The following is a 121,896-nucleotide window of genomic DNA, read 5'->3' as shown; positions in this document are numbered from 1 at the left end:
TGCGGCGTATGGTCTGAGAACTGACAGACTGACAGGCTGACCCCCCCACCCCTTCAACCTCTGCAGCATTGCTGGCAGCACTCATACATCTATTCCCCAAACACAACCTCTGGATATGTCGCTGAGCATGTGCACTCAACTTCTTTGGTTGACCATGGCGAGGCCTGTTCTGAGTGGAACCTGTCCTGTTAAACGGCTGTATGGTCTTGGCCACCGTGCTGTAGCTCCGTTTCAGGGTCTTGGCAATCTTCTTATAGCCTACGCCCTCTTTATGTAGAGCAATATTTTTTTTTTTTTTAGAACTTCAGAGAGTTCTTTGCCGATAACACCAAATTTAACACACCTGCTTCCCATTCACACCTGAGACCTTGTAACACTAACGAGTCACATGACACCGGGGAGAGAAAATGGTTAATTGTGCCCAATTTGGACATTTTCACTTAGGGGTGTACTTACTTTTGTGGCCAGCTTGGGCCATTCAATGTAAATAATGGGTTTAGACATTAATGGCTGTGTGTTGAGTTATTTTGAGGGGACAGCAAATTTACACTGTTATACAAGCTGTACACTCAGGGGCGTAGTTTGTGGGGGGGTCACCCCCCCAATATTCAAATGCTTCAGTTACAACCCCCCCAATATTTCAACATGAAAATCAAAGTAGATCAAATGAAAAATATGTAGAATTCATTTATTTTGTAACAATAATTTTGTTTCTATTCAAATATGAGTTTGTCATAATAAACTAGACAAAAATATTCTCCCCCTCCATTGAACCGATTGGTAACGCCCAACCAATGCGCGTCGCTCTTTCACCAGAACAACGCGAGTAGTGCTGTACTGTTTGAATGAGAGAGCGCGGGTAGCTCCAAAAATGAAGAGAACCGCTGCCCAGCCAACTATATTAAACCGCTGGTCCATTAAAAAAGAATAAAGCATGTACTGAGAAGGAGGTATGAGAATGTTGTGTAATACACTCATATTTTAGCTAGCTAATCCATTGCAATGTAGCCATAACTATCAGTGTAACTGTAACCAGTTACCAAAACAGCCGTGTGTTTTGTTAGTTCATTTTTCAATACTGTCTGTAATGATCAATGACAAAAGTATTCACATCGGTGTTTCTTTTCTTCCTAAATTAATCTGACTTTTGAACGAATTGGCTGAATGAACGATTTAAGTGACTCACTCAATAAAACATCGAATCGCTGCCGCCTACTGGCGGTTTCAATATTTAACATCATTTCTTTCTTTTTAGAATCACTCAGTTATGTTAGAATTTGATGAACGATTATACATACATTTCATAAAGTTATGAAGGATAGATAGATAGATAGATAGATAGATAGATAGATAGATAGATAGATAGATAGATAGATAGATAGATAGATAATCAAATAACGCTACACATAAAACAGATTATTTTTTAATTAAAAAAAAAAAACAGGCAGCATACGTTCAACCCCCCCAATGTTGAAACCAAATCTACGCCCTTGTGTACACTCACTACTTTACATTGTAGCAGAGTGTCATTTCTTTAGTATTGTCACATAAAAAGATATAATAAAATATTTACAAAAATGTGAGGGGTGTACTCACTTCTGTGAGATCTGTGTGTATATTTTGTCCTTCAGATGCTGTATAAGAATTGTACATGTTCAAGACAATAACAATTCACTTTTTAATTCACTTTAACACAAATGTAGCCATATGAATTTCCAAATATTTCTGAAAATGAATATTTAAAAACATGGGAATAGTTTGTGCTGAAATTGTGTGTGCTGCCTGTTTTCCTATATAGCCATGGGTTTTCACAGATATAAACTCTGTGTGATCCAAAGGTTTTAGATAAGGCACTGTCTTCAACTGAAGCTGCTCAGTTTTGTATGGAAACACATTTCCGCCACATAAGAAAAATAAATCACGCTTTGGTAAATGTTAATTAGGCTATGATATAAAAATTCAAAATTCTGACATAAAAATTCAAAATTCTGACATACTAATTCATAATTATTACAAAGTCATAATTATAGGATTTAAAAAAGAATTTATTACATAAAGTCAAATAATAACATAAATCTAAGTTATATTTATGAGATTGAAAGGTCTTTTTGACTTTTGTCATAATTTTGATTGTCATTTCAACTTTTTGTGTCATACTTATTTTCTGAGTCAGAATCATAGTCAGAATGTTTCATTTTTATGTTATGATGTTAGCATGATTTTTTTCTTCTCATGTGACTTAAATGGCCTTCCATAGGTTTGCACTCCAAAAACCGAGGCAAGTTAATTCAAATTGGATGAACTGGTAAAGCTTGGGGCATTCAATGTAAAAAAAAAAAGGTTTGCCATAGTTTTTTTTAAGGTTTGCCATAGTATTTGCTACAGGAAGCAACGTCACCACACGCCCTCGTTTAAGTTAAGCCTTCGTCGTAGTAGGTTTCGTAAATTCTCATACGGTAGTTGCTTTGGTAACTCGCGTAAACAAATGGCGTCCATGATGAGCTGAGCAACGCTTGCTACCTCTCATTTGTTTTGAAGCTACGGAAGGTTTTGTTTGAACGGTTGATTGTTAAATGCTATATCTAAAATGAGCATGTTTGTTTATTAACAAATGATTGCATTTAAACAGTCTGTTCGATAAGATGGATGACGAGCCTTTTTCTACAACGCTTGCTTACACGAAAAGCCCTAAAACATCCAGAAGAACAACTTTTCAGGTATAAGCGTTTAATCATTAGTGTGCTTTTAAGTGAAATCTTTATTTAGATTGTCAGTGAGCTGCCTAGTTTCGAAACGAATTACGTTCGTAACCGCATAAACGCTCTCTAATGTAGGGCAGTATGATGTCTATGACACGTGCATGTTGTTGAATTTCAGGATGAGCTAAAGAAAGCTGTGTCTACTAGAGCCAATAAGCATAGTTACTCTGATGACTTTGACGATGATGATGATGAAGAAGATGGTAAAATTGATGATGATGATGATGATGGTAGGTACAATGTCATGCTTATCTAAAACATCTTAATTCAGTTTCAGTTTTAATGTTGTTCTTTGCCTTGAAATACTTGAATTGTTTCAGAAGACATGCTGAACAAACTTCTTAAAAGACAAAAACAGAAAAAGGAGAGATTTAAAGCTGGGAGGACAAAAGGCAAAATCAATGATTTCAAGCTTTCAGATGATGAAGAAGAAAATGTCAAACCCAAAAAAGTATCTTTCATGAAAACCAAAAGAACCAGCTCACCTGTGCGTTTGGAAGAGCTAAACTCCATGGGGAGTGCAGATGACCAGCATATTTCTTCCCATTACATCCAATCCAAGAATACTTCTCAAAGTCCAAGCAATTCTTACACTCCAGAGAAAAATCAACTGTCAGATTCCCCTTTTTCCTCTCCGTCTGACAAGTTTCAACCAGAATCCACTTTACCCCAGAAGGATGAACAGTCAAAATCAGTAATGAGGTTGAGGAACCAAACAGAGTCTGTGGTGAGGAAGAGCCTTTCAGAAACGCCACTGCCACTAAACTCTGAGAATAGCCAATGGGAATCTTCTGTCCCCCTTACATCAGAAGGCTCACAGTGGGATAGTCCAGTACCATTGCCCTCAGAAAAAGATCAGGACAACCAAAGGATTGGTGAAGATGGTGACATACCCATTCCTCAACCCAGGGAGAGAAGTGTTAAACCAAAACTCTCTACAGGTCAGGGCTACAGTCTTTGCATGTGTGCTGTTGTTTAAGATCTGTGGTATTTTGCAAAACCAATTATCCCTACTGTATATTATAATGCTGGTTTGGTGCTCAATTATTAATAATGGTTCTTATTACTTTTTGATGAATGGAAAGGATGAATAGAAAGTTCAAAATAACAGCACTTATTTGAATTAGAAATCTTGGTAACACTTCAGTATTGGGAACTATTTTAATTTTTAACTAGTTGCATAATAGCTTGCATATTGACTGTTTATTAATACTTATGTAGCACATATTAATGTCTTATTCTACATTACCATATTCTACATCCCTTAATCCTACCCAATACTTGAACTTAACCACTACAACAACTACCTTACTAACGTTATAAGCAGTAAATTACGAGTTTATTGAGGAAATAGTCATAGTTAATAGTGAATATGTGTTCCCCATACTATAGTGTTACAGAAATCTTTGTAACATTATAAATGTCTTCTTTACTGTCACTTTTAAACAGTTTAATGCGTCCTTGCTGAATAAATGTAATAAGAAATGTTTCATGCGCACCAAATCAGCATATTATGATTTCGTATGATAAGGATCATGTTACACTACAGACTGGAGTAATGGGTGCTGAAAATTCAGCTTTGCTGTTACAGGGATAAATTACATTTTAAAAGATATTCAAATATAGCTATATTCAAAAATAGCTATTTTAAATTGTAATGATATTTCACAATATTAATGTTTTTACTGTATTTTCATCAAATCAATTTTTGTCTTGCTCAAGACATGTCCCCCAGACCCAAGCCCAGACTGAGGACAGCAAATATGTGTGACACTGGTCAGTTAGAAGAGGAAACGCAAGCAGAAACTCCTGCCTTCAGCAGAACAGCCACATCCTCCATGTCTATACCCTTTTCCAACAGATCCTCTTCTGAGAAGAGTCAAACCTCTACAAATGAAAGTTTTCAGGTAAAAAGTTTAAATGATAAAAGTTTAAATAAACTAGGGTGACCATATTTTGATTACTGAAAACCAGGACACTCGGCCCAGCAATGAGATACTCAAATGATACTCGAAATTTACTCAAAGATGCCTTATAATTTCAATACATTTAAAGTAGACCTATGCCTCCTCTGTATGGATAGAAAATTGTTATATTACAAAATACTGTAAGCTATAACCAAAGACACAAATTCAGATAGGCTTCTCAGAGGTTACTCAACATGTTTTATTATGACAAGTTTCAAAAATAATGCATGAAATAATGTCTTTTCTGTATTAGAAAAAATAATAAATTAAATAAAATACCTCTGCTATATTAGCAATCCAAATTTAACAAAAATAGCTCTCACAAACTTACAAAAACTAACAAAAAATATCTAATCTTTAGTTTTCTTCTTCATCCTCGTTTTCCTCTTCATCCTGTTTTTCTTCCTCATCCTCCTTGTTTGTCCATCTATATTTTGCTGTAGAGTTGATCTTTCGCAGCAGTTTTTTGTTACTTAACTTAGCATGAAAGTTATAAAGAAATTTATATAGGCCTGTCAGCTGTTACATTGCAAGGTACAAAGGAAGAGCACAACGAGCTGAACTCATTGTAGACGATAGCTGAAGGTTGCTCTGCTGTTACACAAAGTATCTGTTATTAAGTTACAGACGACTGCACAAATCTTGCATACAAATGAAAACATATAAACTGTTACCTAGAAGTAAACAACTGTAGTTTAGGCATAAGTCAGCCGCGACGCTGAGAATATAGTTACCTTTATGGAATAATCCACTGATGTCTTGAGATACAATCTGAACTAATATTCTCAGTTGCACGTGCATTATTAATATATGAATATTAACTCATTAATATTCATGTATGCTCCGCCTTTGGAAACCGAAAATCTCGTAACACCGGTAAATTTTATGGTCCAGTGAAAAACAATGAAAACCAGGACATTTTCATCACTTTATAAAAAACAACCAGGACGGCCAGGATGTGAAAACAGGACATGTCCTGGGAAAACAGGACGTTTGGTCACCCTAACTAAAACCCCTGCTTAGAGATGTTAAATTTTTGAATGAGTGGAGCCATATGTAGAGAACCATGTGTAAAAACAAGCAAATGTTTTTGACAGATCCTTGTTTTGTTTTTTAACCCCACTAATGCGTTAAAAAACGGTATACACGTTTTGCATCCTAGGGTCTGTTTGGACCCGGTGGAACGTAAGCTTATAAAACAGTCAAAGTTTATGTTGTCAAATGTTTTTCAGCTAAAACCATATTGTATCTAATCAGTAACTTCTCATTAATGAGTGAATACACAAAAATTTTAAAGTTTTGAATGTTACTATGTTTTTACCATGCTATTTCTTAATTTACCCCCTTTTTATTCATTAAAAAAGTTGAGAAATTCTTTGAAATTTCAAATTTTTTCAACGAACTATACAGCAAAAACCGGTGTGATGCAAGAAAAGATATATTTTTATCAATATTTATGATACTTTTTATTTGAAAATGTCATTTAAATTTATAAAAACATATAATATGAGAATTACTTTTGACCTTTGAATTACCTTTTATTTAATGAAATTTATCTCATGACTGCTCAAAACAGTCTAAATTTATGAAACTTGCATGTTGATATTGACATTGATATTACTCTGAAATGTTTTCAAACAAAATATATTCATTTTATTTGCATAAACTATTACTTTCATATGAAAAAATTATAAACAGCATCAATAGGTGGCAGAATGTGGACTTTTTCTTTTCCAAACCCTCTTTCCTTTTTCAAATTTAGGCTACTTGGTCTATGAACTTTTGCTCTACAAACACATTAAAACATCAATTTGTTTGTCATTTCATTTTAATTTCATAATTATTGTGTGTGCATGCGCAAGCATGTTTATAAACAAAAAATTTAGATAAATCTAACTAATAGATGTAAAAAAGAAATGATTAAAAAAATAATAATAATAACAAAAGAAACTCAGAAAGCCACAGTTCAGTTTCGGATCAAAATGGACCAAAAAACAAATGCAAAAGATGTAAAAAAATAAATAAATAGTTTTAATGGTTATATTTCTTACATTTTTTGTTTAAAAAAAAAATCTGAAAAAATAAATAAATGGTGTGTATTTGACAGTCTTAACACACTTACAAAATGTCATCGTCATACTAAAAAAAAAAAAATAATAATTGTGTACCTCTTCCCAGTCCGGTCAAGATGGACCAGAATGCAATAGAAGGGTTAACACTATTTTTACTGCAGGGTCCAGATGAACACCAGGCCATGTCAGAAAAGTCCAAAACACAGTCTTTTTCAACAGAAGAGCAAGTGTCTGAGGCTCCAGCTACTGCAGACAGTGGTATGTGTGGGAATGAATTTAGACTGTTTTAATGTTCAGACTTTCACTGTTGTAATGATATTATATTTTGGTATTGTTAATCTGTGACCTTACATCTAATATTTTAAAGTAAATTATAGTGAAGTATTATTAATAATTAAATAAATATGTAATTTTCATTCTAGTTGCCTTAGAAGAGAGCAAAGAGAGGAACCACTCAACATCATTTGAAGAAAAGCATGTAAGTCCGATTAAGAGGGAAATAGATCTTGTTCTTATCGATTACTCTGAAAGGTTGCTCTCTGAAAATGGCATCTCTCTCAGCAGTGTAATAAGAAACAGCTTTTTTTATGTTACTAAAGAATGCAGTACCCAACATATTAAGGTCAATTAAATGCCTTGTCAAAATTTAAATGCTAATGTAATTCTTAATTAAATCTGTCTTCTCACTTTTCCAATCAGGAGAGATTCCAGGATGACCTTGACCACACGTCAACCACACAAAGCCGAATGTCTAGAAAATCCACAGAAAGGTTAGTGGATTTCTTTAATACTTCATGCTGACACAGGCAGTGATGGGCATGTGGTAGACTACTGAAAAAAGGAGGCAAAGTCTCTTCTTTTTTAAAAGTGTAAATTCATGTTCTATTTGATGTTAACACCGCATCTGGAGCACCATTTCACAGCACACTTAATAAGGATAGTTGACAAAAAACTACTGCAATATTTATACACTGCTCAAAAAAATTAAAGGAACACTTTGAAAACACATCAGATCTCAATAGGGAAAAATATCATGCTGGATATCTATACTGATATGGACAGGGTCATGTGTTAGGAACGAAAGGATGGCACATCGTTTGATGGAAATAAAAATGATCAACCTACAGAGGACTGAATTCAAAGACACCCCGAAAATCAAAGTGAAAAAATGATGCAGCAGGCTAGTCCATTTTGCTGAAATTTCATTGCAGCAACTCAAAACGTTACTCAGTAGTTTGTATGGTCCCCACGTGCTTGTATGCATGCCTGACAACTTCGAGGCATGCTCCTAATAAGACGACAGATGGTGTCCTGGGGTATTTCCTCACAGATCTGGACCAGGGCATCACTGAGCTCCTGGACAGTCTGAGGTGCAACCTGGCGGCATCAGATGGACCGAAACATAATGTCCCAGAGGGGTTCTATTGGATTTAGGTCAGGTGAGTGTGGGGGCCATTAAATGGTATCAATTCTTTCATCCTCCAGGAACTGCCTGCATACTCTCACCACATGAGGCCAGACATTGTTGTGCACCAGGAGGAACCCAGGACCCGCTGCACCAGGGTAGGGTCTGACAATGGGTCCAGGGATTTCATCCCGATACCTAATGGCAGTCAGGATGCCATTGTCTAGCCTGTAGAGGTCTGTGCATCCCTCCATGGATTTGCCTCTCCAGACCATCACTGACCCACCACCAAACTGGTCATGCTAAATGGTGTAACAGGCAGCAAAATGTTCTCCACAGCTTCTCCAGACCCTTGCACGTCGGTCACATGTGCTCTGGGTGAACCTGCTCTGATCTGAAAAGCACAGGGCGCCAGTGGTGGACCTGCCAATTCTGGTGTTCAATGGCAAATGCCAATCGAGCTCCACGGTGCTGGGCAGTGAGCACAGGGCCCACTAGAGGAAGTCGGGCCCTCAGGCCACCCTCATGAAGTCTGATTCTGATCGTTTGGTCAGAGACAATCACACCAGTGGCCTGCTGGAGGTCATTTTGTAGGGCTCTGGCAGTGCTCATCCTGTTCCTCCTTGTACAAAGGAGCAGATACCGGTCCTGCTGATGGGTTAAGAACCTTCTACGGCCCTGTCCAGCTCTCCTAGAGTAACTGCCTGTCTCTTGGAATCTCCTCCATGCTCTTGAGACTGTGCTGGGAGACACAGCAAACCTTCTCACAATGGCACATATTGATGTGCCATCCTGGAGGAGTTGGACTGCCTGTGCAACCTCTGTAGGGTCCAGGTAACGCCTCATGCTACCAGTAGTGACACTGACCCTAGCCAAATGCAAAACTAGTGAAAAACAGTTAGATGAGTAGGGAAAAAAATGTCAGTGGCCTCCACCTGTAAAACCATTCCTGTTTTGGGGGTCGTCTCATTGTTGCCCATCTAGTGCACCTGTTGTTAATTTCATTAACACCAAAGCAGCTGAAACTGATTAACAACCCCCTCTGCTACTTAACTGACCAGAACAATATCCCAGGTGTTTAATTGACTTAATTCTATTCTCTGATTAAAAAGTGTTCCTTTATTTTATTTTATTTTATTTATTTATTTATTTATTTATTTTTTTATCAGTGTTCTATAATTTACATTAACATACTTTAATGATACCAAGTAGGGGTGTAACGGTACACGTATTTGTACCGAACCGTTTCGGTACAGGGCTTTCGGTACGGTGCACGTGTGTACCGAAGCATTACATTGCAACCAATATTCACCACCAATAACCGCAATAAGCTCTGCGTTTTGTTACTTTCGATAAGAAACAAAGTGTCATCCTTCAAATTCTGTCCACGAAATCATGAAGTTTAAACAGAAAATGCCATTTTGACGTGCTTTGATGTGGGGTGACAGATCACTGTACAGGCGCCTCAGTTCAACCGGCAGCGCGAGCGCGGAGCGCAAGTGAATGTGTTCATCTCTTCCTCCTTAATACTAGTTACAGAATAAACATGAAAGAACATCTGAAGGTATGTTGCAAGATTCAGTACAACTTACTGAAACGGTCATATCTCATGTAATCGCTCATTCAGTGTTTCAACGGTGGAAAGACATCAATGAAAGCTTCCGTATTCAACAATATGTCATGATGCATTTACCTCAGAAAAGCCATTCAGTGTTCACAGCTTGTTAGTTCGCTAGAGAAATGAACTCTTTCGCTTAATATATGCACTGTATTAGCCAATATATTCATTATTTTACTTAACCTTTTAGTGATATCCTGATTAGGCTATTTAATGTATGTTTAAATAAATCTGATGTTAAAATAACAGCCACTGTGTAGAAATGATTATATTTCAACAACGAATTGGAGTAAAAACATTTAGAAGTTAATGCAAAAACTGCCTTAGGTGCAGCTTACAGGTTTGCATACAATTTGTTATCTGAGTGTTGATTATTTTATCTAAAAATAAAAAGCAATTGAATTTAGGCTAATAGTTTGGGCTTCTTTCAAGTTAGGGCTCCCTACATAGTTTATAGCATTAGCAGAGATCATTTTTTTTTTTATCCTTAAGAAACTTTTAGTTTTAATTTAATTTAATATATTTAAAGACAAAAACACAATTTGTTCAGTAAACCTCTGTTTAATAATAAAAAAAAGAAAACTGTACCGAACCGTGACTTCAAAACCGAGGTACGTACCGAACCGTGAGTTTTGTGTACCGTTACACCCCTAATACCAAGTCACGTGGAAGTCTCACCAAGTTTCTATACACTTCTGCTAATTTTTTTTTTATGCAAATTTTTTCCACCTTGCTCCCTTTTATTCATATCTGTCATTATATATACATATATATACACACACATATGTTAATGAGGAAAAATTGCACCTTAAGAGTGCTATAAAGTGTTATTTAAATGCACCAAACATTGAAAACTCATAGAAGAATATCTTTTGGATGTTAGACCTTCAAGCTCCCGGTCATGCAGTTCCAGAAAGTCCAAAAGCTCATATATAGCAGAGTCCAAATACCTTGGAACATTGAAGATTTTGGATCAGAGGACACAGACCCAACATGTTCCAGAAGCAGCAGATTCACTAAGAGCTGCTGTGTACCAGGTTATAATCACTTACTAAAAACATGATTTTTTTTTTTTTTAAAAACCTTTTAATGCATCTAAAATGGCTAACAGGAATGGCTAAAAAAGAAAGAAGACACTTTAAAAATAGCAAGAAGGGCAAAAAAGCAGGAAGACAAATTGAAAGAGGAGAAAATGCAAGAGGTAATTAACATAAACCAACGCTGCATCTGAAATCGAATACTTCCCTACTATATATGTGAAAAACAGTACGCCGAAAGAGTAGTATTACTTAAGCCGAGATTTTGGAATGTGTATTCGATAGACACTTTACTATCCCACAGAAGAGAATTTATGAAAGTAAGTGAAGCGACTCAGCTGACGCTGGTAGGTCACATGACTGTAACAACATGGCGGATTTTGTACATCTGAATTTCATTTATTCTACCCATATTATAGAGGATACTTTTTTTAACCATTACAAAGTAAGTTTAAATTCAAATGTAGTACCTAGTTAGACAGTATGCGACTTCAGATACACCGCAAAGATTTAATACACATTTCTTCTGCAATAAATTAATTGAATTCTTTGGTCAACACAGTCCTGTTGTGATTTATTTATTGTCATTTCTCTTCGAGGAAAAGCTTGCTAAAATTGCAGATGCAAAGGCCTCTTATGATGCCTGGAAAGAGAAAAAAGCTGAAATCATCAGAAAGAAAGTCAAAGAAAATCAGGAGGCAATCAACCAACAACAAATGGAAATGGATAAAAAACAAGAAAAAAAGGAAACCGCAAAACAGGTCAGTATTTTTCATTAATAATTATAAAAAAAGTGGTTTATTAGAAATATTGTAAACCTTTTCCTGTATTAAAAAGATGTAAGGGATTTGTTCTGGACATTTGTTTGTAATTTATCCAGTACACGTGAGGTGCGCATGACAGAAAAACTATATTTTCAAACAGCCACTTTATGGTTTTAAAAAAAGGATAAATAAAATGACTCTTTGTTTTCACATCAATAATAAGAATTTCTAGAAAGAAAAAAATATGTCTGAAAAATACACTCCACATAAAGTCCAAGGTGGCACTGATCTGCCCCAACTGACGGTTGTTCAACCCAGTCAAAGTTGTTAGAATATACTAATGGTTTGAGAATTTTGTCACACGCAAAATAATCATAGCTCAAATACATGAAATGCACCATATTTCTCTTGTATAGTTTACTGTATGTGTGTGAATGTGGTTTGCTGTAGTGGCCAAACTGCACAGAACCTTGTGAGCCCTTTGCTAAAAGTCTTGAGAAAGGGACCCTTGTGAAGGTATTCAGTTACTCAGTTTCATTTGGAGTGTCCCTTCAAGTAACATTCCCTTGCCACCATGCCTGTCAAGGACATCATAACAGTGCCTTTGGCTTCAAGGCATTTTAGATCCAGCATTTTGGCCCCTTTCAGAACTGTCAAGTCCTTGTCATGTCTTATTTTATTTATTAATTTTTTTCTGATGTCTGGACTGTCTGCAGGAGTTTCGGGTCTGCAGGCTTTACTCTTGAAAGTTGACATGTCTTGCCGTGTGACGTAGTGTACTTATCTTAGACTAAATTAATTGTTTTATAAATGCTTGCAGCTTTTGTGATGTCATATTAATTGGGAGACTGTGGAATATTTGTACTTTTAAAAAGCCATTTGCCACAGTACATGACTAAAAATGATGCTGATTAAATAAAGGTGATTAAAAAATTAAAAGAGAGAGAAATAATACCCAGCAGAATCTATAATATACTGATAGATACAATATATACTACTAAATGCAGATTTAGAACAATCATTCACATAAATATATCACAATCTAATTTACAAAAGCAGGTTTTTGAGAAGTGGAAAGAGGATCATGACAGTATCCTTAAAGACAGGATAAAGGAAAAGAAGAAGATTGAGAGAAAAGAGAAACTACAGCAGGTCAGAGAGAAAGAGGAAAGAAAGAAGGACTGCACCTCTGCTTTCACTGAATGGTAAGAAAGACACAATATATTAATGGTAAGAAAGATACATATATTACCCTAATTTATTCCTTTTATTTTGTTAAATAGCTCACATTTGAAGTTACTCAAGCAATTATGTATTGATTAAGATGTAAATGTGCTCTTTGTGAAGCCTCAGGTTACAGATCGACCTTAATGACTGTGCCGTTTTGCAGAACATGACTTTCAGTTAATTACTTGTTACATAGGAGTTACCGAAAGAAGGATGTCATTGAAGAGAAGGTAAGGGCAAAACGCGAGGAGGAGAAAATAAAGGAAGTGGAGGAGAAATATGAAAAGGAGGAAAAGGAAAAAATGGCCTTGGAGATGTATGACAAATGGCTGGTATGTTACAGTAAATTTATTTACAAATAATTTCCCAATCACACGTATCATTTTGCACTGTAAAAACAGTTTTGTAGAAAATACATTTCCATGGCATTGCTGTTTATTATTTGTTAAAAAGTTGCTCTTCTTAAACTCTTCTTCATTGTCATTTACCATAATTTTTTTTTTGTCATTATGGTAAACGATATTTGTGTGAAAAGGGCATCAGTCATATTTCTACAAAGTGGAGTTTAGTGCATGGCGTCTTCGTTTGTCACGCCATGCACTATATAAACACATTTAAACAGATGCTTTGAGACTGAGACATACATGTTGTAATCTGTATTGAAAATACATAAATTTTTAATTAGAAAACTGTAAACAAAAGCTTTTCACTGTTTCGATTGACGTAGAATTTAAATGGTCCTGGTCCTTTTATTACAGAGAAGAAAAGAGTTTCAACAAAAAAGAGAGAGAAATGAAAAGAGGATACAGGCTATTCTTCAGGATGAGCCCCCTCCACCCTGGAGCCCACCTAATAAAACCATCCCATTTGGAAAATGAGCTTTATTTCATTTTATTTTTAACCCCCTATTTTTTTTTTTTTTTTTTTTGACATTTTATATAATTATTTCAGGAATAATTGAAACAAATTAATCATAATGTAATGCAGTAACACTACATTACATTTTCATCATGATGTCTTTAAATTAGAAAAGCAATTTTTGAGATATTTGTCTAAATATACATTTGATCATAAACATGGCAAGATAAGAGCGATAAATACGAGATACATAGAGATAAATATGTGCTGTTTATATATAATGGCGTTATAGGTTGATCAAAGCCTTATCCTTATTTACAAGAAATGTGTTTTTTAAAATTATGTCTTCAATTTATGTTCTTTTATGGATTTTTTTTTACTTGACAAAAACCATTCACAGTTTGGATCTTTTCATTGTTTGTGATGATAAACTTTATTGTATTATTTATCTTATAAAACATATCTTGAAATTGTACATCTGTGCCTTGTATTACTTCTCTTAAACTCCAGTTATTCAGCCTTCTGAGCCTAAGTTGCAGGCACTGTACAGTCAAACCAAAAATTATTCAGACATTTTTTATATTTTTGATATATTTTTACTACTGGGTGCTAGGGCTGGGCGATATATCGCATTCGATTGTCACGCGCATTTCATCAGTAAAGCCAGTTCCCTGATTACCGCTAAATCGCCATTACCTGCTTTCAAATGGAGCGGCATTTAATAGACAGAGCCGTAGTTCACTGACAAGCTACGCAATATCGCGTTCATATCGCAAATGAATCGCCTTCGATAATGAACGCGATATTGCGTGGCTTGTCAGTGATCTACGGCTCTGTGTATTAAATACCGCTCCATTTGAAAGCAGGTGATGGCGATTTAGCGGTAATCAGGGAACCGGCTTTACTGACGAAATGCGCGTGACAATCGCATGCGATATATCGCCCAGCCCTACTGGGTGCAGGACACTATAGTTCATTTATGTAAGTGAGGATAGCAAAATACAGTAAACTGTGATATATTATACACAAAAATTCTTCACACAGTGGACTACCAGTAAAATACTCGGACACTTTGACCTGACCATGTTTTGCTTAAGTGTTATAAGTGTTATCTGACTGATGCAATTAGGAGATCCAAGGTCAGATGATTAAATTAATTTTATTTCTTAATAAAATATAATCAGAAAATAAACAATAGACATATTGATTTTGAATGGTAAAGATGTAAATTCAATAAATGAAAATTATCATAACAATAATACAAACTGTTATCAATCTCTGAAATATTGAAGAAAAGTGTTAGTAATAATCTTCATCAAATTTTAGCAAAATCTTAATAAATCCAAATATAATGTTACTCAAAGTTTAAGTATGAATCTTTAAGTCTGAGTGAAATGCTCTCGCCTAATGAAGAATAAAGTTTAAATGAAGAAAAAAGTGTGTATGTGTGCAGCAAAACATACTAGTCAGCAATGTAACCTTAAAAGGCCTTTCATGAGAGAATACAGTGTACACTGGGCCATAAAAATCATAAAAACATAAAACAATAAATGATTACAATATTACTAATTAAATGATATGGGCAAGAAAAACATCTTCATTTTCAATCTTCACTCAAAAATATATTATTTCTATAAAAATATAATTAAGATGTTAAAACATTATATATAAACACATTAATCTTCTCTTCACCCACATCACTGACATAATTAAGATTAATGTTTTCTGACACAGTTTAACTCTGAGATCTTGTCATCTTTTATTACCATTTTTTTAAACTAGTGAATAAACTGTATTAATGAATGATATGTTCAAGGTGTCTGAATAAATTTTAGTTTGACTCTATACTTTGACTACCTCTGAAGAGATCACTTCAGCAAAGTCTGTCATCTTCATAAATGGTGCATTAACGTTTCAACAAAGCATGAGTTTTCCTAAGAACAAACCATCTGCACATTTTGCCCCACCCATCAATGTCCTGCTCTAGAAAGTATAGTATAATAACCTTTATTTACCCCCGTGTTGCTTATGGCGTCAAAGACCTTAACACTAAAGCAATTTGGCATCCACAGTTAAATAAGGAAGGTGAGTACTAGGACCTTTCACTGATAGGGTCGATCGTTACAAGCTTCTGTGCCTGGAATCCTTTGCGGTATAGTGTCTTTGATGTTAGTTTATTGTGGCATATGGGCAAATCAGCAATGAATGACTAAGAGATGGCACTAATGGTAAAGCACATGCCTAAGCTTTGAGGCTAAAAGCCATCTGCTTGAAATAAAATCCCTAATGCAATGATGTATGTAGATAAATAGTTTTGTGCAGAGACAGGGATTCACTTGTGAATTGCAGATATAATAGAAGTGGCTTTTGGGACATTCAAAGACGGGCAGGACAGTAATTGACAGGATCAATACTCAGACCCTCTTATTCTATTTTTATGTTGTTGCTCAGTAAGTATTGATTGGTCTGTTCCTGTCGGTTGATTGATCTTTTATGGGCCCCAGTGGCTATCAGAATTAGGAATACTGATCTTGATGGAATACATTCCATTTGTAAACCATATTTATTGTTTTAGTCTGTCTGGTGGGCAAAATTTCACAATCCCTCTCTTTATTGCAACTAATAAAATTGTCATTTCATAATACTAAAAAAATGTTATTTTATGATCTTATAATTCCAAATAATAGGGGTTGTCATTGCACATGATCCTTGTCCAATATGGAACTTGAATCTCCATAAAAGACAAGCTGAGACAACATCCCACCAGCCAGACTTGTTCCTGTTAAATTAACTTAAGACTTAATTTTGAGTTTTTGAATTTTGTTTTTTTTAATGAGTATTCGGTTTTTAGAAGGGAACACTCTTAGAATCAAAATGGTGCAGTATTTCATTGCTTGTGATCCTAGAGTCGTATTGTGAACAATGTGCAGTATTAGAGGCTATGTAACCTAATTACCTGCGAGACATGGGGTGTCTGAAACAGAAAGCAGCTGGCTTGCTGCCTCGCTGCCCAACGAATTTGTTGATTCACACACAGCATTTTTGTATAAACCTTTTATACTTTTGTTAAACTTGTTTAAGACCAGCTTTCAAGGTACCAATATATTAAATTAAAGTAAGCTGTAGAGACAACCAAGCAAATACTTTATGACTATAATACATATTTCTCTATAGAATTGAAATCATACATTGAAGAAAAAAAGGAAAGAAAAAAAAATTGACTTACCTACTGCACTGTGAGAAATTATTTTTGTACTTTTGATGATCTGTCAAGTCACATTCACAAGATTGTAAGTTATAGACAGGATCAAATGCAAATATTTGATTCCAACTTGCCCTGATGTCTTCCTACTGCTGCCTTTTTAATGCTTTGGGAGCCATTTTACGTAAAATCACGTTTATTTTCACAGGAAACAAACAGAAAAACTACAATATTCTTAACACGAGATCCCCGTCTCACTGACTTTTTTTACAGATCAAATGCTAATTCCAAATATAACAAAATACATAATACATTTTAACAACAAAATACAAACTGAGTGTTTAGTCACAAATTCACCACAATTGTCTCATATATAAAATATTAGGCAATTTGTAGAGTGTTCAGTCTTAGATTTACTTACAGTCCTTCTTTACAGTAGACTTTTTGAATATTTGTCCTTATTATGTTCACATTTTGTGTTTTGAAATCTCAAAAGCAAATGGCCATCACAGCAGAGTGTTTTCTTCTTTAAAGACAACACTGATTGCGTTTTGCTTATTGCGTGTACATTTCTCACTTACTGCCTCACTGCTACAAACTTTTCTCATTCCGTTATTTAACCTTCCACACTTGAACACGGCCACAAAAGATCTTCTATAGTTCCTGTTCATCCAGCCATAAAGGATGGGATTGGCAAAGGTGGAGCACATGGCTACAATATGGAAAGCTGTATAGAGCAATTTGAAGTCTTTCATTTCCAGTACACTGCTATCAATATCCACAGCCAGCTGGAAGGCGTGAAAGGGCAGCCAGCTAACGGTGAAGACTACCACTACAGCCACAAGCATTTTCGTCGTCTTCTGCCGCCGTTGATGACGGTCGCTACGGCCACCGCCGGGGCTGACGTGATTTCTAAGCTTGTGCCAGATTCGAGTGTACGCAAAAGAAATGATAGACAGTGGCAGCCCGTACTGCAGGAAAAACATGGCGATGCTGTAGATTGTCCCATCTGTGCTACTTCCAGGCCACTTCTCTGCGCAACCCTGAATTGTCTGCTCAGGTGATAGGTCAAAGGTCACATATTCACGGAAGATAGCTAGAGGACTGGCAAGGATCGCGCTTGCCACCCATATGATCACAATCACGACTATACACATGTCTTTGGACATCTTGGTTTCCATGTGGTAGACAATGCTACGGTACCTGTCCAGCGCTATAACGTTGAGCGTGATGGTCGAAACGTGGACCGCTAAGCCTTGTGCATATGGCAGCAGGTAGCACATCACCTGTCCGAATTTCCATTCTCCATAGAGAGTGTACATCAAAGTAAAAGGTAGACACAATGTGTTGACCAACAAGTCTGCTACAGCCAAGTTGACAATGAAATAGTTAGTAACTGTGTGTAAATTTCGAAACTTGTACACAACATATATGACCAAAGAGTTCCCGGTCACACCAAAGACGATGATGGTGCTGTATGCCAAAATCAATATCACCTGAACACCCACCAGTTTTGTACTGTCTTCCAGACCATCTAAGACACCCTCAACTTGAATAGTGGCTGGTGTACAACAGTTTGTGGACTGAATTAAGGAGTTCAGGGTTTCGTCTTCAGATATGTTCATTTCGGTTCTTATATCCATGTTCACTTTAGTCACTTACTCTGAAAAAAAAAAAAAAGAGTAAAGTGAAAATTTAAATAGTGTATTCAAAACAAAATTCAGACAAAAGATACTGGATGCCCTGTTATTACATTATATCATTCAATGATAATTTTTTTTAAGAATGATAAATTATGGAGGTACAAGGATTTTAGGTTATTTTAGGCTGCGTTATTACAGTGTAATTACACAGTTATTAACTATATGTACTTACTATAGTGTTACGGTTTAGCTTAGTTACTTGTAATTATGCATAATTTAATGCTATTACTACAGTATGTACATGTAATATAACTATGTCACTTTAGTGTTAAAGTGGATCTTATTTTATTGTATAAAAATTATATGCATTATCGATTTATAGCATAATGTTTTCATATTTGATTAATCTAAACATGTTAATTCATAGTTTATATGAATAAATAAATAAATCAATCAAAGGTTCGTACGTATATTTATCATTTGTAAAACATTAGTAGGGTTTTTGCACACACATACACACACACACACACACACATATATATATATATATATATATATATATATATATATATATATATATATATATATATATATATATATATATAATGTTAAATGCACGTTTTAACCTATTGGTAATTTACTGACACTAATAACATGCGGTCATTAAATTATATACAAAGACGTGCATAAACTTGAATAAGCTTTCGAATAAAGTAATTTAAGACTTTAAAGTGTCTTACCTTCTTTATGATGTGAAGTTTCCTGCCACAGAAGCTCACGTACGTATATCTGTCAGAAGAAAAAAATAGACCAAATCCATGCCAACATTATCGTGCAAAACCCTACGACAGACCTCAAGAAGTGTCAATAACACGAGTCCGAATCAATTTGATGCATTGAAAGGGTAAGGACCGCTTCCCTGAGAGTCTGCTGAGAATCTACAGGCTGCCTCTGCATGTTCTTTACGTGCGCAAATCCACCAGTAGGCTACTCGCGAGATTGTTGATTGACATCGGACTTCATAATGAGCCACAGTTTGCTTTATAATTACAAATATAATAGATCAGAGGTTTATGAAAAAATAATTGTTAATTCATAATTCTTATTAAAATAAATGAATCTAAGGATCTTGACATTTAAATCTTTGATTATCTGTTAAGTACCAGTCTAAGTAATTTATGCTAATCCTCTCTACTAATGTTAATTAAAGTTATTACATAGTGTTAAGAAAATTTACTAACATGAAAAGAACTCAATTAGCCTATCCATTTTTTTCTGATAACTGCAGTAATATATGGTTAATTAACTCATGAATAATGTCATCATTGTATCCTTAATTTTTTCAGCATTGTTTTCATAGCTTTTTTTTTTTCCATTGTCAGCTGAGCTTTGCAGATACATGTACAAAGAGGGTTTCAAATGTCAGGAAATGTAATCATTAAGACAAAAGGACAAATGTCTATCCTCCTGATCTACATCAGGTAGAAATGGACACATGACGTCTACAATCAAGATAAGACTCATCCCATTTTGTTGACAGACCTTTTCAATTTAAACAGAATGAACTGAATAATGGCCTTAGCAATATTTGCATTTTGTTGCTTTAGGCCATAAGATCTGATCTTGTCTGTTGTCAAGTATTGATGGCGTCACCATGCCTTTCTTTTTAAAAATACATATTAACGTTGGTATTTTAGAATAATTACCTTGTATTACATGGCTTCATCTGATGGAGTACAGCTTCGTGGGATGATGTAGTATGTATTATATTGTGATTGTGATAATTATTACTGAATGTAATAAGGACCTGATACAGTAAAAGTTTTAATCAGTGATAGTTGTAACCTGCCAGCCACTTTATACATAAGAAACAGAGACATAAGAACCTCAAAAATGTATTCCATTAGGTTTTGTTTCTAAGTGAGACAGCAATTATGATCTTTCACAGGGAAGCTTTTGGGAACCAGACTAATGCATGCAATAATTCAATCTAAAAATTCACAAACTGCCCAAGCATTAATATTCTCAACCATGCTGTGCTGCACTGAGACTAAAAATGTTATTTATTCTTGTCTCACTCTCCACTTAAATATCACAGCATTGAATATCTGAGTGATTTAGCATTTTCCAATTCTTGTCCACCATTGCTTCACTTTCAAATTTGAATTTGATTGTGTCATAGATTTTTTTTTTTCCCATAAGGTTTTTTTTTTTTAAAGCCATTTACTCTTTTGCGAAGAAGTTAGATTAGTTGTGCTGTGCTTCATAAAGGACATTGATTAAGGATAAAGTCAACATGGATTGCCATCTGCAACCCAGAGGAAGAGCAAATACATTTTGTTTAAGAATCATTTTGTTTTTTTCCTCTGGAATAACACGCACCAATCAATTGTTCACAGTAAGACCAAGAACATTAAAGGGATAGTTCACCCAAGTTCACCCAAATTCATTATTTACTCACCCTCATGTCATGTTGCAAACTCATAAGACTTTTGTTCATCTTTGGAGCACAAATGAATATTCTCTCATCATTTTTGTGACAAACAAGCACACAAATTAACGTCCTTTTACCATATCTGATATGATCTATTTATTTGTGGTGATCAATGTTTAATAAAAGCCTAAATTACATCTATAAAGCAATCATGTATCTTCAGAAGACTTAGATTATACAGCTTGATTTATATGAATTACTTTTACAAAGTCTTTATGTACTTTGTAGAGCTTGATAGCCTAGCCCTAGAGATATAGAAATATATGAAATGAAATATATTTCATTTTGAGTGGATCCATTATATATATATTTATATAAAATCATAACTTTGTATGTTTGATTGTTGATAATGAAATACCATGAATAATTTTCCTTAAAAGAAGAGTCTATTTATACAGAGTCTATCTTCTTTAATATTCTTGGCACAGAATTAACATCAAACCCCACAGCATGTTATTAGTAAATGGACGAACAACTGTCTGAAGAGCTTTCCTATGTCTGCCATCCCTGATCCATCTCATCCAGAAGCTCATACCACAGGAAATCTGCCTTGTGATGTGTTTTCTCATGTTTTCTTCTCATATACTATAGGTTGTTGAAGCAATAATTGCAGCTTGGTTGCTATGACATCTATGTGCAGTAAGACCCCCCTAAATCTCAGTGCAATAGGTTTCTAATAGAGCTGAGATGCCAGCTTTAGTCATTGATTGGCTGTGTAATTAATTACTATAGATTTTTATTCACTTCCGCAGGGAGATTGAGGTAAATGTCCAGCCAGGCAAATTGCCATAAATAGCAGCAGTGCAACAACACTACAGAGAACACAATGACAGAAATAACCAGCTCCCTAAAGCACTGCTTCTGTTGTTCTGTGTTGTTTTCTGATGTTAATCCAGTGATCCATAGTGCTGTTAGCTGTTTTACTTCAGGGTAAAAATATAACACCATTAAATATAAAAAAATATATCTGTCATATAGTCAAAGTGAGATTGCAAATCATAATCAACTTAAAAATTTGTTTCTTGCAAATAATGCATCCCCTTAATACAAATGTGAAATATTACCTTTCTGCACAGTCTAAAAAATAACTTGAAGGATGATATTATAACTGCAAACAAACAAGCCTGATATTACCTGTTTAAGTGGATGCAGTAAGAATTTCCCCCTGCATTGAATTTAACAAAGCAGGACTAGATCCAGGCTCAGTGTATGTAAACACTGTCTGCAGCATCTCTCCATTAACTGCCATTCATCATAATTATCCACATTACTGTTCTTTCTGACTACATCATGGTACTTCTCAGGACTGTTCAAATATTTCTTACTGTTCCTTTGTAATCCACAATTGCTGAATAGAATTAGTATGAATTATTACTACATTTTTTATATTGCTTTTGATTTTCTTCTTTTCTTTTTTCTGATGTTTTGTTTGTTTCCTTCAGTCATACCCAGTGACAGATTTCCTCTCTCGTTTACTTTTTCACTCTTTCCAGTGTTACAATTCTGCTGTGGGCAGTGGCAGATGTCTTGCGATCATGGTGCACATTAAACATAGACAATAGTGTGTTGTTTCTAATAGTGTGTTGTTTTTTTAAAGTTTTTATTTATTACAAAAATAGTGCTAAAATTGTTAAATGAAAGTGATAATCATCCATCAATCCATCATCACCACTCCTTGTAACATTTATAGTGTGCAGACACATATTGTGCAGATACCAAGATATTTTGTAGCCTGAATGGCAGTCGTTGACAGAGTAAATGCCTTGATGCTTTTGTGGCTCTTTAAACATTAAAGGACAAATTCCACCCGGAGTGTCTTCAAGATGCCATCCAGATGGTAAAGGGGATGATGACAATGGGGAGGGTGGTGAAAGGTGTCATAGCGCCTAGATATAAAATGATGAAGACCCCGATTATAGCTGACAGGAAGGCCATCTTCCTGCTTAAGAGAATTGTCCTTACAGTTTTGCAGAACTGAAAGAGAAGGGAGAGGAATTGTTTAGTGTGGAATAAGATGTGTTCTGTATAAGGAACCTTTGCTGCAGGTTTCACAAACGGATGATTCTTTCACTGTGTAAGGTCATGCTTTATGACTGTCCACTAGATGGTGCTGCTACTATTGTTTGATGCTATTGCAAAATGCAAAATATATTGGAGTATACTGGAGTATACAATTTAGGTTTTTATTATTTTAAATGTAACATGATTCTCATAACAATTTGAATAGAAAAAGAACCATGCTGATTTTACATTATTTTATTAAATGCTGTTGTATAAAATATGTTTTTTGATAACACTTTACAAAAAGATTCAATTCGTTAACATTGGTTGATGCATTAAATAATTCACTAACAATGAACTAGTTCTAGTTTTAATTTATGAATATTCAGTTTTTATAGTACTTCATGTTCATTCATAATATTTAATCTAATAATAATTTATACAACATGAAGTGTGAAAAAAAAAATGTATTAATAGATGGGAAAATTAACATTAAACTGAAGATTGCTATACTGTACCATACCGTCATTGTTAGTCCATATGTTACCTATAATACAGTAACTGATTGAATATAATTTTCATATATAGCAGCAAGAAGCTCTATAGCTGTTTGGATCCAAATACAAGACTCATAATGTTGTTATTGCTCAGACTAGGCTTTTGTGCTCTGAAAGTTATCCTGTTTGTTTGTTGCATTCAGCAGCTTTTCATAGCACATGTGGTTAAGGTTACAACAAAAGGTTACTACACAAGATGCCTTTTTTTGTCTTTTCTCAGCTCTATTTATGGGGAATAAATCATGAGGGGAAGAGTTCACTGACATATTCAAATAGGAGATAATCTGTACTTGTAGGAGGAAATTGTGAAATCCTGCTTGGAATTTGAAAACAAAAATGGACAAGTAAATAAATGCAGCGGGAGGCTTTAAAGTGTGACTGTCATGTCAACACATAAAACTCAAGAAGCTTAAAAGTATTCGTTCTTAATGTCACCACTTATGTAAAGATTAGCTATGCCATTAAACTTAAATGCTATTTTCAGGCTCATAGATTTCCTGCATGACACAAACGTCCTATTACGTACTGCCAGTTAACTGCATACTCTCACAACACATAATACTCCAAAAAGATGTCAGATGTATGTTATTTTTTTCATTTCTAAATAAGATTAATTAATTCATTAATTCATGTAAAATATTCTGATGCAAAGAGGTCTTTATCAGACATATTTTTTGTAAGGAATAATTGACGACGGGCCATTTAATTATTAGAAAATAATGCACACCTGAGGTGGTAATGCGGTAAGTGCATTATTTTCTAAGAATTAAATGACCCAGATTCAATTATTCCACTTATACTATGGTTACCACACCTCAAAACACTGTTCTGATGTTGTATTTCAAGTAGGGATGTAACAATATTCAAACCAAACCGAAAAACCGCAATACACCACCCACGGTAGCAGGTGGCAGCGCAGAGCGCGAGTGAACGCGATCATCTCTTTCTCTTTAATAGCTTATACTAGTTAAAGAATAAACTTGAATGAACATCTGAAGGTATGTTGAAAGATACAGTACAACTTACTGAAATGTATCTCATGTAATCGCATAATCAGTGTTTCAACGACGGAAAGACTTCAGCAAAGATACATTAAATTGAACAGTAAACAGTAAAGTGACAGGAAAGACATTTATAATGTTACAAAAGATTTCTATTTTCAAAGATCCTGAAAAAAAAATTATCATGGTTTCCACAAAAATATTAAGCAGCAGAACTGTTTTCAAAATTGATAATATTAAAAAATGTTTTTTTGAGCACCAAATCAGCATATTAGAATGATTTCTGAAGGATCATGTGACACTGAAGACTGGAGTAATGATGCTGAAAATTCTTGCTATCACAGGAATAAATTACATGTAAAGTATATTAAAATAGAAAACAGCTGTTTTAAATTGTAATAATAATTCACAATATTTATTTTTAGTCTAATAAATTCAACCTTGGTGAGCATAAGAGACTTAAAAAATCTTACCAACAACAACACCAAACTCTTGTATCTATATTCCACATTGTCTATACATCAGCCCTGTTTAGTTCTTACCTGGAAGGTTTGGAAGCTAAATGCAACACCATAGCGGCAAAACATGACATAGTGTTCGCAGTTGTGCCACAGTAAGCTGTACGAGAAAGATCCAATCAGCTTCTCTGCCCGCTGTGCCACTTCCTCACCATTCAGTGGCTGTACACTGACCATACTATCTGTACTATTGACCTGAATCTGAGCACCATATGCAAAATCAGCCAAAGAGTCTACACGAACACTGGCTGCCTTGGCCAAAACTCCAAAAATGAGTCTTTTGTTGGTCACCATCTTCGCAACAATGGACTTTTCTTTAGTGAACACTGGTAGGATGTCTGGGATAAAATGAGCTATGCGACCTTCACCTAAGTAGATTCCAAAATGTTTGAAAAGAGTCCTGGATACCACCAAAAGGTCACCACGCTTGTAAAGGGAGATATCGTAAGTTTTCATCCCTCTGTCTTCTTTACACTCATCCTCCAGTGTTGAGGTGATGAAGAACAAATTAAACAATCTGAGAGCGATCATGGTGGAAGGCAGTGGACAGTGAGGTTCACTTCACAGCTACTCAATTTATTTGATCTACTCTGGGAGGAGTGATGTGGTTCGTTTAATTAAGCAGCTTTTCGGCATCACATGTTGACTACAACAAGGTGATTTCACAAGTTTTATATAAGCCACATTGTGTCTGAATAGATATTAAATGGCCTGCTGAATAAGTCAGTCTTAATTACCTGGAGGTAAAAGTCCTGGGTCAAGAGTGAGATTAATGCTGAGTGGTTGTATAATGCTTACTCAATGAAATAAGTTGAACAGAACACTTGTATGTTTGTATGTTTGTACCTTGACCATCAGGATGCTACAAAGAGTTAAATTCAAATGTATCATAACAGTTTGTCATTTATATACTCTTTTACACACACAACTTTGGTCAGGGGTAGGCCTGCCTGGATGCACATTGCTGATGAGAGTATTTCACAAGAAGTGTGGCTTTGCACTTCTGTTATTTAAGACCCAAAACCAAACAAATCTTTCAATAAGAAATGTTATGGATCTCACTTACATGCTTATAGTAATTATGAGGTACAGCTGCTGGTCATATAATTAGAATATCATCAAAAAGTTGATTTATTTCACTAATTCCATTCAAAAAGTGAAACTTGTATATTATATTCATTCATTACACACAGACTGATATATTTCAAATGTTTATTTCTTTTAATTTTGATGATTATAACTGACAAATAAGGAAAATCCCAAATTCAGTATCTCAGAAAATTAGAATATTACTTAAGGCCAATACAAACAAAGGATTTTTAGAAATCTTGGCCAACTGAAAAGTACGAATATGAAACGTATGAGCATGTACAGCACTCAATACTTAGTTGGGGCTCCTTTTGCCTGAATTACTGCAGCAATGTGGCATGGCATGGAGTATATCAGTCTGTGGCACTGCTCAGGTGTTATGAGAGCCCAGGTTTCTCTGATAGTGGCCTTCAGCTCTTCTGCATTGTTGGGTCTGGCATATTGCATCTTCCTCTTCACAATACCCCATAGATTTTCTATGGGGTTAAGGTCAGGCGAGTTTGTTGGCCAATTAAGAACAGGGATACCATGGTCCTTAAACCAGGTACTGGTAGCTTTGGCACTGTGTGCAGGTGCCAAGTCCTGTTGGAAAATGAAATCTGCATTTCCATAAAGTTGGTCAGCAGCAGGAAGCATGAAGTGCTCTAAAACTTCCTGGTATATGGCTGCGTTGACCTTGGACCTCAGAAAACACAGTGGCCCAACGCCAGCAGATGACATGGCACCCCAAACCATCACTGACTGTGGAAACTTTACACTGGACCTCAAGCAACGTGTATTGTGTGCCTCTCCTCTCTTCCTCCAGACTCTGGGACCCTGATTTCCAAAGGAAATGCAAAATTTACTTTCATCAGAGAACATAACTTTGGACCACTCAGCAGCAGTCCAGTCATTTTTGTCTTTAGCCTAAGCGAGACGCTTCTGACGCTGTCTGTTGTTCAAGAGTTGCTTGACACAAGGAATGCGACAACTGAAACCCATGTCTTGCATACGTCTGTGCGTAGTGGTTCTTGAAGCACTGACTCCAGCTGCAGTCCACTCTTTGTGAATCTCCCCCACATTTTTGAATGGGTTTTGTTTCACAATCCTCTCCAGGGTGCGGTTATCCCTATTGCTTGTACACTTTTTTTTCTACCACATCTTTTCCTTCCCTTCGCCTCTCTATTAATGTGCTTGGACACAGAGCTCTGTGAACAGCCAGCCTCTTTTGCAATGACCTTTTGTGTCTTGCCCTCCTTGTGCAAGGTGTCAATGGTCGGCTTTTGGACAACTGTCAAGTCAGCATTCTTCCCCATGATTGTGTAGCCTACAGAACTAGACTGAGAGACCATTCAAAGGCCTTTTCAGGTGTTTTGAGTTAATTAGCTGATTAGAGTGTGGCACCAGGTGTCTTCAATATTGAACCTTTTCACAATATTCTAATTTTCTGAGATACTGAATTTGGGATTTTCCTTAGTTGTCAGTTATAATCATCAAAATTAAAAGAAATAAACATATGAAATATATCAGTCTGTGTGTAATGAATGAATATAATATACAAGTTTCACTTTTTGAATGGAATTAGTGAAATAAATCAACTTTTTGATGATATTCTAATTATATGACCAGCACCTGTATATGAGGCATTATTATTTTTCTATTTATACCATCTTAACTATGCTATCATGCATATTCAGCATATCATTGGTAGTAGTGAAACTTTGCGTGTAACTTTGCCGCCTCTAACTAGAAACCACTGGTTTCTCATTTTATCTTTTGTATATATAGCCATTTGTCTCAATCTCAGTTTGTTGGTTCCATCCGGCCTGTTGGACTACCTCGATTCTTATGACTCGTTTCCACTGAGGGGTACAGGACAGGACAGTACAGTTCAGTACAATTCATGATGGTAAACTCTGATCCGGCTTGTGTTTCCACCGCTAACAGTACAGTTACTTGATAGGCGTGATGTATGCAGGACAGTAGCGATCAATGTCATTCTCGGGCTAAAAAGAAGAAAGCAACACAGTAAACAACAATGGAGGACATACAGCAGGTCTTGTTCTTGTTTCGCAGCATGTGGCTGTTTGTCACAAGAAGAAACGGTATTTCAATTTTATTTAAAAAATGGCACCTCTTGTGTTTGTTTGTTTGTTGTCATTCCCCTTGTAGTCCCTCCGATACCTCGGCTCCACCACAGCTCTCCAACCCCTTGGCTCTACTATTGTTCTCCATCCTGCTGGCCCTACCGTGGTCCCTCGTCTTTCCATTGATTTCGCAATAGACTTAAGGTCCCGCAGCTGCGCCTTGGCCCTCCACCCCTTTGGTGTCACCATGGTCCTCCATCCCTTTGGCTCTGTCATTATATATATATATCTGTCCCACCGGCTCCACCGCAGTCCTCCAGTCTCCTGGATTCATTTCAGTTTCTCCAGCTCTGCCTTGGTCTCCACCAATAAATAAATAAATGAGTACACCCCCTCTAAACAAATACAAAATATGTATTTTCTTTATAATTACTAAATCAATTAATGGAAAGATGGCAAAACTAAAATGTATTAAACATATACAGTACATAATAAAAACTGAGAAATATATGTAATTGATAGCTATAAAATAAGTAAATTAGCCAATTTTGTTTAAAATAAGGATTGCAGAAATGATTACACCCTAGATTTAATTCAACAAATGCATAATATTCTAGCACTTAGTATGCCCTCCATAATTTTGAATATACTGCTCTGACCTTTCTTGATACGGAGTGAACAAGTTCATGACAAGTTGTCACATCTGTCCTGTTTAACTCCTGGATGATGAGCTCCTTTAATAGGGAGTGTTGCTCAACTCATCTCTACAGAATCTCCCACAGGCGCTCAAGAATGTTAAGATTGAGTGCAATACATGTCCACAGAAGATTGAATTCTCCTTGGGAGAATGCATAACCTCATTGTCATGTTGAAAAAATACCCAACATTGCAGGGAATGAGGAAAGGGTAACATCTTCTGTTTCAAGTTTGTGTATTAAATTACACAGTGGTGTGGGAATTCATGACAGCATTGATAAAGCACAACTCCCTCACACCTTCAGCACTTATACATCCCTATATAAGAGCTTTACTACCACTGAACTTTACTGTGGGAACCAGGCACTTCTAACTGTACTCCTCCTCTAGCAACACCATAACATTTTGGATGCTGTTAAATCCAAAAAGATTGATTTGGTCTTATGAGACCAGAGTATAGATTCCCAGAATCTATATTTTGTAAATATGGGCTTTGGAAATGGCTAACTGACTTTATTGTGCTTTGGCTACAGTAAGTAGTTCCAGTTAGAACAACAACTATGCATGTCATTTCTGCAGGCTGCGTCTTACTCTGTGAGATAAACAGTCACTCTTTTCATAGCTTTTGCTGGCTCTGAGACACTCGCTTGGTATTTCTTCTGCTCTTTGTCTAGCAAAAAAATCCCTCATCACTAAATGAAAGCTTAAAATGAAGGCCTTATTATTTCAGGGGTCTTGTCACAAGTCCATTGTTTTTGAATTTCTGTGTTATTTTTGCTATATTTTCACACTTAAAACAGTGATTTGGCAATCCTCTTGTAGCACTGTCTTCTTTTGTGCTAAGAAATAAGTCTCCTGACAGTTCTCTCCCAAGTGCTTCCATTGTTGTCAGCATTAAGTCTGAGAATGATTCAGTGGGCTATATAACACTTTTAATTGTCAAGAAATTACTTCTCTTTAAATGTTTTGGTTCAACATACTTACCTGTTGATCAAACATTGCCTTAAACTTACACCAGAAAATTTTTATTTCATTTTATTTAGTAACTTTTAGGAGGGTGTACTCATTTTTGCTACACAACATTTTATCACCTTGATAAGAAAATCTTATTTTCCTGAATAATTTTGACATGCTTCTTTGGTAATTGATTAAGCAGACTTGCTGGAACATTATATCTCTAAAGAACCCTAACATATCTTCTAAGTAATTGAGTAATTGCTGACTTTCAGAAGTTTCAGAGGGGGTGTACTCATTTATGCTGTGCACTGTATCTCCATCCCTCCGGCGCTGCCATGGTCATCAACTCCACTGGTTCCACTGTGGGCCTATTTTCTGCTGACCACTCCATTGGGTCTACAGCTCCTCATGGCCAACCAAAAGAGGCTGCACTTAGATCCACGCTTCATCTACTCTTTCCTTCCTGCAACATGACATGTATGGTCATATTTATCAAAATCCTAAATGGATGCTGCCTTAATGGGACCTACTTGTCCCAATCCTTAAAGCCCACCCTTACAAATACCCCTAACCATAGGTGTCCTCAAAAGTGCAAGAAGGGTTTTTAGCATGTTAACAAATTGAGCTTTGACAATTTGAAATAGGAATAGGGAGAAGAATGGGATCATGAAAACTCTGGTTGGTTGCATCAAAAGCTAAATTGAGCATTTTTACTCTTCCGGCTGCTCTGTCCACCAGGTGGGCGTAGTTAGTGTAATTAGCCTTTGGTGGGCTATTTGCTGATATAAAAATAATCAAAATAAACTTAAATGTAAAAAATAATAAAATAATAATAATAAAAACTATAATAATAAAAACTATAAAACAACATGTTAAATGTATAACTTATTGTCTTGTTGTTGAGTGGGCAAATATAATTTATATTTTTTTACTTTTTTAATTTGTCCCATCAACAACTGATTTTTCAGAAAATACAGTTCTTGAAAGGTACGTAATTGAAAAAAAAAAAAAAAAAAAAAAAAATCTATGGCCACTTCTTGTTTCTGGTAATAATATATTTGAAAACAAGAAGCTTATTCATCATTACAGCAGGAGAACCAGAGAAAATATGTAGGGGCACCCTACATGAGGGGTATCTTAATATTGTCTTTACCAATGCCGAGAACCACTGCTTTAGACCCAAACACTACTACTTTCTAAATACAATTCACTTTTTGTGAATATTGACAATCACAGTCTACTTTTTTTACATTCTATCTTTTTATTTTATTTTTTATTCATTTCATGAACACAGAACTTTGACCTGACCTAAAAACAAGTCAAACATGTTTTGAATTCAACCATTTTGGCTTTATTTTGATGAAAATATGGTAATAAATCAACTGTTTACAGCAGTAACCAGAAATAATAGTACTATTTACACAACTACTATTAACATTCCTCAAATTCTGGTAAATGTTCTTATTCTGGTTTTTGTTTAGGAACTTATGGTATTAAATACATATTTTAAACTGTACAAAGTCACAATCAAGCATTGTCAGAGCTTAAAAATAATAATAAAAAACTATACTGTATGTCTTAAATCACAGTCCATTGTACAAAAAAAAAAACTGATCAGTGAAATTTGTCACGTCTGTTTAACACTTTTGCTTAATGCATACATAAGGCACTTTCTGTGAGCAGTATATACATGCAATCTGTAACTTTAAGCTACAACAATATTGGCTTTACCAATTTTAAGTATTTGTTTTAAGTAAGTGTTTTAAAAGCAAGGTAGAGCTAATAGCATGTTTTCATGAACTTCTTAAATGATAAAGCTTACCATTTAACATATAGAAAGGCAAAATGCAAACAATGCTCAAACATTGCTTGACTACATAATCAGACTTTGCATGATACACGTATTCCACTGTTGCACTGATGCATTGCATTGTTGTGTATTTGTCCCCTTTAACTGTATTGTTTTATGTGATGTATTGAAAGTGTCTCTCAGCCAGCCATCCACAGAATGAAGGGAATAAGGATTGTGGGTAATGTAGTTGAAGGTGCCATGCCAAAGCAAAGGATGTACATCACTCCCATCCCAACAGTTAGGGCCACACTTCTCTGGTCCCGAATAATGGTTTTCAGACAGTCACAGAACTGCAAAAAAATAATAAAATAAATAATGAAAAAAATTAAAGATATCATTAACAGGCTAATGATTGATTATTTTTCAAAATCCTAGGTTTTATAGGCGCTAAAAAAAAAAAAAAAATAATAATAATAATAATAATTTATTATTATTTTAGCATTTGTGATCCAGTATTGGTATTTTGATAGCATGGTATTAATTCTACAATAGCCTACATAGGCTATTATTATTAATTCGGTCATTTTAATTATTATGTACAACAGAAGGTGTGTTCTAGGCTATATTTTCCACGTTTTGTATTAAAGAGAACTCACCCTCTCTGTCTGCTGGCTCACAGGTGTCCCGTACCTGCAATACGTCACGAAATGTTCGCAGTTATTCCATAATAAACTGTACGGAATATCGCCGACCAGTTTCTCTGCTCTTCTCGCGACATCCTCGCTCGCCAGTGCTTGACACTTCATTTTCATATCCATACCATTCACCAATATCTGTGCTCCATACGCGAAATCTTCAACCGAATCGACGCGTATACTCGCGTTTCTGTAAATGCAGCCTAAAATGAGTCTTTTGTTTGTGACAACTGGTTTAATAAGCTGTTTGTCGTTAGTTAATATGGGCATGATGTCAGGCATCAGGTGCGCCACTCTGTTCTCGCCCAGATAGATGCCGTAATGAATGAAGAGAGTGCGCTGCACCTCTAAAAGATCTCCTCTCCTGAGCATTGGACATCTCACTGGACACTCCTCCGTCTCCTGCCATAGACTTTTAAAAAGATTAAAGTTTGAGAAGAGAAAGAATTTCTCAAATAGAAATGTCAGCGAGTCTAGCATTTTAGTGTTTTTATGACTGTGAAGACCTCACAGTCGATTGAGATTTTATATTGCATGTGCTTGAGGACTGAGGAGGTTCCCAGCATTCTGATTGGCTGGCAGTTACATTCCCACACTAAACCACTTTAATGCTTCAACACTTGATTACTTAATGTTGTGTAGTTTTTGGAAATAAACAGTAAGCTTATTGGTAACACTTTATAATACTTTATAATATAGTTGGAAATCTTGATTAATATATTTATTAAACTATTTTGATATTTGACATTATTGATATATATTAATAGAAATTGATTGACAATAAATTGACTTTGTATATATGTTTAAACTGCTTGCAAACAGCATTGAAATTAACTCTGCTCTGTAATTAAACATGCTTATTAATTCAACTGTGTGAATGTAAATTCACAAGACCATCTGTAGAAAAAGCTAACAGAAAACAACAATCTCCACAATGAGACTTTGTTATTGTGTGGCCATTATATTTTACACTTTTTCACACATGTGTTTCAGACATGTGAAAAAGCTTATCCAAAACCATATTTTTCTCTCTGCATGAACATGTTTTGAAGTCCACTTTGAGCTGATTTTGTCTGTGAAACGTGAGCCCCTTAGTTAGAGGCAGGAGCTGATTATCCTATAACAATACCACTTGCTGTTCTCACACACATTGGTCCAGCCTTTTAGCCTCCCGGCCTTTCTCCTAAGCACCCAAAAGATTCCTGCAAATGTGAAAGGAATAAGTGACTGTAATTAGCAGTGGCATGTAATAGAGATTCTTTGTCGTAATCAGGTCATCTGATAAACTTGAATTTTATTCCCAGATCCTTCCAGATCCTCTTTCTTTTTAAATCATTAGAACCATTTGTCCAGTCTAGTGCATGAAACTAGAGCATGAAATCAGAATCACTACAATTCCTCCACAAAGTTTGACTCCTAGTGCTATTTAACCTATAAATCAGCAGCTAATCAGAAGAGTATCTTACTGTCTTATTTTTGTGTGTGTGTGAACACTTTTCATGAATTCTTCAAGAAGAAGCAGCATTAATCTCACAGAACTCTTTCTCCTTCTTCCTTTCAGTTTATAATACAAAAGCAAGCAATGCAATTGGTTCAGAATCAATACTTAAACATTATTCAAATGTTCAAAAAAAGCTATAACACAAGAAGTCTGCCTACACAGTGACTCTGTGTAAGATTTCTATTTGCTACCAGTTTAGTTGACAAACTGGGAGAAGTAATGAAAGGGTTAGTTCACCCAAAAATAAAAATTGTCATTAATTACTCACCCTTGTGCACACCCATAAGACCTTCGTTCATCTTCGGAACACAAGTTATGATATTTTTGATAAAATCCGATGGCTCAGTGAGGTCTCCATTGCCAGCAAGATAATTAACACTTTCAAATGCCCAGCTAAAGACATGTGACTACACTGGCTCAACCTTAATGTTATGAAGCGACAAGAAAACTTTTTGTGCGACAAAAAACAAAACAAAATAACAACTTTATTTAACAATACTTAGTGATGAGAGATTTCAAAACACTGCTTCATGAGCTTCAAAGCTTTACGAATCTTTTGTTTCGAATCAGTAGTTCAGAGCGTATATCATGCCAAAGTCACGTGATTTCAGTAAACAAGGTTTCATTATGTCATAAGTGTTTCGAAATTTCAATGGCCGCGACTTTAGCAGTTTGATACATGCTCCGAACTACTGATTTGAAACAAAAGATTCGTAAAGCTTTGAAGCTTCATGAAGCAGTGTTTTGAAATCTCCCTCCATCACTACATATTATTGAATAAAGTCATTATATATATATTTTTTTTTTCGCAAAAAGTATACTCGTCGCTTCATAACATTAAGGTTGAATGTAGTCTGTAGTCAAATGAACTGTTTTAAATATGTCTTTAGTAGCTTTCTGCGCATCTGAAAGTGTTAATTTTCTTGCTGGCAATGGAGGCCTCACTGGGCCATCGAATTTGATCAAAAATATCTTAATTTGTTTTCCGAAGATGAACAAAGGTCTTACGAGTGTGAAACGACATGAGGGTGAGTACTTAATGCGAGAATTTTCATTTTTAGGTGAACTAACCCTTGATGGTAAATCTTTAATAAAGTAATCATAAGGTCTAAACATGGTCTAATACCATATGTACAGACGGTAACAACCAATAAATCTCTCAAGGCATCTGAAAACTGATCTTGTGCCATTGCACCTAGAATGGTTTTAAAGGTGCTGTATGTCTCCAGTATTATTAGCACAGGCTTTGGCTGTGATAACTATTGTGGACAGATTTCATAAGCACATCTATTAAGTGCAATAGGTAAAACAGTGTTAGAAAAATCATCACAGTGTGCTGATTTCAACAAAATAGAGATATAAAATAAATACATGAGTGTGATCACGTTCACTGTCTTCTGTTTCATCATTTGTAAAAGGTTATCTCACAGTACCCATCTTGTTTAGCATATAAACCTAATAGTAAATGCATTTCATTATTGTGGCCTTGAAAGCCGTTTATGTTGAATATTTGGCAGATGTGCTCACCAGGCAGTCTGAGGTCTTAAGGGCAGATGTGAAACTGCGGTCATTGCAGAACTACACTCAAAGTGACGGCCGCTGAACTTACACTGCCCTTGCTATGACCTCCCACTTACAAATTCACTGTGATCATATTTACGGGATGCCAGATAAGAGTACTCTTGTTGAGAAAACAAATGCACTATACTTAACTCTCACTACTGTTTTTGTGCATTTATTGATTATTCTTTCATTGCTGGTTCCTTCCAATCCTGTTTACAAAATTCAAAGAGAAGCATGGGGTGGGGGGGATTAAAGTGGAGGAAAGAAGATAGAGGACTTCAGTAAATCAAATGGACAGGAGAGGTAAACCTGAGTAACTGCTTTGCATGAACATAAACAATCCCTATGAGAAACATTAGAAGCAGTTTGCTATATAAAAAAAATAATGAATATTTAAAACTTGATTGCGTTACTGCAGTTTTTAACACACACGTCACCTCAAGTCATGATGGTTCAGCAAACATCACAATAACAATGTATGACCAATTGTGATTTTGCAGTATGCATTCAAACCAACACTTGGAGAAGTTGGGAAGAGGGTTTTTTTTTTTTAATTTTTAGAATTAATTTGCTGTCATTTACATTCCAAGATGACAATGGAGAAAAAAAATAAAAAAAAATCTCAATATTATTAATAAAAGTAAAGCCTGACATGGAATATTTGTCAGATTGTTTTTTTTTTTTTTTTAAGTTCATTTTTGCTCATAAAGCAAAAAAAAAAAAAAAAAGTTTTACTTCCTAAAAAAAGTATAAACTATCAATCAGATGACATAAGGCATGTAGTAGATTTAAAGCCTACTGTATCATATTTGATACAAAAATTTTTTTTACACAACCTTTTTTCAGCAAAGATTTGACTACTGATATTTTAGAGGCCTTTGAAATTTGTATATCAAATATGATACTATAGGCTTTAAAGGGTTAAACACAGATGCATGGCATTAACACCGCCTCCCGTTTTACTTCTGTAAAAGGCCCCTTGTAAAATACATAAGAATATTATAATGGTCGGACCATATAATTCTTGGAACTGAGGATTTGCTTGTTTGGGTCTTGATGAGGTATAGCTGACCTACTTATGTTTAGTTCTACACCACACTGTATTAAGGCCTATTCACAACAAGGACGATAACAATAAAGGTTTCATTTTAAAAATCAATCTAAATTTATTAGAATAGCTGAGCTATAACCACAAACATAAAGATAACGACAAAAAGGAACAACATCATTGAATTCACTTTCAGTTTCAGGTAAATTTTTGTCAGTTGATGAATGATAAAAACACTCAGTCAATCAGAATCCATCTCGCTCAAGACTTTAAAGTGCAGGCAACTTAACTGCACTGCGGGAAGCACTTATAATAAAAAGAACATAATCGTGCATTGGTGTTGAAGCTAATATAGTTATCTTTATAGTTATTTTTATAGTCTGTGTGAACATTTTTCCATTATCCTCACAATGACATTTGCATACAAGCCAATAAAACGACAAGCCTGACAGTTTTGCAGATTTCATCGTGGTATGTATACTGGTGGAAGTTCAATTCAGGCAATATATTAAATAACCTCAAAATGACCTAAGACTATGTGTGCATTTCAGTACAGTTTAGACAGCAATGACCTCCCATGATGGCTGCAATGGTGGTGACATTTCTTATCGTTTGTTTGGGAGACTACAGAGTTGGCAGGCTGCTTCTTGGGACTTGTGAAATGGAAGCAGCTCTCCATCTGGTTTTGAGAGAGGTTCAGGCAGAGTTCAGAGTAGTTTAAGTTCACAGACGCTCAAGTTGACTCTCAGGTCAGCCATGCCTTATATCTGTTGTCTACCACATTCAATATGGTTTCGCACCATAAAATCAGGTCACAGCCTGGTCACTTTAATGATATTCTTGTCAGAGTTTCATGATACACCTGAGCAGAAAATAAACAGAATGAAGAAAGCCTGTTGTGAATCTTTATAGAAATATAAATGTAAAGAAAATAGCTCTCTTTAGACACACTGCTCTAGTAAACTGACCTGCTATAGGGTACATAGCTGTAAATAAAGCTTTAAAATTTCACCAGGTACTACTTTGCACAACTCTGTGGATTTATTGTGGATTAGCATCTCACTTTGTATTTTATACTGGATCCTTTATGTCTTAAAGCTGATTGTGTTAAATCTGTTTTTTTTTTTTTTTAATTAAGATCTTTAAATCACCTTTCAGACAGAGATCAGACTTCTTTCATACCTATCACTGCTACCACAGTTAAAGAAGAAAAACAGAGCTGACCTTTGCTTGACTCATTGAATCTTGTTTATCACTTGTTGTTTAGAATACTTTAATCTTTTCCAATTGCAGCTGGACATTTGTCACAAAACTCCTCAAGCAGGGATACTACAAAATTTGTTTTGTTAGTCGAATACATTCATTGCACCTCTCAACATGCATTTGCGATATAGACCTTACAAAACAAAAGTTTACCAGCTATGCAGATTTTATAAACTTAGGCTTCAGACGTAATTGATTACATTTTCCTGAATAAAGGAATCCAGTCTAGAGAGCAAGATGGTGGTAAAAGCGATATTTCACACATGAAAACTGTCACCATTTACTCACAATCATGTTGTTTATAAACCTACCAAAATGTATTCCACAAATAAATAGATACATAAATAATTAAAATAAAAAAGTATTATTTTGTGCTATAAACCAAATTATGGTAGAAGGCCCCTAGACCTTATTGTATACTGGAGGGATTTGCCTAAAGAAAAGAAAAGAAAAGAAAAGAAAAGAAAAGAAAAGAAAAGAAAAGAAAAGAAAAGAAAAGAAAAGAAAAGAAAAGAAAAGAAAAGAAAAGAAAAAAAGAAACCCTGTTTTTTTGGACTTACATTAGAAGAAGAATAGCATTAGCCTAGCCTAGTGTTCAAATTAAGCAATAAGCCACATGAAGCCATGATTAATAGTCATTTTTAAAAGGGGCTGCTGTTCTAAAATCACTGTAAACCATGCCTTAAGAGGACTTATTGCTTTTATAAAATGGTAACTACATAAACCTGGCAAGTTTCATAAAATATACAAACAGCAACAGTTATACTGACGTAATGAGTTTACAGGTGTGTTTATAGAGTATTTTATAACAGCTTTGAACATGCTTCAGCCAATCATAATAAAGGACCAGAACTATCCATTTTATAATGAGGGTTGTTGTTGTAATATTTCGAACATTTGAATAGTATTCAAATAAGAAAGTGTGCAGTGATAACAGAACGGGCCTTAGCAGCTTGACTGTAATGTTCTAACTTTTAGCTTTCTTTAGCAGTCTCAGGTCATGGGGCACCTGATAACTGAACTGAACATGGCATTAAAACCCATCTGTTTAATCTGGTACATTCCATAGACATAATGATTTTTATACTGTACAAACTGTATATTCTATCCCCTAACCTACACCTAATTGTACTCATCACAGAAAACTTTCTGCATTTTTACTTTTTCAAAAAATATCACTATGACACACACACAAAGAGAGAGAGAGAAAGAGAAAATACAAACACCTCAAAAAACTTAATTATACAAAGATTAGTGTTATTAACATAAAAATAACAAAAATGTACCCAATTTAGCTTAGTAAATCCAACTCATTTACTCATTCAGTTGAGTATACATCCATCTCAGTATATTAAGTAGCTTCAACTATATTGGTTTCTAAAAGCTGCAGATGTGTGTATTGCTTCTCTGGTTAAAAGGTCCATGTAATACTTTTGATTTGCAACATCCCCTAGTGGTTTAGTTGGTTAAGACATGTTCATAGTCTATATCACCTTTGGTACAGATGTTTGTAGCCTTGAAAACATAGACAAGTATTGAGCAAGAATATTGATATTTAAAGTTATTAAAATTTACTAGTATTCAGACATCAAAATATTTAAAAAGTTTATATTATTATGCAACCATGGAAGATTAATTCATACCACATTATTCAACCTTTTTCCTTTTTAAAAAAAAAAATAATTTAAACATTTGAATTCTTTGCTTTGGTTATAACCAGAAAAATGAAGAAAGACTATTTTTGTACATGAGTGACTCAGGTGGTGGACCTCTTTCACTGTACCCCCCACCCCTTTTTTGTTTACTACCAGTAAAATGAAGAAAGATATCATTTTGCCTCAGTGACTCATGTCAGGAAAAGTGTCTGTGCGTAGGTGTATACATGTCCTGTAGAGATTTGTGGAACATTTGATCTCAAAAGAAAAAAAGTTACAAATCATTAACTTAGAATGTTCATACTGACCCATAAGCGCTGTAGCAATGGGTCTGTGGTGTCACAGTAAATGATCTGTTTGTCTTTTTGGTTTGTTTACTTGTTCATGCCTACACAGTTAAAAAAAAGACTAAAAAAGTAAAATAAATAAATAAATAAATAAAAAAATAAAATGGTAAAAAGTCTGGCAGCAAAGTTTGCAGACAGATTCTTTACCTTACAGCAGATCACATCTACTCACATTACCACAGTTCACTCCTACCATTTCACAAAATTACATGCAAAAACTGGAAAAAAAAACCAACAAAAAAAAACAGAGTAGACTTCACAGTCAAAATAAATTAATTTACAGTATATTACTGTTGATAATTGCTTTATAATCCATGGGAAAAAAAACTGAATTACATAGAAAATAATTAACTTTAAGGTTAATCTCAGTAAGGATTTTAATTTTATAATTATTTTATAAAAGTGCTCTGTTCATCTACAGTAATTTACTTTTGATTTTTTTTTTCATGTTCAATAACTATGAAATAATTTATAAAATTCAGAAACACATTGTATATTTACAGTATTAATCTTTATTTTTATAGAACGAATTCTCACAGATTCTTTGAACAAAATTAAGTTCTGTCTCTAAATTAAGTACTTACAAATACATAAAAATAGCAACATTTACAGCCAATTTATGTAAAATTAACAAAATGTTTACATAACTTTAATCAAAGGAACCTGCACATTTACAGTATTAGTCATAGTACAGAAACATTGTATGTCAAGTTACATGAATGATAGGAAATACAAGCTTAGTACATCAATTAGAATATGCAAAAGTATCTACATGAAAAGGCAATTGCTGTATACCTTTATACTGTATTATTGCTGTTATTTTATACAATTACATTTTATCCAAAGCAAATTACAAATTAGAACAATAGAAGCAACAAAATGTACAGTGACAAGTAGAGTACAAGTAGAGTTCTGTACAGCCTTTAAATTGAAGCCTGAATCTGGCCCGTACCTGAGAATGTTTGACCCGACCTGAGCCAGCTCGACAGGTACTGATAAATTTGAAGCCTGAACCCGACCCGAACCCAAAAATAACAATACATAATTTACAGTTCTTTTCTTTTCTTTTCTTTTCTTTTCTTTTCTTTTCTTTTCTTTTCTTTTCTTTTCTTTTCTTTTCTTTTCTTTTCTTTTCTTTTCTTTTCCTATTTTTACAGAATAAATCTGTAAACTATTCATTAACATTACTCTAATTAAAATTACAGATTACACAGATTAAAATTGATGTAATACCAAAATATAAGAAATTACCTGTAATTAATAATAATGAATATTGGAACTTTAAATTACAGCAAATATCTAACAAGAGGTATCTCATTGTACAATGACAAAAAGGAAAAATTCTGTAAAAAAAAAAAAAAAAAAAAAACCCAGACCATTATCTGATTTTATTTTTACAGTGTGTGTTTATTATGCTTATGTATAAGGAAAAAAATGTGCTGGAAAGCACAAAATTTAATTGCAGGGGGTGTATATCCGGGGGTCCACCACTTATTTAGTCTTGTGAGAAAAGAAAATAATTTAAGAAACATAAAGCTAAATAAGCTTCGGTTCAGCTGAATGTTTCATTTTCCTCTCATTTAACTATTTTAAGTATTAATCTAATCTACCATATGACTCTGTCACCAGTAATGATTATTTAATGGCTTTGCAATGTCAACATCATGAAAAAGTGTATAAATACATTAATATGGTACCCTATGCATATTGGGCAAGGCTTTTTTACAACATACAACCACCAAAATGTTCTTAGCCTGAACAAGGTTGAAGACCCCTGATCGATATAATGTTCAGGTACCAGTAATGAAAACCTTACAAGTTGTCTCGATTGTCTCTGCTCATTTATGTACAATAGCATGTATTCAGAACTAAGATGGACATGTTGACCAATCTCTGCAAAATTTACGATCAGTTCTGAGTCAGACAGTGAGTAAGAGAAGGATTGTGTTAGCTTTTATTTGTATAGTGGACTGTTATCTTCATCTCTGAGGAGGACCTTGATCGGATAAATATCCTGCAGCAGTCAACAGTCCCTCACATTCTCAAAAGTACACCACACAGATTGCAGGTCCAACATGGCCTCGTTCATGCATGTGGTTTCTTCCATCCTGCTGCTGTCCACATTAACGTCAGCGGTGAGCGGCACTGAAATTGTATTGTTATTGTTGTAATAGCAAATATGTTATAATGCTTTTTACTAATTGTCTTTTCTCCTTTTTTTCACCTTAAGCAAATGAGAGGGGACTATTCACCGCCGCAAGATATATGTAAACCAAACGATGGGTTTGTAAGTACAGATTGTCTGCTCTGGATTGTTTTAAGTAATAAACTTGCATCTAAAATGCTTTATTGTAACAGTCAGTGGTTTAACAGTCACTCTCCGTCCTCACTTCCTCAGGGGACATACTGCCCTACCACATGTGGAGTTGCTGATTACCTACAGAGGTACCAGCCTGATATAGACAGACAGCTGGATGACATGGAACAGGATTTGAAGGAGATCGCCAACCTTACCAGAGGAGCACAGGACAAAGTGGTCTACCTGAGAGACTCAGAAACACAAGCACAAAAACAAGCACCAGGTAGCACAATTTTTCATTAAATATGGATTGAAAAAAATGCAAAAAAATGTGTCCAGAGGTTAGAGTTGTCTTGGGTGAGCTTTATAGATGTTTCTGTTATTTGGAATAACAGATAAGAACCCTGAATGTCATGAAAATTGTCATTCATGTGGTGTAAGCACCAAGTAATAACATATTTTTCTTACACATTGAATACATGCGTCTGTATTTTATTATTTAAAAAAGTAAATATAATGGGTTATTTATTTATAGACATAATTTTTAAAAATCTGATAAAAAAAAATATGAATATAATTTTAAAGTTGGGCCACATGAATTGGTCACACAACAGGACTTTTTTTTTAATTAAAAAGGGAAACAATTTGTTAAAAGCATTAATCAGACAATTATAGAATAATTAAAAATTGTTCTGTGCAGTAATTTTGTTAATGGGGCTTTTATTTTTCTTCATTATAATATCAGGACAGTTGTACCACCATGACATTTTTGACATTACTCCTGTCAAAATATATAAAAATTAATTTTAATACAGAAATTAAAACATTCTTATCATTGAATAATTATTGTATGTATGAATGAATTGCATTTTTTTTAAAGTAAATTTTAAACCACTTGATTTTCATGAGGTTAAACAATCCTTTTGTCAGATACATACATCAAAAAATCTTCAAGCATGCTGGATGATATACTGCGATTTGAGAAGAGCATTCTCGCTCAGGAAGATCAAATATAGTGAGCAATTTTTCTTCTTTTTTATACCACTTTTCTTGAATATGGTCCTGATAGTTTATTAAATGTCATTATTTAAATCAATAGTCTTATTAAATGTATTTGTTTATTCATCTCCCCTCCCCAGTCAACTGCAGTCAATCCTACAGGCTAACGAGAAACGAATAACTGATTTAAAGCAGATGTCTCTCCAGCTGGACCAACTGTGCAAAGAGCCCTGCAAAGACACTGTGGAGATTCAGACGGTCACAGGCAAAGGTAAAAGCAGCAGATATAAACATAGTAATGACAACAGGGTAAATTTACTTAACATAAGATTAGAGAGCTGAATACATGCATACTTTTCCCCAGATTGTCAAGACATTGCAAACAAAGGTGGTAAGGTCAGTGGGCTCTACTATGTAAAACCAGCCAGGGCTCCTGAGGCGTTCCTGGTCTACTGTGAGATAGACAGCTTTGGACGTGGATGGACTGTACTTCAGAGGGTACGTAACACAACAGACAATGCACAGTAACACAATTTCCTGTAGGGAAATGTAGGGACAAAGGATATATATATATATATATATATATATATATATATATATATATATATATGTATGTGTGTGTGTGTGTGTGTGTGTGTGTGTGTGTGTGTGTGTGTGTGTGTGTGTAAAACCATAACAGTTTTCGGCGAATATTGAAAATGTTTGTAATTATTATTGGATATTTAATTGTGATTAAATGTGTTAAATTGTACTGATTATCTTTGCCATCATCTAACACTCAAAAGAGTTTACTAATAATTTATTAAAACTGTTACATTTTTAGCAAATCTCAAAATTAATGTTTCACATTATACATTATAATGTGATGCTTAAATGTACTTGTAGCATTTTAAATTATTGATTAATTTAGTTTTTAATCATCATTGCATAGGTAGGCCAGAATTTTGATATCGGTGCATTCCTAAGATAAAAGAAACCTTCTATGCTGGATGAATCCCACTACAGTTGCAAACAGGACGAGTTACATTTGGTGCCGTGACCCAGATGAGAGTGAGGTTTAGGGTGGTGAGTGTAAGCTAGAGTCCAGCTAGTAAGATTTGTTCAGATAAACTTCACTCCCCTGGCCTGAAGAGGTGCACAAAAGACTGACTTTAGATCCTGAGATCTTTAGCAACCTTTTTTATGACAATGACTCAAATCCCACTCAATGTAGTAGGACCAGTTACAAATGCATACAACTTTATTGATCAATCAAAATTAATTGTTTTTCAGCGACGGGATGGCAGCGTTGACTTCAACAAAAAGTGGATTCAGTATAAGGAAGGCTTTGGGTACCTCTCACCAGATGACAGAACAGAGTTCTGGCTAGGAAATGAGAAGATACATCTGCTGTCGGTTCAGTCCAGCGTGCCTTATGTGCTGAGGATAGAGATGGTCGATTGGGAAGGCAACAAAAAGTAATTAACCATTGGAAACCATTGGTTTTCTTACTCTTACTTAGGTTTGAATATCACAAGTGGAGCTCCACAATCACTTTATTTTTTCATTTACGCAGTTGGTAGATACTTTTTTCCAAATTGACTTACATTGCATTCAAGATATACATTTTGGGAGTTCATGCAAACCCATGCTAGCACTAATAGCACTAATAGCACTATGCTCTATGGTTTATGTTACAAGAATGCATTTGGTGTCAAACCTAAGCAAGACTTATCCATGAATTCAACATGCAAGAGTTTTCCTTATCTGCAGTTGTCAAACAGGACTTTGCTCTGTTACCAAAATTGATTTTTGCAAAGTAAAATTTCCTGACCTCTTCAGTTAGATCAAACATGCTGCTAAACATTAAGGTGCATAACAATCAATAAGTTGAGTGTTTGTCACAAATTTGTCTTGCTTTCTCAGGTATGCCGACTACGCCACTTTCAAACTTGGACCGGAAGTTGATTTCTACCGCTTGACGTACGCTTATTACTTTGGCGGAGATGCTGGTGATGCCTTTGATGGTTATGACTTTGGCGACGATCCCAGTGACAAATTCTACACATCTCACAATGGCATGCAGTTCAGTACACCTGACAAAGACAATGACAAGTTCGCACAACACTGTGCCTTGCAGGAAGGGACCGGCTGGTGGATGAACCGCTGCCATGCTGCTCATCTCAATGGAAAATACTATCAAGGTAACTCTTACACCCTTCCCTCTTCATAGGAGATGGTCTGCCTTCCAAAATCCATCAATATTATACATGCAGGAATCTCTTTGCTGATGTATGGTTTCTGTCTTCACAGGTGGCAAGTACACAGAGAAGGACACACAGCATGGATATGACAACGGCATCATCTGGGCCACGTGGCACAGTCGCTGGTATTCTCTGAAGGAGACCACCATGAAGATCATTCCCATCAACAGAATCGCTGCTGGAGGGCAGGAAAGCGGTGCCAAGCAATTTGGAGGCCTGGGAGACATTTAAAGACCTTACCAAAGCTCTCCCCATTGTTCTGAGCTTTCATTTTATTTTTGTGAAACAATTGTTGAAATACATGGGAATTACATGGGCAAGGCATTTTCACGTGAGGGTAAACATGTCTATTGATGTCTGATATTTTCCATTATTCAAAAATTAGGTCTGCATAAGCTTCATACTCAAGTCATTTTGGCCATGTTTTTAAATTTAAACAACTCATTTAAAATGTAATGGCCTAATGCATTGCATCTGTCAATGAATTAATAAAAAATTCTCGGTCTTTTGTAAGTGAAATGTATTCTGTAGTCCTCTTTACTTAAATAATGTGATCACTGACAATGTAGGTATACCTACAAATAGATACATAGAACCTTCATAACAAAAAAAGGTAACACTTTATTTTAAAGAGTCCTTGTTACACAGGTCACATGTAATTACTATTGCAATAACAATCAATTATGCATAATTACAAGCAACTAACACTAAACTGAACCCTTAAACTAATTAATATTACTCAGAACTGATTTTTGTAATTACACTGTAATGAGTAGTCATCAAAAAAGGGTAAAAAAGACGAAAATGTATTATTTCTTCTGTTTACCATTTTCTCTGGCTGTTACAAACATCAACCCTATTCAAAACTGAATGTGGGAATGCATCAGTGTTTGTTATATCAGGTTTTGTGTAGGTGTGCTAACCTCTGTGTAGGAGTTGTGGACCACATGGTCAGTAAGTCAATATTGCCCCAGTACCATGATAGAACACTGCCATGGGGTGAACAGGCTGTACTCCAAGCTCCCTGATGTAAAAGGATTTCAACATCCCTGCTGTGGAGCATCAATCAATACATACTGTGTCAGCTATTTCGACACACGAAACAACTGCCTTCTTGTCTACATTGTATTTTCCCCCATGTATTTCTTTATTAATATACAGAGTATACAGATTATAGGTGGTTGTGGATTTTTCAGATCAGGCATAACCTTATGTAACACTCAGTTTTGAAAAATGAAAATGTGTGGACAGTTTATTGCCATCAAGTTCATTGCAATGATTTGGTAACACTTTTCAATAAGGTTCATTAGTTAAACATTAGTTAATGTATTAACTAATCATGAGCAATACATTTGTTACTGTATTTACAGTTGTTCATTGTTTGTTAGTTCACAGTGCATTAACTAATGTTAACAAGATTTTAATAATTAGTAAATGTTGAAATGAACATTAACAAAGATTAATAAATGCTGTATAAGTGCAGTTCATTATTAGTTCATGTTAACTAATGTAATTAACTAATGAACCTTATTGTAAAGTGTTACCAATTACTTTTTGTACAGTATCTCACCTGTTATGAGTCTGTAAAGATGTATATGTAGTTTGTGTCAGGAATATGACTCTATTGGGAACCTGTTCACATATAAACATTCATCAACTCACACAGTTGTAGTAAACGGAAGCTCAAGCTTGTTTACTTGAAACGTGTGAGAACCAATTAGGTTCTCAGAAGAATATACATCTAGTATTAGTTTTACGATCTCTTTATAAACTTTTTGAAGCATCAAAGTGGTAGTTGCATAGCTGTCTATAGAAAGCACTCAGATTTCATCCAAAAGATCTTCATTTGTGTTCCCAAGATGAAGAAAACTCTCACAGGTTTGGAATGACATGAGGTTGAGTAATTAATGACAGAATTTTCATTTTTGGGTGAACTAACCCTCTGTTAATGTTTTGCTTATAATAGGGGTAAACTGTTGGGACAAGGGGTAAGTTTAATCATTGGGTAATATGTGAATGATTATGTTTATGCTTATTTAAAATTTTACCTGGCACTTATGAAATTTAATTTGACATGCAAGAAAGTTTGTTAGCTTAAAAACATTCTTTTCTCATGTGCATCCCTCAATTTTATTTTATTTTATTTATTTATTTTGACAAGAAAAAGGAAGGACAATGTAGATCTTGACCTTTCATCACTGTGAACAAACTGAAAGCAACTAACTGAACTCCAAAATCAAGATCAGGGGAAATATTTTTGAGCCAAGATTGAATCTTCCGTGCCCTTCATTCTGCCTGTTTTGAAGGATGCATCAAGTACAGTGGGTACGGAAAATATTCAGACCCCCTTAAATGTTTCACTCTTTGTTATATTGCAGCCATTTGCTAAAATCATTTAAGTTCATTTTTTTTCCTCATTACACACAGCACCCCATATTGACAGAAAAACACAGAATTGATGACATTTTTGCAGATTTATTAAAAAAGAAAAACTGAAATATCACATGGTCCTAAGTATTCAGACCCTTTGCTGTGACACTCATATATTTAACTCAGGTGCTGTCCATTTCTTCTGATCATCCTTGAGATGGTTCTACACCTTCATCTGAGTCCAGCTGTGTTTGATTATACTGATTGGACTTGATTAGGAAAGCCACACACCTGTCTATATAAGACCTTACAGCTCACAGTGCATGTCAGAGCAAATGAGAATCATGAGGTCAAAGGAACTGCCTGAAGAGTTCAGAGACAGAATTGTGGCAAGGCACAGATCTGGCCACGCTTACAAAAAAAAAATGTCTGCTGCACTTAAGGTTCCTAAGAGCACAGTGGCCTCCATAATCCTTAAATAGAAGACGTTTGGGGCGACCAGAACCCTTCCTAGAGCTGGCCGTCCGGCCAAACTGAGCTATGGGGGGAGAAGAGCCTTGGTGAGAGAGGTAAAGAAGAACCCAAAGATCACTGTGGCTGAGCTCCAGAGATGCAGTTGGGAGATGGGAGAAAGATGTAGAAAGTCAACCATCACTGCAGCCCTCCACCAGTCGGGGCTTTATGGCAGAGTGGCTCGACAGAAGTATGCAATTGAGGGAAAGATGAATGCGGCCAAGTACAGGGATATCCGGGACGAAAACCTTCTCCAGAGTGCTCAGGACCTCAGACTGGGCCGAAGGTTTACCTTTCAACAAGACAATGACCCTAAGCACACAGCTAAAATAACGAAGGAGTGGCTTCACAACAACTCCGTGACCCAGCCAGAGCCCTGACTTAAACCCTACTGAGCATCTCTGGAGAGACCTAAAAATGGCTGTCCACCAACGTTTACCATCCAACCTGACAGAACTGGAGAGGATCTGCAAGGAGGAATGGCAGAGGAACCCCAAAATCCAGGTGAGAAACTTGTTGCATCTTTCCCAAAAAGACTCATGGCTGTATTAGATCAAAAGAGTGCTTCTACTAAATATTGAGCAAAGGGTCTGAATACTTAGGACCATGTGATATTTCAGTTTTTCTTTTTTTTTTCTTTTTTAAATCTGCAAAAATTTCAACAATTCTGTGTTTTTCTGTCAATATGGGGTGCTGTGTGTACATTGAGGAACATTTTAGCAACTTTAGCAATTTAACAAATGGCTGCAATATAACAAAGAGTGAAACATTTAAGGGGGTCTGAATACTTTCCGTACCCACTGTATATTCGTTGTGACCTTCAATCACTCACAATCCTTGGAAAAATTCCACTTCACAAAAAAGAACCATCAGAAAATGAATCAGCACTGAGCTTGACAAATTTCACTATGTAATGCAAGAAAAAAACAATGCTTTTAGAGATAAAAGGTATTGTTTTTGGGGTTTTTTTACCTTTACTGCATTAACAGAAAGACAGTTAATATAAAGGTTTTTAATATAAAGTATTTTTCACATTATTTTAATAGTATTTTCATGTTGTGACCGCAGGGATGAAAACATTTATGATGTAGCCATGCACACTTACTAGACCGTATCATTCTAGCATTTAATGCTGAGGTGGACTCTAGCCTACAAGCCTCCAAAGGACTGGCAGTAATTATGAAATTATGTCTTTCATGAAATGATGATCAGTTCAATATGATGAAAACCATGGGTTTTAAACTTGACGGTTTTTTATTTTACAAAATGTTATGTCAGGAAATACAACAGGTTTTTCCAGACATGACAGATACATGGTATAGACGGGCTTGTTTTGTTTTTTTTGTTTTTTTTTCCCCCCACTGTAAATTGACAAGAAATGTACAGCAAGTATATATGTAAATGACATTTGTATTGTTTGACTCTTGACTCTCAGACCCGAAATAGAACATTCACCCTTTTAATTATTCTGCAGGATTTCTTGCAGTTCAGAATTAATAATTGTCAGGCCTGGTCACACAGACCTGCAAATGATGTTTGGAGTAGACAGGGAAGAAACCTTTCCTCATGTACACAACTCCAACGTTCATATTGTCATTTAAACAGGTAGAGCAACGCAAAAAGTCTCATCTGATCTCAAGTCTCAGGACTTCCTTTAAATTGTAGATGTGCTGTTTGTTTATGCCTTAAGCAGACATTGTCATAATCAGCCAGCTAAAATGTAACAAAATGAAAGGATTGAAATATAGAAAAATTAAATACAAAAAAAAAAAAAAAAAAAAAACTAAAATCTTTTTCTCTTCAGAATCTCAGGTTTCCAATTAACTGGGTGGGATTCTTCAGTCTGAAAGAAAAAAAGAAAAAAAATCCATCAATGAAAAAAGAAAACAGTTTAATAATGAATAAGCCTTAACTTGAAAAATTGCAAAATCACATCAAGGCAATTCTCTTCAATCTAGAATAAGTGTTTGGAGAACACTTAGATTTTAAATTCACTATAAACTTTTTCCATAATAAACATTTAACAGTCAATGCATCCATTTTATTATTTGTATTAATTATCATCATAGTTTTTAACAAGTATTACTAGTGAACCGGAAACTTACAGCTGTGTCGTCCTCTTTGTAGACTTTAATGGTTTTGTCAGCCTCTGCTGTTATGAGCCGACTCTCAGACTGATCAAACACACATGCAAAAATCCCTGACTCGCTGTCCAGAGAACCAGGCTGCACCGCTGCATGAATCCTCTGGAAGTTGTAGCCAGTCCTCCAGTCCCACATGTGAATAGTTCCATTATCAGCTGAAAAACAATAGAAAGGATAGTCAGGGCAAGATTCAACAATTGAGGGGACTCAAGGAAATAAAGAAAGACCTCTTTTAAGTCCACTTTTATGGCTTTCCCTTGCTAACTTCCCCCCTTTTCATTCACTCGGATGTCCGTCAATGCTTACGGTGCACGAGTGCCCACTATTGGCAGAACCCTTGCAATGGGTTTAAATGGAAAACTCTAAGCCCTTGATCACTTGGAATCTGCTATAGTGGAGGCTGGGGTTTCTCTTTCATTGGGTGTGACATCACAATAATGTTGCATTGTGGTCTATGGATCTGCCTGAAGTATACATGAGTAGACTTGCTCCCTCAGTCAAAATCGAGTCGTCAAGGGTCAGTCCAAATCTTCCCTCTTCCAACGTGATGAAGCTGAACTTTCAAAATGGCAGTGGGGATTCCCCTGAGGGGAAGTGATTATGGAAGTTTGCAACTGAATGTCTAAAAGTGGAGTTAAATGCAGCCCAGGCTAGACAACAGGGAAACATATGTAGAAGATAAAATTCAATATTGTTTACATACAACTTAATAAATTTTTAGCATGACTGGCATAAAATGTAAGTGTGAAGGAGTATATCACCTCCAGACACCAGAACACCATCTGAATTGACAGCCAGTGTGTTGATAATGGCATTGTGTCCTGAAAGATTTTGGATGAAGTTCCCATCAGGAAATTTCCACTGCTTAATGTTATCCGGAGAGCCAGAGGCAAAGGTGTACCTGTTAAAGAGATTATATGTAGTGTTATACTAAAATGAGAACTTTTGCACTTAATGTGATTTGGGCTTAGCCACTGTTGTTAATTAAAACTATTAAAACATTTTAGATGAAAAAACTAAAAATTAAAAGTTGCCTTAAGAAACTGAGATAAGTTTCAACCTAAAAAAAAAAAAAAACTAGTAAGACAAAATTACATAAAACTACTAAAACTTAAAACTAAAATTACAGTTGAAAATTGACTGATTTATACAGTGAAACTGCTGTAAAGCAGCAAAATTATGCTGTGAAGCTCTGAATTAAAGCCCTTGATCTGATAAATGTAATGTTGCATTGAACATTAAAATATATATATATATATATTTTTAATTTAATGTTAAAAATTAATTTAGGATGAATAAATTAAATCAAACCAAACCATAAAACACATAATCCAGCAAAAAAACTGGAATGTGGAATGGAAATACAGAATGTGGGATAAACTAAAAATAATGTAGATTTCATAGGGCCTTAATTTATGACTTTACTTTATTCTGTTTACAGGTTTACTATATTTATATTAGTTTATCGTGTTTCTTTAAGCATGACTTTTTGTTCAACATACTGCCTGGGATGGAGCACCAACGCTCTGACAGACTTCTTGTGGTTAGTCAGTGTAGCTCTCGTCTTGCCAGCGATCAGATCCCAGAGTCTAATGGTGGTGTCATGACTTCCTGAAGATGGAATATAAAGTACATGAAACATGATAATACATAACCTAGAACAAAATGAACCTAGAACATAACCTAGAAAAATACATGGCATTTCCTTGAAAAATGAACCAGCAGCAAAAGTCTGTTCAGAAGGCAGTGTCAAAACTACAATGTATGCATACCTGTAATCACCTGTGGCTCGGCACTTTGACATTTGACAGTAGCCACTGTGTTGGTGTGTCCAGAAAGGGTGTGGACATTTGCCTTGGTCCTGATGTCCCAAACCTACCACACACAGACAACATACATTACTACTTTTGCACAACAGTTTCATGATCAGTTATCAGCACACACATACAAAAAAAAGTGTCATACTCTTGCTGTGGCATCTCGACTGCAGGTCACTAGTACGTCAATTGTAGGATGGAGGTCAAGATCATAGACTGCACTCAGATGACCGTGATAGTGCCTTATAACCTATGGACAACACAAAACTCAAAATGTATCTATATCTTTTAAGTGATGCTTACACTAAATGCACATTGTATATGTATTAATAGTTTGTACCTTGTTATACTCTAGATCCCAGCATTTAACCTGTTTGTCCTCCCCGCAGGAGAACAGATAAGGGCTGCGTGTGCTGACGGCCACACCTCTCACTGTGCTGATGTGACCCGTCAGAGACAACTTCAGCCTACCGCTGGCAAGATCCCAGATCTAGAAATACAGAACAAAAGATTAACACTATTCAATCACACATTATTTTCTATACAAGTTAACTTTTCCCACCAACGTTTTTTTTCTCCAGTCAGCACCAGCATTTTTGATCATTTGCACAAAACTTTCATGGCCAACAGAATATTTTGTTGTATGAATATCTAGGCAAACTACAATATATCAAAAGAAAGAACAGATCCTCTGCTTTTAAACAAACAAAACTGTACTCTACCTTCATATCTTCTTTTTTAATCAACACTTGTATGTGGGTAAGTTTCATGAAAAAGCAACAATTTTAACAAAAAGCTGAAAAAATTGCATTTCTGTCACAGACTTTGTCCGAGATGGATTCAGAATGATGATCAAAACATAGATCGAGTTCATAAACACCCACAAATCTTGCACAGTCATACACCTCTTTGTGGGTTCGACATTTCATTCGGTGATGTCAGGCAGTTTTGATTTGTATGCTTTTGAATGTTTGATGATCACATTATGATGATCACAATCTTCTATCGCTTGTTTTGGATTCAGAGATGCTGTACTACTTCTGAAGATTCGTAATAGCACCCACCCACTGTATGACAGTGAAATCATGGATTGCTGGAAAATCTCATCAATGGCAGGGAAAGAGTTAATAAGAGTAATAACTATCTGAAGTAGGGCTGCATGATGTGTGTGTGTGTGGGGGGGGGGGGGATCTAATAGTCACAAGGAAATGAGTCACAATAAGCATATTAGTCATTTTCACATTATCTATTAAAAAAAAAAAAAAAAAAAAACTTTAAAAGTGATGTATGATTTGTTAGAATCAGGCAAAAAAAAATGACTAAGCTACACCTGTTTGAAGTCAGCAAAGTCAAGTTTGAGAAAAATCTAGTTAAAGTTTACCAAACTTATGCTGATGGGAAGCAACAGACGTTGAGAAACGAGCAGCAAAAAAAAAAAAAAAGAAAAAAAAAAAGACAATTTTTCAGGGATTATTAAAACAAAAGGAAAGATTTAGGAAGACACACCTCTCTGAAAACGTACAAATAAAGATACATTTAGACATTTAATTATTATTTGGAGCATTGGAATCACTAGACAAGGACTTAATGAACTCATTAGCCTGTGTGCATTCTGACTTATTTTGCCAGCACAGGTCACACACGCACTTTATTTATTTACTTATAAAATCACATATTTTGTGATATGATAAATCACCATAACATTGGTTTTATTCTGATTAATCATGCAGCCCTAATCTGAAGTCACATAGATCACCTTTATTGTTCTGTCTGCTGATCCAGTCACAAACCACTGGTTTCCAGGCTCCACTGCTATAGATCTGACCCAGCCAAGATGGCCACTGATGACCTGAGAGACACAACCAGAGAAGAATGTCATTACCAATGAGATATTGTAAACTTCCCTTTTGGGCCTCTACAATAATATTCTTTAAAAAGGAAGCCACAAACATAACATGAAGCACAATGACAAAGTTTCTATACAAGTACTCAGGAGTGATATGAACAAACATGCTGATTAACTCCTGGAGGAAGACCAAGCACTTACTCTGTACAGTTTCCATGGTGGATGCCACTGAGGTTTGGGCATGGTAGGAGCCTTTCTTGGCACCAGTGCAGAAATCTTTGTGCCGCCTTCCATGAGAGACTGCAAGAGGAAAAAGGAAAAACTGATGCATCATCTTTGAAACTATTTAATACAAATGAACAAAACACATACAATTACAAAAACTTTTAAATGAAAACTGAAAATATAAAAATAAAAGGTGGTGCTCACCAATGCGTGTTGTGGGGGTTGAGATCTCTCTGCACCACCTGCATGTCTGTGGATATCTGCCACACTGGCTGCAGTTCGACTGGCTTCCTGCCTACAAAGTATAAAGAATAAAATGTCTCAAAAACCTAATTTACTCTTGAAATTGTCTTAAAATAATCCAATCACAAGTGAACAAAAATTAACCAAAACTCAGCAGAGATTACTTCCTACTTTTCATACAGACATGAAAAATATATCTATACAAACCTTGAAGTGCCTACTTTTAAGAGGAAATGAGAAATCTTAAGTATTAGTGTTTAGCTTAGTACCTAGCTTGAGAAGGAGGAAGAGCCAGAGCCATGGAGTGAACACCTGCTTCACTGGGCATCTTTAGCATCTGTGTGTCTGCAGTGAGGGCCACTCCTGAAAACATTAGGGGGGAAAAAAGAAAAAAAACTTGATTATGCCTCGGAAGCAAATAAGGATCTGTGCAAATGACTTAAATGTTCAGCATCTAGGTTCTCAGGCTTAAAGAAAAGGACTTGAAAAATCTCAGACTTACCCGGAGCAGATGGGTATGGATGAGTTCCTGTCACCAAGTAATCTGGACCAGTATCTGCATAATAGTAAAACTATTACGGTAAACTGAAGAATCAATGTTGCCGACAAAGCTTTTGAGAAGTTTAATCAGTAAAAACATTAATATAACAAAATAGGCTCTAAGACTTTGGTGTGTAGAAAATCAAGGCCAAAAAGAAAGACGTACCAGGCAGTGGGTATCCCGCCTGGCCATATGGGTCAGAGCCATGGAGTGGCCCTTTGTCTCTGCCCTCTTTCAGCACAGGCATGTGTAAGACAGGTCCGTACTCTGTCCTCATCTTCACTGTCATCTTCATCTTGAAGCTAAAAGACATTTAATGTACAAGAATTATTAACTAGTACTGGTTTCCACCACATAATTAAAAAATAATAATAACAATAATATTTAATTGCGATTTTCAATATCACCATTTATTTTTACTAGTTTACATCTCATAATTCTTACTTTTCTGAATTGCAAGTTTATAACTTTATAACTAAATGTATAACTCAATTCCGAGTTAATTTTTCTCAAATTTCTCTTTTTTTTTTTTTCCAAGGAAAAGTTAGAATTGTGAGATAATGTCACAAGTACCTTTATTCTTTTATTATGTAGCAGAAACAAGCTCCAATAATAAACAGCTTGTGAAATGTTAGTGTAAAACTTCAGTCTTTCAGTTCCAAGGATGTTATACTATACTACCTGGACTTAAAAAAAAAAAAAAAAGCCATTGAAAAATAGAGTTGCGACACTCCCATAGACTTCCACAGGAACTGTAAAATGCGGAGGCAAAGCGTGTCATGGGGAAACTGATAGTTAAAAACACTGAATTGTTACCCCCACTAGATAACAGAACCCAACTGAGTTCAGTGTCTTCCAAGCACATCCGCTGGTAAGTTTACGAAATGACAAATTTTTTGACATTTTAATTGACATCTCATGAGTCTATCAATAGTGGTATTTTTATGTAGCCAGCTTTAGTTGTTTATCATTAGTTAATAGCTAGTTAGATTCTTATTGCAGTTATATAATGTAAGCAACACTTAAAGATGCCCTTGAACGTTCTTTCACAAGATGTAATATAAGTCTAAGGTGTCCCCTGAATGTGTCTGAAGTTTCAGCTCAAAATACCCCATAGATTTTTTATTAATTTTTTTAACTGCCTAGTGAGGCATCATTAACTATGTACTTGTTAACTATGTATGTATGCTGTGGCCCCTTTAAATCTCGAAGAATGAAGATGTGTTTATGAATTATACAGACTGCAAGTGTTTAAAAATGAAAATAGTGAAGGCTCTAGTCTCCGTGAATACAGCAATAAACAATGGTAACTTTAACCACATTTAACAGTACATTAGCAACCTGCTAACGAAACATTTAGAAAGAATTTACAAATATCACTAAAAATATCATGTTATCATGGATCATGTCAGTTATTATTGCTCAATCTGCCATTTTTCACTATTGTTCTTGCTTGCTTACCTAGTCTGATGATTCAGCTGTGCAAAGATCCAGACGTTAATACTGGCTGCCCTTGTGTAATTCCTTGAACATGAGCTGGCATATGCAAATATTGGGGTCATACATATTAATGATCCCGACTGTTACGTAACAGATTCACCTGTTCTTCGGAGGTCTTTTAAACAAATGAGATTTATATGAGGAGGAAGCAATGGAGTTTGAAACTCAATGTATGTCTTTTCCATGTACTGAACTCTTGTTATTCAACCATGCCAAGGTAAATTCAATTTTTGATTCTAGGGCACCTTTAACTAGCTACCATAACCAGATGGCTTACATTTACATCAAATTATTATTTTTTTAAATTAATTAATTAATTAATTATGAAACCGGGGGAATATTTTACAAATAAGATTTATATATTTATTTTACACAGTATAAATTGTGTTTTGACTCCTTTATACATAATTTATAGCTGCCTTTCAAATTTTATAATGGGGTCCCTCGCCTTAAAATGATCATATATATTGGACGGGGTCCATGGCATAAGATTGAAACTCCCAATCCCCCTTCCCTCCAAAATTACACAGAAAAATTGATTAATTCTGCCCCTCTAATACTGACAATAAAATGCTACTATAAATGCAGTCAATGTAGTAATCAGTGTAAATTATGCATTTTATATTTACAGAAAACTGCTTCATACATGTATACTCGCTGCTGTTATCTGTCTAACGTTAGCTTAAATCCATTCAGCGCGTATTTGTTTGGAACTGTTGAGAGCGACATGAACATGAAAGGTTGCCCCGACTTTTTTTTCAACGACTCTGGGGTGAGTTTCCCGAAAGCATCGTTAGCCAACTATGGTCGTCCCATTGAACTCTATTGGTAACGACGGAACTTGCGACCATAGTTCGCTTTGGGAAACGCACCCCTGGTTAGATCGTATCACCACCATTCACGTTCTTCATTAATAAAACTGAGAAGAGAACAACAGGACTGTGTATTTACCTCTGTTCGTCCAGCGCTACTGGTTTGGCATGATCCGACACAAACATATCATGAGTCCTTTTCAAAGAGCGAAACACTAGCGTGTGGACCGAGTGCTTCTGCACCTCCTGTATGAATAAAAACAGAGAATATCCATATCAGATCATCGGATCAATCAGACAGAAATGCGCTATTATAAGACTTGTAACGTTATATCCAAATGACCACACATGTGCAGAAATACAGCACGCCTCTTTCATTCACAAATACGAAACTATGCTGCTAGACCATCAACCTAAAACACTCGCCAATAAAACAAATTCACTGCTTTACCTCAGTCATGTTTGTGGGATCCCTAAAACACGACGCTCAAACTTAAATTAAAAAAAAACTTCACCACACACCAAACAATCACAACCGGAACCGGACGTGAAAAACACTACTTCCGGCCGCGACAAACCGTCTTCCGGTAGAGCGTTACGTCAAAATGTCACAAAAGTCCCTAAATGTACACATTTATACAGTAACATGGCCATCCTTAGTTATTCTCCTTTGATTTCGTACGAACTTTTATATTTTACATTTACAAACATAAATTATATGGGTCATTCTACAGAAACGTCCACTTTTGGTATGACAAAATGTCTTAAAATGTATTTCTTTTTTTAACATTTAAACTTAGACCACATTATTATATTACACTTTGACTTTATGAATACACATAAATGACAGCTTAATGATTTTTTATTTTTTTTGTACATTTATTTAAAAACTGCATGTCCCCTCTTTTTGTCACTGGTGTTACCTTACTTCTCTGGCATTTTTAAACATTTTTATGAAATTATTTCTCATTTTTTTTCAGCACATGCAGTCAGAGTTACAGAATAATAATGATAATGCAAAAAATAAGGAGATTGTGTGTTATTTATTTTAATCAGGTTTGTTAAAAGTGTGATTGAATGATGTTAATTCAATTGCGCAACCATGTATTTGCTATAACAATAAAAATATTTGAAAAACAATAATAAACAAGTAATGATACAATCCTTTACATCTTAATTCTTGAGTGTAGCAGAATTCAATGAATGTAAAATTATTATCATGTCACATATGACATTTTATTTAATGTGACAGACAAAAAACAGTAACACCAGTGACACAATGAATCACCAGTGACGTATACATAGGACCAAAGATCCTTAATTTTTCAACTATAATTAAGTAGTTTGGACTAAATTTTTACATTTGGTGTACAATAAAAGACTGTCATTGACACTTAGTGAAAGCAGTCAGTAAAAGATTATAAACAACATTTTAAAACTGTCTGTAAAGTCCCTGCACTGAATTTAGCCAAATCCCCTTAATTTAGCCATATCTGACCAAAGGAGGATTAACAATGAGAAAGAAAAGTTAGAATCATGTAATCTTAGTGCTTTTTTTATGCAAAATAACTAAATGAATAGCTTTAAATAAAGTTTATCTAAAAACGGGTAACACCAGTGACGGTACCACCAGTGATATTTTCATAAAAAGGTAACACCAGTGACAGTAACACCAGTGACATTTTTCATGAAAAATGCATTTTACAAAATGGTTGCTGCAAGGAATCAATCCACATGTTGTAAATTATGATATATTCACTAAATCAAGTAATTTAATCCATTTGTATTCTAGTTTTTTAAAATTCCCTAGCAATAAAGTAGGTCACACCAGTGACTTCAACTAAAAGCTTCATATGAAAATATGATTTTATAATTAAAATATCTGATAACTGAAAAGAGATAGTGGACTTTCCATTGGCCTTTCTTCATTGATCTTCAGGAAATAGAAAGAAGGAAGTCAAGTGATGTCATCAGTGTGATTTTTTCTTTCAAAATAAGAGTGTTTTGTTAAAGGTAACACCAGTGACACAACACCAGGGGACAACTACATTCATTAAAAATGTTAGAATATTTATTTAGCATTTGGTTTTTTTATGTCATTTACATTATATATTTGATAGTTACGCATACATTATTGTATTTGAAATGGTAGAAAAACCTGTTTCTGAGCTCAAAATAAAGCACTTTCCCTCTGTACATGACTGTGGGGACGAGCACTTCTGTGGCGCTTGGAATTTTTATAATTAATTAAAAAACAAATATTGCCACATTGATGGCTCAACAAGGTTTCATTGTTCAAATAACATATTGTTTCATATTAAAATATAAAAAAATTGTAATCCTAAAGTGTTTTTTAAGTGTAATATTTCTGTAAAGTCTAGGGACAGAAAAGTGGACGTTTCTGTAGAATGACCCATATATAAAAAAATATTCAAACATATATTCATATTTCATAGTTTCAAATAATTTCAAACTTTAAAAGTACACTGCAACAATATCCGGTTTTCATGTATTTATTCATTTATGCATGAATGGCTGTTTATTTATTTATACTGGCTGAACAAGTTTAGACAGGCCATTTGAAGCATGTAGGCTATAGGCTAAATCAGGGGTGTCCAAAACTTGGTCCTTGAGGGCTGCTGTCCTTCAAAGTTTAGCTCCAGCTTGCCTCAACATGTGTGTTTGAGCTAAACTCTGCATGGCCCTCTAGGAACAGGACTGAACACCCATATGGGTTATGTCAACCAGCTGGAGGGGGGAAAAACACAAAAACTGCACTAGCTAGCATAACTTCTATATGTAGCCAATTTCAAAGTTTAACCTGTTAACTGTCAGTGTTCCAGACACTTGGCATCATTCAAAAGCTTAAACACTCAAAATTCATTGCAAACCGTTTTGAAAACAGACATTGCATTACCATGAAATTGGTACTAAAATCTTTTAGTGTGCTATCAACTTCAAATTTGGAACACAATTTAGTTAGACATATTTCTTTTTCTAAAAAATGTAGGCTATTGTCCAAATTATTTTGTAAAATATACATTTTGTAGGCTACACAATAAAAAAAAAAGTTTAGTTCAGTATACATTTGCTTTACAGTGTAAACTTCTATAACTTCTTTACGCTTTTATTTTTTGAAGCTGCTTTTCTTTCTGCAATAAGCTGTTGAGTGTCTTCTTTAAAAAGAAACCAACCTTAGGTCTGTATTTCAAAGCATTTATGTATCACAACCATTTAAGTGCAGATCTATGTTCAAAATTGAAGGCGGGTGGGGGGTGGGGGATATGGGTAACCATAAAGTTGATGGGGGTGTGGGGGGTACTGTGAAAGTCAATGGGGTTTCCCAAAGTCAACTGTTTAGTTACCCATATTCTTCAAAATATCTTCTTTTGCGTTCAGCAGAAGAAAGAAATTCATACAGGTTTGGAACAACTTGTGGGTGAGTAAATTATGACAGAATTTTCATTTTTTGGGTGAGTCCTCTTAAATTCATTTAATCATTTAGCAGATATTGGCTGATATATTTCGGGGTGTGGTCCATAATGACTAATAGGCCTATTTCTTGTGAACATGCCCAAACTTGGTATACATAAAAGAACACTCTGAAAAAACATTTCTCAGTCTACCGATTCCATTACTCTCGTCACGTCTGGCAACCACACCGAAAGCATCAAGTTTCTTCTCATGGACTCCCCACTGGCACCCATTGTACTCGGTGTTTGTCAGATCGTTGTTTGGAATCCTGGTGTTGTGTCCTGTGCTCTCTCGTGTTTGTTTGTTCCCCGGAGTGGATTACCTCGTCGTTGTTTCCTGTTCCTGTTCTCCGTCGGACTCTCACTTTGGATTGCACTCACGCATTCGGACGCACGGACTCACGGACTCACGACACCATCTCACCTCACCACAGGATTTCCAGCTGCCCATCGAAGTCCCTGCGTCACCACTCTCCTGCTACTGTCTCTCCTCGTTTAATGACTAACTCTGGTGTGAAGCTCTAATAAAGAGATTAACTTGCACTTGCATCTGTCATTCTTTCCATGACAGAACGATCTGACCAACTATGGATGCAGCAAGTTCAGCAGCGTTGACGGAGTTCATCAATCACAGCATTTCTCGTATGGATCAACAACAGGAGAGTATCTCTTCAACCGGACACGCTGTTCAAGCGCTGGTGACGCAGGTGTCCGAGCTCTCCCAGCAGCTTCAAGAACTTCGCGCTCCCACTGCGCCGCCCACGCCGCCGATTCCCCCCACACCTCCGGAGCGAATGGACCAGCCAGAGCCACGCCTCCCGGTTCCGCAGACCTACGCTGGTGAGCCAAACTTTTGCAGAGCCTTCTTGACCAGATGTTCCATGCATTTCTCATTGCAGCCACGCACATTTGAAAAAGAAGAATCCAAGGTGGCGTTCGTACTGACGCTTTTGACTGGTCAGGCTGCTTTGTGGGGAACGGCGGTGTGGGAGAACCAGGACCCGTGCTGCGCCTCGTTCCAGGCACTCGCCGCCGAGATGAAGAGGGTGTTTGACCGTGCGGTGGCGGGCAAGGACGCCGCTCGACAACTCACTGAGCTCAGACAAGGAAATCGCACGGTCGCCGAATACTCTATTGAGTTCCGCACCCTGGCGGCGGAGTGCCGATGGAACGAGGAGGCGCAGTGGGATGTATTCCTGCATGGGTTGGCCGACCGTGTCCACAGAGAGATCTACGTGTTGGACCTTCCTCAAACCCTCAATGGACTCATCGATCTCGCCTTACAAGTGGATGCTCGCCTCCAGCGGCTGGAGCGTCTCGCTCTTCCCAGTCCTGTTTCCCGTGGAGCGGAGGGACGGTCGGCCAGCTCAGCGGACACGGTCGGCCCTTCATCCGATCCTGAACCCATGCAGGTAGGGAGAGCTCGGCTTTCCCGGGAGGAGAGAGAAAGGCGGAGATCCCAGGGATTATGTTTGTACTGCGGCGGAACGGGCCACTTCCTACGGTCATGTCCAGTAAAAGACCAAGCCCGGTAGTAATGAAGAGGCTACTATCGGGTGGGATCTCCGCCGAGAAGTCCTCACCATCCACTCTCCTTCCGTTAAGACTGAGATGGGCCACACACAACCTCACCTGCCAGGCACTCCTAGACTCTGGGGCTGAGGGGAACTTCATGGACACCGGCTTTGCACGCAACAACAACTTACCCACCATTCTACTCAACCAGCAGATCACAGTCAACGCACTCAACGGACAACGGCTCCCCAACATTTCTCAGTCTACCGATTCCATTACTCTCGTCACGTCTGGCAACCACACCGAAAGCATCAAGTTTCTTCTCATGGACTCCCCACTGGCACCCATTGTACTCGGACACCCTTGGCTCACTGAACACAACCCCAAGGTCGACTGGCAGCAGCACTCCATCACGGAGTGGAGCACTCATTGTCACAGGTCTTGTCTTTTGTCTGCTTGTTCCACTGTGTCTGCTTCTGTGTTACAGGAAGAGGTGGTGGATTTGTCAAACGTGCCCACGGAGTACTCGGATCTGAAGGAAGTGTTCAGTAAGTCCCGTGCTGCTTCTCTTCCTCCGCACCGTCCCTACGACTGTGCTATAGATTTAGTGCCCGGTAAGTCTCCGCCTAAAGGCAAATTATACTCTCTGTCCGCTCCCGAGAGGGAGGCCATGGAGAAATATATTTCTGATTCTCTGGCAGCGGGGTTCATCCGTCCTTCCTCTTCTCCAGCGGGGGCGGGGTTCTTTTTTGTGGGGAAGAAGGATGGTTCCTTGCGACCTTGTATTGATTACCGAGGGCTGAATAACATCACGGTAAAGAATACTTATCCTTTGCCGTTGATGTCTTCAGCCTTTGAGAGGTTGCAAGGAGCATCCGTTTTCACTAAATTGGACTTAAGAAACGCTTATCATTTGGTTCGCATCAGGAAGGGGGATGAATGGAAGACCGCTTTTAACACCCCTAGGGGGCACTTTGAATACTTGGTCATGCCCTTCGGGCTGTCCAACTCCCCGGCGGTCTTCCAGGCACTCGTCAATGACGTGTTGAGAGATATGGTCGACCAGTTCATTTATGTCTACCTGGATGACATATTGATTTTTTTCTTCATCTCTCCAGGAACATGTGCAACACGTCAGACGAGTGCTTCAACGTCTGTTAGAGAATGGGCTTTTTGTCAAGGCGGAGAAATGCGATTTTCATGCACAGTCTGTTTCTTTCCTAGGGTACATCGTCTCGTCTGAGGGAGTGCGCATGGATCCTGACAAAGTTAAGGCTGTGGTGGATTGGCCAAGTCCAGATTCCCGTAAGGCCCTACAGAGGTTTCTGGGGTTCGCCAATTTTTACCGGCGGTTTATTCGCAATTTCAGCCAACTAGCCACGCCTCTGACCGCCTTGACCTCCCCCAGAACGACGTTCAGGTGGTCCGATGCAGCGGAGGTTGCCCACCGAATCGTTTATTTGTGCCGGAGAGGTTGAGGTCCTGCGTTATCAAATGGGGTCACTGTTCCAACGTAGCTTGTCATCCAGGGGTTAATCGTACCAGGTTTTTGGTTAAGCAACGATTCTGGTGGCCTGCCATGGCTCGTGACATTCGCAGTTTTGTTTTGGCTTGCTCGGTTTGCGCCACTGGTAAGACTTCCAACCGACCCCCAGATGGGTTACTCCAACCGCTGTCTGTCCCTTCGAGACCCTGGTCCCACATCGCGCTAGATTTTGTCACCGCCCTCCCACCCTCTCAGGGTTACACGGTCGTTTTGACCGTAGTGGACCGGTTCTCGAAGGCGACTCATTTCATTCCCTTAACCAAATTACCCTCTGCTAAGGAGACAGCGGTAACTGTCGTTGACCACATCTTTCGGTTACATGGCCTCCCGGTAGATGTGGTGTCCGACAGGGGTCCCCAATTTGTGTCCAAATTTTGGCGAGAGTTTTGTAGATTACTGGGGGCGACTGTCAGTCTTTCATCTGGGTTCCATCCCCAGACCAATGGTCAAACCGAGAGAGCCAACCAAGATTTAGAGAGAATGTTGCGATGTTTGGCTTCCAAGAATCCTTCCTCCTGGAGCCAACAACTCTCTATGATTGAGTACGCACATAATTCGTTACCAGTGTCTTCCACGGGCCTCTCACCGTTTGAAGGTAGTGTAGGTTACCAGCCACCTGTTTTTCCCAGTCTGGAATCCGAAGTCGCGGTCCCCTCCGCTCACGCCTTTGTCCAGAGGTGCCACCGCACTTGGAGTAGAGCCCGTGAGACTCTTCTGCAGGTGAGGGCGCGCACCAAGGCTAAGACTGATCGCCACCGGTCGAAGCCTCCCGTATACGTCGTGGGTCAAAAAGTGTGGCTTTCTACCAAGAATATTCCGCTCCGCTCCGTTTCTAACAAGTTAGCTCCCAAATTTATCGGCCCGTTCCCTGTCACCAAGATCATTAGTCCGGTGGCAGTCCGACTCAAACTTCCTCCAGCGTACAGGAGAATTCATTCCGCCTTTCATGTCTCCAAAATTAAACCTGTGTTTCATTCACATCTTAATCCGCCCACTCCGGTTCCCCCACCGCCGCGACTCGTAGACGGGGAACCCACTTATTCGGTCAATCGTATTCTGGACTCTAGGCGGAGGGGACGTGGATTCCAGTACTTGGTGGACTGGGAAGGTTACGGTCCGGAGGAGAGAAGTTGGGTTCCTGCTAGGGACATCCTGGATCACTCCCTTATCGATGATTACAATCGACAGGTAGGTGGTTCTGGGAACGCCGTGAGGCGTTCCTAGGAGGGAGGGTACTGTCACGGTTGATCAATCCGCTGTCTCATTCTGGTGTCTGTGTGTTTGTGTGGGTGTGTCTGGTTGATTGTTCTGTGTGGGCGTCGCCGCTGATTGTTGATCAGCGGCAGCTGTGTGCAATCATTATCTGCCTATTTAACACCTTGTCTTTCGTCTCGTGTTTGTCAGATGTTGTTTGGAATCCTGGTGTTGTGTCCTGTGCTCTCTCGTGTTTGTTTGTTCCCCGGAGTGGATTACCTCGTCGTTGTTTCCTGTTCCTGTTCTCCGTCGGACTCTCACTTTGGATTGCACTCACGCATTCGGACGCACGGACTCACGGACTCACGACACCATCTCACCTCACCACAGGATTTCCAGCTGCCCATCGAAGTCCCTGCGTCACCACTCTCCTGCTACTGTCTCTCCTCGTTTAATGACTAACTCTGGTGTGAAGCTCTAATAAAGAGATTAACTTGCACTTGCATCTGTCATTCTTTCCGTGACAGTGGTAAACATCTTTTATGTAAAATATCTTACTCAGGAGAGTACTAAATAAAAAGTAACATGAATTTTGTATGATCTCTCCTATTTTGTTAAAATTATTCACATTTTCACAGATTCTGCAAGTGGTTCACATACTTTTTCTTGCAACTGTATTTAATACACAGAGTAAAGCTGACAACACCCTTTATTTCACTAAAACAACTATTTTAATTTAGGTTCAAGTGCAATTGTTAAGTAACATACTTCAGCAATAGATTCAGCAAAACTCAAAACAGTGAAAGTTCCTTTATGAGTCTAATTCTGTTATTTGACAGTCAGTCATTGGGGATCTTACTATAGTTCTGGGATTTTTCCTACAACTACATGAGAAATGTTTAGATTTATTTGCCAAAAATAAATTAGATTATTAAATAATGCATACAAAAATTAACCATGGTTTTAATAGTAAAAGTGTAACCATGTTTTTTTTATTTATTTATTTATTTTTTGGCCGATTGAGTACCATTTGTATAGCGACAGTTTACCATGGTTAAATGGTCAGTGTAGCAAAACTATGGTTGATTTGTGGTTACCATGGTTTAACTACAATAACCGTTTTATTTTATTTATTTTATTATTATTATTATTATTTTATTATTTGTAGGAAAAAACAGATATAAGGGTTAATATAATATAATATAATATAATATAATATAATATAATATAATATAATATAATATAATCATCAGGGAATTTTAAAAATCTAAATGGCAGTTCTTTTGCACCTGCTTCAAGATACCGCGCGTCATGTGACAGAGAGAGTCATCAGGCGTGCGTGCCGCTCGACATAAGGCACTTCATGCTGATCTTCTCATGTGCCGCATTTAGGCTACTTCACCGGCAGTAGATTATTCTATTGAACCAACACATACACACAGCGGAGGAGTGATGGCTGTAAAAGCTGTAAAGTCACGGAGGACCATGCGCCACTGAAGAGCGCTTTGGCGAGTGAACTTCAGCCCGAAGCTATAGTGCGAAGACCTTGTTTCCTTTTTATAATGAATGTGACAAACTTATACTAATGTTTTCACATAAAGATGGAGTTTTACGTACGGATTGTACTCCAGTTTCTCTTATTTACATTACTGTGTGAGGACGGTTGCGCGCAGGTGTTCAATCTCAGTCTCTCTGTAGAAGAAGGTTTACCTGCAAAAACTATCGTGGGGGATTTAAGTGTTGGACTGCCGGCGCAAACCCAGAGTTCTGGATTCTTTATATCCGAGAGCAGAGATTCAGATGTGTTCAGAGACTTTGAAATCGATGGAGACACCGGGATCATTTCCACCGCCGTGGTGTTGGATCGAGAGCGCACAGATAAGTACGAGTTCGCGGCCGCCACTTTAACAGGAGAGGTTATTAAAGTAAGCATCGAGGTGAAGGACGTGAACGATCATTCCCCTGTATTCCCTGTAAAAACATTACATTTGAATGTGTCTGAATTAAGCCCTCCAGGAACCCGTTTTGAGTTGGAAGGAGCTCAGGACCAGGATAAGGGTGATTATGGCACCCAGGGCTACAGAATCACAGATGGAGACACGAGGAAACGATTTAAAGTGGAGATCCGCAGTAGTGGAGGTGGTATGTTCAATTTAGACCTTATTCTGCTTGCAAGATTAGATAGAGAAACTACAGACTTCTACAGTTTCACAATTGAGGCATTCGATGGTGGTGTACCACCCAAAACAGGCCAGATGCAAGTGCATATTACTGTACTTGATGAAAATGACAACCAGCCTGTGTTCAATCAGTCAGAGTACCATGCTGTCTTATTGGAAAGCGCCCCATTGATGACATCGGTCTGCCAGGTATTTGCGACAGATCCAGATCTTGGCAGCAATGGTCGAGTCACCTATGAGATCAACCGCCGTCAAAGTGATCCAAATGAGTTTTTCATTATTGATAGTTCCTCAGGTATCATTAGTGTAAATAAGCTTTTAGACTACGAAAACCAGTCATTTTTTGAGCTTATTGTGACCGCATGGGATTCTGGGATTCAGCCCGAATCTTCCAGCACATTTGTAAGTATTAAAGTATTGGATGTCAATGACAACCACCCAAATATTAGCATCCTGTTCCTAAATGAAGCTGGAGCACCAGAAGTATCAGAAGGAGCGAGACCTGGAGACTATGTTGCCAGGATTGCAGTCTCAGATCCAGATTTAGGAAATATCAAAAAGATTGATGTGATCCTCCAAGGTGAGGATGGGATGTTCTCCCTCAAATCCACTGATGATTTTCTTTATGTTCTCTGTGTGGATGGTCCACTGGACCGAGAGATAAAGGACTTGTATGAACTCACTGTGACTGCCACAGATTTCGGCTCTCCTCCTCTGAGCAGTGAGATAACATTTCAGGTTCAGATCACGGATGTGAATGACAATCCACCCGTTTTTGATCAAAACAACTATGAGGAGAGCATTCCTGAGGATGTGCATGAGGGAACATCTCTCTTCCGAGTCAAAGCCATGGACAGAGATCTTGGAGGGGATTCTGGAATCATCTACTCTATTGTACAGTCAGAGCAGGAGCATCTGTTCAACATAGATCCAACATCAGGTCTTATTACTACTGCTGCAGGCCTAGACCATGAGAGAGAGACGGAGCTGAGGTTTTTGGTGGTGGCTTCCGATGGTGGTTTTCCTTCTCTGTCCTCCACAGCCACTGTGACCATCCACGTGGTGGATGTCAATGACAATAAACCCATATTCCAACAACAGTTCTATAATGTAACCGTCAAAGAGCACACAGCTGTTGGGACATGCATCTTACAGGTAATTATTATTACGCTCCTTTTCATGAAATTGTACTGCAGCCAGTTTGATGATGATAAAATATGCTACTATTACTTGTAAGAAAAAAGGATTTATGTCAATAGTAATGATCACCCAGAAATTAAAATTCTGTCATGATATGCTTACCCTCATGTTGTTCCAAACCGGTATGACTTACTTTCTTCTGTTGAACACAAAGGGAAATATTTTGTAGAATGTTGCAACTAAAGAGTTTTGATAACTATTGACCATTAATTTTTTACAAAGCAAATGCTGGAATGAATTAGACATAAACATAATAGTGGCATATTGTTATGACCATCAAATTTGTTGTAATTTTTGGGTGAACTATCCCTTTAATTTGGAAACAAACAAGCAAGAAAACAAATCGTGGATGAAGCCCGTGCACAACAAATAAATCATTGTAGGGATCACAAGGTCAGAAGAAACACTCAGTTACTATCACAACAACACTCATACTCACTTTCAGAACGGAGACAGTACTGAGACTTTTTGTTGAGACAAAGACAGCAGTGTTGCAAAATAGCCACAACACACTGCTCTCTGCTTTGTCTCCTTGTGTGTGAAACTGTTGCCTGGCACAAGTGTACTCGGCATGGAATTGTGTTTGTAGTTTCAAAATTTTATTGGAAATAGCTATAGTACTATTCAAAAGTCTGGGGTAATACTTTTATTTAGCAATGATGTATTAAATAAGTAAAGACATTTTACATTGTAAAGATACATTACATTTCTAGAAAAAAGTATCACAGACCCCCCAAAAAAAAGAAAAAAGGCAAAAATACATTTTAAGTTATTTAGAGTTATTTATTTTTTGCTGTAGTAATATTTATAATACTATTTCATAACTATAATTAATAAAATAAATGCAGCTTGGGTGAGCATAAGACAAAAAACATTCAAAAATATTTTTAAAAAATAATACCGACCCCCACATTTTTTTAAAATGTTGCGTACCTTCAGTTTCACATCAAGCTCTTTTCATTAATTTGAATAAATATATGTTTACAAGGATCTTAAACATTTGAATTAAAGACTATTTTGTGGTCTCTCTCTCTCAGGCCACCCACATTGGGTGGCCTGAGAGAGGCCTGAGGCCTGAGAGTGGCCTGAGAGAGGCCATTACATGTCTCAGAACAATGTGTTTTTCTTAACGTATTTTATATTTACAGCACTGTGCGGAAGTTTTAGGCACTACAAAAATTGCTGTATGCTTCAATAGTTTTTGTTATATCAGTGAACTTTATAAACTAAGTCGAATAAATATTTGGTGTGACCACCATTTGCCTTCAATTCTAAATATACTTTATCCACAGTTTTTAAGGAAGTTTGCATCTTAGAGAAGCTTCAGTTCTGTGGATTTAGGTTTTAGTCTCAACTGCTTCTGTCTCTTCATGTAATCCCAGACTGACTCTGTGATGTTGAGATCAGGGCTCTGTGGATGCCATACCATCTGTTGTAGGACTCCATCTCTATACAAAATTCTCACTGGATTATTATTCTCAATGTTTTCCAGAGGAATGTAGACAACTGAAATTAATGTTTCCTACTGACACACTGAAGCAGAATATATAAATAACTTTTATGTGTTAAATGTTTTTGTAAAAGATCTAATACATAGTACTCTATATCGTGAGAAAATTTCAAGTTTGATAGGTATTTACTTTGGCCATATTTCAGAGCATATATTTTTAGATATCTCTCTTTTTGATCACAGCCGCAATCAGCTCTGCGTGCAAAGAGTGTTCCTGCAATTTATGATCTCAGACAGTTGCTTTTAGACTTTGACCATAAGTCCCAGTCCTTCCACCTACCACTGAGCTCATAAATGGTAGTACAGTATATAATATCTCTTTTATGACAGAAAGGCTGAGATCATGAGGGGCTGCTAAAGATAAGAACTCATACCCAAATGAAACTTGTGAGTGAAAACTTAGTGATTTACACTAAGCAACATTTTCTGCTTTGTGTAATCATGATAGAGCAAACTTGAGTGAAAAATTTAAGGGGTTAGTTCACCCAAAGTAGTCACCCTCATCTCGTTCCAAGACCTTCATTCATCTTCGGAACACACATTAATATATTTTTAATGAAATCTGAGGGTATTTGATGAGTATCTGAACTGTAGGCACGTTGACTATTTTTTAACCATGTTTTCAACTACCTTTCTGGGCGTCAAAAGATGCAATGATGTTGCTGCCTATGTGTGGATCAGACACCCTCAGATTTCATCAAAAATATCTTAATTTGTGTTCCGAACAAAGGATGAACAAAGGTCTTACGGGTCTGGAACGACATGAGGGTGAGTACTTAATGAGAGAATTTCATTTTGGGGTGAACTAACCCTTTAAAGATCCCTTGAGAATAGCTTAACAAGAACACTTTCCTGTGTTGGTGTTATAAAATAGTCATTTCCGGTTCATCCCTTTTGAAAGAAAAGAAAAAAAAATTACGATTTAAAAAACAAACAAAAAAAAACACATGAAGTTCAAACCCAACCCTAAACCTAACTGCCAGAAGGCGTAAGCATATTGTACATATGTAAACATGTACATATACATGTACATATGAGATCGTATAAATTTGCAACCAGTTCATCAAAACATAAAATTGTTATAAATTGCCATGAAAGCTGTTTTAAAAGACCTCTCTTCAGTAAGTCTTGATGAAAGATTCTGTATAATGCTTTTTGTGTTTTCAGCACCTGCATATTACTTGGAAATCACAAGTGTTTGCATGATGATTTTCAGTGGTATTATAAGAGCTGGTTTTAGTCATCTGAAAGAGTGAAGCTGGAGGCGTTAATCTGAGACACCCTTTGCTGTGCCAACACCATAACCAAAGTTAATGAGATAAAGCTTGCCCGTATGGTCATTTTCTTGCTCCTAAGACACATATGGTTGATCATCACATCTCCTAATTTCAGAAGGATGCTGCAGTTCATTTACAAACTGTGCTGAATTGTTACAGATTAATAATTAATTAACTGTTAATTGTGCAAAATGAGACATGTTTGACCTAAAAAAAAGGGAATATTAGTGTGACCACAAGAATATATGATTCTGAGTAATTCTAGCATTGGAGGCCAAGGAAATTATATCAGATGCAGGTATAGATAAGATTGACCTTAAAGGGGACCTATTATGCCCCCTTTTACAAGATGTAAAATAAGTCTCTGATGTCCCCAGAGTGTGTATGTCAAGTTTTAGCTCAAAATACCCCACAGATAATTTTTTATAGAATGTTAAAATTGCCACTTTTTGGGGTTGGGCAAAAATGCGGCGTTTCAGTGTGCCCTTTAAATGCAAATGAGCTGCTGCACTCGGCCTAAGAGGGTGGAGCTTCAAGAGCTCATTCTCCTGTGTCAGGAGTCAGTCGGGACGCACTATAATGTCAGAAACTGCGAATATATATGCTGCATGGAGATATAACAGGTATAGTTTAGTTTAATTACGGTTATAAGTTATATTGTCTTCTTGTTTTTATCCACTATATTAGTACAAGCCCCGTTCGACTTTACCGATGAGTTTTATAACATTTATTGTACTTCACACAAAAAATGAAGCATCTTTCATCAAGCATCACTGTAAGAGCTTAAAACACAATGCAAGTATGCATTAAAATATTATCCATAAACTCTCTCTCCCTTGCATTATCATCAACATGCATAGCGAAGTACACAGAAACACTCGTTACAACTAACAGTAAACAAATATATAAAGACCTTGTGCCTTTTCGGGTGGTGCTTAATAAACTGGTAAACTTTATATCAGTAAATGAACTCCGATGAACTATAATAAAGTGCTCTCACCTTCATTACTGCCATATCCAGTATCACTCTGGAGGCTGTAAGCTGGATCACAAACAGTCTACTGATCTATCCTTGAGTAACAAATTTTTAGCGCAACCTCTGTTTTGTATTGTCCCTTTGTATTGACATTCGTTCGCAAAGCAGTCCGGTGTGAAATGATTCGTCCAGACATAAACGAATTTCGGTAGAGTTGAGAGAGCATTTTCTTCGAAAACAAAATTAATTCACCTCGTCTTCAGCAGCTCAGATTTAGGGAGTAAATGGAGAGAGCTATGTGGATTAATCCATCCAGCTACAGAACACCTAAAACGCTTGGGAGACATTCTCGTCAGTGCAGCAATAGCGGACTGTGTACAACTCGCTCAGGGCGGTTCTATGTTAAAACAGCAGTGTCTGTCAACATTCGTGGGCGGGGCTTGTGGCTAATGTGACGTCACATTGCCAGGAACCTGAAAACGTCTTGTTCTGAGACACTGCTTATGATTTATTGGGATTAAAAAAAAGGAGTGGTTGGATTTTTATCATTGTAGAGTGGTTGTGTACACACACTGCCAACACACATTTATGTCCAAACACCATGCAAAAGTGAATTTTGCATAATAGGTCCCCTTTAATTATAAATTTTTATCTGGTCCAGGTCACTGCCATAGATGCTGATGATGCTGAGTTTGGATCAGTGCGATACTCCCTCTATGATGGCTTCAGCAGCAAGGATGACAACCCTTTCTTTCACATCAACTCTGTTACTGGGGAAATCTGTGTGTCTCAAGATATTGATCATGAAGCTGGTCGTGTGACCTTTGACCTGTTGATTAAAGCTGAAGATCAAGTGAGTTCAAGTTTGTTAATCCTGGTATTGTGGAATTTCATATAAAAAGGTCGTAATTATGTTTTCTTTTGGAATAGGATGGGCTTAGTTCGCAGACATTTGTTCACATCGATGTGGAGGATGTGAATGATAATGCTCCTGTTTTTAGTCCTGAGAAATATGTCACGAGTGTGAGCATCCATGCTCAACCTGGCACTGAGCTCTTCAGCATTTTTGCTTCTGACCGAGATTCTGGAAACAATGGAAAAATCACCTATGAGCTTTTGCCTGGAGATTCTGCCTCTTTATTCACTGTGGACAAGTCAACAGGTAACATGCCGCATGTTAATGTGTTTATCTGGGACTGAAATCTGTGTTGCTTGCCACATTGCAGATGACTTTTATTTATAGTGAGGATTTAGTGCTTTGCACAAAACCACAATGTTCACCTAAGAGAGTCTTTTATATTAAATAAAATATAGAGGCAATAAAACGGATTAAAATGAAGAAAATTCTGTCACACAAGCCAGACATGCGTGATATTATAGCCCATAGGACAGTGAAGATAACTCATTTAATCTTACACGTCATAGTGTATTGTCTTGGCAGTCAGACTGAGAATCTTCAGTAGCAGATATAGTAATTGCTTTTGTCACAGCCAAGTTGGAGGCCTGTGGATTTACACAGCATCTTCCTAAATCCTTGCTGGACATGGGTGCAAATTAAAAGCTGTGTGAAGTGTTGAAGTGGACTGTCATTCAGCACTGAGTGCCTACAGAAATCTGTGATTAGGTTTTATATGATGACTGATGTACTTAATTATCTTACTATAAAATGTTGCAATTGTGGCTAAGTAAAACACATACAGTGAACATTTCCAGTTATTGTGTGAAATTATGAGTTTTGCTAAGTGTTTCATTTTTAATCGGGCAACAATATAATACTAATATACTGTGATATTCTGAGTAATTCTTTAATTAAGTATAGTACAGTGAGACTGATACAGATATATAAACATTTACTTTTTAAGTAATTTTAAGTTTAACAATCTTTAGGGTAAGGCATGTTAAAAAAGTTGCTGTTTGGATTTTAATAGACAAATACTAGAGAGTCTATGGATGGATCATTATTACAGTGATTATTATTTTTCTAGCATATGTTTGGCAACAGTTCTTTTAAAGGTGCCCTAGAATCAGAATTTGAATTTACCTCGGCATAGTTGAATAACAAGAGTTCAGTACATGGAAAAGACATACATTGAGTTTCAAACCCCATTGTTTCCTCCTTTTTATGTAAATCTCATTTGTTTAAAAGACTTCCGGAAAACACTCAGATCTCAACATAACACCGACTGTTACATAACATTCGGGATCATTAATATGTATGACCCCAATATTTGCATAATGCCAGCCCATTCGACGCATTAGACAAGGAAAGGCAGTATTAACGGCTGGATCTGTGCACAGACAAGGTAAGCAAGCAGGAAACAACAGCGAAAAATGGCAGATGGAGCAATAATAACTGACATGATCCATGATATCATGATATTTTTAGTGATATTTGTAAATTGTCTTTTTAAATGTTTCATTAGCATGTTGCTAATATACTGTTAAATGTGGTTAAAGTTACCATCGTTTCTTACTGTATTCACGGAGACGAGAATCGTTGCTATTTTCATTTTTAAACACGTGCAGTCTGTATAATGCATAAACACAACTTCATTATTTATAAATCTCTCCGACAGTGTGTAATGTTAGCTTTAGCCACAGAGCATAGCCTCAAACTCACACAGAATCAAACGTAATCATCGAAATAATGCATGACGAACATCTTGTAAAGATCCATTTGAGGGTTATATTAGCTGTGTGAACTTTGTTTATGCGATGTATTTATAGTCGAGAGCTCGTGGGGCAGAGGGAGCGCATCTCTTAAAGGGGCCGTGCTGAAAAAATCAGTGCATAGTTAATGATGCCCCAAAATAGGCAGTTAAAAAAATTTATTAAAAAAAATCTATGGGGTATTTTGAGCTGAAACTTCACAGACACATTCAGGGGATACCTTAGACTTATATTACATCTTGTAAAAAAACAATCTAGGGCACCTTTAACCCTAAAAGATGGAGTGTGTAGCTTTTAATTTCTTAAACAACCATGTATGAAGATGTATCATGGCCATATTCCAGGATGCCAATGTCAAGATTCATCAGGCTCAAATTGTGAAAGAATTGTTGGGAGGGAGCATGAACAATCATTTTCACACATGAATTGGCACTGACCTTAACCTCAGTGTAAGTTTTTGGGATGTGCTGGAGGAGACTTTACAGAGTGCTCACCTCTTGCATTGTCAATACAAGATCTTGACCAAAAAATTATGCACCTCTTGATGGAAATAAATGTTAGACATGCAAATAAATAAGACATGCATCAATTTTTGGTCAAGATCTTGTATTTACAATGCAAGAGGCGAGCAATCTGTAAAGTCTACTCCAGCACATCCCAAAGACTTTCCATGAAATTAAGGTCTGGACTCAGAGGTGCCAATTCATGTGTGAAAATGATTCTTATGCTCTATTCTTTCACAATTTTAACCCTGGTGAATCTTGACATTGTCATCCTGGAATATGGCCATGATGTGTCTTCCTACATGGTTGTTTAAGAAATGAAAAGCTACACACTCCATCTTTAAGGGTTAAAAGAACTGTTGCCAAACATATAACATGCTAGAAAAATAATAATCACTGTAATAATGATCCATCCAGACTCTCTAGTATTTGCCTTTTAAAATCCAAACAGCAATGTTTTTTTTGGGCCGGGCAGTGTATAAACATCATATTAATAAATGGATTTGATAAATATAGATAATTCTTATTAAAGTCATTTGTATGGCATCTGTTACTATCACTGTCCTTGTTTTTTCACACACATAGAGCTACTGCTGAGCTGTGTTGTTTGGCGTGACGCATTACAGTAATCAGATTACACTGTAATGAAGTTCGAGGTCTGCTCTTTATTTTTCCATAATCCCATTTCAATAACAGTTCTGCCGTTAATGATGCTACATATATGATTCCCTTTCTTTCATTTGGTTTCCTTTAGCAGACAGCAGTTGAGAGCATGCAGCAGTGACACATGTGAAAAATTCTTTCTGTCCTAAGACATGCTTACTCTTAAGTAATGCTCGAAAGTCGAAGTAAATATCCCCTCTTTTAAATCGCCTACATTCTCTTACTCTCTTAGGGAAATCCCTGCTAAGGATCATTGGTTCAGAGCTTTTACCTCTTTGACATGAGGTGTATCCCAATATGCGTACTTAGGCACTATTCTATGACATTTTTAAGTATAAACAGTGCATGATGAGGAGTGTGTTCAAACTGAAAATTCCAAAAAGAAAAAATGCACTTTAAATACCCAGATGGTGCACTAAATTAACAGAAATAACGAAGTGTGGAATGTTGGACACTTCATGATCTCTTCGGATTCACCAAAGTTAGTGAGGTTTGTGGCATTAAATGTTTATTAGATACACTTACCCCTAGTTTCACAGTTTTCCTAGTTTTTGAGTTGTTTTAACGGAAAGCAACTTGTACTGACATATCTTAAAATATGTCACTGCCATTGTTTTGTCTCAAGATGCACACCAGTAATGTTTTTTTCTAGTGTACGTTTATAAAAGATATTTAAATATCCTAACTGATCTAAGACCTAATCCTGGCTTAGTCGAACCCCTGTCTGTGAAACTGGGCCAAAGACTCGTTTAGATGATGTAAAGGTGTATTTGCTGAATGCCGATTCAGTATGACAAAAAAAAGTATTATAGTGTTTGCCTTTCGATTATTTAACAGAACTGTTGAATAGTAAACAAATGAAGACAGAGAATGAACGCTCATGAGCGTCTGCGCTTTGGTGCTAGATTCTCAGCGCTGTCAAAATAAAGGTCCCACTTCTGACTCTTATTGACCAAACAGAAAAACGTAACGCTTAATGTTGGTAATTAAAAAATGGCAAATACCGGCATCTTCTGTGAAATATCGGTGGAACACTAACTTTGAAATAATTTTTTTTTTATTTGTTTGTTTTTGTTTTTTTCTTTTTTCTTTTTTGGCATGCAGGTGTTAGGAACTTCAAAAACAAACATCTAAATAAAATACACACAGTTTAATCTCTCTTGCTCTTGCTTGCGTGCCGGTGATTACCCTTCTGTGTGCCAGTGGGGGCACGTGTTACCCACCCCTGGTTTAAATTAACAGAGGCTAAGGATTTTAAGTTAGATCAAGGTGACAGAATCTAGCAGGACCCCAACCATCTGTCAAAAGTGGAACTAGCAACAAACATATCAACCATATCACCATTAGTGATGGATGTTAATTAATGTTTGTTTAAAGTTTGTTCAGTTTATTAAAAGAATCTGAGAGAAACTGATGTAACAGACGTAGGCTAGTAAGAACTGTGTGTATAAACCTCACTCCCTTGATCTCAAGAGATGCTCTAGCGACTGACGCCTGAGAGTTTAAAGCCTTTAGCCTCCTTGTTAGAGCATCCGACTCCCATGCGGACGAGCCTGGGTTCACATCCCGCTTGGAGCGGGCAGGTGCGAACTGGAGTGGCTACACTGAGATAGTGTATGATTTCAAAAAAATCATCATGACCTTGTGTTCAATGAGTTTCTTAGTTATCTCTATCAAAGAATAAACTTTTATCAGATATTAACCTTAACATAGTATTTCAAAGAGTTAATCACTAAGGTTTTTAATTTCAGTTACCTTAAATTTAAGTCTGTAATATACTTGTAGCCAAATGTAAACTTTTTTTCACTGCAATAATAGCTAAGACCTTATGAATGTGTCCTTTACAATGTTAATGTAGATTTTGTGTGTTCCTCAGGTTCTGTCTACCTGAGCTCTTCACTTTCCTTGCTGCGCAGTAGCAGCGTGAAGCTGTCTGTCTCTGCTCAGGATGGAGGAGGCATGACTGCCGTTCATCCTGCTAACATCACCGTGAACATCTTGCAAAGTGACCAGCCCCCTGCCCTTTTCCAGAAAGCCCACTACACCTTCTCCATCTCTGAAGATGCACCCGTGGGCTCCACCGTTGGTTTGGTTCAGGCTGTTACCCCTGCCAGTGAGTTTTCTGTGCTTTTGCTCTGAAATGTTGTGGCTGTCACACTGTGCCCTGTTTTAAACTGTGATGCGATGTAATTGAAGAAGAAACCTATTTGGTAACACTTTACAACAAGGTTGTATTTGTTAACATTAGTTAACAGTTTAGTTAACATTAACTAACAACTGAACAACACCTGTTTACAGCATTATCTAATCTTTGTTAATGTTAACTTGTACATATACTAATGTATCTCTTAAATTTGTTAGCATTAGATTAGTCAAAATGAACTAACAACTAATCTATATACAGATTTCAGTAAGGTCCAGCAATACCCCTAATAAATGCTCTGTTTTCCTGTTAAATAACATGAGTAAAGAGCCCACAGACATTAGAAACAATTTAACTGATGTTAATGTGAAGAACATTTTCTACAATGAGATTCACAAAAACTTAATTGCTTTTGGTAAAGTGCTGTTCATTGTTAGTTCATAATGCTTTAAGTAATGTTTAGTTAATACAGTTAATGTAAATAGTATTAAGTAAAGTTAATGCAGAGCATGCACCCTAAATATTAGGAAATGTAAATGTATAAATTAAGGTGTTATTCATGTTAGTTAACATTAACTAATGCATTTACAAATATTAAAAATGTAAGCTATTAATGTTTAGAAATACATTAATTTATGCACAAGTTAACATTAACAAAGATTATTTTAACATTAAGTAATGCTGTAAACAGATCTTGTTTATTATTGGTTTCTGTTAACTTAAATGCATTCATTAACGTAACAATTTAAGCTATTAATGTTAAGAAATGTATATGCACAAATTAAAATTAGGAAAGATTAACTAATGCTGTATACAGGCCTTGTTAATTGTTAGTTAATGTTAATAAATACAATCTTATTGTAAAGTGTTGAATAAGATTGAGGCTTTTAAGAATAAGACTTTTTTTATGTTCTGTACTGGTAGAATGGAGAAAATAGACAAAATATTGAACCACATGTCATTTATTTCAAGAAATGGATGTTGATCACTTGAAATTATTTATTAATTATTTATTGAAAACTTATTTTTTCCAGTATCAATAATGAAATATGAAATCTAGTTGGAAGCTCTACAACACCAAGGTGTCAAAACACATCCACCCTTTTTTTTATACACCTTTCCTTTTCACTAGTAACCTAGAATTTCCAGACATTGTTACCCCAATGACTAATTCAGCTTGCGGGTCAGGGATTAGCTGATCAGAGTGTTAAATATCAGTCTAGTTGACAGGGTTGTTAGGGTAGATAACAAGATTTACTGTGTTTCTTTTGGCTCTCTTAGTCTACAATCAATTGTCTTTCGTGAACAGTATCTTGGTATTAGGGTTAATCACACATTCTTAACCTGCTCAGTGATTCTCAACTACACCTGCTTTGAGGTCATTTTAGTTATTTATTTTTATTATGGTATGTTGTTGTGATGGTGCATATATATGTGTTTTTGTCGAAATGCCTAAAAGGTGACATAAAGGAATGGTAGCAGTTGATATTTGGTTTTGCAGTAAGATTGTATCAGATTGAATCATACAATGAAGCATAATGAGTATTGAATTACTCATTTAAAACACTCTATTCTTGATTTATTTAAGTGATTTGTCAGTAGTTTTTGGCTAACACACATGCACACACACAAATGTTTAGCCTTCCACTTTAATAGTTGAACAGTAGACAGTCACTTGAGGTTAACTTTTAGATTAGCTGATTAACCCTCTTTTCAGGTCAAATGAAGGCCCAGAATTTCTGAGTTTCTGAGTTGGAGAGGGGGGCAGATCCCTTAATCTCTGGGGGCTTTGGTTTTCTCCAGCTGTCAAACAACAGAATAACGGCCATACTGCTTTTAATACATATGGCAGGGTTGAGTATTTTATTAGAATTTATAAGCATACAGTTTGTGTGAGTTTGACAAAGATTTATGTGACAATAAAACGGTGAAACAAAGGAAGAATTATTGAATAATCTTAACGTAGTTCTTTTAAAATCATAAAATAATATATATATATATATATACACATACATACATACATACATACATACATGCGCACGCACACACACACACACACACATACACACACCCACCAAGGGAACCCATGACCTTGCCAATGCTAGTGCCATGCTCTAATATTTTGAGCTAAAGGAATCTGATATATTAATTAATTTATTTATTTATTTATTGAATAATACTGGAATGTCTTTTTTAAGAGCAGTTAGATACAAGAGAAGTCCTACTGAAATTACTGTGAAAGTAATGCTTTCCTAAATTATTAATCTGAAATATATTTTAACAGTGTACTTTTATAGTGTCGGAGCTTATGGTCCTTTTCTGAAGATACTTCAGAACGTTTCATTTGGTGTTCCATGGAACAGAAATTAAGTAAATAGTTTTGGAATGGCATTTGAGAGAGTATATAATGGCAGAACTTTCATTTTTGGGTCAACTATGCCTTTCACTGTAAAAACAATTTGTCTTATTGATAATATTTTGCTGGTATTTGTCTTTCTAATTGCAGATTCAGTGGAGGTAGTCTCATATGTCATATCCTCAGGTGATCTGCAGGGGCTTTTTTCAGTGGATGCCCAGACGGGCATCATCACCACTGCCCGGCCCCTGGACCACGAATCTCTCTCTTATGTTATTTTGACCATACAATTCCACACAGGAACTCATCCTATCTACAGCAGTGCTCAGGTCAATGTCTCTATCACTGATGTCAATGACAACCCTCCTGTGTTCCCGAAAACTGCAGAACACATCACCATATCCCATAACACCCCTCCAGGAACGGCACTCTTCATTGCACATGCCCATGACAGCGACAGCGGCCTTAATGGTAGAATTCACTATATGTTACGTCCTGAGAGCCACTTGTTTATAATTCACCCACATCTTGGGACACTCATGCTGAACGGCGACCTCTCAAGAGATTCCAGCCAAAGGTACGAGCTCAGTGTTATAGCTGAGGATGAGGGTCATCCTTCACTGAACTCTACATTAGGGCTTGTGATAGAGATAGATTCCTTAGGCTCTGTGGAAGACACACTAGCCTTTGAAACTTTGGTTTACCAGGTGGAAATCGGAGAAGGTGCTCCAAAAGACACCAGAATGATTCAGGTACGTGCTCATGGAACCAGGTCCCAGCATGAAGAGACCCCTAGAACAGTGCCCACTGTCATCACTTACTCTCTTAAACCCCTCTCTGGAGTCCCACCTTTCAGGATCCACCCAGAGACTGGATGGATGTTTGTATCTCACAGTCTGGACTACGAAACTGAACCCATGTATAGATTTTGTGTGTGTGCAAAGGCACAAAATAGCAAAACGGAGGCCACAGCAACGGTAGTCGTCATGGTTCAGGATGAGAATGACAACAAACCAGTGTTCAGTAGAGATATGTACTTCTTCAGCGTGCAGGAAGGACCGTCTCCTCATGGCCTGATTGGAACGGTAAAAGCTACAGACAGAGATTCGCTGAACAATGGAGTGTTGTCCTACATCCTGCTGTCTGATGGAAAATACTTTCGCATCAACACCAGAACAGGTCAGAATTACTGTTGAATTAGTGTTGTTTTTCATTCAAATTATCTTTCATAAACTGTTTTGTCAAAAAAGCATTACAGAAATTCATAAAGCAAAAGAAACATATTTTGAGGCATTGAGTTCTGCTGATATTTTGTGGACAGACTTAGTCAAAGCTTGAAAAGTGTTTTGGTATAAATAATCTTTTTTTGTTCCAATTATTTTTTACACTATTTTGAATAAAACTAAAACTGAAACAGACTGAAATCAAATAAAACTAATTAATCATATAAAATTAAATAATTTGTTATTTATTTATTTATTTTAAATTCTGAGTGAAATTTGTTTCCAAGTAAAACTTAAACGTCCTCTTTTTTTTTTTTATAAAAAAAAAAAATTGTTTTAAACCTTTATCACTCTCTGTCTTCTTTCTCTGGATGTAGGAGAGATCATAAACCTGGTGGCTTTGGATCGTGAGGAGCAGGCACAGCATATTTTAAGGGTGATGGTCACAGATCAGGGTCGACCTCGTCTCAACACCACCACTATTGTTCGCATCCTTGTCACAGACGTCAACGACAACCCCCCACAGTTCACACACTTACCTGTGGCTAAAGAGATAAACGTACAGGTCATAATACTTTTTTTTCTAGAAAAAAAATTGTACATTTTATAATTTTATAATTTAAGTTAAATTAACCTTCTGGCTAATTGTACAGTTCATTTACATTGTTCATTTATGACAGGGGTCAGCAACCTTTTGTCACAAGGTGCCATTTTTAGGCTTCCTAGTTAATCACTGTGTCATTATTGCCCCCCTCCCCATGTATAAATGCACATAACAATATTTTAAAAGTTCATAACAGTTTTGAAAAATTAAGAAATTTCACAGTTGAAACCTGATGATCAAACATTACTTGATCAATCACAAACTTGCTTTTTTGATTAGTAATAGAAATAGAACCTGACAAGAAATCAGACCATTCCTCCATACAGAATCTCTCCAGACCCTTCAGATTCCCAGCTCCATGTTGGTGCCTCTCCTCTTCAGTTCACCCCATTCATTTTCTTTAGGGTTCAGGTTACAGAACTGGGATGGCCATGGCAGAAGCTCGGTTTTGTGCTCAGTGACATTTTTGTGTTGATTTTAATGTTTGTTTTTGGAACATCATCCTGTTGGAAGATCCAACCAGATCTGTTGATATTTTATTTTTTTATCTGTTGATTTTTGAATCCATGACGCCTTGTATCTAAACAGGATGTCTAGGACCTCTGGCAGAAAAAAAGGCCCACAACATTAAGATCAGGGCTTAAAAACGAAAAAAAAATTCAATCGTTCCACTCCGAGCAGAATCGGTATTTTAACGTTTCTGTTCCAGCGTTCCTTCCTATTATAAACGTTCCGAAACCGGTTTGATAAGAAAAAATAACGGTTAATAACGTTATTTTTATTTATTTTATTTTTTTCTGCGTGTAGCCTACTTAATAATAATAATAATAATAATAATACGTACTGCATTTTATTTATTAAAAAACAAAGATAGTGTATTTGCCGTCGTAGGCCTACAATTATCTTTTATAACAAGATTCTGTCCAAATGTAAACATATTAAACGAAAGGAAAAACAATGGTTTATAAATTAAAGTATTTTTCAAGATGTTTTAATGTTTAAAATGTTGCTGGTTTAATGTTTAATGTTGCTGGTTATAAATACCGACGCTATTCCTGAGAGGAAAAAAGTTGCATAGGCCGCATTTTATTATATTACATTATTAGCCTACACCTTTGTTTATAATGTTTGTAAACATAAATTATGAACAAAACTGCAGTATATTATTTATGTAGCCTACTCCACAACAAAACCTCTAAAATTAACAGTTGGACTATTCAGGGGTGCGTTTCCCGAAAGCATCGTTGGTGAACCATGGTCGTAAGTCCCATTGAACTCTATTGGTAACGACGGAACTTGCGACCATAGTTCGCTTTGGGAAACGCACCCCAGGGTAGGCTATATAAACGTCAAGCAAAAACAAATTAACAACAAAAAAATTATATTTACTTTTTTAACGCCATTCCAGCTTCTATTGCTATATTCAAGGCGAGAAAACAGGTTTATTTATGGGAAATAAAACTAAATATGATGCAAAACGAATTAATTTAAAGTGAATGTAGCCTACCTTTCTCATTCGGCATGAATCCAACTGTTTTCATTTTCGAGACGAATGCTAAACTATTATTTATTAGATGAGCTTTGTACTTCACTCACATTATCGATGTAAAACATCATTCTTCACATATAACAGCACAGTCAGGCGGTGGTCACGGGTGCTAAACGGCAGATTATATTACAGAATTGAATTGAGCAGTGTAACGTTTGGTTGATTATTTTATTTTAATATTCAACAGCTGCGATATCAAGTAAGCAATGCAAAAATTAGTGTGCGCGCGCGCGTGAGGCGCCGGCGCGAGCACTGGATTTGTTTTCTTTCTATAAGACAGTAAACTGTAGGTCTACTGCGTAATTAATGCATACAGGTAAAAGCAAGACATAATTCATACATTTACAAAAGACACAAATAACGAAAACAAGCAGAATGTCTGTTTCCTTTTCTAGATCTTTGGAGTGCGCCACAAATAACCACTTTCGCTTTGTTAATCTGTAGACCTAATTTATTTAAGTGAAATATTTCGCGTAGCCTATAGGCTTAAGTATTCCCTTTTATTTTATGTGTGTTATATAGGTAGGCCTATAGTTTTCTCCGTTCACAGAAGCGCTGCGGATCGTGATGTGACGTTGAAAATTGTACTCGCTGGTACAACAAGCTGCATATTCCTTGACATTAATTTTTACTTAATGTAGGCCTAATACTTGACGGTTGGTGACGTAGCCTATATCATTGGAAAAACTAATGCCAGCATTGCCATTGTGACTTACCTAACCAATGATGACTTGACAGCTGAGCCTGAGCGCGTCAGCGCGGGTATCTCACTTTAGAGAGTGAGCGCAGGCATTTCACACACTTTGGATGCGTCAGCATCACGTTTGCACAGGCTGTACTATTTGAATTCGTGATTGGTTGACTGCCAAATCAAAATATTAAACGGAACGATAAAATAACGTTATTAACTGGTTAATGGGCATTTCAAATGACCGTTTCTGTTCAGAACGATTAAATTTGATTTCGTTTCCGTTTCTGGTTACGTTCCGGTCAAGATTTCGTTCGTTTCCGGTTTTCGTTTTCGTTCCTTAAACCGGTTCAGAGCCCTGATTAAGATACAACAGTATATTTAACTGTGGACATGGGGTACTTTTCTATACCTGTGTGCACCAAAACCATCTCTAAAAAGCAAATTTTTTAGTTTCATCTGACCATAGAACCCAGTTTTGTTTGAAGTTTCAGTAGTTTCTGACAGCTGAATATGCTGGAGTTTGTTTCATTGGCCACTCAAACTCTCCTCCTCACTGTGCATTAAAGGGTTAGTTTAATGAAATGAAAATTCTGTCATACCCATAAGACCTTCATTCATCTTCAGAACACAAATTAAGATATTTTTTGATCAAATCCGATGGCTCAGTGAGGCCTCCATAGCCAGCAAGATAATTAACACTTTCAGATCCCCAGAAAGCTACTAAAAACATATTTAAAACAGTTCATGTGACTACAGTGGTCCAAACTTAATGTTATGAAGCGAAGAGAATACTTTTTGTGCACCAAAAAACAAAATAACGACTTTATTCAACAATATCTAGTTATGGGCAATTTCAAAACACTGCTTCATGAAGCTTCGAAGCTTTACGAATCTTTTGTTTCGAATCAGTGGTTCGGAGCGTGTATCAAACTGCCAAACGGTACCTTGGAACATATTGGTGATCTGGAAGCACGTTTTTTGATTTAAGTCCATACTTTTCCATCAAGCTGTTACTGTATCTCATAAAATTGTAGATTCATAAAGTATACTATATCTTCCATGTGTCTCATTTTTTGTTTGTTTGTTTGTTTATTTATTTCATTTTGAATAACTCCTCTATCTAATCTATTCCTGTAAATGATAGAGCTACCAACATAAAGAATTCCCAGCTAACATGCAAACTAAGAAAAACTTCAGTGTACTTAATTACTTACGATAACAGCATCTACCAAATGCATATAGAGTATGCAAATGTTTATATGGCTTCTTTTTTTCAGGTGTGGGCAGGCATTCCAGTGAATTCTGTTGTTATCAGTATGTTTGCTAAAGACCTGGATGCTGGAGAGAATGGAACTGTCAAGTTCTCCATGAAAGGTAAACTGATGAGGAGAGGACAATTTATTTTAAATTCATGGCTCATTTGTGTTTATATCCCTCTGATTGAAGGGAAAATGTCTTTGTGATTTAATCTGAGATGTCCTGTTTTTTTCTACATACTTTTAGATAATCAGCTGGGCCACTTTAGTATCGATAGTCATAATGGCGATGTCAAGGTGACATCACGATTCTCCTCAAACCCGCAGATGCGCTACACCCTGAGAGTGATTGCCACGGACAATGGGCTTTTTCCTCTGGAGGAGACTGCAGTTGTTCACGTACAAGTTAGTGAAGCTGGTTCAGGCATATAACAACACTGTGTATGCTGAGTAGGGCTGAAGATTTACTTATGGATTTTTCTATTGTGTTCAATCTAAAGAAAAGTTGCTTCTTAAATTGCAGTTGTTTATCTGTAAAATTTTGTGGGGAAATCCATTTATTTCAATGGTCCCCACATGAATTTCATGTCAAGTTCAAGTTTGTTGAACTTTGACACGCAAATTTGCAGCGATGCCAAATAACAAGCCTCTTGGTTCGGCAGAGACCTCTGTGTGGGCAGAGATCCGTAACTTAGCAACAAGCTGAAAAACCACAATGAACGAGATGCTTAATCTGGCAGTGTCTACTCAGCTAGTTTTGCACACACACTTTTAGAATCATCCAATTCAAACTGTATGCTAATTGTCAATCATCTTTGACGATAGTGGTCCTGTGACAGAACTAACAGGTATAGATTAGTGGGAATTTTTTTTTTTTTTTTTTTTTTTTTAGTATCTATTGTGCTGCCTAATTATATATTATTGTAATCTAAACATTGGATAAACCCAGGTTCAAAATTCTTGTTTCATTTTGTTGACATTTTAGAGTTAAAAGTTTTAACAGAGGAGATTTTTCACCATTTAATTTTCACCATGTTTTTAGAAATAAAGTGGTATATAAATCAGGCAAATTTTAAGAACAGCCACTCAAATTTTGTTTTATTACAGGTTTATGTCTTAGACCAACAAAATGGGAACTCCAAGGATTTACAGAGCCTCAAACACTTTACTGTGCAGGAAAATGCCAAACTGGGAACTGTAATTGGAACACTTGGGATTTCCAATACACCAGATACGCAAATACGATATTGTATTGTTGAGGGTGATGGTAGTAAGCAGTTTGACATCAAAAGTGCAAGTGGCGAGCTCTATGTGGCACAGCATTTGGACTACGAAGTCACACAGCGTTACTTCTTGGTTGTACGTGCAGATGCTACTCCCACTTTCAATGTCACTGTATTTGTGGTGATCAGTGTTGTTGATGTCAATGACAACACCCCCTGGTTCCCTGGCAATAATGACTATGTTGTCTTCGGCGTTTATGAAGATGTTATCAACGGAACGGCAGTTTATGTCTTTAACGCACGTGATGGCGATGGAAGTCTGCGTAACAGTGAGATTTATTATTCTTTGACCTATGACCCTGACCCTGCCATTGAGGAACTGCCTTTACACATCGACCCTTACACTGGAGTTGTCACAACAAATGGACAGTTGGACCGTGAACGCTCTGAGAACATTGTATTTAAAGTGACTTTCAGCGACAACTCGGAAGAGCCTAACAATAGGAAACATATGTCAGTCATTGCTCAGCTGGTTATTTTGGATACCAATGACAACAGCCCCACATTCGTCTCCATGGAAGAAGCTTGTGTCTCAGAGGATGCAGAGATGGGACTGCTGGTTCATCATATTATGGCCAAAGATGAAGACGAAGGAAGTAATGGACACGTTATATACAGTATAATTTCAGGCAATGAGAAGGGCCACTTTTACATGGAGCACACAGGTAAATAATTCATTATGGGATAATTTTATGGATGCAAATGTAGGTCTAAGAGAAAATCGATTATCATTAAAAAACCACCACCAACAACAAAATGTAAAATTGAGCCTATCTTCTTAAAAATGTTCTGGGTCTTATTTTTCATGATTGATTAGTACATTATTACTTATTTAACAAAAATAAAGCCAAAATGGAGAAGCCATTCGTGACAAATTAAGTACACCCTATGATTTAATTGTAGAGCCAACTTTAGCAGCAACAACTTGAAATAATAATTTAATATATGAATTTATCAGTCTCTCACATCGTTGTGGAGGAACTGAACATTATTTAAATTCATTGAGATTTGCAGGCATTTGTTTATGCACAGCACTCTTAAGGTCCCACCACAGCATTTCAACCAGGTTGAGGTCTGGACTTTGACTGGGCCAGTGCAACACCTTGATTCTTTTCTTCTTCAGCCATTCTTAAACATGATTTGCTGGTGTGCTTAGGATCATTGTCCTATTGCATGACCCAATTTTGGCCAAGCTTTAGTTGTCAGAGAGATGCCCTTACATTTGTCTCTAGAATAGTTTAGTATGCAGAGGAGTTAATGGTCAACTCAATGACAGCAAGGTGCCCATGTCCTGCGGCTGCAAAACAAGCCCAAATCTTTGCGCCTTCATCACCGTGCTTGACAGTTGGTATGAGGTGTTTGTGCTGAGATGCTGAGTTTGGTTTTCGCAAAACATGGTGCTGTGCTTTGTGGCCAAACATCATCATTGGTCTCGTCTGTCCAAAGGACATTGTTCCAGAAGTCTTGTGATTTGTTCAGATGCAACTTTGTAAACCTAAGCCATGCTACCATATTCTTTCTAGAGAGAAACCCTTCCAAACAAGCCATACTTGTTCAGTGTTTTTCTAATTGTACTGTCATGAACTTTAACATTTAACATGCTAACTGGGGCCTGTTGGGTTTTTTGCCGTTTCTTTGAGCAGTATACGGTCTGACCTTGGGGTGAATTTGCTGGGACGTCCACTCCTGGAAAGATTGGCAACTGTCTTGAATGTTTTCCACTTGTGAAACTTCCTCATTATAGACTTCAAATTGTTTGGAAACGGCCTTGTAACCCTTCCTAGATTGATAGGCAGCAACAATTGCTTCTTTAAGATCATTGCTTTTGTTTTTCCTTCTTGGCATTGGGTTAACACTCACCCAAATGCTCTAGACCAGCAAACTGCCAGAAACTTCTGCTTTTATCAAGTTGGTCAGTGCCTTGCTGCTACTTACCCTCTTAATTCTTAATAAATTATGTAAGCAGTAAAGGTGTACTTAGTTTGTCACACATGGCTTCTCCATTTTGGCCTAGTTTATTAAAAATAAACCATGACAGGGTGTATATCATGTGGTGTTGTTCATCTGAGGTTGTATTTACCTAATTTTAAGACCTGCCAAGGACCAGAGGATTTTTTATTATGTCCTGATAAGAAAAGAAAAAAAAATTAATTCAAAAGGGTGTACTTTCTTTTTCACATTTCATACGCAATGGTAATTCAAAGTGCTTTACCAAAATAAATAAATAAAAAAGGATTAATAAAATAATACTCGATTCCTACCTGCCTGATCACTAAGTTTTGGGGTGCCCCTATCTAGAATGGAAGAAATCGAGAGTATATAATATTTTCTCTCTCTTACAGGGCATCTGTACCTGAATTCATCCCTGGATTATGAATCCCAGCATGTCTACATTCTCAATGTCCAGGCTAGAGACAATGGCATTCCCTCTCTGTCCTCCACTCAGACACTCACAGTGGAGGTTTTGGATTTTAATGATCATCCTCCTGTGTTCCAGCAGCACATTTACAATACCACTGTCATGGAGAACAGAGAACCAGGAGAGATCATTGTCACAGTTACTGCAATCGACCTGGATTCAGGTAGGCTACCACCTTAAAAAACTCATGATGAGACCTTGACAAAATTTCAGCTCAATTTAGTTTAACATTTAACACAGTGAAACATAATCAAACATGAAATACCAGTTGGTAGTCAAACTGTTGTAGAAATTACCACAAGATGGCAGTATGGTTACTTGCAGTTTCCAATATGATGTTGTCATTACCAGCAAAAAGCATTTCAAGCTTCAGGGGTCAGTCATAATTGCCTTAGTGTCTGCATTTTGTCTGAATTTTAATCTTGCTGTCTCGCCTGCTTAAAGTTTGCCTTATATTTCTCTTAATTATATTTTAGCTTTTGTCAGTTGCAGGATTGCCAACTTAGGTTGCCTGGCTGAAGTGAGATTTTGATGACATGGACTAAATTAAAGACATACCCCCATCTAAGGTTTTAAAGATCCAAAAAATAATTTTTAATTTCATCTTAATAATGCAAATTACTAATACTGCATTAGTAATTCTTCTGTTTGCTTCATCTGTTTGACACTCTGTAGCTTGGTTCGGCTATACATGGTTATTCAAAACTGTTGTGAAATGGAAATATGTGCATAATGTTGGCTGAAGCAGTGATACACATTAAACTCTAGGAATATGTCCCTTCTGTGTTCAAGACAAATTGGTTTGTTTACCTTTAATAAATAGCTTCTGGCATTGTAATGCATTAAATGCATCACTTCTGTAAGTGATGTTATGAAGTAATAGAAGTTCTGCATACCACAGCGCATATTCAACTAGTCCACAATGAAATGATCACTTGTCTGGCCTGTGTGATATTCCCTGGCCAAATTAAAACACATTTCCCCGGCACAAACACTCTTAATGCTCTTCATGTTTGTTCATGTTCATGTTTTGTTATTTGGTGTGACTCATGAGATGTAATTGGGTAGCATGAGAGTGTGAGACTGAGCCTGAAAGCATGTATCTCATCTAGTTTTCTGATAGTATAGTATTGTTATTTACTATTCCATATTACACATTTCTGTAACAGTAGCCTGCAAAAATCTCCATGTAGCTAAACATGTTAGCATTAGTAACTTGAGGTAGTGAATTTCTTTTATTATTTGTCCATTATGATTTCAGTCTGGAAGTCCAGATGTCCTTGGTCATCAGACTCTAAATGTATTTAGTTAGCAGACTGCTGTTAAAAACATACATCCACCTGAATTATGTTTCGTCAAACTTGATTGCTAACATAAATCAACGGGTCTTTGTGTTCTTTTTCGCATACCGTGTGTTATTCTGTGCGTCTTGTGCCTAGTCCAAATATTCACAAATCTACCAGGCCCTTTTAAAATACCTCAGCCTCAATATCAGTGTCTGCCTGTCCCTGCGTTTCTGACGTTATCCTAGAACAGCAGTCAGGCCTCCTGCAGGATATTTGAAATTGTGTGATGATTCACTAACTCAAGCCATCTGTGCTAATAAAGGCCCGTTATTTTTTCTCCCAGAATTCACTCCTTTCAGCAGTGTGGTCTATGGTTTGTTCTTTGATTTGAACTTCCATTACGTTAAACCTCATGAAACCCCATGAAACCACTGTGCCAAATGGTCATCAGATGAAGATTGATACTGTTAGTAATTGATTCAACTATCTCTTACTTTTGCATTAATAGTTTGATTTTAGTACACTCATAAAGCTGATATATGATGTTTGTGGCTGCTGGTGAAGTTTCCAGCATACAGTATGAGTTACTCTGAGTGTGTGTGTGTGTGTGTGTGTGTGTGTGTGTGTGTGTGTGTGTGTGTGTGTCAATGATTTTTTTTTTTCTACTATTGATTCATTTATTTAAAAATACATTAACAGTAAAAATTTTAAATTTGAATTAAAATTCATTTTTATATTTTTGGCAGCACAACGCAAAAATTGACAGGGTTATACAACTGATATCACAAGAAAAATGCATCATTAAAAGAATATTCTTGAAAAGGGAAACCTCATTATGTATTAGTTTTCCCCAAACTGTAACGTTACGATGATGAAGAGGTGGTGAGAGGCGTAGCAGATGTAACTACAGCTAAAACGTTATTAAATCAAACAAAAGAACAAAAAGAAGAAAAAAATATAGCTGCAAGCAGCAATTACGGGGCCAAGCACAAAAACGGCACAAGAAGCCAGCCAACATGGCTGGGAGCATCAGACCAACAGCAGCAGTGAGCAATTAGAAAAAAAAAGTTATTAGCAATTTTGTCAATTTTGTTATAACTTTTGACCACAAGGTGGCGCTGGTCCGAAACTTCTCAGGCTCCTTCAGAGTATTGTCCTGATGACCCATACCAAATTTATGATTTTTGGACAAACACTTCAGAAGTTATAAACGAAAATATCCATTTTGCATATTTCCGCACCAGTAGGTGGCGCTGCGCCGAAACACTGCATGATGCCTCAGGTCATGCTTGTGATGACATGTACCAAGTTTGGTCTGAATAAGATAAAGCGTTGCGGAGATACAGCTTCAACAGTGTGTTTTACATCATACCTCAAATTCTTTGCTCTGGTATACGAAAACGGTTTGACATATCGACTTGAAATCCATAACTTTTTGTCGGCATGGTCTGATGATGACACGGTTCAATTTTGGTGAAAATCGGAGCAACGGTCTAGGAGGAGTTCGAAAAAGTAGGTTTTTAAAGAAAAACAATATGGCGGACAGGAAGTTTAGCTGACTATGGCAAATTTGATATCTATGTTCTCAGCATGACCCAAGGAATCTACTGAGACCAGTTTCATTACAATCGGTTAATATAGTCAAAAGTTATTAGCATTTGTGTAAATTTTGTTATAACTTTTGACCACAAGGTGGCGCTGGTCCGAAACTTCTCAGGCTCCTTCAGGACATTGTGCTGATGACCCATACCGAGTTTCATAACGATACGCTAATGCGTTCGTAAAATACAGCATTTTAGCACAAAATTCAAAATGGCCGACAGCCAAAATGTCCGATATGGGAAAATTTGATATCATTCGACTCGGCATGATGCCCCGAATCCAACGAGACCAAATTCATGATTTTTGGCCAAACCCATCAGAAGTTATAAGTAAAAATAGCCATTTTTCATATCTCCGCACCACTAGGTGGCGCTGCGCCGAAAAGCTGCATGTTGCCTCAGGTCATGCTTGTGATGACAGTTACCAAGTTTGGTCTGAATACGATAAAGCGTTGCGGAGATACAGCCTTATGTCTATTTTCGCAAGCACTACGTACAATTCGTTTGCGTGTTTTTCGAAAATGGTTTGAGAAATCAACTTGAATTCCATAACTTTTTGTCGGCATGGTATGAAGATGATCTGGTTCAATTTTCGTGAAAATTGGAGTAACGGCCTAGGAGGAGTTCGAAAAAGTATGTTTTTCAGAAAATTCTAAATGGCGGAAAAATTTTCATGACGGAAAATGACGTCATATGGTGCAATCGATTCGTCTTGAGCCAAGGAATCAGAGGAAAAAAGAATTTTGTTTCTAGCCCTTATGGTTCAAAAGTTATTAACATAAACATAAGTGCAACTTTGGACAGCTGGTGGCGCTAGAGGGATTGAGTTAGAGACTCCAAATTTGCTATGGACAAAGGTCAGACTGTCCTCTAACTGTGTGCCAAATTTCACAACTTTCCCGCAAGCGGTTCTATGGGCTGCCATAGACTTCAAGAGCGGAAGAAGAAGCGGAAGAATAATAATAAGCGTACGGAACGCCAACAATAACAATAGGTGCCTAAGCACCTTCGGTGCTTGGCCCCTAATAAAGAAAGAAAAAAAAACAGTGTGAAGTAACCACAACCAACACAAGACAATGAACTGAGATAAATAAAGGCCTTAGATAGTGGAACTCAATACAAAACGTGTGCACTAATCAGTGAAACAATGAATTACCGTGACATCCAAACAAAACAAAAAAAAGTTTTTTTTGAGTAATGCCATTAATTGTAGCAGGTTTTGTTTCTTTAGCACTGTTTTATATATATGCTGAACTAATGAGACAGACAAACACCAAATGGACTGACGGTTTCAACATAGAGTGCTTGCTGATGACAATGAAGCAAGTGCTGTTTGGTTTGGGTGTCCTTTATAGATGGGCAGCAGTATTTATGATACATGTATTTCAAATACATATGTGTTTGTTTCCCACAGAGGCGAATAATGCTGTTAGCTACAGCTTGTTACCTGGTCCAGGATATGAGCTCTTCACGATAAACTCCCACACTGGTCAGATCAGCACATCCACTCAGCTAGACAGAGAGATCCAATCCAGATTTACTCTCAGAGGTGAGATCTTCCATCTGCCTGAATCCTCCCCCCCTCTCCTTCCTAAACCTTTTTTTTTTTATGTTTGAGTGTGCAGAATCTATAGAACACACTATTTAAGTTATATACTGTTTATCAATTATTGAATATTTTGAACGCACACAGTCACACTGTCTATTCAAACTTGCTTCTGAAAATCACTGAAGGCCATGATTCGTGTGTTTTTAGTGGTAGGACAAAATATTGACAGATACATTAACAGATTTTTTTTTTTTTTTTTGCTGTATTAATATTATTTGTAGAATTATATGGTTTGGAATAGGACTATTAGCATGGTAAATGGTTTCAGATGTTTTACAAGTCACTGTTTGCTTACAGAGTGTAATGGGCAATTAGAGCTAATCATCAAATACACTAACAGAAATCTGTAGGATAACATGAAGATGGTAAGGCAGTGTTGGAATGATTATTGTGAAACACAAATACAAATATCAAGCCAGAACATCTTTTAGAACAGTGGTTCCTAACCCTGGTCCTGGTGTACCCCTAACACTGCACATTTTCAATGTCTCTCTAAAGGTGGGTGCACACTGTGCAACTTTGGCCACAATTTGGTTGTCTGAGACAAATTTTGAGAATCCTAAAAGATTCCTCTGATCCTAGGTTAAAATCTGTAGTCTTTGATCGCTAGTTTGACATTTTCACCGACAGCCAATTAATAACTGTTGCAATCAAATTTTACCTCAGACGAAATTCTGGCAGTGTCAGAAGTTTTGGTGCACAGTCCAGCAGTGTGGCCTCCTACGATGAACGTCAAATTGTGTTTTTCAAGACAAGTCGTGATCAAAATTAACAATAGAGATTTCTCTGTTAGCCACCATTTCAGTCCCACGTGTAATGCAGTTCACAGTCACCGATCATGCGCACGTCCGTTTTTTGACAGCTGAGATCCCACAATTTGACATGAGGATAATGTTCGTACAGTCTGACAAGCAACAATCGTAAAGGACTATTATAAATCGCACAATGTGCACCCATCTTTATTTGACACACCCATATAAAGTCTTGGAGTCTTTACTAATGAGCTGATCAGTTGAATGGTGTGTTTGATTAGGTAGACATTTAAAACGTGCAGTGCTTGAGGTACTCCAGGACCAGACATGGGATTTACTTTCAGCTTCACCTTTAGTTTTAGTTATTTTAGTACATAAAGTTAAACTGAAAATGGGAAATGTTGAAACTAATTGAAATAAAATCTTTTTAAGATTAATAAAACATTTTTATTTATATAATTTTTTTTTTCAGGTAATTCTTATTTTATTTCAAGTAACAAAATGTTTTTATGGTTTTAATTTTAGCTTTAGTTAACAATAATAACCCTGTCAAGACTCCCCCCCCCCCCCTTGTTTCAGGATATTTGCAATGTTTTTAAAAATTTGTAATTGCATGTTCAATACAAAATCCTTATACCACTGGAACTGTAAGTGCTGTTGCAACCTTCACTGGTCAATGGTTTCCTGATTATAATAACCTTCTTGTGTGTTTTTGGCTGCTTTACAGTTCAGGCAGAGGACAGTGGGACTCCGTCTCTCTCCGGAACTGCAACAGTCCTGTTCTTTATCCTGGATGATAATGACAACACTCCAGAATTCTCTCACCCTGATTTTCACATAGTTATCCCAGAGAACTTGCCTCCTGGTGTCATACACATCATCCAGGCCTCAGATATTGATAATGAACAAAATGGAACTATTCAGTACTCTATAGAAGGTAAGTAAATCCATATGTCCTTCACAATATTGACATTTACTGATTTTACATCTAACTGTTTTTATGATATTTTATGCATTGATACAAAATGATTAGAAAACAAAATGTTTTAGTAGAAACAATACTTTTACATTCCCATTCTGGCATTCCATGGCTTACTTTTCATATAGTATATAATTAACAGCAGTTATTATATATTAGTTTACAGCTAGTAGTACTGTAACATAGCTGTTGAAGTGTCCTATTGAAGTGATGCTCCTGTGTACAGTTAAAGGATTCGACTAAATATTAATGTTATTAACTGGTTAGCATTTAAAAATAATTATTTTATACATCATTTAAATATAATATAATAAAATGTTGCAAAATTATTAACAAAATTACTAACATTAACAAAAATTTTCACTCTGGAAAACTGAAGGGGATCTAGTCCTTGTTTTCTGCAAAAAATGTGGTTTCCTATCTGTTACTCATTTCAATGCAGTGTCAATAAAGTGACATTTGCATGCGCCACTCTCCCGATGGTGCATGCAAATTCCTGAGTGGAATTTGCATGCGCCACTCTCCTGACATATGGTTATAAAAGGAGCTGTACATCCACTCATTCAGATTTATTGAGACTCGGCTATGTGATTCAGTTGGCCAGGCGCCCGCCCAGGTTCAACGCCATACTTTTTACCTTGGTGGCAGGCAAAGATGCCCCTATCCTGTGTGCGGAAATTGCAGTCCTCTTGGCAAAGGATGCAATAGAGCCTTTCCCTCCAGCCGAGAAGAAGAAGGGATTTTACAGCCCTCACTTTATCATACTACTGAAAGCTGACGGTTTACGACCAATCTTAGACCTGCGAGTTTTGAACAGGGCCCTGCATAGACTCCTATTCAAGATGTTGACACAGACGCAAATTTTGCCAACAGGATTGGTTCATGGTGATAGACCTGAAGGACGCATATTTCCATGTCTTGATTTTACCTCAACACAGACCATTTCTTCAGTTTGCTTTCAGGGGTTAGCTGATCTGAAGTCAATTCGGCAAAGCACAAGTAAACCTGTTCACTTGCCAAGAATGCTCCCACTTCCCGCTGTGGTATTCCCTGACCAATGCCCCCCTCGGCATGGACGCGCTGACACACAGCTGGCCCCAGGGGATACGCAAATATACATTTCCCCCAGTGAGCCTGAGCTCATGCTCCTTGTGACAGCCCCTCCCTGGCAAATCCTCAGGGACAGGGCACAATCTGGCACCTGCGCCCAGACCTCTGGAACCTCCATGTTTGGCCCCTAGATGGGATATGGAAGACATGAGTCGGCTATCACCAGCTGTGATGGACACCATCATTCAGGTTACAGTCCCCTCTACAAGGCGGGCCCATCCCTTGAAGTGTTCACTAACTGGTGTTCTTCCCAAAGGGAAGACCCACAGAGATGCCCAGTTGTGTCAGTGCTTTCTTTCCTGCAGGAGTGGTTGGAAGGTCTGTTGTTTCCCCCTCCACCTTGAAAGTGTATGTGGCCACCATAGCAGCACATGACAATGCAGTGGACAGTAGATATTTAGGAAAGCACAACCTGATAATCAGAAGCACCAGGAGGTTAAATCCTCCTGGACTGTGCCTTATTCCATTATGGGACCTCTCTGTAGTCTTGCTGGGCCTACAGAGAGCTCTTTTTGAGACCCTGGAGTCAGTTGAGCTAAGTGCCCTCTCTTTGAAGATGGTGCTCCTGACCGCACACACTTCCGTCAAGACGGTCGAGAACCTGCAGGCTTTCTCTTTCTGTGAAATGAGCCTTGAGTTCGATTTGGCATACTCTTATGTGATCCTGAGACCCCAGCCAGGCTATGTGCCCAAAATTCCCAAATTAGGGATCAAGTGGTGAACTTGCAAGTGCTGCCTCGAGACACGGCAGACCCAGCCTTATCGTTTCTGTGTCCAATATGCATCCTGCATGTTTACTTAGACTGCACAGAGAGCTTTTGAAGCTCTGAGCAGCTCTTTGTTTGTTTTGGTGTCCAGCAGAAGGAGAAAGCTATTTCCCCAGGCCGGCGAATCCTGGATGTACTTTACGCTTCAGCACCTTGCGGCAATCAAATTCAATGGAGGAATTCAAAGCCAGGCCTGGTACTTGTGTAGAATGCCCATTTCAGGTCAGCCCATATACTTGGGCTAGTTGCTCAATATGTAGTAATTCCCTGATGGTAATACCATATGATGTATTTTCCACTGTATGGTTTCCCTGTCAGTAAACTTGCCCTAGGCAGAGCTCCATCTCTACCGCCACTCACTGTGTTTGTAGTAGTTCCTCCATTTTCAGGTAGGACCTACCGCAGCAACTTCTTTCCATGTGTGGTACTACCCGATTGGTAACTCCGTGTGATGTATTCTCCACATATTAACATCCCCTCAGGCAGGATGTGGTCTTCATAGTGTTTTTTTCCGACTTTGGAAGAAGAACGCTAACATCTGGTTCACACAGCTGTGATTCTTTATTAAAAAAAAAGAGAGAGAGAGAGAAAAGGTCAAAAGACCAGCTGAAGTGACCTTTTCCCATTGTAAGTACTGTCCTTTCTGTCCCCATATGGTACAAAGGACTACACGGTTTACGTGGGGCATTGGGAAAGTTACGATGTTGTGAGTGCACTTGTTACCCGACACACAGTAGAGACCTGCACTCCCGCGGGATCCGCGGGACCCAATGCAACAGAGTGCGGCGCAGGACAAGATTTGCCTGCATTCTGCCATACCAAACCATGCATGCAGCAGCTTGCTTTTCTGTTAAAACTAACTGTGGTTTGTGAATGTTAATGCTTTAATAACAAATATTTTATAGGGAGCGTTTATGCTGGGATGTTGTGGTGACACATAACTTAATATTTCATGGATGTACGGACAAAAATCTGTATAGACTACTTTTATGCGTGATTTTGCAGGTGGGAGCTGGACAAAACATGAATGTTGAACTATATAACATATTTTTTTGCGGGAGCGGGCAGGAGCAGGACAGAATCCCACGGGAGCGGGTGGGCGTCCAGCGCAGGTCTCTAACATGCAGTAGCTTGCCGACATCTGCACCTCTAAAACCTCATAACATGGTTCAGCTTCTTGTTGCATTTTCCATAGGGACGCCTAGTGTCACTACATCGACACTACATTGAAGTGAGTGACAGATGGAGAACATCTTGGTTACTATTGTAACCTCTGTTCCCTGATAGTGTCCCTCTTGCCACAACATTGAACCACCTGTTGAAATGGCCGGGACATGCTCTCGGCTCCTCAGCATGAACCTGAATGAATGGATGCACGCCAGCTATATACCTGTATGTCCAGGGGAGCAGCACATGCAAATTCCTCTCGCCAATTCTCATTGGCCTTTTCTCAAAGTATCAGAGGTGTTGGGGCTCCCAAGTGCGACCCCTAGTGTCACTACATCAGCACTATGTCTTCAGAAGGAAGACCCACAGGCATGCCCGAAGCATATGTACGATTACATATATACCCCTAAGATGTTCCTTTTCAAGGGAACTTGATGCTGTGTCAGATGCTGACGCTACGGGGACGTTAATACCCACTCTGGCATGTTGACCAATGCCTGCCCCTAAGCTGTGAATTCACAAAGCAAAATCTTGTTAGACAAAGCACTGAAAAAAAATCTTGGCCTCGACCCAGAATTAGACATCAGCATCAACACCCAATTAGGACACATTGTGTGACACTATTGCCTTGCTCCCTGGAAAATGTAGTATGTAGAGGCATTTGGAAAAGCCCCGAAGTTACCATGCTCAAATACCAACCAAGGGACTCCTGCCTTAAACCCATTCGAGCCACTGGCTGCAGGACAGGCAAAGCCTACAGCCTGAATAGCAGAGCTATCAAGGGGAGACAGCAGACATAGCCTCATCTAAATCCACAGTACCATGCCCAGCCTAATAATCTAAACCAGGCTACTGATGAGAAATGCAGTCGCTTCACAGTAACTCTGTATATCATCACATCAACCATCACATCAACCAAGCAGCTTACTGAACGGAGTGTGTGAGACAAATTCCTCAGCTTTTTATACACACAGGGAATTCTTCTCTTGGCTCTCAACGAAGGCGGTCGCATTTTTCTTCCCTCTCCTCCCCTTTACCTTCCCTGCTTTGCTCCTCTCGTCTCGTCTCGTTTATTGTCTATACTTTGAGAGACTCTCTCTGCACTGCTCTCCAAACATCTAAAATCATGGATTTGATCAACTGGTCTCTCAACGCAATTGACACCATCTTCTCGACGAGAAGTTTGGGTTCGGGGGAACCTGACTGCCCTGCAGGAACGTTCGCAGCTGGCTACACGATGGACGCGTGGGAGAGGTGGCGGGTCGTGTGTCTGGCGGCTCTTTCCGTGGAGGACATTGAAGATATCTACCTATTCGGAACCATGATAACAGGTCTTCTGCTGATTGGATTAGGCACTGCCCTGGTTTATCGAGAAATTCAGAAAACGGTGACAGCTGTCCAAAGCCTAACAAGGCTGCCCGTTATGATTGAAGCAGTGTGCACAGCGCTTCAGTACTGAGACTGGGACTATCAACCGCAATATGGATAACATCACGGAGAAGCTCAAGGCTTTGCAAAGGCAAATGGATCGATTTGGAGACCAGAATGGACTAAGAGAGTAGCCATGTAATTGAATGCGGCTGCTCGACCTAAGACCAAACAATCCCAATCTTATCTGCTTTTGACTCCCGTCAACCAGCACTGGCCTCAGCCAAGGCCGCTGTTGGAACATCAACTCCCCCGGAAGAGCACTGCAGTGAGACGCTCTTGTGTTCCTCCCCCCATTCCCACAGACACCTGCTGATTGTTGACTCTGTCTGGGACCTTATCAAGGTTGTCTCCATGGCAATTTGCTGTGTATCGCTATGACAATCCTGCGGACTGAGGCACCTAGATTTGATGCCAGGAGTAGCGACTCTCCAGGCCTACACATACAAGAACTTTACATACATACATACACACACATATGCACATATATAAAGATATGCATTCACCCCCCAACCCCCCATCCCTCGCCTTCGCCGCTTTGTACCGCCAGTCTGACAAGCGGGTCTGTGACCAGCGCCTAGACTGGCTGCAGGACCGGATGGCTGCCTGCCTGTGCTGGGTTACCTCCAGCCCCCACTTCCCTCCCCTGTTGCAAGTCATGTGTTTTCATGTTGTACTGATTATGTGCTTATGTTGCTGAGGTGTTTTTTTTTTTCCTGTTCCCACACTGTACTCCCCACTAGGAGCATTGTCTGGGGGTTGGTTTTTTTTTCTCTCTCCTACCCTCCCTCATGTTATGCTGTATTCCTTCCTTAATCTTCTGTCTTCCTGTCCTGTCTACCCCCCTTGTCATATTGTATGTATGGACAGGTTGATGGCTAATTTCGCTGGTACCTGTGACTAGTGACAATAAAGTACTACTACTACTACTACTTTATGTGCTGGAGAGGGTGACAGATTGCGAATGGATTGCTAACATGATACAGTCTACCTGTACTGTGCTAAAAGGCCCCGCTATGGCCTTCAGCTATTCTGGGAATGAGCACTAACCCATTTACAAGGGAGCATAACCCTGCTTAATCCCCAGACAGATGAGAGAGTGGGCCACTACTTGCAGCTTGGTCCATCTCATCTGCCAAGCTATACCTTGAAAAAAAGAGTTTACTGGAACTAACCTAATCCGAAAGGAACACATAGCCCTACTTTAAAACCCAATCTGTTGAATTGGGGAGGGTGACAGATGAGAGAGTGGGCAACTTCTTGCAAAGGTCTTAGTCCACAGTTCTCAGCTGCCAAGTTCTACACCCATAGATGGGCTTTTTTTTTTTTCAGTGCGCGAAGGTGTGCTAAAGTCACACATCACCGTCCAGCTTAAGAGCTGAAGGGGTTACAAATAACAAAGAGGCATACTTACAGCAATAGATCCATCTTTGTTATAATAACCCATGCAGACTTTCAGGGAGAATGCTAACGTAGCCCAGACTATGTTTGCACCATCACTTTGCCGGAGGTGGCAACTGATGAGAAGTGAATGCCTAAAAACCTCACAGAGGCTGTGTTGTCTTTACATACATACATACACACACATATGCACATATATAAAGATTGCAATTGCTAGCATTGTCTAGCAATTGTCACCTTCAGCTGTACTGGAGGGAGGGTAATCGACACAAAAACAAGTCTCATCATTTGACCACAACAAGGCGTTTCTCTGTTGAAAAAAAAATATCCTTAAAGGGTTAGTTCACCCAAAAATGAACATTTATTACTTACCCTCATGCCGTTCCACACCCACAAGACCTTCATTAATCTTCAGAACACAAATTAAGATATTTTAGTTGAAATCCGATGGTTCCATGAGGCCTCCATAGCCAGCAATGACATTTCCTCTCTCAAGATCCATAAAGGTACTAAAAACACATCTAAATCAGTTCATGTGAGTACAGTGGTTCAATATTAATATTACAAAGCAACGAGAATATTTTTGGTGCGCCAAAATAAACAAAATAATGACATATAGTGATGGCTGATTTCAAAACACTGCTTCAGGAGGCATCGGAGCATTATGAATCACCGTGTCGAATCAGCTGTTCAGAGCGCCAAAGTCACGTGATTTCAGAAGTTTGGCTGTTTAACACACGATCCGAATCATGATTCAATACGCTGATTCATAATGCTCCGAAGCTTCCTAAAGCAGTGTTTTGAAATCGGCCATCACTAAATAAGTCGTTATTTTGTTTTGTTTTTTGGCACACCAAAAATATTCTCGTCGGTTTATAATATTAATATTGAACCACTGTACTCACTGATTTAAATATGTTTTTAGTACCTTTATGGATCTTGAGAGAGGAAATGTCATTGCTCCCTATGCAGGCCTCACAGAGCCATCAGATTTCAACTAAAATATCTTAATTTGTGTTCTGAAGATGAATGAAGGTCTTACGGGTGTGGAGCGGCATGAGGGTAAGTAATAAATGACAGAATTTTCATTTTTGGGTGAACTAACCCTTTAAGCATTACCTCTCATAAGGGAAGCACGCTTCCCAGTAAGAGTGTAGACCACCTCATTTCACTGCAGCCATCGCTGTCTCACCCCTCTGAACTTCTCCACCACCATCTCAACGGTAGTTCCATTAACTTCAGAGGCCAGACTGAGGCATCAAGGAGAAAAGTTTTATCTTTCTCCTTAATGCCCAATAAGTTCATCCACAGATGCATCTCTGTTGCTATAATAGCAGCCATAGAGCTGCCAATGACATGGGTCGTCGTCTTAGTGGCACAGAGGGCTAGATCCATGGCTGAATGCAGTTCAGGAGACAATCCCTCACCCTGATCCAGGTCTTTTGTATAGTACGTGTTCCTTATTGGTATTACCCAGATATTTGGGTTGCACCTTGCAGTCAGTATTAATAAGTTTGAGTTTAATCAGGTGTGTTAGATGAGGGAGACATATAAAATGTGAAGTGCTGGGGGGGTCCCTAGAACAGGTTAGAGAAGCACTGTTTTAATAGGTCTGCTTAGTAGGCCAGCAACACCACCATGGTGTGCACGGCCCCACCAGCCTGACCTGCCACCGCATACACCTTGCTCACCAGCCGCAATGTTGTTTGACGTGGCTTTGAGGGCAAGACATGAGCCTTCAATGAGGAAGCCAACCCAAGGAAGACATAGCTGGCGAGCGTCTCTTCTGTCTCCTCTCCCTCCACAATCGAATAGTTTAAGTGAGAGAGGTGGGATCACAGTGAGTACATCCAGCCACCTCCAGGGCTGAACACATGTGCTACACTCTGAGAGTGATAACACAGAGCTCTAAAACCCTCCTTTCTGAGAGCCTACTCTGCTCTGTTTGGTCAGGTGGTCCAGTCTGTTATGATTGGTCTAATTGTTTACAGTCAGAAATGAAACAGCGTATTCTCAACATGTCAACAACACAAACCAAACTCTTCCAAGCCTCAGCTAGCAGTATAGTGTTTGAGGGTCAAATTAGACATTTTTTTTGCAGGCAGCCAATGAAGACATAAAGTTGACATTATGCAAATTTGTTACAAACCTATGTAAATTCATGCAGGAAGTAATACTGGAATGACAGACAACTTCTTTCAGGCAGGTCTTTGCAGAAGACCTTTTACATTCACAAACAGCTATATACTGTGTTCCAAATTATTATGCAAGTGACATATCAGTAAGATTTCAGTAGAATAAACTCTTTCACACAATTTTAAACAGTTTCACACAATATTAGTTGTTTTCATGCCTTTTGCACAACATTGCACCATTTCATGCTTTTCATCTTCAGAAAGATCTTTCTTCCTCTCCATATTGCATGAGAACTGTGACTTGCTTAATAATGTGGAACAACCTCTAAGTAGGGTTTCCATAGACCCGGCAAATTATTTTGTCTGAGATTGATACCAGTTATCTAAAAATACATGATTAAATAAACAAACATAAAAAACTAGAAAAACTAAAATCTGAATGTTTATTGTACTGAAATCTTACTGATATGTCACTTGCATAATAATTTGGAATGCAGTGTATAACACTACATGACAGGTAATATCTGATAAAAGCATAATAGGGGCATTTCTTTAACTTCATTGCATTAATTTTCATGACTCCAGTCTTGCAGTAATGAAAAATGTGTACTTAAAGAAAAACTTTCAGGTTGAGAATCAGTGCTTGTGTCTCTTTTTCATCCACTATTATAAGCTGAAGAGTGTTTCAGCATTGATGCTGTGACTGGGGCGATCAGCACCATTAGATTCCTGGACAGAGAGGAACGATCCAACTACACCCTCCTCATCACTGCTGCTGACCATGGGCATCCATCTCTGAGCTCCACTGCACTGCTGCACGTCACCCTCTCAGATGAAAACGACAACAGCCCCTCATTCACTCGGAAAAGCTATCGTGCCAGCATTAGCGAGGGGCTCCATGTGGGTTCAGAGATCCTACATCTGATAGCATGGGATCCTGACGAGGGGCCTAATGGTGTAGTGACCTTCTCCTTGGAGGAGGAAAATTCTGGAAACTTTTATGTTGATGGCTTAACTGGTGTGATAAGGCTCACAAAGCCATTGGACCGTGAAACTCGTTCCCAGCATGTCTTCCGCGCTGTAGCTACTGATGGCTGCAGCCAAGGTCCACGCAGCTCAATTGCTACAGTTACAATACAAGTAGAAGATATTAATGACAATCCACCTGCATGTGTTAAGGAACCCATGCAGGTGTCAGTCTCTTCCATGACCACACGTCCTAATCGATCAATCATAACAGTTACAGCCCAAGATCCGGACCTAGGAGACAATGGGACAGTAGTGTTTAGCCTAGCAGAAGAAGATGAGCTGTTTCAGATTGATTGGTCTGGAGCTGTCAAGTTAAAAGTCCCCCTGAGTAATGAGGTGTTTGGGACAAAGCTGCTCCGTATACAGGCTGTGGATCTAGGTAAACCTTCCCTCACCTCTAGTTGCCTTCTGCTCATTCAGCTTAACGGTGAACAGCCGCCGCTGCAGTTTACTGAGGAGCTCTATGAAGTCACAATGCCAGAAAATAGCAAAACAGGTATACTTTGAGCAACTTTTCTTAAGCTTACAGATTTGAGATGTTTTTCACTTTTAAGATGTTTCTCTTGACACTTCAGCATTGATTTACTTAAATGTAATTTACTTAAATGTCATTTTTGAAAAGCTTGTATTTCTGAGAAGGTCAGTATTTGTGGATACTAAACTGACTGTGTTTGTATGTACTACTTATCATTTCCAAGGCTCTTGGGTTGCAAATGTTGTAGCTCATGACCAGACAGCAGATGAAGGAACGATCAAGTACAGTATTTTCAGCGGCAATGAAAATGAAGCCTTCACTATTAACCCAATTACAGGTGAGAACTGTATAGTCATCATCATAATTTAAAAGTTTTAATTAAATTTACTAATTTCTTTTCATTATTATTAATTATTATTATTATTATTGTCATCAACATTTTTATTAATGGTATTTGTAATGATGATAATAATAATACAGCAATACATAATTGTTATTGTTTTATTATTATTATTAGTGGTGGTACTGGTAATGATGATACTGCAATGCATTATAATTAATGAATTGTATGTATAATAATAATAATAATAATAATAATAAAAAACATTTGTTTTCAAATAATTCTTAAATTCTTTTGGCAGTTTTGTTGACAACAGAATAAAAATCTAACTTCAACACTTTTTAGTTAGGCACTTCTAAAATTCTAAATATTTTTAGTATTGAGAAAGTAAATGTAACAAAGTTGTTGTAGAAGAATAAAGAGTATCATGCTTTGTAGTGTAAAGTGCTTTGCAGTATAAAATATGTGGTCCAGAGGCATTGTCAAGCTTTTAATTTTTTGAAATTTCACCATTGACAGGTGATATCACAGTTAAGGAGCAGAGACTTATAGACTTTGAGGTACAGTTTAAAATTTACCTAGTGGTTCTGGCGGAAAATGCACACCAAACCGCCTACGCCAGGGTGGCCATCACTCTGCAGGATATCAATGATAACACACCAGTTTTCAAGCAAAGCTACTACAGAACAGCTGTATGGGAGGGACAAATTCACAACACCTTTGTCATGCAGGTACATCTTGGGATTTGTTTGACCATGCCATGATTATTATTAAAAAAATCTTTATAACTTCAGAATTATTTTGTAACCAAGTGGCGGTTGTGAATAAATATTGAATCGTGTGTATGATCATCAGTTTAACCAAAAAGATTTTTAACTTACATTCCAGATCCTAATTTTAACATTATATAACTTTAATTCTGTAGGTGTTAGCGACAGATTCTGACAGTGGTATAAATGGGCAGATCAGTTACTTCATTTTGGATGGAAACCACAATAATGCGTTTGTGATCGACTCTGTTCGTGGGATTCTTGCCACCAATGCTGTCTTGGACAGAGAAATATTCTCATCCTACAAGTATGACAAACCTTCTTCTACTCGCAATTAATGGTCTATTGAAAATTGTTTGACTAATCATGGAAGACATCATATCATTATTATTCCTTTTCCTGTTGGCCCTAAAGGATATGAATTTCTATTTTTAATAAAATATTATTATTATTATATTTGTTTCAAATACAGATTAATTCTTCAGGCCAAGGACATGGGAAGTCCTCCACTTACAGGCACCTGCACTGTCCGTGTTCAGGTTGTAGATGTAAATGACAATAGTCCTACAATTCCATCCATGGAACCAGTGACCATTGCAGAAAGTATGAAACTTATTTATGTTTACTGATACAATCCCAGCATTTGATTTAAAGAGTTTTAATATGTGTTCAAAATGTTAAAGAACAACACAATGAAAATATTATTTCCTTGCCATCTCCACAGATCTTCCTGTTGGCCACATTGTCACCCAAGTGATTGCAAATGATGTAGACCTTAGTCCTTCAGCAACATACACATTCAAAGATAAAGATCGGACAAGTGGAAGTTTTGCAATTGACCAGTACTCAGGGGTAATTACCACAACTAAAAGCCTGGACTATGAAGATCAAGCTGTCTATACATTGAGAGTGGAAGCATCAGACTCTGTCCATCAAACTGAGGCCGAAATCTATATCCAGGTGTTGGATGTCAACGATAACCCTCCAGTCTTCTCTCAGGAATTTTACCAGGTAAAAATAATATATTAAACTATTTTAAGAGGTCTTGATCACTTTTTTTTAGTATTGTAGGATACAATCATGCACTATTCATGCTCTTCTTATAGTACTGACCATCTTTTGCTGCACACATCCAGGTTTTGTTGCCAGAGCATACATCAGCAGACACATATGTTGTGTCTGTATCAGCAACTGATAAAGACTCTGGCCAAAATGGAAGAATTTCATATAGGCTTCTTTCCTCCCCAGTGAGAGGGTTCTACATTGATCCTGATAATGGTAATTTTGCACAAATTCTTTGCTCACAAATCTCTAACTAAAGAAATACAATAAAGCAAGCTTGCTTTTATACAACAGTTCAATGGCACAAGTGTGTTAAATATAAAGTTATGAAACTTAACTTTGCCATTAGCCAAATCGATTTGCTGTAGAACAAGTCATAGATTAATAAGACCAAAGATTGCCCGTTTGATATACCTAATACAAATTATATCACATGTTTAACCACTATCTACATAAGTGGCAAATTCCTAATTCTCAACTGGCCGAGATATATCTGTTCTCGGCATACCTGTCAACACTCCCGTTTTCCCCGGGAGTCTACCGTATTTCAAGCCCACCATCCACCGCCCTCCTATTTTGTTATTTCTTCCGGGAAACTCCTATAATTTGTATGGCCCAAACCTCGTTATATGATGTGATCAATATATTATTCCAAGGTTGTGGAGTTGCCAGACACATAAAAATTTCAACCCTTTTGTGACCTGGCAACCTACTACAACCCAGTTGCACTGTTGATATCTGCACAGTAGTAGACGTTGGAAGATGCAGGAATCAAGCATCTTTGGTAGAAATGGGCGGAAGAAAAACTAAATACATGTAAATTTAACAACAGCTGGACGGAAGAATTTAATTTCATATCTCAAAGCCATATTGACAATGCCCACGCCTCTTGCAAAGTGTGTCGCACTGATTTTAATATCAAACACGGTGGTGAAAATGACATTAAATCACATTAAATATCACATAAATGACTCATTACATTAAATCACAGTGACACAGAAGGGCACACCGGCCATTTCGACCTTCAATGTAATGTTAGTGTACAGTGTTAAATACATGAAATACATGTTTTTGTTATATGTTCCACAGTTACATGCACCATAGTTTTTAACTGCTGTGCAGTGTTTCTGTTTATGTAATAAAATTTGTAATAATAATAAAAATAAATATAAACAAACATGAATAAGTCGCATTATTATCATAATTACACCCCACCCCCTGCCCCCCTGCACCCCCACCCCCCCGCTCAGAGGTCTATTTTTCAAAATGGCACTGTTTATATATCTCTCATTTGAGGTCTAAACAATTACATTATCACCTAAAAAACTCTTACAACTACATTCTGTGGCACATTAACAGTAGTATTTGTAAAATTATAGTGGGTTTTGCTCCTCCGCTATTGATGCTCGCTGTGAAAAATGCTGCCAGTATAGATCCGGCAGAAACAAGCGGCATGATACAAATTGTGAAACGGTTTCTGTGTGATATTATTAGAATATTGCATGCCTGGAAAAGGCGCTAGGCCAATCAGCCAATTTGAGAACCATAACTAACTGTTGTATAAATGCTAATAAAAATAGAAAAGGGGAGCATACAGTATAATACAAGTATCTTAGATATATACAACATTAATTCTTTTTTATTTGTTTTTTATTCAGTTATGTAAATTAGAGTAGTTTTAGTTTTACCGTAGTTCTATTTAGTGAATCTTGCTATAATAATAAAACAATCCTGTGTGTAAAATTGCATTTCAAATGAGTTTTCTTCTGCCTACAGGTTCAGTGTTTACCAACAAGCCTCTGAACTATGTTGCAAATGGAAACATGTTACGGTTGCTGGTGGAGGCACGTGACAGTGGTGACCCCAGTCTATTTAGTGTCACTTCTGTGGACATAGAGGTGGTGGACTTTAACGATAATGCCCCCTTCTTCACACAGAACTCATACCAGGTGAATGTTCCCGAGAATGTATCTGTTGGAAGCACTCTACTTACTTTATTAGCAGAGGACAGTGACTACTCAAATAAAAACACCCGTTTGGAGTATGCAATCATAGGTGGAAATGACGAAAGGCGGTTCTGCCTTGAAGTTGTTAGCATTCCAGCTGAACCCCACAGCCAAACTGTTGGCCAAGTAGTGCTCTGTGACACTCTGGATCGAGAAACCACAGACACTTATTCATTGATTGTGACTGTAACAGACAAGGGATCACCACCCCTGAACAGCTCAACTGTAGTGTCAGTCAAAGTCCTTGATATTAATGACAATGCACCTGTTTTCAGTAATCCAGAGTACCATGCACAGGTCACTGAGAACAGCCCCATGGGTACAGCTCTTATCCATATCTCTGCCTCTGATCCTGATCAAGGTGCAAATGGGACTGTAGCATACAACATCATCTCAGGTAACAGCAGAGGCTTGATCAGAGTGGACTCTGTAACAGGTGTCCTTGAAGTTAATGGAACACTGGACTATGAAGAGAATAAAAAAATTACCTTAACAGTCCAAGCATCAGATTGTGGTGCTCCAAGTGACAAAAAAGTATCTTTTGCGGTTGTTTACATATTGGTACTTGATGAGAATGACAATTCCCCATTCTTCATGTTCCCTACCTACAACTGCTCGGTGTCTGAAAACCTGCCGGCTTTTACTCCTGTGTGTACAGTACATGCTGTTGATGAAGATGCAGGAATCTTCGGTCTACTTACTTATTCCGTTTTAACCCCCTGTTTTGTGGACTATGAAAATAGCAACCCAGACAAGAAAGAAGCCTTTGGTATTGATCCTCTTACTGGAGACATCCATACCAAGCAAATGTTTGACTATGAACGAGAAAGTGAATTCTGCTTTGTGGTAGAGGCACGTGACAAAGGAGATCAAGTGGCAACCTTGAGAGTACAAATCGAAATCGAAGGCATTGATGAGTTCAGCCCCATCTTCACCCAGAATGTGTACCATTTCTCTCTGCCAACCAATGCCAAGGTTGGCCAAAGTATAGGCCACCTGATGGCTATGGATCATGATGGTGGTCTGGATGGCTTAGTGGAGTACTCTTTAGTCAACCCATCCCCATTTTTCAATGTCAACAAAACAACTGGCTGTCTATATATCTCAAACTCTGTGTATCAGAGAAGAAGATCGATCTCAAATGAGACAATAGAGGACCTGATAGTTCTAGCAAGTAGCCCCAAACTGGACTCCAGGTCGTCAACCTGTCATGTAGTTGTGAACATATCTAGTTCAGCAAAGTCTCTGGCAAGTGTTGATCTCAGTGTCCACACTGCCAGTCTAAGTGTGTCGTTAATAGTGTTCCTCCTACTTTTAATGAGCTTCATTGCCCTTGTTTTAAGGTACAGGTCCAAAGAGAATGTTGTAAAGAAGGCAACCTCCTTATCTGCTAACCTCAACCCTGAGACTGACTCTTTAGGAACAACAGATGGCAACCTTAACAGCAGTATCCGTGGTATTAACCTCCATGATTTACAAGAACCATTAGACAGTTGGGGAAGATTGGATATCCCAAACCCTTCAAGAAACTCAAACTCAAAAACCTCAAGTGGAAGAGGATCTACCGAGGAAGAGACTGCTGAGGATCAAGAGATCAAGATGATCAACAAATTTCCATGTTACAAACAGCTTGGCTCTGTCACAACACAACAGGCATCAAGAGTCTCAGACTCAGGGATTCCTGGGGACTCAGACCAACTCTCCTTTCACTCTGTAGATGAAGACCCACTTTCTGGTGCCAATATAGGTATAGTAAGAATAGTGAATATGCCCAGTTCTGAGAGTCTCCATAATTTCAGGGATGAAGGAGGAGGTGAGGAAATGCTTCCTCTGGTAGTCAACATGAAGGAAGTGGAGGAGGTCATAAGAAGGTGCATGTCTATGCCTGATGACCAGGGTTCAGTTGAGGGCTCACTCACCAATCTGATTTCCTGTGAGGAACAGCTTCATGGAAGCTATAGTTGGGACTACTTTCTCAATTGGCAGCCACGCTTCCAATCTTTGGCCTCTGTTTTTACAGACATTGGGATGCTTCCAGATGAAGGGATGAGGGCCAGAGATGTGGAGCCAGAGTCACAGAGCCTTCTGCACCCACCTCCTCTCATCACAGCAGTTGCCCAACCAGGAATACGTGCTGTCCCTCCCAGAATGCCCCATAGAAGATTGCCCCTGGTCAGATTGCCCACATACACCAAGACTTGCACTAGAAACACAGAGTTGACCCATTCAGCAATGACTCCTAGTTTCTCCCCCTCTCTGTCGTTACTTACCGTTAGAACACCCAGTACCTCACCAGTGGTTTCAGAAACAGGTTTGGGATGCTATAGAAAAATGGCAACACTGCCAAGAGACATCTTGGACGACGCAGAGATTCAAGTGTAATCTTGTATTTCGAATATATATTTTTTTTTACAAAAATATTGTAAAAATCTTAACTACTTTAAGCCAGAATGTGCTTTTGTGTTTTGGTGTTGTATGAATCAAGATTACTGTAATGACTGTTTTTTTTTATATATAAATATTGCTAATAACCAAAGTTATAATCATAATATTGTATTGAAAATACAACACAAACATTTGTTATGTTAGCTTTTTTATAACTTTTAATTGTTTTAATGCTGATTCACTTAAATTAGTTTTTGTTCTCATCTCATTTTTATTTTGCCAAATATTTGCTTTGGAATTTATGAATTTTGGTGGCTAGGAAACAAAAAGCTATGCAAGGATCTCTCTATACTCTGAGTATATATAACTGAACAAGCACTTTATTGTACATTATGGAGTACCTATAAGATTAAGATTAAATTAAGATAAGTTATTAGTGATGTATTGACTAATCATCATAATTATCTGCACTAACAAAGTCTTAATTCACACTTCATACGTATCATACATAGTTCATCCAAAAATGAAAATTATGAATTTTTTCTTACCTACTTGTATGACTCTTTTGTGAAACAGAAAATAGATTTTTCATCATAATTTAATATAAATATCCTGAGCCACACTTTACCATTATATTAAAGTTGAATGAGGACTGGGGCTGTCAAGTTTTTAAAAAATAGTTTCTGGTGAGAAGACATTGGTGCAATGTGGCTGCTAATGTGGATTTGCTTTTCGCGGTGACTCTGCTGCCTCCCAATCAGCCTGGACTCCTAACTATTTGATATTTGGATAAGGGATGCACGATATGAAATATTTTAACCGATACCGATAATTAAGTCCTTCTCATGGCCGATTCCGATACAGATACTGATAACCAATAAATTCATATTTTTATATTATAATTTTCATATAATCTGCAGTTTGTGCTCCCAGGAGAATAGTAAATCTAAGATGCACTGATGAAACTGATGAAACTGATAGTAGCTCTAGCCTAACTATAATAGCAAACATCAGTCCTGACTCTTCAAATGTTTTTATTTTTTTGTGAAAGGCACCAAAATACTTAGTAACAGAAAGGGTTTAACAGACCTATGACAAAACTATGGTTTATGTGCACAAAATAAAACCCTATTTTATAACTATAAATTCATTACTTTGTCATTTATGGCTTTAGCCTTTTTACTGTCTCTGGAAAACTTTTTACAATTTTTAAATGCCTGCTGAATGGGGACATCGACGCTGTGTTTTAGGCTTAGCGCTGGTAGCTGCTGCCGTGGCTGCTTCATATTCTTTTAATACAACTTTGCCACGGTGATGACCTTTCATGTGAGATATAAGATTTGTTGTGTTAAAACTTGATGCATTTTTTCCTCCTCTTGGAATCCCTATTGAACTGCAAATAGCAATGGCATTGTCCTCCGCTGCCACCGAGTAACGTCCAGACCGACAAAGACGTTCAAAGGTGATGACGCAATGAGTGTGACACAGTTTTAAAGCTGCAGTCACTCGCAGCCAGAAAGCGGATGAATCTCGGATAAATCAGACTAATTGATTGATTTACCAGCAAGTACTTTATCGGATCTAGTTATCGGATTACATTTATTTATCGGAGCAATAAAAATGACGTCATTTTCACCCATATCGTCTGTCCGATAAATATCTTGCATCCCTAATTTGGATTATATCCATTGACAATATGTGACCTTGCTGCTTTAAATGTATTATTTACATTATGGTTTTATTTGGAGTTTACGGATTTCATCATGTTAAAATATTCTCCTATCCATCTATTCCTACGCCCCATGACGCTTGCGTGAAAAGCTGATCCAGCATTCGTCCCTCCCCTCTTATATCAGCAGCAGTTATGCCAGTTCTGAAAAAGCCAAGGACTGATACAACCGATATGCCCAATTATAAGCCTATTTCGAATTTGCCATTCCTTGCGAAAATTCTTGAGCATGTGGTTGTTGGCCAACTGCAAAATCACTTTTCTATGAACAGATTACTAGAACTTTTTCAGTCCGGGTTTAGATCTGGACATAGTATGGAGGTATGGAATGACCTTATCATTACAGCTGATTCTGGTGCTTGTGGCATTTTGGTTTTGTTAGATCTTAATGCTGCATTCGATACAGTATGTTACACTAGGGCTGGACAAACTGCATTGGTGGATTGGCCTTTCTGGCACTGCATTGAACTGGTTTATATCTTATCTTGCAGAACGTTCACAAAATTGTCAATATGGGTACTAATAGATCTCAGACTGTGCCATTACGACAGGGTGTCCCTCTGGGGTCAGTGTTGGGTCCTACTCTGTTTACACTCTAAAAAATGCTGGGTTAAAAACAACCCAAGTTGGGTTGAAAATGGACAAACCCAGCAATTGGGTTGTTTTAACCCAGCAGTAGGGTTAAATGTTTGCCCAACCTGCTGGGTAGTTTTATTTAACTCAACTATTGTTTAAAAATTACTGTATTGCTTAATTAAAATTAACCCAAAGTATGCTGGAAATGAACATTTATTAATGTTCAATGAATAATTATTAAACAATAAACATTTATTAAATTGCTTATTAATACATTTATATTAATAAAATATTAAACTATTAAATTTATATTAATAAAATATTAAAGCTTATTAATAAACATTCACCTTTTGTCTATTATTGTTGCCTCTAATTGCATCTGGTTTTTAATTTCTCAACTATTTTGGGTTCATTTTAAGCTAGCCATATAGCAATTTTTAAACAATAGTTGGTTTAAATAAAACTACCCAGCAGGTCGGGCAAACATTTAACCCAACCGCTGGGTTAAAACAACCCAATCGCTGGGTTTGTCCATTTTCAACCCAACTTGGGTTGTTTTTAACCCAGCATTTTTTAGAGTGTAGTATCTATATGCTGCCTCTTGGGCAGATTATCCAGAAGTATGGCCTGGGCTATCATTGCCATGCTGATGACATCTAGATTTATATTAGCACTCAGCCTGATTTCAACTGTCTGCTTGTTTCCTGGAGATAAAGGCATGGTTGAAACATAACTTTCTTTAAGTAAATTGTTCTAGAACTGAAATGTTGTTAATGGGCACTTCAATTAATGTTAATAAGTATAAGAACTTTAAACTTACCATGGACAATAGCCTAATTTCCCCTTCTGTCCAGGTGTGGAAGTTGAGTATAATCAAAGTTGTTGTTTTTTTTTGTTTTTTTTTTAATTTTTGCAATATGGCGTGTATTTGACCTTTTCTTTCTAGGCCTGATGCAGAAAGGCTTATTCATGCCTTTATTACATTGAGGCTTGATTTCTATTACTCACTTTTTGCAGGTCTACCGACAAATTCTATTAAGAGGTGGCAATATATAGTCTCTTGACACCCAGCTATGTAGTTTTGTCTTCTGTAGAGGACATTATATTTTAGCGAATTTCTCTGAGACCTTACATGTCACCATTTTAATTCTGGATGTCCTGTAAAGAGCACGTTTTAGGGCTTTGCAGAGATACCAAATGTTTGGAAGTTTCACCATGACCACTCCCTCTCCTTGGTCTTTAAAAATGGCTGACATTAATTTACTGATCAAATTTATCACCCTTATGGAAATATAATAATATATTGTTATTTACATCTGACTAATTTTCAAATTGTTTGTCATAAATCAACATCTCAGGAAAATGTTATTAGTTTCAAATCAAAATATGACTTTGTTACGAAACAGGACATTGATTTCATACATGTCCTCTGTAGAGGACACCAGGACTTAAAGCATGTTTATCAGACATTTTGGGATACACAACAAGTGAATAGGGAAAGAAATTATATATCAATATTCCTATGAAATATTAGATGATATTATTAAAATCTTGCATTTTTATTACTCGCATTATTACAGTTCTTTTTTCATTACATGTTGATCCAAGAACACATTAATATGCAAATTACATACAGCGTGTAGATAAATTGTATATAATGGGGAAAAACATTTATGGCCCTTTTACACACATATTGCATAAAGCAAAATGGTATATCAAATAATTCTGTTATATCTTTCATAACAGAGTTGAGAATCATTTTTATACAAAGTTTGGTAAAAAAAAAATCCTGAAACCTAAAAATTGATTGGTGATTAAAAAAAAAAAAAAAAAAATCCCACTGTTTTTGCCTTTTCATGTCTATTCATGTCTTTTTATTTTTTGATCCTGGTGTCCACTACAGAGGACATAGCATAATATATGAATAAAATATAATTTTTCAAAAAAAATTTTTCCATTTTTCTTATGCTCTAGTCTAAACAATATAATGACATAAAAAAATACTAAAATTCACAAAACTTTTTTTCTGGTAGTCAGGAGGATAGAAAATACAGCTTATTGTGTCTTGACTTATACATCTTCACGGCAACGCATTACCACTGTGCTTCTTCAATTGCACTGGCTTCCATTATGTTCAATTATGTGTTAATTCTTATTTTAACATATAAAGCACTGCATGGGTTGGCTCCAGTTTACATTTGTGATTTGGTTACACCATCCATACCTCCATTCCTCTTCACTCTGCTGGTTCTCTCTCTCTCTCTTTATCAGCCTCTAAAACCTCCTAAACCTAAAACCATGGGAGGGAGGGCTTTTTCTTGCATTGCTCCAAAGTTATGGAATTCATTACCTGTTTCTATTAGGAATGGTCCTCCTTTTGATTGTTTTAAGAAACTTCTCAAAACACATCTTTTTGGTTAAGTTTTTAATTTGTAATTATTATTTTGATTATTGCTATTATATACAGTACTTGTTTGTTATTTTGCATTTTGTAACATGTTGCAGCGCTTATGAGAAAGATGCATTACAAATAAAATATATTATTATTTAAATGATCTGAGCTTTTCAGTGATCCAGTTAGAAAAATAGGTCTTTGTTTTGTTTGTTTGTTTTGTGGTTTAAGCAGTTAACAAAAACATATGAATATCACTTGAATCACTGACTCAATCCAGTTGCAGCTTACTGCAGAGGTCAATTATCAGTGATTAACGACTTCAATTTCTAAAAACTTGAATATAACATACAAGTAGTATGGACCATTTTATGATTTATGATTTTATACACCTTTTGTGTTTTATGAAAGAAAAAACATCATACAGTTTTGGATGCCAGTTTTAGGTGATCTATTCCTTTAATTGTGGTGGTCCCATTGGTTTACATTTGTGATATAGAAAGTAACAACACTTTACTTTCTATATCTCAGCTGATCTTTAATTCCATCTTGAGAAATTGAGTTATAAAGCACATTATATTATGCTGAATAAAGTTTGGAAAACATTATTAGGTAATTCAGTTTCCCTTAAATAATTATCAGCATTTCAAAAGAAGTAGAAAAAAGTAATGGAATCAGTAATGGAAGTAGCAAGTAGTCAGTTATTATATTAACATACAAATTTCATAACATCTCTTGTAGTTACATATATTTGAATAAAAGTGTTAAACAAAATAGTTTTAGTGTATACTTCACAAAAAAAAAAAGTTAATAGTGTGATTATTATTTAATGAACAGATACAGGAAAAAAAAAATAATAATAAATTGATGTTTTTCCTGCACTGCAGTAAAAATTTTTGAACCACTCACAGTACTCTTTTATGACCTGAAACTTGGATTAAACATGGCATGACATTTTTTTTATGTCTTACATTTTATTTCAAATTGTTGGAAGTTTAATACAGGAGTGTGTGCCTGCCCAAATTTTCAGGTCTGCTATGAGAAAATCTAACTATAAGAATTTCTCACTTTTTGTTTCTTCAATATGTCGGAACGTTGAATGAGTTTAGTGAAATTACAAATAAGGCCTCATGCAAAGTATGAACCGCAAGACTCTTTAAGCCTGTGTCACATGACCAAAATATTGTGGCCAAATATTTTATGTTTATATGTTGCTTTGAAGAAGTGGAGCTAAGGTTTTGTTGGAACGAAGAGGCAGAATTATGTTCTTATAGCTGAGTTGTTAAATGTGGCCACCTGTTTGCCAATTCCAAGTTCCAGAACTATGACAAGGAGCTCTAAAACCATGAGTGAGATGGCAGCTATGCCTTAGCCAATTTAACAACTCCTATAATCCAAACTCAGTAAAAGTCCATGACCACATTTCCCACAAATCACCCCCCGACACTTACCGTCTTTGTGTGACTTCAACTTATGTGATCTACTCTGAATGTTTTCACCCCAGCAACTTTGAAAAAAGAAAAAAACAGCTAAGCCATTAATTGTTTCTCCTTATCAGATCTGCGCATTAATGTTAATAACAACAAACTAACTGCTGACAACAAACTAACCATGCTATCATTGGACACCAAGGAAGCTGTTATACTGTAAGTGTGGAATATGTGTATTTGATGTATTGAGCTTGATGTTGCAGGCCCATCTTCAGTACGTGTATTTGATTACTTTGCATATGTAAAGTTTCACATACTGGGTCTTTTTTGTAGCACTTAAACAAAACACTATGAAGCAGCTCTTAAATGTGTGCAGATGTGCTCCACTGTTGATAACATGGATCATTTTTAGGCTTGGACAGACTTAAGAAACTATTTTAAGTTCAAACATACAGAAGCCTCATAACAAAGCATCTGGGAGTGTTTCCTTGTTTGTTTGTTTGGTTCTTTCCTGAAATACATATTCGACCTCATGTCCCTTAACATGCCAAAACTATCTTCTGTATTTCTTTTCTGTTTTATCTCTTTTTTTAAGTTCAAGTAATTAATATCAATTCAATTTATATTTTCAAATATTGCTTTATTGAAAATAATGGAATTTGAAAGTCCTTTATAAGTATTGTCCCATAAATCTGTGTGATTGCAAAAATGTGTATTTAGATTTTTAAAAAAAGATGTCCATTGGCAGTGGCCTCTGGTAGGTTTTCTTCATGGAGAGAAAACAGTGCAGATCTTGGATAAATGTCTTTGGCAATGGTTCTGAAAATACAATATTGCCTAATTTGAAGCATACTGCTTATTTAAAATAAACACCGTAATAGAATAAACTACAGACCAAAGATTCCAAACATTCATTGTCCATATCCATCCAATCATCCAATGTATCCAGTTTGGAAAGTTCAGATGATATATCAACTGTCCAACCCTTTTCTGGAATACTCTCATTTCATTTCAGCTTGTGCAGAAGCCATCAAAAGTATATTACACATCAACTCCATGAGCTTTGAGCCACTTGCCAACACTTGTTGGTAAAAATGAATCCTTGCAATCCCAAACCTTTAAATCATGCCATTTGTCGACAATATTCCAGGGCCTTTAAGACAAAGCAGCCAAAGAACATGAAAAAGAGACTTCACATCTGTGTTAGATTTCAGCCAGCTTAGAGTGATGCGTTAAATGCAGATAAATGACAGACAGCAGACTTTACAGCAGCTCCAGTTCTCTGTTTACTGTCTTTCAGCACTACAGTAGAGCACTGTATAAATGATCGCCGAACGTTCATCTCCACTGAACAATCTCCACAACACCAGACGTTTAGGGAAATGAGGGCTGGGTCAAAGGTTTGCGCCAAAATCCCCAAGTTCATTTGAGCTATATTTTTGTTGGTTCTCTCTAAACACATTGCGTCGGCTTGCTGGTCTCTGGCCTCATTTTGAAGTCCATATGTATAGCCTTTTTGTGTGTGTGTGTGTGTGAGTGTGTGTGTGTGTGTGTGTGTGTGTGTGTGTGTGTGTGTGTGTGTGTGTGTGTGTGTGTGTAATTGAACAGTTATGAATGAAATTAATAAGGTAATACCTTAAAAAATTAAAACAACATAATTAATAAAAATAATAATTAAGCTCTCAATTGCATATCTTTTGGTTTTGCATGCTAAACAGATTGTAAATTAATGGGTCTTGGAATGTTTATATTTTTTATAAAGGTTTTTTATATTAATTTTTTATATAATATAGGCTACATATATGATTGTCACATAGTTAAAAGCTAAAGTAATTTTGATTTGTGACAGAGAATGCATTAAATCTCTGCATATCCTTTATGACTAAATGTATTTTTGTACAATAAGCCTCAGCTTCCCTCACATTCTGTTGTTCACATCAGACCTTATCAAAACCATGTGGAACATTAGCTCTATGATTTTCAGATGTGTTCCAAATCACTCTCTGGACCTTGAGAAGAAAGCAAAGGGAATGCCTTATTTTTATGCACATTTGGGCATCCAGATTATTTCTAAGGCTTGCTTTTGCTCCATCAAAGATGTTGGTTGAACTTGAGAACTTTTGATTTAACAATTTAGACTCTAGCTTTTCACACAAACTAAATGGTTGACAGAAAATTTCATGTTTATTTAGAAACGTTCATATTTATTTAAGACGTCAAGCTATAAATTCTTTGTAAAGTATACAATTTATGGATTGATATTAAAGAACAAAATAAAAGGTTATTCATATGTCATATATTTCAATATATGACATATGGATATGCAATTTTCTAAAATGCAGTCTGCTAGATTTAAGTAGGGCCAATGTAAAACATCAACTAGCATCAAACTTCACTGGTTCTCACACATTGCATACAAAAAAAAAAAAAACATGCTGGCCTGCTATATAACTAATAGAGCAAAAAAATCTAAAATTTGTTCAGTATACTATACATCTGTTAACACAGTACAATAGTACAAGCATATATATTACACACTGTAAATAAAACATAAGTTATTTTGGTGACCAGTGTGTTTAACATGATTTAAATGTTTTGTAGAGGCATAAAAGTGTAATAGACCACTATAGGAATAAATATGAGAATATGTTTTCTTTTACTTGAATGTATTAAATTATGAAGTTGCTGATGACAGACACTTCCCAGTTGGAAGAAACTATTTGTGCCTGGTTGTTCATTGGTTGTGTTAATGATATATGTTTCTTTAAGGTTGAGATCTAAAAGATCAGAGTGAGAGGTGAAGGGTTATCATTTATGATCTTGACACACTGCAGCCAATGAATCACATTGCTGATTAGATAACACACTGATGTCTGGCTCTTCACAGTTATGGATGAGGTGACAACAGTTTCAATGATAGAGGAACTGAATTATCAAGGCCTGTGGCAGATTCAATTTTCAGACTCTCAGAGTAGTCCTAGTTGGCAGCTCTGATTTATTCGGTTCATACTTGTTTGCTATGTAGAAGTTTTATTGCCATGCATTGCAGTAGTTATATTGCAGTTGTTTACTTTTCTTTTCTTTTCTTTTTTTTCTTTTTTTTTGACCCTAAAGCTGCAGAATTCTTCTTGTAAACTAGGGAAAAACAATGTTTGTGGCTACTTTGTGATTTATCTCTTTGCTTTGGCAACAGCTAGTTTGACAGATTTTAATTCCTGACCATATGTTGGAATGGAGTGTATCGTAATGTGGTCACAATGTTCATAGCATTGCAAGAACATCAATAGGACTTTATTGTATAAAGCAGTGATTTTATACATTTCTCTTTAGTGCCAAAAAAGAGAAAGTAATAATAATTTGTCTGTTTTTAAAGGAGATTTTGATATAGGTTGGCTTTATCCAGATCTGCGAAAATTATAAACAAACCTGATTCCAAAACAGTTGGGACACTGTACAAATTGTGAATAAAAAAGGAATTTAATAATTAACAAATCTCATAAACTTATATTTTATTCACAATAGAATATAGATAACATATCAAATGTTGAAAGTGAGACATTTTTAAATGTCATGCCAAATATTGGTTCATTTTGGATTTCATGAGAGCTACACATTCCAAAAAAGTTGGGACAGGTAGCAATAAGAGGCTGGAAAAGTTAAATGTACATAGAAGGAACAGCTGGAGGACCAATTTGCAACTTATTAGGTCAATTGGCAACATGATTGGGTATAAAAAGAGCCTCTCAGAGTGGCAGGGTCTCTCAGAAGTCAAGATGGGCAGAGGATCACCAATTCCCCCAATGCTGTGGCGAAAAATAGTGGAGCAATATCAGAAAGGAGTTTCTCAGAGAAAAATTGCAAAGAGTTTGAAGTTATCATCATCTACAGT

The 121,896-nt window shown here is 37.1% G+C and overlaps 7 protein-coding genes across 13 annotated transcripts; 3 read left to right on the top strand and 4 right to left on the bottom strand.

Annotated features, from left to right (window-relative positions):
- The first annotated feature begins 901 nt into the window (after positions 1 to 901).
- On the top strand, positions 902 to 14,182 carry map9 (microtubule-associated protein 9). Of its 7 annotated transcripts, XM_048197235.1 has the most exons (14): positions 902 to 950; positions 2,630 to 2,717; positions 2,878 to 2,989; positions 3,080 to 3,700; positions 4,482 to 4,666; positions 6,960 to 7,056; positions 7,221 to 7,276; positions 7,498 to 7,568; positions 10,705 to 10,858; positions 10,933 to 11,022; positions 11,458 to 11,619; positions 12,679 to 12,827; positions 13,046 to 13,181; positions 13,608 to 14,182. In XM_048197235.1, exons 2-14 carry the CDS (start codon positions 2,643 to 2,645, stop codon positions 13,725 to 13,727), a joined length of 2,028 nt encoding a protein of 675 aa, XP_048053192.1. In that variant the 5' UTR covers positions 902 to 950; positions 2,630 to 2,642; the 3' UTR covers positions 13,728 to 14,182. The 7 variants fall into 7 exon arrangements, with proteins under 7 accessions (XP_048053192.1, XP_048053194.1, XP_048053195.1 ...); XM_048197237.1 differs by lacking the exon at positions 902 to 950 and having other exon boundaries at positions 2,448 to 2,717; positions 3,083 to 3,700; XM_048197238.1 differs by lacking the exon at positions 902 to 950 and having other exon boundaries at positions 2,448 to 2,717; positions 11,464 to 11,619.
- A 2,911-nt stretch (positions 14,183 to 17,093) lies between these two features.
- On the bottom strand, positions 17,094 to 19,458 carry npy2r (neuropeptide Y receptor Y2). Its single transcript, XM_048197241.1, has 2 exons — positions 19,293 to 19,458; positions 17,094 to 18,572 (listed from the first exon to the last, which is right to left on the bottom strand). Exon 2 carries the CDS (start codon positions 18,550 to 18,552, stop codon positions 17,416 to 17,418), a length of 1,137 nt encoding a protein of 378 aa, XP_048053198.1. The 5' UTR covers positions 18,553 to 18,572; positions 19,293 to 19,458; the 3' UTR covers positions 17,094 to 17,415.
- A 3,309-nt stretch (positions 19,459 to 22,767) lies between these two features.
- si:dkey-30k22.5 (lecithin retinol acyltransferase family protein) lies at positions 22,768 to 26,028 on the bottom strand. Its single transcript, XM_048195509.1, has 2 exons — positions 25,148 to 26,028; positions 22,768 to 23,020 (listed from the first exon to the last, which is right to left on the bottom strand). The coding sequence occupies exons 1-2, from the start codon at positions 25,652 to 25,654 to the stop codon at positions 22,865 to 22,867; spliced, it is 663 nt and encodes a 220-aa protein (XP_048051466.1). The 5' UTR covers positions 25,655 to 26,028; the 3' UTR covers positions 22,768 to 22,864.
- Positions 26,029 to 31,259: 5,231 nt separating this feature from the next.
- lrata (lecithin retinol acyltransferase a) lies at positions 31,260 to 32,950 on the bottom strand. Its single transcript, XM_048197233.1, has 2 exons — positions 32,380 to 32,950; positions 31,260 to 32,073 (listed from the first exon to the last, which is right to left on the bottom strand). Exons 1-2 carry the CDS (start codon positions 32,896 to 32,898, stop codon positions 31,921 to 31,923), a joined length of 672 nt encoding a protein of 223 aa, XP_048053190.1. The 5' UTR covers positions 32,899 to 32,950; the 3' UTR covers positions 31,260 to 31,920.
- Positions 32,951 to 41,773: 8,823 nt separating this feature from the next.
- Positions 41,774 to 45,855, top strand: fgg (fibrinogen gamma chain). Its single transcript, XM_048197232.1, has 9 exons — positions 41,774 to 41,930; positions 42,026 to 42,082; positions 42,194 to 42,377; positions 43,025 to 43,109; positions 43,234 to 43,364; positions 43,458 to 43,591; positions 44,366 to 44,550; positions 44,999 to 45,276; positions 45,386 to 45,855. Exons 1-9 carry the CDS (start codon positions 41,871 to 41,873, stop codon positions 45,565 to 45,567), a joined length of 1,296 nt encoding a protein of 431 aa, XP_048053189.1. The 5' UTR covers positions 41,774 to 41,870; the 3' UTR covers positions 45,568 to 45,855.
- A 3,599-nt stretch (positions 45,856 to 49,454) lies between these two features.
- plrg1 (pleiotropic regulator 1) lies at positions 49,455 to 57,958 on the bottom strand. The gene is made up of 15 exons (XM_048197231.1): positions 57,799 to 57,958; positions 57,487 to 57,593; positions 55,201 to 55,337; positions 54,997 to 55,050; positions 54,764 to 54,857; positions 54,456 to 54,546; positions 54,228 to 54,326; positions 53,937 to 54,029; positions 52,521 to 52,670; positions 52,329 to 52,430; positions 52,136 to 52,238; positions 51,866 to 51,974; positions 51,125 to 51,264; positions 50,325 to 50,518; positions 49,455 to 50,062 (listed from the first exon to the last, which is right to left on the bottom strand). Exons 1-15 carry the CDS (start codon positions 57,805 to 57,807, stop codon positions 50,003 to 50,005), a joined length of 1,542 nt encoding a protein of 513 aa, XP_048053188.1. The 5' UTR covers positions 57,808 to 57,958; the 3' UTR covers positions 49,455 to 50,002.
- An 8,395-nt stretch (positions 57,959 to 66,353) lies between these two features.
- On the top strand, positions 66,354 to 113,205 carry dchs2 (dachsous cadherin-related 2). The gene is made up of 20 exons (XM_048197230.1): positions 66,354 to 68,410; positions 72,880 to 73,071; positions 73,149 to 73,380; positions 77,931 to 78,167; positions 80,704 to 81,732; positions 82,154 to 82,341; positions 85,898 to 85,994; positions 86,124 to 86,281; positions 86,984 to 87,824; positions 89,502 to 89,741; positions 93,880 to 94,014; positions 95,554 to 95,763; positions 104,487 to 105,338; positions 105,541 to 105,654; positions 106,177 to 106,388; positions 106,583 to 106,734; positions 106,900 to 107,030; positions 107,152 to 107,438; positions 107,564 to 107,705; positions 109,266 to 113,205. The coding sequence occupies exons 1-20, from the start codon at positions 66,677 to 66,679 to the stop codon at positions 111,875 to 111,877; spliced, it is 9,795 nt and encodes a 3,264-aa protein (XP_048053187.1). The 5' UTR covers positions 66,354 to 66,676; the 3' UTR covers positions 111,878 to 113,205.
- Positions 113,206 to 121,896: the final 8,691 nt, after the last annotated feature.

Source organism: Megalobrama amblycephala, linkage group LG7 (genome assembly GCF_018812025.1).
Source record: "Megalobrama amblycephala isolate DHTTF-2021 linkage group LG7, ASM1881202v1, whole genome shotgun sequence".
NCBI classification, from domain to species: domain Eukaryota; kingdom Metazoa; phylum Chordata; class Actinopteri; order Cypriniformes; family Xenocyprididae; genus Megalobrama; species Megalobrama amblycephala.
The sequence above is the reverse complement of the archived record's forward strand: the minus strand, read 5'-3'. Positions and strand labels throughout refer to the sequence as shown.

What these genes read in the sequence shown, in the direction of transcription:
- fgg (XM_048197232.1), top strand. Translation starts at nt 41,871, where the DNA reads ATGGCCTCGTTCATGCATGTGGTTTCTTCCATCCTGCTGCTGTCCACA. An exon ending in TGTCCACATTAACGTCAGCG is followed by an intron (nt 41,931 to 42,025) that starts GTGAGCGGCACT and finishes TTTCACCTTAAG; the next exon opens with CAAATGAGAGGGGACTATTC. An exon ending in GATGGACTGTACTTCAGAGG is followed by an intron (nt 43,592 to 44,365) that starts GTACGTAACACA and finishes ATTGTTTTTCAG; the next exon opens with CGACGGGATGGCAGCGTTGA.
- lrata (XM_048197233.1), bottom strand. Translation starts at nt 32,898, where the DNA reads ATGCTAGACTCGCTGACATTTCTATTTGAGAAATTCTTTCTCTTCTCA. An exon ending in TGAGCCAGCAGACAGAGAGG is followed by an intron (nt 32,074 to 32,379) that starts GTGAGTTCTCTT and finishes ATTTTTTTGCAG; the next exon opens with TTCTGTGACTGTCTGAAAAC.
- map9 (XM_048197235.1), top strand. Translation starts at nt 2,643, where the DNA reads ATGGATGACGAGCCTTTTTCTACAACGCTTGCTTACACGAAAAGCCCT. An exon ending in CTACAAATGAAAGTTTTCAG is followed by an intron (nt 4,667 to 6,959) that starts GTAAAAAGTTTA and finishes TTTTTACTGCAG; the next exon opens with GGTCCAGATGAACACCAGGC. An exon ending in ACCTCTGCTTTCACTGAATG is followed by an intron (nt 12,828 to 13,045) that starts GTAAGAAAGACA and finishes CTTGTTACATAG; the next exon opens with GAGTTACCGAAAGAAGGATG.
- dchs2 (XM_048197230.1), top strand. Translation starts at nt 66,677, where the DNA reads ATGGAGTTTTACGTACGGATTGTACTCCAGTTTCTCTTATTTACATTA. An exon ending in CACTGTGGACAAGTCAACAG is followed by an intron (nt 73,381 to 77,930) that starts GTAACATGCCGC and finishes TGTGTTCCTCAG; the next exon opens with GTTCTGTCTACCTGAGCTCT. An exon ending in CTACATTGATCCTGATAATG is followed by an intron (nt 107,706 to 109,265) that starts GTAATTTTGCAC and finishes TTCTGCCTACAG; the next exon opens with GTTCAGTGTTTACCAACAAG.
- plrg1 (XM_048197231.1), bottom strand. An exon ending in CGAGCCACAGGTGATTACAG is followed by an intron (nt 51,975 to 52,135) that starts GTATGCATACAT and finishes TTCCATCTTCAG; the next exon opens with GAAGTCATGACACCACCATT. An exon ending in ACAAAGAGGACGACACAGCT is followed by an intron (nt 50,063 to 50,324) that starts GTAAGTTTCCGG and finishes TTTTTCTTTCAG; the next exon opens with ACTGAAGAATCCCACCCAGT.
- si:dkey-30k22.5 (XM_048195509.1), bottom strand. Translation starts at nt 25,654, where the DNA reads ATGATCGCTCTCAGATTGTTTAATTTGTTCTTCATCACCTCAACACTG. An exon ending in TTAGCTTCCAAACCTTCCAG is followed by an intron (nt 23,021 to 25,147) that starts GTAAGAACTAAA and finishes CTTCTCTTTCAG; the next exon opens with TTCTGCAAAACTGTAAGGAC.
- npy2r (XM_048197241.1), bottom strand. Translation starts at nt 18,552, where the DNA reads ATGGATATAAGAACCGAAATGAACATATCTGAAGACGAAACCCTGAAC.